Source organism: Chiroxiphia lanceolata, chromosome 3, assembly GCF_009829145.1.
Source record: "Chiroxiphia lanceolata isolate bChiLan1 chromosome 3, bChiLan1.pri, whole genome shotgun sequence".
Lineage (NCBI taxonomy): Eukaryota > Metazoa > Chordata > Aves > Passeriformes > Pipridae > Chiroxiphia > Chiroxiphia lanceolata.
In genome coordinates this window covers 92,358,624-92,502,802 of record NC_045639.1, presented here as the reverse complement: position 1 = coordinate 92,502,802, position 144,179 = coordinate 92,358,624, and the positions used below count along the sequence as shown (strand labels likewise).

Sequence of the window (144,179 nt, the reverse complement as noted above, 5' to 3'; positions counted from 1 at the left end):
CTTGCAATAAAACACTTTGGCCCTTCAAACACAAAAGAAGATAAACTCAAAATACACTAATTACGCGACCAGCAACTTTCAATACCTTTTGTTGGGAGGATTTTTTTTTTCTTATTTTTAGAGTGAAAACTGTTCACCATCTCTTTCAATTCCTCCAGGATAAGTGGAGTACTCATGCCATGTAGCATTAAATCCCTGAGTTACAAGTCTAGTCTCTCTTTCTGTAAATGTAGTTTATGGACAGAGATGCATAACTTCAGTCAGTAAGAGGAGAACCTTGAAACTCTCTAAAAGGTTTCTAGCTCACTACTCACTGAAAAAAGATCATGGGACAAACAGGCTGTCAATTTAGGGACCTAAACTGAAATGTTTAATGTAAGCAGAGTAAATACTATCTTCAGCCTGTATTGACAAGTACCTAACCAAAATATTTTTAAAAATAAATAAAAAAATATATTATGCCGTAGTATGTATTGAATATATAATGATAAATTGATCTATACTACTTCTAGTATAATGTGTCACAATTTCATGACATTTAATGTGACAGATATCACATTATACAGCATTAACACATGACATGAAATATTGCAGTAATAATTCATATAAAGATGAGAAATTCAATTCAAAAACTGTATATTCTTCTGATGCAGAATTTTTTTTCCCCCTGAAATGAGTATCTTCAGTACTACTTCTTTTTGAGGAGCTTTTTTGGTGAGTTTCCCATGGCCGATAGCCAAACACACACCCAGCTGCTCTCTCTCACTCCCCCTCCTCAGAAGCACAGGGATGAAATAGGATAAGAAATCCCATGGGCCAAGATGAGGATAGAGAGACTGCTCAACTGTTATTGTCTCTGGTGGAACAGACTCCACTTTGTGAACACTGATGTATTGCCAGTTTAAATAGATTCAGGTAGTAAGAAAGAAGAAGGCAAGCATTAAAACACCTTTTCCCTCAGCTGTGTCCTGCACTGGGTGGGTGGGAGCCAGCTGGAACTAGCTATGTCTGGCATGGGGCAGCCCTGACCTCTCCTCACAGAGCCCCCCTGCAGCCCTCCTGCTGTTGGCACTGGGGCACCTACACCTGGTACACCTTTATAGCAATAAAACCAGATTTTGTATATTTAATAGTGTTAGAAGAGTGAAAAATGTGAACAAGATTTCAAACTTTTCCCTATCTTAGAATCATGAAATAGTTTGGATTGGAAGGGACCTTTAAAGATTATCTGATACAATCCCCCTGCCACAGGCAGGGACACCTTCCACTAGGCCAGGTTTTTCAGAGCAATAATATTAAAAAGGACACATTGTCCAGTCATATCAATCATAGACAGCCCAAGCAGGACTCAAAATAAAATATTCCTCTTCGCCATAACATCAATTACGTTCTAGGAGATGTTTTAAAGGGACAATGCAGTGGAGTCCTGGAGTAGACTAGTTTCTTGTTGCTGTTTAAGAGCAGCACAATTAAACACTTGATAATGCTGGTAAAAAAATATAACCACAGATTCAGATTGGCTGGTACAGTTATTTTACACCCCTTCAGCACCACAAATCTCTGATTTTAAGCTGTGTTATGGCTTTTGATGTTTCACAGGAACAATACACATTCAGATACACTACTAGACACAGTAGACCATTGAGAATGCTTTGTCTGGCAAAGGCGCCCTATTGTCTTTCAGAGTAGAAATAGCTATCAATGTATCTGTTTCAATAAGCATTAATTCAGTGTTTAAAATTTTTATATACTTTTGAGTGAGTGGTTCTGCTCCTCCAGTTTGGATGTGACAATATAAACAGTGTGAGTTGTCAGAGAGAGGATGTCAAATGAACTCACATCTGAGTTATTATGCTCTAGCGTCATGAACACAATCTTTACACTGCCTTTTAATTTTCACCTGTACCCAGGGGATTTCCCTAATAGCTGTTACTCAGTAAATGTGTTCCTGAATTATGATGGTTTACGTGAAAATATGTGAGCATTTAAAAAAAAAAAAAAGAAAAGTGGAAGTGTTTAATTCTTCTAAATGTAACACCATGTTTGGAGGCTTTTCTGACAGGCATCTGTATTGTTTTGTCAGGAAACAATAAAATCTTTCTAGTTATTTAGCAGAGCTATCAATGACTTTACAGGTGTGTGCTTTTCACATTTTCTGAATAATGGAAGTTAGTTTATTGCTTTTGCAACATAATGTTCTTTATACCACAACACTGATCTGTATTGATTTGTAATTTAAGAAAAGAATTATTCCTTGTCAAGGGCCTCAAATACATGCTTTGTAAAGCGCAACATGAGGAGGTATCTGTTTTTAACATTTGAAAAAAAGAAAACTTACATTACATTATTATTATTAAATTAAATGGTTGCTGTTGTGTAGGAAAGCAATCTTTGCTGATACCGAGAGGGATTAGATGTTTTCAAACATGTTTAATGTCATCATAGCCTTGCAGGGTGATCTTGGCCATACCTTTTAATTTTTCTGTATCCTCAACATGTTCATTTGTAAACCATTGTGCTTTGTATACCTTAATGATCCCCATATAAATTCTGGGTGTTTTTAAGGGTACACTGGCAAGTCCATTGGCATAAATATTTCTCAGGGGTCATATTCACTAATACTTTCTTCCATATCTAATATCTAGCTGAGGATACAGTGATTGCTGGTTCACGTACATTTTCTGCAATGATAACTGGTTATGTGTATTTTCAATCATATTTGAGTCTTTTCTGAGCAGCAAAACTGATGGTTAAAGTCAGGCTGTGCATAATATGTCTCAATCCCAATTTGAGCAGGTGACCATGGTTTATAGGAGAGGTGCGAGACGAATTCAGGAAATGCAAAGCAATTACTATACCCCATCAAAACACTGGAAAAACACCATAGACATAGCTGTTAGATTGCAGTAGAAAGGGACAAGAAGATAAGGCAGGGTTCAGAAACAAATACAATGCGGGAATCAGTACTTGTATAATGTCTTAGTAAATGGTTAGATTAATGGAACAATTGCCCTCTTGGCAAGTTTGTGGATAACAGCAAGTTAGAGGGAATGGTCAATAAGAGGAGTCTGGAGAAATGGGCTGACAGGAACGCATGACCTGCAGTTAGGAATGTCCCCTCACAGCACAGCAGGCTGGCAACCAGCTCTGTGAGGAAGAGCCAGGGGTCCTGGTGGGTTGCAATGAGAGCAAGAGCCATCAGCGAGTCCTGGCAGCAGAAATGTCCAACAGCATTGGGGGCTGCACCAGCAAGTCCAGAGGATGATCCTTTCCCTCTTCTTAGCACTAATACCCTATTAGGATTTCCGTCATGATTTCTCAGTTATCCTTAGCACTCTGGATTTGCAGTACAAATGAAAAAAAGTCCCATTCTTTAGTAGATTTTTCCCATTTATTGAAATGTTAAAATTTTGCTTTCTTTATAAATCCTTGTCCCAAATTATGATACATTAACTGAGTTTTGATTTAGGTTTTTTTAGCCCCTGTATCATTGCTAAAACAACCTTGTCACTCTATGTTTAGTTCTGTTATGCAGTCTGACAAGTAGCGAGCTCTTTTTTCCAAGTGTTTTGATTATTCGTAGTCATTTACTTGCCTAGTGCTTCCCAGTTTTACCTCTTACAACCTCTCCTATAAAACACCCACCACCTGCTCAGATGGGAAGTGATCTCTCACCAACGACCAAATTTGGGCTCAGTCTGACTGTAGCTCAAGCAACAGGTTCAGGATCAAGTCTGACATGTGTAAGCATATACATGAACTTCCCTAGACTATATATTCCTTAAAAAAGTAACAGATTATACTGCTGGTTAAAATGAAAAACAAAAATCTGGGAATTTGGATGAGGTTTGAATATCTTCAGCTCTCCCTCCTTTCAGTTACTAACAGTGTCTGAGATGGCTTAGGTGTAGCTATCTTGCACTGCAGTTCACTGCTTTAAAGGACAAAGCAAATAATACCCCATCCCTGGGGGAAAAGGGAAAGAAGTTGGCAACAGTCCGGGATTTCCCAATGGCTGTTTAAAAATCTAGCCATTCCAAAGTAATTAATTTTAATATCATTCATGTTAGGTTTCCATAATTTTGACTGGAAATTACTCCTATCAGAAATTCTCATGATTAAAGAATGCAATATAAATAAACTGGTATCTAACTGTATAGCATTGCTATACCCAAAGACACATTCTAGTCGTAAAAACTGTCCTAAATACTTTTGTAAGATTTGATTGTTTTCTTGTTCTGAAAACTGTGTGTATTGTAGAAATTAACCTTAACAGCATAGTGGAACAAGTAATCGTGCAGCAAGAGCTGCTACAACTGTGGGAGTATTTTTAAAAATATCACACACACTGGATTAAAACCATACCTTTATACTACTCTGTAGAAATGTCAAGTAGTATTACTTGTTGAGGTTATTTTGCTGATATTGCTCAACTGTTCATCAACTTTAGAAGTTTGAAAGAAGCCTTGAAAGAAACAGCTGCAGTTACTTCTGCGATGGATGGAACACTTCAGAGACCACAGGGCCGGGAGGGAGTGCTGAGATCAGCTAGGTTGAGCTCTTGAGGCCCTTCGGCACATGACAAATACCAGCCCATGAGGCAGCTCCAGAACTCAGCATACCTGAGGGCAAGGCAGCCCAAAAATACAACAGACCTCTCTTGATTCATCACTGAAAACACATTGGGTTTGGGTGTAGAAGAGACCCTGCTGCCAAGTTTAATTTGAGGTTATTTTCCTGGAGCAGGAAAGAAAATTGATTTCCTGGAAACCATATTAGAACTGTACCTTCAAGTTATAAGCTACCTAGAGAAATACTTTGAAACTAAACCCAGAACAACCACATGTTATTTTGAATAAGAAAGGCTACTGCAAAAAGCCAGTCTTCAAAAGAAAATGAATGGTGTGGGTGCAAGCTTAATAATTTGGTATCTAACATTGTGTTCTCCAAGATACTTGTAAATGATTGTTTGTACCATATTGTCTTCCACACAGCTCTGTCCCACTACCTTTGCTTGTCTCAAATGCCTGCCAGATCACCTCTTAGATACTCAGCACAATCTTTGGAAGAGGAAAAGGAAATAATTCTTACTTCCAGACCACAAAACATATAGCTCAACAGAACTGAAGTGTCATGGGAGTCTCTAAGCACTAATGAAATATTAGCAATTGAGTATACTGTATACTTTTTAAGGCCTCTGTTTCAAAAATAATTGATTACATTTTTAACTTCGAAGTCCCTCTTCCTTTTCCACAGAACTTACCAAAGCTGAAGTGGTTGTCTTCTTAACTGTCAACCGTCCTCCACTTTGTCTGCAGATGCTCCACTTATAAAAGCTGCACAAAGTAGAGGTGCATAGTGGCTTATTTCAGTTCATCTTGTACTTTTTTCCCTTCACTGCTGTCCAGTTTTGCCTACCTGTGCATGTCTCATATTTTAGATGACCCCTCAACACCTGAGATGGAGCAGATGCTCTTTCCAGGACTGTGTGCAGATCTTTTTGTGGGGATAAAGCCTGCAATGAAAACCCTTCAGGAAAAGAGCTCCTCTCAGACTATGAGACAGACAGGGTGCTTCAAAGATTTTGAGGATGATACGAGGCACCAGTCAGTGGTAATATAAGTTTTTGGCAGCACTGACATGTGTGTATTAAAGAGGGAAAGTATACACATATATTTATATCTATATATCTATATCTGTATATCTACCTCTATACTCCTCTATCCTCTCTCTATGTATATATCAAAAACGTAACTATAATAGCTCCATTTTTCTTCTATGCTCAGTGTTGTGAGCAGTGTGGAAAAAATTGCACTGAACTACTGAATGCTAGTATTTCTTTTGCAGTAGGGTATATTGCAAAAAAGAAATCCACAGAATAATATATTTCCATTGTGGTTTCACCCCAGCCAGCAACCAAGTACCACACAGCTGCTTGCTTACTCCCCCAAAGGCAGGATTGGAGAGAGAATTGGAAGGGTAAAAGCTAGAAAACTCCTGGGGTGAGATAAAGACAGTTTAATAGGGAAAGAAAAGCCATGCACATAAGCAAAGCAAAACAAGGAATTCATTCACTGTTTCCCACGTGCAGGTAGGTGTTCAGCCATTTCCAGGACAGCAGGGCCCCATCACATGTGATGGTTACCTGAGAGTCAAACACCATCACTCAAATGTGCCCTCCTTCCTCCTTCTTCCCCGTACCTTATGTACTGAGCATGTTGTCACATGGTATGGAATATGCCTTTGGTTGGTTGGGGTTGCCTGTTCCAGCTGTATCTCCTCCCAACCTCCCATGCACCCCCAAATCCCCCAAATTTCTTGCCAATGTGGAAGTATGAAAAGCAGAAAAGGCCTTGGCCCTGTGTAAGTGCTGCTCAGCAATAAAAAAAATCTCTATATTACCAACCAGCCCTGTGTTCAGCAACATGTTTTGGAGGAATTATGATTACATGGACTGCATTTTTCTGTAGAACCTTACAGGTTGAAGAATTCTTAGTGCATAAAGAGTTAAATGAGCTATACAAATGTATAAATGCCAAAGATATCAGGAAACTGGGATTAAATGACTAAAAATACAAGCACTCATATTGCCATTTCTACTCTAGATATTGCATGAAGTCCAATGACCAATACTGGCTTTGGCTACCAGTGTCTGTTTATAAACTGTTTCCCGCTTCTCTTCTGTGAGACTTTATTTCAATTTGTCTTCTATGTGCGTCTTTTTACTCACCTCCCTGTCATATATATTAACATACATGTTAATGTCATAGAAGTCAATGTCTATGTCACAGATATTAACATGAAGGGAAAGGGAAAATTACAAAAGCAGCAGGAACAATTTCAGGAATGCAGATAAAAATAGACATTGTTCAATAAAGCATGACAAAGTGTTTCTGAGTATACATAGTTAGGTTTTCCCATTTGCAAGTATTAAATTGTTATAACAAAGAATTGTCAGGAGGCAGAAGAAAGGAGTCAGAGAAGTTGGGGTATACTCACCATTGTTAAAAGCAATAGGACAGAGGCTATAGAAAGAAATAAAAGATGGGGGCTTTGGCACTTATTGCCCTTCCCCTTTTAAGGGTCTGTGGTCGATGGTATTGGAGGCTGCAGTCAGGGGGATGGAGAAGCCATAGCAGTGACACAAAACAGTTCTCAGTCAGGCTGATGCCAAGCCTGCTCAACACTCTCGACAGACCTAATTATCCAGCCAGGAAAGCAAACTTTATAAGGGAATAGATTAAGTTTATAAGGGATGGTTTTACACCTTGTGGAAAAGGACAACACATCATATTTCACACACTGCCTGCTGTGTCATCTAGCTAGAAAATGACAGCTGCTTAGGTCATAAAATCCCCATTTGAAAAGAGACTAGACTGGTATCAATCACAGGAGGCAATTTCCTTCATTCTTCAAGTAGACAATGCACATACAAATACTACAGAGACAGTTCAAATTCAACGGAAGGGTTATCCAATTTAGATTATATGTTACCCATGCAATCATCTTTTAACACGCTTCCAAAGGCACAAATCTGTCTAAAGGATAAAAGAACAGTTGAATATCGCCTTGTTTTTTGCAAGATGGAGTCTTCTACCCTATTTTTAACACAAACACAAAGCAACAGCTAGTTTGTCTTTGCCCTGTACTTAATTTCTGTACAATTACTTGACAGCAATATATCAAGATGCATGCATAATCTCTTGTCTCATCTGCAACATCCCAGTCATCTAGAAAACTGTAGAGCTAGACTCAAAAATACATTGTAGATTTTCTTTTGGGGCAACATAAACCATTTTTAAATTACAATGTCCCAGTCAATGAGTTTCTAAGCTATGCCAATTTCTTCTGTAGTTCTAACGTTTCTCATTTCACTTAGAAATTGTCTTAGAAAACGAAAAAGGGTTATGTTTATAGTGTCTTTTTAACAATAAACTTAATATATAAAAAGCCAAAAATAAATCTTAGAATATAAAAGTTCATTGATGTCAAAATTTCACTTGTTTTGGGGGAATATGAGAAAATTTTAATCTGAAAATACAAAACAATACATATACAAGCTTACTCAATCTCAAATTATTCAAAACTTTGTCTACCTCTTGTCTTCCAAACAATCAATTAACCACCAGACTTCACTACAAATAATTGATATGTAATAAATATGGAAGTCAGAATACAGACCAGAATCTTTTATCAAAACTTATGTGTAGTGTTGCATTAAAAGTAATGCCTTTCTTCTAATAATGCATTTCAGTCAATATTTGAATATAGAATAAGCACAGGAGTCTTGAATACTGATGACCAGAATATTGATGAAAATTCTTTTCCAGGGTTTTCTCGCTGGAAACTTTAAAGAAACAAGGGGCCAAATCCAAATAAAGATTTTCAGTGATTAAAGTGGAACCTAAAAATGTTACAGGAATTCATATCTAAAATTGTACTGCAGAACAATAACTCATGAGCTGCTTAATTTAGAACATAAGTTTTTTACAACAAAGTGACTGAAATTCTCAAGTGTTCGCAGATGTATACATTCTCAGATCAAGTCTGGCTTAAGAAATGCATCTCATTAGACTCTATCGACTTAATGGCACTGCACCTGAATTTCAAGGGACCAAATTCATCTAGCACACTCACAGAATGAGTACTCTTCCATCCCAGTACAACCAGTCTTGCTCTCTGCAGAGCATAATGCTGCACCTCTGTCCAGAGAGGGGTGAGGTGCCCAGCCGGGGAGTGACAGCCTCTTGCACCTGTGGGGTATCTACTGAAGAAGGAGAAGGTTGGATCTGACTAAAGTAGGAAAAGCTGAGGACCTGTGCTTCCCTTTCCATCCAGATAATTACACACAGTAATCTGAAAATGGAGCAGCTCTGATTAGTTATTTCAAAGAGTTGTTGCTGATATTTGTAGTTTTGACTGACTTAGGGTTTCTAGAGCTTGAATTCATGTGGGTTTTATGCAGACAACACCTTAGTCCTTGACTGAACTCCAGAACTGGGCGACAGCTCAGGTGCACCACTGATGAGCATTTCCTAGGACTAGCTACAGTAATGTCACCATTATCATGGAAGGGACTTGGACTCATAGTCTGTGTTTGAACAAGGGTGAAGCTTTTGCAGCTAAAATGCCAGTGCAGTACTTAAATAACCCAAATCAATACCCAGAACTTAACTAGAAGTAGAAAAAATGAGTGCGAACCAATGGGGTTCCAAACAGAGTATCTCAAACCATAGCAGTGGTATGTCATCTATTTTCCCTCCTTTGTCTCAGGGAAATGAGATTTTATGGCCATACAGACAAGTTGGGGTGAATTTTATGTTTATTATCTTTTACATGGACTTATGACCATATCATTTAAAGAGCTATCAACTAGGATTGAATTAAAATTTGCATAAGTAGGCTCTATACTACATTGTGATATATATTGCAGCCCGTATATGCTGGACAGTCCTGCTGAAGCTAATGATGAAGCTCCACATCCATCTCACTGATGGCAAAAATTGCAACAGTTTTTTTTAATTATTATTATTCCTGTAGCTGATATAACATTTAGTTTTGTACGATTTAACAAAACAAAGTGGTTTTTAAACTCAGCTGGCAAGGACAGACACACTTAGTAAGAATAGGACAACCTCATATATAACAGATCTTGAGAAGCTTCTGGTTCTTTGCCAAGTCCCCATCATTAAATCACAATTGTAATGGGTCAGGTTAAACAAACAAGCAAACAAAGAGCAAAACCGAGCAAAACCAAACAAAACCAGATTTTGTACAAGAATTTATTGTGCTAATAGGTCATTAAAAGCCCACATCGAACATTTAATTCTTTCAATACAAAATAGGAAGCTTAAGCTGTGTCAACAAGAAATGTCATTGATTTTCTTGATTTTGTAACGTGGAAAAAAACATTTCTCTAGATTTTTCACCTCTCTCATTCCTCTCAGCATTGGTCAGAGAACATACTGCTTTGCACAAAATGACCTTAAAGGTGATCTTACAAAAACATTAAATCAAAAGCTAAAATCCATTTGATATAATTTGGAAGATTTTTTGAAGACAAAGAGTAGCATTCTCTTGTTTTTCTCTCCAAAACAAGGTAGAAACTGACCTTGACAATTACAGCCCACAGAATTCACTTGTGAAATTCAGAGCAACTGGAAGCTATGCAGCACAAAGACATAAAATGTAGAAAGACATGCTTTTCTTCACACACAGAGCTGTTTGCATCATATCTTTCCTCAAATCACTCGTGACCTGCAATACAGCAAATGAATAGAACCACTGACATTCTGTCTCTTCACCTTGAAGCAACGCCTGTGGGGGGAAGGGGATACAGAGGGAGGTTTGCAAAGTTCTTTAGCTGAAAACTGAACTGATAGCTGATTAATTAGCCTTTTTTAATGGGATTTGGGGAATAAAAACAAAGGCTTTCATAAAAGGTGAAAGTATTCTATTCTATTGTTCTGTCTTTGAAAGTTGACTTTTAAAAGCAGCTATGAGTATTAAAATTTGTATCTCTATGCAGAGCAATGATTGTGTTCGCACTTACCTATGATCATGAGCTGAAAAGTATTGTTATTTGTACTCAAGACATACGAGCTTTCTGACAAATGCACTAAGCAGGAGCTTTTACTGACTCACTAATTCTCACTGCATTACTATAGGAAATTACCAGGATAAAGATTTGATGGAGGTTATGATTCAAAAAGAATGTAGCCATATTTTCCCAGGTACTGAATTTCACAAACTTTTCAGAGGATTTTTTTATTATTATTTTTCCTGCTTTTAGCTGGTGATGATAGTCCTTGAAGTGAAGTAGGTGAGCAGGTGGAATAGAATATGCTTTCAAAAAGATCCAACAAAAATGGTCCTGTCACATCTGTCTCATTATCATCTTTACTTCTGAAGCATCTGATGTTTGATTTACATTCTAGGTGGAGCATCTTGGTGCTAAATGAAAGGGAATTTTAGTAAACATCATAGCAGAATCGTCTGTATCAATTATCATAGTCATATTAATCATCTCATAAGCAACTGCCAGCAGTTTTGTGTTAGCTCTGAGGCTGTCACGGTCTTGCCTTCAAATGAAAGCAATTAGCTGTTTGCATGCATTCGGTTTGTAAGCTGTCATATAATGATTCATACTGTTGATGTTAATGAAACCTGCCTTGTAAAAATAATTCTGATGGCAGACTCTCAGCTGTCATCCCACCCTTCCCATAAATCTCATGCAGTTTGTGTCATTATGAGCATGATGACCTCAGCTATCATGAATTATGCAACCTCCCTGCCCTAGATTATAAGCAGAGATGTTACATCCCTAGGTTCCACTACCGTATTCCTTGATCAGCTGCAGAGTTCAGGCACTAAATCAGGGAAAGGTAGCTCCTCCAGTAAATGGGCTCAGACATGCAGTCTGACCTGTAGATGTCTCTGGATCCCAGTCATCTCAGTTGGGACACCTAGACATACAGGCTTCTAAGGCTGCAGCCCTGCTCCACTTGCTGGTACAGACCATCACACTGGTCATGACTTTCTAGGTAGGTTGGAAGAAGCAAGTAAGAAGGGCAGCAGGTGGCAATAAAGGGAGGGTGAAGAAAGGGCTTAAAAAATCATCTGAATCTCTTGTACAAGAAAAGGAGATTGTTGTTTGACAGGATAGCAAGATTTTTTTGGTTGTTGTGGTGGAGTGGCTGTGTATAGAGTTGGGAAGATGAGATCATTGGGAATAGGTAGCAAAAGCGTTGGAGTCACCACAGTGTTTTCTACACTATGTGCTACATAATATAACTGCGGAAAGTCCTTACAGAAAACACTTTCAGTAAATCGCTAAAAAAGCCTAAAGATGACTACAATCCTGAGAAAAGTCAAGCACATGCCACCCAACAGGTGGCTCTGATAGCTAACCTCCTAGAACAGTAAGACAACCGGATCATTAATTTTTGCGACAGTCATATCTAAAAAGTCAAAATGTCCACGAGGGGCATAAACACAGACCTACACAGAAGTATAGTCATTGTCTTCAAATATAAAGAAAGCAAGAGGTTAAAATTTATCACAAGCTGGCAAACAATCTGCAAATCTAGGGCAAAATTGAACTTTTATTTGGACAAACATCTCTTTCACATCTATTCCTGCTTACATGATCCGCATATGGAGCAGTAGTGGCAAATATTATGTTTTCCAGATAATGAAACTTAGTTCTGAAATTGCTATCTGATATCATAAAAACATTCAGTTACTTTTGTTTATGTGGGAACTTAAAATACTATTTATCTAGGTTTCTTTCACTTATGTACACATCAGTTACACAGATTCATAGTTTTGTGTGAAGCATAACACTGTATTGAATATACTTTTCCCCATCATTTTGCTAGCATCCTCTTGTTTTACCGGTTTTTCTTGTCTGTAGGTTTATTTTGTTCAAGGGCCATTGCTCATGACTACAGTAGCCCAAAAGGTTAACTTCATAGGAATTTTAGAACTGTGAATTACGTATAATCAAGGTCTGCAAAACTTTTTCTTTTTTCTCCTGTCTTTCTGTCTTTTTGTCTTCCTGTCTTTCTGTCTTTTTTATTGTTTTCATCAAAAACAACTAAAATACTGGTTTCTTGCTATCAAAGATATTCAGAGTTTAATTTTTAAATACAAAAATGAGCTAAAACCAAAATTAATTTATTATGACTATATTACTCATGCTAAGTATGCTTGTGGGATAAATTAGTAGTTCAGATTGGGTTTGGATAACTGGCAGGTAAATCAGAAGCAAATGGGGAAAAATCTTTAAGTATTCAAAATTCCCCATTCCAAGTACAACTCTCCAATAGTATTTATAGAATTCACAAATCTGCTTGCTGGTTAGCTACAGGAGTCCTGCACCTTCAGTAGGTGCTTGGAGACTTCAAAGGATATCTAAGAGAGAGTTGTCTGAGCAGCCTGAATGTGGGTTAAATTTTATCTTACATTTCTTAATTGTAATATTCTCCTTGCATATGTTGCTGTTAAAAGAGTTACCTGGAGTAAAAAATTGTCTGTTTTACTATGAAGCTTATTAAATGCCAAGAGAGAGAACAAATAACTGTCAAAAAGATGCGAAAGCTGTCAGATCCCATCTTTCTTACGGGTACAGACTAATAAACACCTGCAGAAGCTAAAGTGTTTAGTGGAGATTACAATAGACATCAAGTAAGAGATTAGAAACTTCTTAATATTTAGCTTAATGCTACTCATGGGCAATTTATGTTTATTTATTCTTGTTACAGCATTGTCCTTTGGCTTAAATTGTTCTCATTAGTGTTAACTCACTCTCCATTGCTCTTTCTGCCCTCTAGCCTTCAACCTTATAAATAAATGGGCTTTCTTGTCCTGTACGTAATGAAATAAACAATTAGAAAAGGAGAAGAGTATTTAAAAATACTGACCTAATGTTTTAGGTTTATTAAGTGGCCATTCAACTCGATCACTTGCTCAAATAGCAAACAAGGGGCACTAGAAGGACAAGAAAATAATAATAAAAAAATCGTTATTGAGTCCTCTAAAATCTATGAGGGTGCAGTAATGCATACTACAAAGTTAAAGACTCGTGAAGAATCCAAGTAAATTATGGAGAACCAGAAAACTCCAGGGCCAAATTACTTGTAACCAAATTGCCTTCAAAACCTCACATATTTTTGAGAAAAAACACTAGTGTTACCACTCAGTTACAAAATTTCCGTTATGTGAGCGTATAAAGATTGAGAGAAAAGAAGTGTGAGACAGTTCTAAACACTAGGTTAGAAGCTAACATAATATGGTAAACTAAATAAATCTCATTAGAAAATATGCATCTTAAAAGCTTTTAATCACTATGCATAACATCTAATATAAGCTACTAGCAGCAACCTGTATTGTACCAGCTCATCAGGTAGGCACACAGCAAGGGAAATTGGCTCTGTGCGTTGAGTGCATCCTGAGAGCAGATTTGTGGATGAGTATTACTGTTCACAAAACAGGATCTAAGGGGAGTAATTTTAAAAGCTTGTGCAGCTACAATAAGCTGTTCAAGCATTCATGTCAGGGTTCAAAGAGAAGTTGATCCAGTGTGACACTTTTGACCTTTGGGAACGCCTGCTCTGGACTATATTCTATAACGTGAGAGAAGACTGGGATGGAAAAACGCAGAGTATCAGCACAAATAACTCACATTATTAGGCCAGGCTTTTTATACTCAGGTTCACTGCTCCAGTACAGAGGTGAAAACTCACCTTTTGAGCTCACCATGACACCTGCCTGGTCTCAGGTTTTATACAGGAAATTACCATTTCTAAGATAGTATGTCCAGACTCTATTTTATATATATATATATAGAGAGATATAGATACATATAGATATGTATTGAGATATATATTTTGATATATTGATATAAAATAATTTGGCTATATTATTAGTTCTACCTTTACTTGGTACAGATGAGAGGCAGGTAATGCCTAGAAAAACAGTAAGACTTTGCTTGTGTTTGACTGAAGCGTATTATCAATACTGTAGATTAGATAGGTTAGTGACTTGGCAGGAGAATATGTGTACTGAACTCAGATAATTACTTGTACTCTATGAGTTGTGAACACAAGAAAGTTGCACATCTTTACGTTAAGCTGTTGGATAGAGAGTATTGAAACCATCTTAGACATTGATACTGGCTTATGCCACTGCAAATAAGTACCTTGACAAAACATTTTCCTAGCTACTGTTGGTGAAAAAAATTAAATCACAGTCTCTGAGGATTTAAGCAAAATTATGCACTAATAAAGATTTTCCTGGTTTGTTTTTAATATATACTTGTAGGTTTTTTTAAATGCTATTTTGCATTCCTAACGTGATGGGTAACATTCCTTTTAACATAGATTATAGAGGGAATGGAAGAATCTATACTGGGGGGAGCTTAAGATTTAATAGTAATATGAAGATAAATACTACATTTATTCATACAGTGAAAACTCCTTAAAGCAGTTTGTGGAACCTAACTCACCTGGACTCCCTCCCCACCCCCTACCCCTCTTTTAATAAAAACAGAAGTGAATGAGCAACCAAAAAATTATAAAATTTGTCCTGATTTCAGCTGGGATAGAGTTAATTTTCTTTCTAGTGTTCTGGATTTAGGATGAGAATAATGTTGACAACACAGTGATATTTTATTTGCTCCTGAGAAAGGGTTACACAGAGTCAGGGACCTCCAGTGAGGAGGCTGGGGTGCACAAGAAGCTGAGAGGGAGTACAGCCTGGACAGCTGACCCAACGTGACTAAGGGGATGTTCCATACCATATGGCATCATGCTCAGAGTATAAACTAGGGAGAAATCTGTCCAGGTTTACTGCTTGGGAATTGGCTGGACATTGGTCAACAGGTGGTGAGCAATTACATTATGCATCCCTTATTTTGTATATTCTAGTTCTTTTATAATTATATTGTTACTGCTTTTGCTGTTTTTATTATTTTCCCCTTCCTTTTCTGTCCTTTTAAACTGTCATTACCCCACTCCTGAATTTTACTTTTTTCTTTTCCTAATTCTTTTCCCCATCCCACCAGGCAGGATGGGACGTAAGCCAGAGGCTGTGTGGTGTTAAACTGCCTGCCAAGTTAAATCATGACAATTTTTTTGATTGAAACTCCTGGTTAAAACACAATACCTGTTGTGGAGGCTTAATAGCAATATGATTACTGATCAGTAACAACCCACTTCAGGCAAAATGCTTCAGATCCATAAAGTCTTTGGGAATATCTGCTATATATTGAGGGGAAGGAACTATATCTGCTATATATTGAAAGCCGAAGGAACCTGCATGGACTTCACCCATGATTATTGCAGGAGACCTTGAGGGAACAATCTCTGTAGTGGTTTTGCAAAGGTAAGTTTTTTGTCAAACAGATCTCACAGCTCTTCATGGCAGTTGGAAAGAACCTGAAGAAAAGGATGAAATGGGATGGGATGATGTGTGTATTGTTAGGGCTCCAGAGCATCTCATTCACATGAGAACGGGCATGCAGCCTGAAGACACCCCTTATAGATAGAATTTGAGCCTGTCTTTCTTTGTTCATGTTATATTTTCCCATCATGTCATTGAGTAGCTTAGACTCTGCCAGGCCATTGTGGCCAGATCCACCATGTCTGCCACACCTTGTCCCCTTCTGCTTATCTCTGGAAGCTACAGAACTTTTATCTTTGTACCAGTTCCCTGCTCAGTCTGGTGCTTCATTACTCCCACAGCTAAATGACAAGCTGCTGCCTTTCTGCTCTCAGTGCTCTGTGTCCCAGATACAGTGTTCCTTGTAATGCTCTCCCTCAATTCTCCAAGGCTTTCCTGGCACCTGGACTGGCTCCAGCCTCCCCAAGAACTCCTGGCACTGTGGCTGGGAGATCCATGAATGAACCACACCTTCCTCTTTCAATCTCCTTTCCCTGCCTTCTGCTTATTGCCTGGGACTATCTGTATACAATTCTGTCCTTCAGAATAAAATATAATAGAATATGTGTATAAACATATATAGACATATGCAAACTCCTATGCGCATATATATATATATATGCACACAGACACACTCACACTCACATATATACCTATATATATGTATATTGATGATTAAAGGCCATTGGGGCAGCTGTTCCCTTTCAAAAGACTATAAGGCTATGACTGGTTCCCTGCTATGCTGGCCAGTTTCTCATATGAGTTAAATTGGCACATAAGGCCACCTATTCATACACCAAATACAAGAGAGGAAGGCAGATGAGAGACAGTGCTCAGTGCTCTAGTTTTGCTTTAATGAGGATAGGAACTGCCACCAAGCAAAGTTATCATCCTTGTTTCAAAGATGTGCTCATCTCTGGTGGTCTAGTGGTTAGGATGCGGCGCTTTCACCGCCTCGGCCCGGGTTCGATTCCCGGTCAGAGAAAAAGTCCCCCGGGTAGATGGAGCTCGTCAGCCCTTTAAGGCCATCCATCTAAGAGAAGGTCACTCTATACAAACCTACGTCCTGAGGACCTCACTGCCACCGTCCAAGCTTGCTCGGCCCCGGCAGATGAACCTCAGGTTTAAAGGGTGGGCTCAGCTCAGCGCACACTGTGTCTCACCTAAAAAATCCACTGCGCAGGCTTGAAGGGTAAAGACCCTTCCCAAATCTTCGTTCGCGAAGACTGGCCATACAGCTTAACCTACTACAAACAAAACAGAGTATCTTGTCCTTTGACAAAAACATGTGGAAGTTTCTTTACTGAACTCCCAGTATTCACATTTTACTTTCCAAACTCCCCTCACACATGTGATTGAAACAGAAAGGAGGTTATGTGGACACACACGCATCTGGTTTCCAACATCAGTTTTTGTTGGGTGACATTTAAAAAGGTTTTGAAATTGAGTTGTACTGGCTCAATTCGCTTCTCCTTGGGGTCTGCTCTGTTCCAGCAGCACTGGTATGTCTATAAATAAGAGTTTGTATCCCTTGACAACTGCCTGAATTAGAATAGTACTCGTGGTCAATCACAGCAGAAAGAGCAGCAGGGAAATACTTTGGCCCAGCAGGCACATACATGCCATGCATTGGTTTATGGTGATGTCCCTTTGCTTGCTATAATCACTGTCAGCTTTTCTGCTGTGCTTTAGAAAGATGGTCCATCTGCTGCATTATCTCTTGACAGCTCTAATCTCTTGAAGGGAGAGAAAGTAGGTAAGAAAAACAGAGATAGGCCAAAAGGGTTGTCAGGCATTGGAACAGGTAAGTGGTTGAGTCACCATTTGTGGAGGTATTTAAAAGACATAGAGATGTGGCACTTAGGGATGTGATTTAGTGGTGGACTTGGCAGTGCTGGGTTAATGGTTGGACTCAATGATCTTAGAGGTCTTTTCTAACCTAAATGATTTTATGGGATTCAGGTAAGTCTTAAAGCCTTAAAAGGTTTACTTCCTTTTGCTTCTTCTATTTCACTAACCTTGACTTCTTGTGACTTCAGGAAAAAGCTCTTACTTTTGGCCACTCCACTGTCAACAGTACCTGACAACTTCTCTGTTTATTCCTACAAACAAGAAGGAGATCCTTCTGCAATACTGCAGCCAATGCAGTTGAAACTCCTTTTCTTTTGTAGGTATATAGAATTGATAAAATGTATATACGATATAGAACTAGAAAGAATTCAGAGTTTCCGTACTTTGCATCTGTCTCTTCTGCTCTAGTATTCACCATATTTGTCCAATAAATAATACACTGTGGATTTGGTATCAAGAGCAGTGTTAAAATAGTCACAGAAAAAGTAAATCAATAAGGAAATGCAGGTTTTATGAATAAATTTTATTATGAGTAACTGTAGGAAATTATCAACTAATAGGTTAACTGATAGATTTGAAAATTAATATAATTTTCGTTGTTCCCTTTTATTGTTTTCTCCAATGAGTGCATAGAGGAACTCAGAGCTCCTCACTTTTCCCCAAGAAGTATTTCTGTTTGAAGGGAATGGTATAGGTGAAGGGGGAGAATCCAAAACAATGCTGCATTTTAAAAATGAGAGAAACTTTTAACATTTCAGCAGTCTAACTCCTTTATATGTAGCTAGAAATGTTGTCATTTGCTTTTACTAGCTTTTTTTACTAGCACTATGATAAAATTATTTGATTATTGTTGTTCTGCTTTACTTAACTAAAGTACTCTACTTTCTTAACTATGTGTTAATTTTAATGTAGCAAAACAATTCAATCAGGGATGTGTTGTGGTTTAATGTTGTCAATAAGGGAGAAGGGTAGTATGTAAATTTGTTCGCTTCATTGCTTTGACCACATCATGTAAAGACTCACTGGAAGATGATGTCTGTATTCACATTTCTGTTGTCCCATAAAATTAAGAAATTGAATTGAAGATGGACTACATTGTCTAAATTCCCAAATCAATGTAGAAGATTTCAAAGAGCATCTGGTTTTGTAAAGTATTATGGAATAAAAATACAATGGGACAAGCTGAGCTTATGTAATTACACAACAGAAAATTGCTTGCAGAATTGTCTTATCTTGGTGATCCATCATAAATGTTGCCACAAACACAGATCTTTCAAAGGCAGTGACTCCTCTAGAGTTTCCTTGTCCACTCCTTGTCCATCTTAGTGATGATGCCTTTCAGAATAGCATCACTGTACCCTGAAACATTCTTTGGATCTTGCTACAAGATAAACAACTGGTTAAATATTCATTTATCCAGGCATGCATTCTAGTTTATAATAGTTGTTACCTTAGCACAATAAATATATGGCTAACATACAACCATGGTTTATATATATGAAGATATATTATCATAATGGCCATTAAGAAATATATTTATTTGTAAATTGCCTTTCAGGAAACTGTTTTTATTTCTTTTGTCCTCATTTACAGAAGCCTTGTTACAATGAAGTGCTGTGTTCCATATAGTAAATATATTTCAAGCCTGCACGGGAAGAAGTATAATTAATGGGAAAATAAAATTTTCCTTGAAGTTTTCTTTTATATTTCATTTCTTTTTTTAATTCTGATACAAATATGGAGCCCAACAGACTAAACGAATTTATGCTGACTGAACACTAGAGAGTTGCTTGTTCAAACAGTGCTAAGCATGATAAAACACAATTTAGTATCATCCATACACACACAGTACAGACTCCTTTATTTATTAAATCTGATAGACTTATCATTTAATAAATAAAAATCAACCCATTTGTTGTTTGTTTTTCCAAAAATGTTGACAGAAAATAGAATACCTTCAAGTATATCAGCAATATCTGCTTTCAAGGCATTTGAGAAACTGAAATTTAAAGAACCTTGTTCCTAACACTTAATATAGTCGATAGTGAGAAACCAGTCAGGTTCTGTTTTGACGAAGGCATCACTTACACTTACATGTTTTAACAGGTCTTATTAAAGAAGGTAATGCTACAAAACCTGAAAAGATTTATTGTAATGGAGAAGGAAAAACAAGGCCTTAAAACCTTTAGTCAAATTGTTGAACATTCGGTGCAGGTGGCTCAGCGAGCAGCTGCAATTTGAGCTGCAGGGTGAGCTCTGGGTGGTGGAGCTCAAGGCAAGAGCCTGTGACCTGCTGACCCTTTGCACAACAAAAGGCACCTGTGGTCCAGCCAGGGGACACGACACTCAGAGACACAGCAGGAGCCAAGGGTTCCAGACTTTGCCACACTTAGACTTGGAGGGTAAAAAAGCCCAGGGTTTCCATTTTGGGGTCACTCCTTGGAGCTGTTTTTTCTTTATTTAGTTATTGCACCAAGATTAAATTATTTTAGGGGTTGGGACCTCTGAGAGTCTGCTGTGGGAAACCTGGGGTTAAGCCACTAAGGAAACCTGGTCTAACTCTGTGAGTGTGGAGGTGTAGCTGCAAAGGGACCTCGGTCCCAGCTCAGGTGGTGCAAGTGTGTGACTGCCAGAGTGGGTCTGGAAGGGTTGGACGGAGAAGTTTTCTTAGCAAAATACCCTGCCATTTTAATAGAGTGAATTAATACATTGAATCATAACTCCTTCTGAAATAAACAGATGCCTTTTATTTACTAACCTCAGATGGGCACGGATGTTTCTGGTGTTGCCAAGTGGTGAGAATCTAGACAGCATAGTTTATCTTCTATTCAATAAAGATTTTGTCTGAAAATAGCATGAAGAAATTAAAAGGAGAAATAGAGTATGCAAAGAAAGAGTGAGGATAATACAGTCTGCAGAATATATGAACACAGAGCCTTCCCTCATGCTTGGCTTGCTCTTTGTTTTTCTGTATCAATGACAGAGTACGTTCCTGTTGCAAGAATGCGCTTCTGGAGTCATTCTAGAAAATTTTAGCCCAGAAGGCTAAAAGATAAGTATTGAGAGAACTTTGGTTTAGTGAACAAAAAGAATGAGTTACGGCCATAACAAAAATAATGATCTTAATAAAACCCCTGAAATTTATGTCTGTGTCCCAGCTTTTGTGAATTTTAAACGACACAAAGCTATGTATGAATAATACCCTTGTGTGCATAGAATCATAGAATATCCTGAGTTGAAGGGACCCACAAGGATCATCAAAGTCCAGTTTCTGGCCCTGCACAGGACAACGCAAAGAATTTTACCATGTGCCCAAGAATATTGTCCAAATACTTCTTGAACTCTGTCAGGCTTAGTGCTGTGACCAGTTCTCTGGGAAGCCTGTTCCAGTGCCCAACCACCCTCTGGGAGAAGAACCTTTCCCTAATATCTAACCTAAACGTCCTCTAACACAGCCTCAGGGCATTCCCTTGGGTCCTGTCACTGGTCACCACCTTGGGAGGAAGTTGTTGCTTAAGTTGTCCAGTATTTCTGTGTTTCCATTGAGTACTGGTTTTGGTACTGTTAGTGCTCCTTCTTAGTCTTGTTTTGGGGGGAAAATTTTAAGCACATTCATGCACAGCTCTGTAGGACAGGAAAATAGTGCTTTTTCATTCAGATAGCATATTTTCTATTTAATAAAAAGGTGTCAAATTTCCATACCTGGCAGTATCTACTTTCTGATCAAAATGTTTTGTCATGATTTCACTGCGCTCTTAAATCTTAGTCCTTTGCAGCTTTTCTTTCTTTAAAAAACTGTAAACATTCAAACTGACAATTCAAGCTAGCTTGTCAATTTTATTTCAATATTATTTGAATAGGAATTATGGTAAGTAGATATAAAAAAAGCAGCAAAAGAAATGCAAAATTTTCTACATTATGTTTCAGACTTAAAAAGGACCCTTGCACAGTCAAAAGGATGACAGCTGTAAAAAACTAACAGCTCAAAATATCATTTTAAATTCTCATAGAGGTAAAGTCTTCATAGAGTTTAGGGGTTAGCTATATGCAAACTGTAAGTAATAATGCCCATATTAGTCACTTATTACCTCCTATTTGTAAAAGTCCAAGCAATGTTACAAGCATGTGACTACTGTCCCTTCTGTCTCTATAGATTTGCTCACATTGGTGTGACTATATGACACAGCAAGGATCAGGCTGTAAGACTTGGTGTACCGGGCTGCTTGAAAGTTTCCAGCTGAGTGTTTAAAAAAGGTACTGAGCTATTTACCAGGATGGCAACAGTAAACATCCTATGTGAAATTCTGCTGTTGTCAGTGTTGATGATAAAACTCCCCACTGGCTTAAATAAGGCTAGATTTCACTTCTCCTGCACTTCATTTTCAATTAGTGTGTTCAGAGAGCTTTTGACATGACTAGTAATTAAGACCTTAAGGGGGCTATGGAGACATTCAAAGCAGCTTTTTCTGTTTGCCTCTTTAAAATGTTATAGGGCTATGTTTCTTCATCATTATAAACTCTTCTGAATCTTTCCTGGGAAGGTGGGAAGTAAGGCAGAAGTGTGGGGGAGAGGCTAGACACTAGGCTTGGGTTTGTTTCTTTACTTTTTACTTTAACCTTCTACTCTAAAACTACTTAGGGGGTGGTGAGTCACTGTTCTGTTTATAGCTTTTTGAAAAGATGTTTTTTAAAAGATGAACTTACTACAGATTGTGGGTCTGATGAAGGAAAATTTTATTTCCTCTGGTATCCTTGAAATGTACAACATAAGTAATCATATAGTCCTTCTGAACCATTTTGAAACTGTCTTTTCTTATTATCTAAAAATAGTGGCATCTTCTATAGGCCATTTTTTCTTGAATTACTGCTTAGATGCTTTTTCTCTGAAGAGCAGGACAATCTGCGGTCGAATGCCAATCAACATGGCCTGTCCTCAGGAAGGAGCAGCAGAAGAGGAGACTACAGTATCTCATTTATTCACTAGGTCTTTCATGCATCTGCAAATTCCTCCTCCCTTTCATTTTCTTGTAATTTTTCTTGTCTCTCTGGAAATCTTAGAAGGAAGCTGTACATGAGCTTTCCCCCAGCACACAGATAAGATGATTTATGAGAGGGAAGGTTGCCTTCTCTATGAGTGAAACTTTTTGCTAGGTAAGCTCAGGAGAATGAGAGAGAAAGAAAAAGCTCATTTGTAGGTGACCTGAAACCTATCTAGGAAAGAGAGTTTAGATTTCCTGCCTGAATAGATAAATAACATAATAACTTCAGTGGGCTTTAGGTTAGTCCCTAGTCTGTATTTAGCTCATTTAATAGAATTGGAAAGGTCTCATAAAACCAATAATAACTAAATTCTAGAAAGACCTCTGTAGTAACTGTAAATATTTCAAAGGGTGTGCAAGCAACAAATTTGTCATTATTCATTTCGTTTTATGAAATCTCTCTACCATAATGGCCTGTAAGTAAATACAATGCTGATCTCCCAAACCCAGAACATTCTTCAAACATTTCCCGTCTTGCATTTTGATTAAATACTTGCCACTTGTAAAAATGTCATAGTATAAAAAGAAAAGCTTTTTTTTCCATCTAAATATCTAATCTATACAATAAGTTTTCGATGAATAGGAGTTTCGTATTTTGTTTTGGTTTGCTTTTTTCCCGAAGAAAGAATAACTAAGTCATATTGTTGCTATTTTCTAACTGGTTTTGGTGATAAACATTAATTTATTCCTCCTCTCCTGCTTTTTGCTGTCAGAGATTAAACAGATATACAGGAGATGGCAGAAGCAGCACACAAAATTTGGATAGTGTGCTTGACATACTTTAAAACACTTGGTGGAGCAGATGAGAGTTTAAAAAGAGTACCCTAATTAGCATTAGTCAGGGACAGATGCAAAAGAAGTTTGAAAACTGGGAACAGAGAACATCATTAGGAAACTCGGGCTAAAGAAATGGAACTCTAACTCTCAGTAGGGCAAAATTCCCACAGAAGCCAAAATCTGCATTGCAGCATGCACAAAGTTTTAATATTAACATGTAAAAAACCCCATATGACATCACTCTCTCCAAACTCAGTTGTAACAACATTTTTTAGAACAATTAGGTTTCAACAGAACAGCCATGGAAACACAATTATCTTGCTTCTTTTGAAGAAAGAACTGGTATTGCTGCTGCACCCTTGAGACCAACTTAGTTTGATATTTTGATTCCATGCTGCATATTCCTGAAAATGACCCTTGCTTTCCCTTGAAAACTGCAGATAATACCTCTGGGAATGCAATGGTCAACTGGAAATTTACCATAAGCATTATGGACACTGTTTCAAATAGCAGTAGGGGTGTTATTTTAAAAACACTAACAGAATACCTCATAGCAGAGTAGACAGTTTAGGACAGTGAAATCCATGGGGTTTTTTTGACAGATAACGAACCAAAATCTGTATATAAACAAAAAAAAATCTAAGAATACACAGGAGATGGCAAGCAGCTTGTACAAGGAGGGAAGTGGGAATCTCATGCAAAGTCCATGGTAATGTTTCAAGTAAATTAGGGATGGCAGTTAAGGATAATAAGGTCACATTCAAACTTAATGTATTATGCAAAAGCGGTCCAGTGAAATAAATTCCTAGCAGATCCATGGCCATAGCCAAAAAATGGGCTATTAAGTGAACTTTAAAGTAATTTAAATATCTGCAGTTTTACTGCAAATTAAAACACAAATGTTTGTGTAAAAACCTACATATTACCAACGTTCTTAGCTGGCTAACTTAGATACCTTCCAAGGCTTTTGGGCAACGAAGTTAAACAGCGCATGCAAAAAATCAGATTTCTTGAACACCAGTGCCAGCACAATTTTATTCAGAAGCAACATTTGCTTCCTTTCTTTTGTTATAATAGAAAATAAGAAACTTCTCTAATTTTTCTACTATTTCTCTGGTATCTATGTTCCTGTTTCATAAGGAAACCAACTTGTTTGTTGACGGGTTTGGTGTGTGCTTCACTTCTTTGTCATCAGTCAGTGAATCAGTAATTGGCAAATATATTTGGTCTGAAAAGTCTGACTTTCTTTCAGGAAGTATTCAGCTAATAACTCCTTCAAAACTAACCAGGTGACCACATTATTATTTCACAGGACAGTGGGTAATCATTGAAATCAACCTTTGAAGCTCCTGTTGAATTCTATTGACTCAAATTGGTTTCCAAGTCCATACTATTGTGCATAATTTATTCTCTTCCTTCACGTTTGCTTTTCCCCTGCAGACCTTCCAGAGAAGTACCCTGACTTTTGATCTAAAACCTTTGCTTCCCTCCTAATTTCTCTATTATTTTCTCTTTTGTGTTGTTAGTTGCTATGGAAGTAAAAAGGAAAAAAAAAACCAAACTGAAAAAAACTTGACTGATGTAACTGGGAAGTTTACTGGATAGCAGATGGAAAGAAATTATGTGGGTTTGACATAAGATATCTGTCTTGTGTTAACAGACTTAACTTGGTATGTTTGGTTTCTTTAATTTAAAGCTGTTTAAGAGGTAATTATGGTATTCTTACAAAATACTTATGAGACTGGATGACTTGATGCCAAGTATATTTTGATAGGATACTTTGTGATGCTTATTTATAAAGTACATAGAACTCCTACTGTTGTTTCAAATATACAACAGGTTTAAAGGCAATGAAAGAAATTTAACCAGAAAAATAAAGGGCTTCAAATGTATTTGGGAGATACACATAGGAGTGTAAAAACCATATAAAATATAATGAGATTATGCTTAAGGGGCAGTTTCATGCTTATTCATGCAGTGTGTTTCCTTCCCTATCCATCCCCTTAGGTATGGTACAACAATTGGCTAGCACAAAGGTTATGTTTCAGAATGCTTTTTGTCATTAAAAACATTAATGCCACCTTGATTTCTGTTGAAGCTAATGACTTTCTGTGACTCATTGTGGTTGTGTCAAAGTAGAAATAACATGGATTAATCCTCTCATCTAATCTGACAGTCAACAGCTCTTTGTTTGCTCTACCAGCCACCACAGTCCTCAGCCTTGCTCATAAATCTTTTGTTCTTGAACATGTATCTGTTTTCCAGGCATCATTTTTCAGCAGATGTCTGCAAGGGCTCAGTTGTCCCTGAAACTTCAGTTCTTATCTGTTTTTCCTTCAAATACCCATTCTTCTTCAGCTCTATCCCTACTTTTCAGAACACATGGAAATTGAAGACGTATCAGATGATAATATTTTTGTGTGACTAGCTTATATCTATTCAATGTTAACATGCAGCTCTAAAATTTTGGCTACTGTCTATTGATGCCTCAGTTTTCATCACAGCCCTTACTTCATTGCGTTACTTATCACAGTGCCCTTTCCTGTTATTGCTCTGTTTTGTGGGTCCTCCAGCACGTCAGCTTAGCTTCAAATAATGCTACTTATGAAATATCATTCTTTATTTGATTAAACACTGTGTAATCAAAACCACAGACTTTGGATAAAATTAATTGTATGATGATTGAACTTCATTTTTTGGTAGAAATTACTTAATAGGAAATAAGTAATTTTCATAAAGTGAGTCACATAAATCAGGAAACTAATTCACAGTAAATAGCCAGTGAGAAAGCAGTATCTACAAGACAGTTTGCAAAGAAATAAAGAATTTGTTACATACCACATGGGGAATTTCAAGACTCAGGTCTGAATGCCCCACTTGGGCACGGGAGGGTCTAAAACTCTTGGTAGGGGAGTGTGGTCATACAGAATAAAACATCTCTCTGTCAGAAATGTCTCAGATAAAAACATTAGAAAAAAAATGATCTGCTGATTAACCCTTATGTTTCTTCTAATAATGCATTTCTGACATCTCCAACTTTCTTTGAAATGTTGTATGATGTTCCATATTGTCTCCCGCAGTGTACTCTGTGAACCTTTGGTACTAATCTCTTTGTTACCATGGAAGCTGAAGGCCATAGAAACCCATTCTTCTCGTGTCATTTCAGACATCTTGACCAAAGGGAGGGTTGGTTTTACACTTAAAATTACCAGTAGACTAACACCAACTAGGTTTTTCTAGCTTTTATTAGTTAGTGGAATATAAGCTATCAGAAAAAATAAAGATTGCTTGTTCAGATCTATCAACTTGCCATTTGGATGGCAAATTCTGCAATGAAACCTGGAGAATGAAAATAATCAACGTATTAGTATATTCATTACACATCAAAAAAATCTTTGACTCTGCCAGCTGCTAACATCCTAAACTCTTCTGTCTGAGATGTAGCACCCCAGACTAGACTAGGAGGGAGAGTATGAGCATATTATGTTGACTATAGACTGCTAATAGCCAGTACTCTTTCTAACTGCTGGGGCACACGGGAGCTCTCTCAAGTATTTTCTTTTGGGTAAAATCTAGGCTGTCAGGGGCTGAAGTTAGTCTGGTTTCCCAAACCTCTTCCATAAGGTACTACACAAATAAATTATATTTCCCATATTATTTGAGCTCTCTCAGAAGATCTTTGGGAGTTCAGGTGAGATTTATCTGGATTTAGCACAACTTCTGATAGTGTGCTGGAATCATAACCACCAAACTCCCATGACACTTCAGCATTGGAATGACATTTGGAGAGAGAATAAATACCTCAAACCATATGGTAACCAGATTGAAGGAGATACTAGCAACAAAAACATAACAAGGTAAAAACCTTTTGCTCTCATATTTCCCAAACAATGGCACCTAATTACATTTTGTTGGTCAGCAGTCCTAATTCCTTGAGCTCTCCTTGCTGATGTATTACATCCATACAACCCCAAAACCCCCATCTGGCAGCATAAACCAGTATTTCTACAAGGCAGTGGAGCACAGCCCTCACTGGTGCTAGGTACTAGCTGTGAAATAAAGATAACCAAAAATTCAGCATGAGCTTTCCCATGCACTTTGAAGTTGGGACAGGAAAACCAAAAATAACTAACTCATGATTTTTTCTTTTCTGAGGACAGAAGGGCATATCTGTTGTTAAATGCTTGGATATGATGCACAAGCACACTACACAAGTACCAAAATAGCATACAAGTTTAAAATCCTGACCTGCATGCACCAAGTTTGCTTGTATTCATTATGAATTGAACACTCTGTTTCCTGTGAGATTTAAATCACTTCAGGAAGTATTTGATAGACACAAATAGCAGTTAGGTATCAAATTTATTAAAAAATCATTGGGAATCATGTTTTTTCTTTCTATCTGAATATTTTGAATATTCCTTTTCTTTTCTCGTGTCTGTAACAGTATGTTAAAACTTTATGCTGAAGAACAGCATAAGAAATGGTAGCAAAAATAGAATTGAAGTATCTCTTCAAACCTGAACTAAGCTTGAACTTCAGTTACATGACATATGCAATACTTATTTAACAAATTTATTGTATTAATGTACTAATAAAATCCTTCCATGCTATAATTATTAATAATTACAGAATAAATTACTGAAAAAAAGAATCTCTGATAACTAATTTTTAATTACTTTATGTGACAATTGTCTAATAGAAGATATTCTGAGCTAGTTTGTATGTGTGCTTAGATATTCAAGGGAAATCAACAGCTAACTCATTACATTTAGATTTTAGTATGTAGCTTAAAGGCCTTCATGAAAAATCCTTTGCCTATGGGGAAAATAACTGACTTGTATTTTTTGATTAACTAACATAAACCCAAAAAAATTTTAGCTGCAGAAAGGATAATGCTAGTCACTTGAACTTCCCACTCACTGTACTCTCTCATATTCTTTTGCCTGCTGCTTTCCCCTGTTCTTTTTAAAAACTGTGCTTTAAAATAGTCTACTTCTAGCCAGATGTAATATTTGAAACCAGCACCAATAAGACACTGCAGGTTTAAGTTTCCATATGCAAAGGTGCTTTTCTTAGTATTGAGGTTATGACAGCTTGTCCAAGTATATTAATGACCACAGGCAAAAAACCCAACACTTTCCATAAAGAATCTAATTAATACACAACACATAACAAATTACACGAAGCCAAAGTGTAAGGTTAAATAGCCTTAACATTAAATTCTTCTTTTTTTCCTTGATCATAGGCTATGTGAGTTACCTTATCTCCTTCTGTGATCAAGAGAGAGAAAAGAGCATCTGAGAGGTGTTCATAGTATGTGAAATTCATCATCTTCTGGAGGTGTCTTTGAGGTGACGTAGCTCAGAGGGGAAGTTTAACTTTTAGATGGCTGCAATGAGTCCAAATTAATCACACACTACTAAGCAGGCTGTGTACAGGAAATCCCAAGGGTTTCAGTGACAAGACTTAGTCTACCTAAATATAGACTAAACTTCACATGGCTGTTATAATTAGCATAAGAGGTGCTCAAAGTCAGGACTGATGTCTCAAAGAGACTTGAACACAGAGGTGCCTCACCTGAATGCCAAATAGGCTTTGGTAGAGTAAGCCTTTACATGTTCAAAGGGCAGCCAACAGGGAAGCACTCCTGAAGTGTGTGAAACCTCAGGGATTCAAACACATAATTCAAGAGGAATGTAGGAGACTTCAACTACTGTGGCAATGAACTGGCATTTCTCAAAAGAAGTGAAGAAAGACTGACACATAAATCCTGCCAATGCAGACCAGACACCTAACCTGGGCCTTGGACCTTGGGGCAACAGCTGGCCACTGGGACCAGCACTTTCCATCTGAATCAGAGCTGGGCTTGCTACTGCACATGAATGAAAATTGATACTACTGATTGGAGCTGCACTGGTTTCTCTTGGTGTAGCATGTCAGCTTCAAGCTTGCTTTTGTCTTTAGGCCTATATAGGTCTATAAATATTTTAATAGCTCTAATTCTGATAAGACCGAATTGAGTTTTTTACTGCCTTATGTTCTCCCTTGTATTTGCAGATAAAAAAGAATTTAACATGAAGCGTAGGAAAACACTTTTAAAGTAAAAATAAAAATATTTTCCACCTTGACCTTAGTCTAGATATCTGAACATGTAATATTCAGGAAGTAACGCACCATTTGAAAGTTATACTACTAGTTCTTGGCAGGTCAGTAACCGTGAGGTCTGTAATTAACACTTGCTCTCCTTCAGTAGCATGGGACTCTGCTGACTTCTTTCATCAGAAGGTTTGTATGCTTGTTGCTTAGCAGGTGGTATTTTGTGTCACCACAGAATAAAAAGTACTCAGAGCATGACTTCTCCCACACCTATTGGTAGAAATGAATGTTAAACATATTGCAAAGTAACTTCAGTTTTGGGGGTTTTTTTAGCATTTGTTTGTTTGTTTTGGTTTGTTGGTTGGTTGGTTGGTTTTTTTTGTTTTTATAGTTAAAATCAAGGAGTTTGAGATAGTCCAGGCAGTTATTTCTAAGGCTGGTAGGTCTTTTTTTCAGAGAGACAACCTACTGAAATTCATGGGCATATGAGAAAGAGGTCCTCCAGCTTTGGGATAAACAATCTGCATGTATGACTTTCGGCATGTTTCTTAAAAAATTCAACAATTTGCATCCACTTCAAGTACATGTAATTGAAAATGAACTTTCCTTCCCCCTTTATATGAATTTTGGAACTAGGAAATGAGTAGGTCAAAGAACTTCATAAGTTTAGGTTACTCTCTTTAACATTATTGCAAGGTTGTGACTGACTTAGCCATTTAAATTGTTATCGTCCATTTCTACCATCATACCCAAGAGAGCAACAGATATCTTAGTAAAGAAAAATCATCTTACAAACATAAATGGTATCTTTTCTCATTGTGCTCATCTCTCCTGGAAGTGGCTGGTGATACCTGCTGGTCATACATGTAGCTCTGATGCTGTTTCTCGATTTTCCACAACCTCAGCTGTAATTCTGCTTTATTCACTTGTAGCCATTCCGATGAGAACAGAACTTTCTTCTTAACTGAGCATGGGTCTTCAGAGACAACCCTGGCATGCACACTGTGCAACAGCTCTGGGTCCTTCACATCAACCCATTCCCAGTGGTGAGTAGTGTTGATCATTTAAAAGTTGACAGCAGTTAAACAGTTTTGCTCTTTGAACAAGGAAGGAGAAATCATGTCATGGATTGAAGTGATTGACCTAGTAACCTTATCCTGATGTCAAAAATGGAATATGGGAGATACTATTACTTTTCCTCTTCAAAAATAAATAGTATGAAAAGCAGAGCCCATAGACCCAGTGTCTAGTTCTCAGTGGTCTGGTTATCAGTGGCCTGATGGTCATGGGTGTAGTTTTGATCCAAACCATAAAGATAAAGAAGGGGAGTACCAGTCAGGCTGCATAGAAATACTTCATTCTTTACACTATGATCTATGTCAAAGTTGCTACACCGCTCTTATATAATCAGGATTTTCTTCTGCTGATCATCAATTTGTGGGTGAAGGCTCAAAGAGAGGCTTGTCTTTCCCCTGCTTATTGCTGTGAATTTTAAAAAAGAACACAACATGGATGCAGAAATGACTGTTTATGTGATTTTGTTCATACTTACTTTTGTTCATGTATATATTGTGAAAAATATCCATCATCTTGGTTGCACCTTGAATGTAAGAAATACTTAGAGATATTATGGCTGAAAGTGGGGTAGCTACCTGATATTTGGCCAGTGTAAGAGCAATGCTGAGATAAATGAGGTGAACAGTCACATGCTTTATAGAGACACAGGTAAGAAACGATACAGATGAGAAAAACAGCACTGAGCTGCTGTCCTGGACACCTGTTACTTTTGCAGTTTTCACATGCCTTTGAGTCTCCTGCATGTACTTTCTTCTCTTTTGCCTTCAGGATGGCCCATAAAATTGGCTGCTTCAATGCCTTTGTGAAAGGATATGTGCAGTGCAGATGTATCTCTGATTTTTCTACTTGAAAACTCTAATTTTTCTCTTTTTCTTCTTCCTATTTGTTCTCTTGTAAGTCATATAGTTTTGTCCCGTTGTTTCCAACAAACAGATTCATTAGTTGCCCCCAAAATCTTGTGACAAAGAGTGAACTATCACTTCCTGCTCACTTCCTCTAAATCTCTGCTGTTTGTGATTTTCTGAATCTTTATCACAATCTTTTTGTTGCCTTCTGCCAATGAGTTTTAATCTTTTTAGTAATTCTTCAAGCTCTCTCATATCTTCAGATATTATTGTTACCCTTTTTATTTATTTGGTTAATATAGATGGTCAGGATTGTACTGAATCATTAAAATGACTGTGAACCTTCACAAACTGCAGAAAATAATGAAATTTCTGTTTTGCTATCAGTTTCTATTAGTCCTGAAAATCAGATTACCAGTTTTTGATATTTATTGAGGACTTGGCCTTCCTACACTTGACCTTTAGAATATAATCACTTTCCAATTATTAATACTTCGTATTTTGAAAGAGTGTTCTATTGTGATTTCTTTTTTTCCAGTTCTATTGGGATCTTTAGTCATCATTTGCTCAGATTCTTCTTCCAGCTGATATTATTTGGTGTTTCAGGAGAGATGGTGTTTATTGTGGTACTTTGAGAAGTACTCCCAGCATGTCTTGAAGGACTCAACTTAGTAAAAAACAAAATTCAGATTTCACTCCCTAGACACCACAATTCTGAGAAATAACATTTGAGAATTATTTGAAGTGATTTAATTATTTGAATTCTTTACTATCTTTTCAAATCCTCAAGTGGACCATTCAAATTATTTTGAAAGTGAACTGCATCTATTTTCTTGCAGCACCAGTCCATTACATGTTAAAGACTGAAACCTAATATGCACTAATTTTACTTTTTTTTCCCCAGTAACTCTTATCTCTTCCTTCCTTATTTTAATGTATAAAATTGTAACTTTTTTTTTTTTTGGATATGTATGTAAATGTAAGACTTCTTGCTAAGAGCTGAAAAGATTTCACAGTGCCTGAAGCAAGTCTTTTGGGTGGCTTGCTTTGCCTCTCACATGCTCACAGAGAGCTATACAGTATCCAATGGAAAGAAATTATCCTTTGCACTATATTTATTAGGTTATAGTTTAGTAACAATTATTTGTAAACCTACCCGCATATTTTCTTCATTTTTATAAACTGTTGAGGTGTATATGGTATATGGCACATTTGATAATTATGAATTTGTGATGAATTTTAATGGTTGTTGTACAGATCCTTAACTTTTGGCACTGCCATGAGCAGAATGCTGTACTCACAACCCCCTGCAGGTACAGCCTGCCAGTACAGCTTGATTTACCTACTGTATTGGTTCAGACAAGAGCAGTCTTGAAAGAACTAAATTGTGAATATAGATGTTTCAGGTAATCCCAAACATGCTGATGCTCAAACCTGATCTGCCTATATTAAAACTTCAGTTTTAATTTCCAAGACTTACATCCTGTATGGCTAGAAGGATAGGGAGGTGGGGTTTTGGATATAGTCTAGGTCATGCCAAAGTTGTAAGAAATTAAATTTGTGTCTGTATCATAACAAAGATCAAGATTTACTTAGTCTAGGTGATAAGTTGTCAACTCATGCCCTAAGCCAGACAGCTGGAAAGTTTTGAAGCTTCTACCCTAGGTCTTTGCTCACATAACAGACCCCCTTGAGAGATGCAAAGGCTTTCCTAATACCCACCATTTCAAAAACTTAGATCAGATAACTGCTCATTTGAGTAATGAATTAATAGGGGTCACTTTACCTTTCCCAGGACAAGCAGGTCCTGCTGCAAAAAAGGATAATGAGTGAAGCACTGTTGTCCTGACCATGCTTTTTAAGAAAGAAGGGAAACACAGAGAAAATGGAGACTTGTGAGCAGCAGGATCTCTAAGAGGCATGGCTAAGTGGAGCCCTTTCTGCTAGACTACCTCTTCAAATCAGAAGTGTTACCATTTAATGTTCCTAAGTGTTCCTTGACAACAGCTATCTGCTGGAAGTTGGCCTTAGCTTGCTTGGAAGCTTTTGTGACCCTGAGATTGAAGTAATTTGGGATTCATGCCGTGATTTTTGCTAGACTGGGCCCCTATTGCTTTTTCTTTTTTTGACTAAATGCCATCTACTTTGGTAACAGCTTCCATTGGATGAAGTTCACAGCAAAAAGTTGTTTTCTCAGTGCCTAAGTGATACTGAGACCAGTACGCTGGTTTCCTTTAATAAAATTTCATATTCATAAACAATGAAACTATGTAGATAAAATTGTCCCACTCGCTTCTGGTCCTGTTCAGAATCTTTGTCTTCAATAGCTGCAATCTGAAATTCCTAATCTACAGGAATCACTTTTCTAAAAGCTTTTAAGATATGCCCTAACGGAATGATTCTCATATATATATCTATATAAACACTTTATGTATATATAAACACTATGTACAATAATACTAATTTCCACTTAGCCTTACCCCAAGATCCCCAAAAGGACTTATTTATCTGGTTGCTGTAGCAGGATCAAAAGCCACCACGTGTGTCTTCAGTCTACTGCAGTAGCACAGTTCAGAAGCCAGTATGAGGAGAAATCTGGAATTAGCCAAGACAGGAAATTTCAAAGGCAGTCTGTCTGGGACATTTATTGGCCAGTCACCTCCTCATAGAAGGTACCTTCTGCACTCTGGATTTATAGTGCTAAAAATATCTTCTTCTTCATAAAAATCTAAAACTTATTGTTGATGGTTTTTTTCCCAAAAAAAGACTTACCCTCTTCCCAAGTAATATTTAAATGGACATCATCCGAAGGGAGATTTCTCTCCTTTGCCCAAAAGTATTTACACTCACATTTTCCACTTCCCTGTTACAGTTGTTGCCACTTCTCCCTGTAGGGAACCAGGATCTGAGGAGAAGCACTAACAGTGCAGAAGGAATTTGGAAGCGAGGGAATCAAGACTATAGGCAGGACCTTTGAATTTCAGCATTTTTACTGGAGCACAGGCTTAGCAGGCACCTGAGGAAAGGTGAGGGCAGCAGTGGCTTCAGGGTACAAGGAAAGGTGACTCCATCAGCCCTTTCTGAGGAAATGTCCTCCTGTCTTCCAGTATAGTCCCTGGTCCAGACCAGCTCCTCTGGTGCCACTCATTCCAGTGCGCTCGGAGTGACAGTACTGGGCTGGTTTTGTCTCAAAGGAAACAACCCTGACCTTGCCAAGAGGTCCCAGAGGCCTAGAAAGATGGTTTCAGTTTGTTTCTAATGGGAACTGCTAGGAGAAGAGGAAGGGGGAGCACTGTTCTTGTACCCTGGAAGAGCACAAAAGAAGGAAGATGATGAATAAAGGAGGGAAGAAACAGCATTCCCTGCCTTTGCCTCTCCCCCAAACATAACCATAATCTTCTACAGAAATCTCTCTCTGAAACTATCCAGACTCCTCTCTCCTACCCAGACTTTTGGAGATGTCTGGAACCTTCTGACTTCCATCATTTGCTCAGCATCCCACGCACATCAGCATGTGCTTGGGATGCTGAGCAAATGACCACCTTTGACCACCCACATGCAAATATGCTCCTTCTCATGCCCTTCCTTAGTTCAGTCCTGTTGCCTCCTCTCCACAAATTAATAAAAACTTTAAAACTAGGAAGTGACTTCGTAAGATATATATGCAACACGACTTTAATCACTTTAAAATTTACAAATAAATTTTAAACAGTATGTAAGGTTTTGTTTTGCTTTATAAATCATTGTATAGACATTATTTTGTACTCCATTCAGAAAAAACTTCATAAAAATGTAAAGTGACTGAAGAAGAAGACAAAAAATATGATATAAATTGGGAGAGAAATGCAAAGAAATACTCTTACAGGTGAAAAACTTAATGTTATATTATTTTTTGTTGAACCAGAAATGAACTTCAAAGTCAGTTTAAACTAATTCTAATTAAATTTCCTATGTGATATAGTTGTCAATAAAATAAGCACATGCATCAGTGGGCTGTAGCTATTTTTTTCTTTCATCTCATTTTCCTTGTCTTTGGCATTTTGTAAAACAGGTATTTTTTTTTTCCTACAGGACTCAGAACCTATTGATTTTTCAAGTTACCTATGGAATTCTGGCTTGTGAGGTGCAAAATGAAAAGGGAAAATCACAAAACTTGATAAAAGTCCCCATGGAGCCCACTTTAATTAACTGCGTGTCCCTGAAGGATCCTCAGGACTGGAGAAAGGCATTTGTTAAACAAGGCAACACTTTCTATGGGAATGGAAAATAACCACTCTCTTAAACTTCCTACAAAAAACCAAAAAAGCACTAGTTAAGCTGGTTGTATCAATTATGTTATATAAGGTACATCTTTTCAGATGGAAAATTTTATGATTTTCAACTCTTATAATGACTAGTACTGCTGTTAGTCAAATTATTTTTAATCTATTTTGGCAGATTTATTAGCTTACCTTGTAAAAGAGAAGTGTATTACACTAGTTTATTCATGTCTGTGACCATGCTCAACTTAATTGCATTTAAACATCCTGCTAGATCTTTTTGCATATAGGGCTCTTTAGTTATCATTTGAATTATTTTCTGGTTTATATGTCTATTGATCGATAAAAATCTGAATTTTTAACACCAGACTGCTTTCCAAAGTGCAATTTCGCAGTCTATTCTGTAATACAGTTGTGAAAACATTCAGGAGCCAACTGGCCAACAAGTCCTCTTTCAGATGCCAGTGTCCTACCTGATAGGCCTGAGTCCATTGCAAAATTCAGGTCACTGAGCACTCAAAAGCAAACTCCTAATGCAAAACAATCTCAAATCATGGATGGATTTTACAATTGACTTTTTGCAACAGTAGCAGAAAAGCATATTGGAAGCTCTGTAAAGTGTGCTAAGATGCCAATGAATTCTTAAGCAACCAAACCAGAGTAAATATAAATACAAAATATTGCATATCCAATTTAAACAATCTCTTTTCTATTGAAAGAATTAAATTAAAAAATATTTGTAAAATGAATTTAATTATCTTGGCCTTTGGAAATAAGGAGCTAAGCATAAAGGATTGTAGCGTGTTCTCACTTTGATGTGTTCTTGTAACTTAGAAGAAATTTCTAGCTTTGATGAAGTTGGACATAACTCCCACTCCCTTCAAAGTGGCTGGGACTTCATTTTGTGAGAGAGAAGAACTCAATCCTCTAGTTCTGCCAGACAATTGAAGTACTACATTTTTTCTATTATGAAAGAGGGTAATAAGTAAGAAATACTCTACTCTCACCTTCAGAAACAGATTAAATGACATTTAGCATCCTTAAGACCAGTAGCCTAGTTGCAGAAATGACACAAAAATACCAGGCAGCTTGAATTCACCATAACTTCCAGGGCATGGTTCTCTGGAACGACTTTTTCACCTAAACCAGAAAACTGGATGATTGTTCAGCTCTTGTTCACGTATCTTTTGCTGCAAAAAATTAACTCTGTGAAAATGAAGTCTGATTTGTAACTAACCTCTTACATACAGTTAAGAGGAAGAGAAATCAAGGAGTTCTCATCAGAAAATCTCCACTAATGTTGCTCACTGCTGGCTTGATAGTAAAAATAGTATATTTTATCACAATTATTGTATTTGGTTTCTGTGGTAAGGTTTTGGTAACCATAAAAGTGAAAATAAATGCTTATTGAGTAGATATTGAGATGATGAATCTTTTATTTTGAGTCATAATCTTTAGCTGGAGATGATGTAGCATGGGAACAAGCTTTTTTATATCAAATTAAATCTTTAGATATTCATTAAAGGACCATAGAAATCAAAGAAAAAATAATGATCTACAGCATTTGAAAGACTGAATTATGTCACCAGAGAATGTCAGACCTGAAAATCAGTTATTAACTTGAGTAAATGACAAAAAGGTGTATCTTAATCTTTATTAATAGAAAGCTAGAGGATGATAATATAATTAATACAGATCACCTAGCACTAAAGACCTCTGTATTGAAAGCATATCCTCTCAAACCACTGAATGTTAGTGCAATGGTACTGGTTTAGTCCACTTGGACTTACATTAAAAAACTTAATTTCACTGCATGACATTTTGATGAACAGGCTAAAAAAATGTGAAGCTGATGGGATATATGCTAATTAGATACTTTAATTAGATACTTTGCTTAAATTGTAGTTTTAAAGGAAAACTTTTCATTATGTTTCTGCAGGGTATTCCAAGAACCATTTCTTTACTAAAGATTAGTGAACATTTTTGCTTGTCGGTTTGCTGTCTCTGTATAATCAGACTCATGGCCAGCATCTTTTATTTAGTATAGCATTATCAGATGTAGTGTCTCAGTATTTTTTGACTATTAAACTGTGATAGCTCGTTTATGACCTAATTTTATTAAGTAATAAAGAGAATATGTCACTTGGGAGCCAGGGTGAGTGTGTGTGTAGGGGAAAGACAAGACTTAATTTCCCCACCTCCAAGTGCAAACTGCAAGGAGATCAAAGACCAGGCTCAGACCTGGCTACAGGGGTTTCCCTGGTAATCCCTGTATTGGTGCTAAAAATCCTTATAAGCTCCTCTCTCTATGTTGTCTCCTAATTCTGGCACCATTTTGTGGAAGAAAACCAAAATAACCACTTTTAATTTGGAAGGAATAGGCTGTGGATGTTGGGAACTGAACTGCTACAGACCATAGTTTGGAACCAGCTATCTTTTTGAATGACTTGTGTTCGTGATCCGTTAAACTTAGTGTCTGAAAGAAGCAGATCGTTTTCAGACTTTTTGGCTATATATGTGCTGCTAAATATAATATGCAAGGAGCTGTCCTTCAGTCCTGCATGCAAATGGCACATCATGGCTTGTGTTCTTAGAGCTAGACACACTCCCTCCAGCCCAGTCAGTTTGTGCATGTGGCAGGGAATACACTAGCAATTGTGCAGTATGGGCAATCACACACTAATACTTGATATCATGTTCAGATCTATCAAATACCCTTGGCTCTGGATGCCGACTAAGCAAAGCACACTAACGTAACCAAATACAGCTAAAATCCCCTTTAGTGGATCAATTAAAAGCATCGACACTCTTTGGAAACATGTGGGACTGTCAGACACTTAAGTACCAATTCATGTTATAACTTTAAATAATGAATGCTGGCTAGTCAGAAGATGGTCTTATTTGTGGCAACAGATGGCCTTGCTCTTAGCAAGGCACATTCAGTCACCTATACCTGTGCTAACAATCAAATGAGAAATCAGAAATGTTCAGGGAGACGACATTCTGCGTAAAATACAGACATTTTTTCTGAAAAAGATGAAACTCAAAGAAACCACACCCATAAAGATGTTAATCTCTAAGGCAGCAGATCCAGTCTTGCAAGTTTTTGAGGCTAATGGAGTCTGTGATAACAGGCTACATCATGAATGGAATACAGGTCAAAGCTCATAGCTTTGTTGAGGAAATCCAGAGTTAACACGTAGGTAAGGATTACAATTGCAGAGAAAGATAATCACCCAATCTTGACTGAAGCTTGATCTTTGACTCAAGATCAAGAGTGACAGATAAAGATACTGCAGTCAGAAGCAGGTTGAGGGTCATGAAAAATTAAAAATCTGAGTTCTCTACGGAAAGCTAGAGCACCATATTCTGTCCAAAACATCATCCAAGTGTGAACACTGAAACCTTGTGCATCAGGTGGGAAGATATTAGGAGCATGATGGGAGCATGTGTCTCATGGTCAAAGAGGATGACAGCACTGTTGGCTCCCAGGAATTCCTCATGGGACAGGTAAGAGCTGTCATGAAATCAAGTGGTGTATATTTACTTTAAACTGGGCATATGTGCATGCCTGTGATATCAGAAATAGCAGGGCCAGTACTAAAGAGATACAAGGACCATTTAATTCTGAGTGGATTACCTAAGCTGTATATTAACCACACCTTCCCCATTCCTTCCTCTCCCATGCACATATGGCATACAGTACTGTCCATAAAATGCTTAATAAAGAGGTCAAACTCTGCCTGTTGCTATGTAGAAGTACCACTCTCTTGAGCAAAAAGTGGATAAACAGGACTTCTTAAGCTTTGAGAAGAGAATGTACTAAATGTACTCTCACAGAGTAATTCATGTCCTTGCTAATATCTGTATTTTCATTTTATCTAGTTTTTTTGAATCCTCCATAAATCCCATAACCGAGTGATGGCTGTGTACATTTAAAACTCATCACTTAATGGGAAAAGTTCTTTTCACAGAAAGTCTAAAGAACTAAATGCATGCCTTTGTGCAAATGGATTAGCTATAATTATAGTACCATTGGAAAAAAAAAAGAGACCAATACTGGATTAAATGGGTGTCAAGGTGTCAAGTCATAGCTCTCAAGAAAAGGTAATGAATCAAAATAAGAAATAATTTGAGGAACTACCAAGGGAATGGAAAATTTCTCAATGGAGATGGGAATGAGAAGAGTTTTATATAAAGGAATATATCTACATAATTTTGGATATTGATGTATTTTTCTTTATAGATGTTGGACCTTGGGTAAAAGAGGATCTGTGAAAGATCAGTGACTTGCATTACAGTGACAAAGTTATGTTAATGATCCCCTCTGGTCTTCAACTCTGTATCACAGTGAAGCTATAGGGATCCACAGTACACATTTTTTCTCTCAGCATTCCTAAAGAGCACAAGCGTCGTGAATCTCTTTGGAAGTTAATACAACTCTGTTGACTGACTTAGAAAGAGAACTTAAGACCATGGTTCACCTCAGATTTGGGCTCATATTGTCACTAGGGTATTTCTTTACTTCTTCACATGCCCTTGTGTTGACAAGAGTATGAAAGAGAATAGAGTGTTAATCATAACTTTCTTGAGGCATTAACGAGTTGGACTTTTCACTGAGCAGTTACTAATTCTTAGTGTCCAAGTTTCACATTCCTGTAAAAGTTTGGAAGGGTACCATGTCACATTTTGACTGTGAAATGAAAGCTGATGTGCCTCTACTATATACAGTGAGATACGTGGAAATTCTAAAAGCAAAGCATACAGAGAAGTTATGACTGTCACTTCTGAGGTTTACCATTATATGATGGTAAAATATTTTATCCACTTGGATAAAATATGTATATATATCTGCACTCATGCTTATTTATTTGCAGATATAGTGAGAACTGGTTGAGCACCCTGTAGCATATCAATGAAAACTCTTTGCTTCTGCAAGCTAGAACTAGTAAGACACACCTTGAGTGGCATGAGAGACTAGTAGGCGAGCAACGTGCCTTTCACAAATTAATATGCATGGCATAAGTCTGCAGTATGTTGAGGACAGTGTACATATGTCTTGAGGGTCAAGGTGCTGCTCAGGAAGCAAGTCTTAAAATTTGGAAATACAGTTTTGGGTAAGGCAACGTAATACAGGCTACTCTTCATCTAATTATCCTGAACGTGCTGGTTAATCATGTGTGGGAAGAGCTTCCAAGTAATTTGAAGAGTATCATTAAGGAAAAACAGACAAAATGAGACATCCTGTGCCAACATTGCTAGAGCTGGCTCTTTCTTAAACACCTCCTACACACTTGATGCTGGGAGAACCATTACAGTTTGCACATTCCACCCCTACTGGTGAGATTCATCTCAGATTAACACTCGTTGACAACAAGCCATATAATTTATGAAGGGTGTGAATTATCTCTCACTTAGCATTTCTGCACAAACCTTTAGCAAACAATAAAAGTTAATCCATATTTTTGGACAAATCATATTAGCGTTTCAGCTCTTCCTGGGGTCTTATCATAATACTATTTTTGTGCTTATAAAAATGGAATGGAGGGCTAATGTAAGAAAGAAAGAGCATTCCTTCTTTAAATCTCATCCCTATCCTACTATTCTGACCTCAAGAAAACTCCAGAAAACTCAAGGAAGTTTTCTTTCTAAAATAAAGAACTTAATAGAAAAAGACAACTGTTTCATAAAACCTGATATCTAAAAATTATTTCACTACATTTAAGAGATCACCTAAGCCACAAATGACCTAAAACACAAATTAAGATTCCATAACTTTTTTTAATTCTATGATATTTTCAGAATAATACATGTGATAGTTCCTTTATTTTGTTTTTGTCAAAGGTTTATGTAACAGGATTTTGTTATCATATGCTACAGTTTCTAGGATTTCTTATAAGCCACCTTTTAAATGGGCTGACGTTCAGATCTAAAATATGATCTACTTTCTTATCAACTTTTTAATGTGTTTTATTTGCTTGTATTTCCCCCCCACATACCTCCAAACCCTTAGGCTATTCTTTTAAATTATCAAATTAAATTATTTAAATAAGTTTTCCAAATGTGGGATGATAATTCCTGAGAGTTTTGAAATGTAATTGAATGAAAATGGAAAAGTTTAAGGAAAGATTAAGCAAGAACTTATCAGGAATAGTCTAGACAGCTATAGTCTTAGTCTCAGAACAAAGGTGTGCCACAGACAACATATTGAAAGCCCATGCAATCCTACCATTTAATGATTTTTATTTTTTTATTTTGGGATAATGGTATCGGAAACTTACCCAGAACTACAGTCTCAAGTATAATATGTAAGGCTATTCATTCTCAAAGTATCAAAGAAATATTTTAAATGTTTTGTGGAAGTGGTCCTTTTTTTTTTGCTTGGTTGGCATTTTTTAAAGAGAACATTTGAGACTTGAAAAATAAACAGTTTCATCACAGGAAACTTTATTTTAAAATTTGATACTACTTTAACAGAAAAATATAATTCATTCTAAAATACATTTTATTCTGGATCTCTTTCCCCCCCGTGGCGTGGGGCGGCCCAGTTCTAGTTCCATTTCCATCTGAGGAAGCGTTTCCGACGGCTTAAGTGGATGGGGGGGGACTCCAGCGCCAGGGGTTTCTTCAGGTCCTCAGCCTAGAGGGAAGAGTTGCTCTCCCCTCCCCACATGGTCCCATGGCAGCCACAGAGACAGCACACAGGGCGCAGAGAGGAGGCAAGAGAGGGTTTATTGTTGGGGGGGTTACCTTTCTAGGCTTAGGAGGATTCACAGAGTAACCAATTACAGGTTGCAGGAAGGAGTTAACAACCAATAGGAAGGGGTTAAAAGGGGTCAATGAGAACACCTTAGGACATCTTCCCAGGACATTCCTGCATGGGAGACAATAGTCCTTTACAGGAGGTGTTGGGAAGAAGAAAGCATGAGTTAGCAAAGAGACTACAAAAAACTATTTTGAAACATGTTTAAACCACAGTTTTCTCATATACTGCAGATTTCCTGCCACATTTTATGACTAAATGCACTGTCACAAGGAACCTGACATATCTCAAGGGCTTGTTACATATAATCTTTCAGGGAAATCCTGGTGCTTTATAAGCATTAATTCATTATCTCTAGAACACTCCCTTTTAGCAAGTAGTACTTCAGCTGTAAACATGAAGAAATTGGTGTACAGCACAACTAGAACAGTAAAATTATGGAGGAAGTTGTGGCTGAGCTGTTAATAGAATCCTTGACTCCCTGAAGGAGAAGAAATTTTCCCCATCCTAATAGGGACTGTCATTACCTTTTCTTTCTCTTGAATACTGGTTACATTCAGATTGGATGGTCACCTGAGTGTTTTCACCCAAGCAGTTCAAAAAGTGAAAACCAACTGGTTAACACTAAAGCAGGTCACCAAACACCAGGAAAGTGAGAGCTACATAAAGGAAAGAGTTGGAATTCCTGTCAGTTCACAAAGGGAGTTTACCTGGGGACTCTGTGCCAAGTTCTGCCTTGCTAAACCTTTTCAGACCCTGCGTGTCCACCATTAATGACTGTACAAGGCTAAACCATCAGTGATCTACACACCTGTAGCAGGGATTGTCTTCCATGGTACTGCAAAACATTGTAATCAACAATTTTGCCTGATGCACCTTCTGTTGATGAATGGATCTCTAATAAAATGGCAGCTAACTTTACAACAGGAAAACTGTAGGCAAATTACAGGACGTGGACACTAGTTAGAACTCATATATTTTGTTTTCATTTTACCCCATGCTGTATTTTGACCATCTTTCTTATTTTGTCTTTACAGGTCTGGTTTTCTAAATGGCTACGGGAAGTAAATGTAAAGTAACTCTCTACTTTATTTGAATCAAACGCTCAATGATACCCATAAAATTATAACATAAATATTTAAAATTATTAGAAAAATGTTGACATATGGTAGAACACAAGATTCCATAAAAACATTAGACACTTTATTCTGCATCACATTCGAGTCAGGATGGGTTTATAGATATAAAATAAATCAGTAAATTAGTCTCATATAAGGAGGAATAGAGGTGGATACATAGATTATCTAACACTTTGTAGAGCTTATCAGAAGATATATTTTCCCCTGTACAGACTGAACATTTTTCATCTCTGTACACCTTCAGCATGCAATTATTACTTTAAAACTATCCTGTTTCTTTTATTCCTCTTATTAGATATCTATCTATATTTGGCCTCTAGATTGGCCTTTTCTTTTTTAAAATGAGCATGAGAATTGTTGATTTTGTTTCAGAAATTCATACATATTAAATGTAGTTAGACAATCCAAATTACATTCTGGTGGAATAGTTTTGATATGGTTATCTTGCTTTCTGAAAAATAGGATGTAACAATAATTGTAGCAGTGATGAAAATCTTGAACCCGATGATGAAATGAATAGACATTAGCTGGTTGTAAAGATTCTCTCCCAGATGCAGGAGGGGAACCTCAGATCAGCCTTTCCACTGAATTCTCTTTGGCTTTTGCTCATTTATGTAACCTGAGCAAGAAAACATTTATTAAAGGCTTCCCTGTCTTCACAGTCCTCAATAAGAAAAATTTGGGAAAGGAGGGAGGTGTTCCGTTAAGTACACCACCAGTTTTTGGCATCTCTGTTGTAACTCAAATGAAACTTGAGCAGGGCAAGCCTACTATTATACATAGGTACCCCAAGGATATTGAGACAGCAGCCAAACCTGCTTAACCTGTTTGCTTTCCCATACTCCTAGGCTTTACCTAGCTGCATTATGCCAACCTCCTCTTTAATTGTTTGATTTAATTGTTTCTCATAGAATAATTGTTTTTTCTAACCACATCAACAGTTGTTATACAGTTTTGTTACTTTCATTTATAGTCGCCACATTTTGTTTGTTTGCTTTTGACATTGAGTTTTTAACCATCCAGTCCTTAATGCAGGGCCCTACTGTTTCTTCATTCCCTGTGTCATAGAAGGAGATCAGCAAAGACAAAAAGTTTAATGAGATGAAATTAGCAGAGGTTCTTTCAATTATGTCTTTTCATTGTGTCAAAAGAAGATGGGGTTAACAATCTACAAGTTCTGCTTGTCCTTGGGATCCTAAAACAAGAAAAGTGACAGAAATAATGGGACAGGTCAAATTGCTCCTTTGAAAGGATGGGCACTGCAACAGCAATACAGCAGCTGGGAAGCATTGCAGGCAAATACTCATCCCTCCTTCTGTTCTGACAAGTATGAAGTGAATAAACATTTGTGTAACAATTGTGATTTGTTTTTCATGAACATCTGCAGCCACAGCAGCTATAAAATTTAAAATCTCAAACAATGAAAAGCAATGCTGCGCTCAAAAAAGACTGTTTTGTAGATGCCACTCTAAAAAACTCCTTCATGGAAATGCTGTGTCCTCTCATGTCACATTCCATTACACAGATTCAGTTCCATCAACCTTTGTTCCTATAATGCATCCCAACGAGTACAGCACAGCGATGCTCTTTTGAAGGATATCTCTTAACTTGTTAGAACTTGATTGTGGAAAGGCACACAGTATTGCATGTATTAGCCTGTTAACTGCTAAATAAAGGTCTTAGTTGCTGTGTTTTCAGCTTTTCTCACACTTCCCAGGAGTAATAGCCTGTGTTTGAGCTGCTCAGCAGAGAGCTGTTATTCTAATCACATTTTATCCTATCAGGACTTTCTCCCTTTCCTCCTCACTTTGCAAACAGTTCAATTACTGACATGACTATTTGCCAGCTTTTAGTGGTACTCAGTGGAAATTCTGTTATTTTCATTCTGCCTGGCTCACACGGCATGATTGTGAAAGCCTGCATCCCAAATACCTGCTGCACAGCAATGTACTTGCAGAGCAGGGTAGTGTCCAAGCCTGTGGTACCTTCCTGTGTTCTGGAATCCAGAGCTCAGTGTTTGACTCTCCATGCAAAGCTTCTGCCAATGTCAGCACAAAAAATTGATACTTTGCTCATACCCATCTCTATTGGCCACTTAAGCTAAGAAAGCTAAACTGCAAATTTTCAGAGTAAGGTAGGCATACATGCTTCCTACCACTCCAATGCTAGCCTTATTAGATCAGTGGGTCTGGCCTGGAAAGTCTTGATTTCTGGGTGTTTTCCAGGCATCCTGATTGCAGTATCAATAAGCTCATTAAAAGCCTATGTATGCTCAGCTTTGGGTGATTTCAGTGTGGTTCACATGGGCCTGATACCACTTTGCCACTGGGCTGTCAGCGTTGGGCTGTCCCTCTGGCTGCCTCCAGCCTACATACAGGGAAAAGCAGTGGGAGGTCACATTCCAGACACAACTCTGACCATGCCAGCCTTTGCAAACAAACATAGGGAAAACAGAAGTTTGGGACAGATTATGATATCTAACTGCAATGGGGAAATCATTCCTGAAGATAGGGAGAGAGAGAGGAAGCCTCTGGGACAGCAGAGTCAAGGCTGAAACCCAGAAAATAGTCCCTAGTCCAGAGTTCTATAGACTGCTCTTTAGCAAAGTTGAACAAACACACAGGTAACTCTCACCTTCCTCAAGGAGGAGCAACTGATTCTTGGTTGCAGAAAGGCACTTTGCTACAATCAGGACACAGAGCCTTTCATACCCTTGCAGTTGATTAACTGTACTGGTCCTTCCTCACAGAGTTTCCCTGTGTCCCTGTGTTCCCTGTTTCACAGAGTTGCTGTGTGATTGAACTGCTAATCCAGTTCATCCAGGCCCAAACACACTCTGGGCTGCATCAAAAGCGGAGCATCAGTCTAAGGGAAGTGCTTCTCCCCCCTCTACTTCTTTCCAGTGAGACCCCACCTGGAATGCTGCAACCAGCTCTGGGGACTCCAGCACAGAAAAGACATGGACCTTTTGGAGCAGGTCTAGAACAGGACCTCAAACATAATCGGAGTGCTGGAGCAACCCTCCTACGAAGACAGGCTGAGAAACTTGGCAATGTTCAGCCTGGAGAAGAGAAGGGTGCAGGGAGACCTTAGAGCAGCCTTTCCCCTGAAAGGGGCTTATAAGAAAGATGGGAAGAAACATTTTAGCAGGGCCTGTTGCAATAGGACAAAGGCTAATGTTTTTAAGCTAAAAAAGGGTAGATTTAGACTAGACATAAGGAAGAAATTTTTTTACTATGAGGGTGATGAGGCACTGGAAGAGGTTCCCCAGAGAGGCGGTAGATGCTCCATCCCCGAAGCCATGCAAAGTCAGGTTTCACAAGTCTCTGAGCAACCTGTTATAGTTGAAGATGTCCCTGCTCATTGAAGATGTCCCTGCTCATTGAAGGAGGGTTGGACTAGAGGATCTTTAAAGATCCCTTCCAACACAAACCATTCTATGACTGTGGTTCTGTCTGGCCTCAGGTCTCTCCTCTGAATGAAGGACTCTGAAAGCACACTCAGATTCTCCTAGTTCCATTTAGCGGGACCTGAGGAGAACTTGGACAGAAAGAAAAGCACACTGAAGCTGTGGCATGAAAGTAGAGGAGGACCAAGATTGCTCTTGGAGGAGGGCCTGGAGTTCCTGGGGAAGACACACTAGCTAACGTGGATGAACCTCGTAGGACACATGAGAACAAAGTGGCATGCAGTCTTTCTAGGGAGATAACTTGTACTGGAATGAACTGGGTGCAGGGTATGTTCACATACTCATTCTTTTCTGTTAAGATGAAATTAAGAAAGTTCCCTAAGTAAAATGGTGTTTTGTTATTCTTTTTTTCCCATTTGACTCATTATGATCATACCACCATTTTGCACACAGGTGAGAATAAAGTGGCAAGATTAGTTTGAATCCAGGAGTGTTAATCACTTTTGAGACATTAAAACAAAAACCAAAAACCCAACAAATAAAACAAAACAGCAACTAAATACAAATTGCCATTTCACCTCTATGGCTTCAACAACTATTCTGTATCATGTCATTCATTCACAAACATTTCTCTTTGAGAAGACCTTTTCCAATATTTTCCAATATCCGTGGCCTCACACTTCAAACTTACTTCTCATTATGGAAATACACGTTTTTATTTTGTGTATTTGTTGAATAACCTACTCACTGCTAACTCATAAAAATATTTTTCTGGAGCTCTGCAATGTGACAGTTATGGGGCAAATTTACAGAATTTTGATGTTTCATACTGCCAGACTGCCTAGCTCAGTACTTCTCCTGTACTTTTCAGCCACTCCAAATACTACAGGTAATTAAGTTCTATGGACATAATTTTAATTGACTGTTGTGTCCTATGTTGTTGTGTTTTCTTAAACAGTTGTGATGGGATGCTGTGGTCTTAAATGAGACAAGGAAGAAGAAATACACTTTCATTAAACCGAGTATGATACTTGTGAGTTATGGTAAAAGTAGCCACAAATTAGCATGTTGTGTACTCCTCCCTGAACATAACTCACCTACCTGAACAACGTATTGTGAAATTTCCTGCTTCATGCTATTTAGAGTTTTCAGATTTAAGGAGGGAGGAGGGGGAGAAGATTGCCATGATAATAGTTGATATAACTTTTACTGCAAATATTTTGTGCGTATGCCGATTGTAACATTTATGGAGCAATCCAATTCAGGATTGTGTCACCAGGTTTGAATATGCATATAGGAAGGATGTTGCTCATACTCTGAGAAAACTCCAATCAGTTTATTAACAGTCATCTGAATAATCTGCTTGAGAAATCAGGATCCAGAGATCAATCCTCATGAAAAATGTGGTAGCTTCTTTGATTTTGGTGCCACTGATTTTGTTCTAGGCTTCTCTAACTGGTAAAATATCAAGTTTAAATTAGGATCATTGGAGCTTGTCTCGTTCTGTCCCTCGGCCAAATGTCTTTTATTTAACTTGCATTACCACACTGCAACTGTTCTCACCTCCTAATCCAGTGCTTTCACATATTTTGGTGAGTTTGATCTGTTTGTCTGCAGAGACACACTGCAGATCTCAACCTTTGCTAGTACATTTTTACAATGTACTCAGAGAAAAACAGAGGACATAACTCCTAGCTTCAGGTTCTTGCTTAGAATCATAGGATAGCTTGGGTTGGAAGAGACCTTAAAGACTACCTGGTTCCAACCCTCCTGCCATAGGCAGGGACATTTTTCACTAGATAAGGCTGCTCAACCCCCCATCCAAATTGACCTTCAACACTCCCGGGGATTGGAGCATCCACAACTTCTCTTGGCAACTTTGAGCAACTGTCCTTCTCTTAGGACATGTTGCACTCCGCAGCTCGATGATTCAGGAGAGGAAAAGACAGAGATATCTGGATTTACTTACCCATAATCTGTAGCTATAAAAATAAATTCAAAATATGTCTGTTAAACAGATGCTACAGATTTAACAAATAAGAAAAGTGCAGATGAATATTTTTTTTAAATTCTGTTTGTAATAAATTTAATCAAAGATTCAAAGTTATTTTTAAAGCACTTGCAATGACATTATCATAGGCATGTCATCCAAAAAACTTCAAGTAATCTGTTTTCCTCTCTCTACATGATGAAACACAGAAAATGAATAATGGAATGAATGAGATACTTGTGCCAATGAAAACTAGAAAGATTTTTTAAAAAATGTATTTTTATATGAAGTTAGAAAATAAAATATTTCTACTTATTCTCAGAAAAAAGGTATTCTCTGTGTCAAGCAAAAGTTGCAGAGTTGGCACATAATGTGTATGATTTTCTAAAATTTGTCATCTTCCTATGACAATAGGATTTCTGTTTTCAAAATGTATCATTTTTAACTATAGAATTTGAGCTATGTCTCCAATTGCTGATTATTGGTAAAGGTAGGAACAGGACCTGCATCAAGTGGTTTCCAGAACAATGTACTCTCTGCTGAGCTATGCAGAGGAGATGAACACTTTAAAATTTATTACATATATTATATATGTTAGAAATATGTTACCATATCCTAAAATGGATAGCTGCTGCTCTTACTGCAACAAATAGGCCTCACAATATGAGCTTTATGTTTATGATGTTGCATATCAGAGAAGTGTACTTTTTATAACATATATTCAATAAGTAGAGAACATTTTTTCACTGCTAGAGATAGTGATGAAGCATCTGTTGATGCAAATATCAGTTTTAACTAAATGTAAGTGACCTTTTGTTACTCTTGAATACAGCTATACTGCCAAGTTGGTGTGATTTCTTGTTTGCTCTGGGGCCAAGTCAAATGATCATTTTACACAGTATGCAGATTAGTTCACTCCCCAGGTCCTGCTTATAGCAATCCAATTAGTTACCTTGATAAGAAACTTTTAGTCAAAAGAGAGAAAAGTTTGCTGACAGTTGAGTCAGTTCTTTTATTGCAAAACATCACATCCCAGTTTACCTATGACATAGCTTCTATGTATAACAAAAATACCTAAGTGTGGCAGATTGTGAAACTACCGTTCCATTATTCACCTGTTTGTCTCCTTTTGCAGCATCTTCTGTGGAGGAGAGAGTATGCAACTGCTCACACCCTCTTTTCCCAGACCACTGCAAGGAATTTGCTAGTTTATTTGTGAGAAAATCAGCAAGCCTGCTGTGCATACTCAGGCATCCTGGGAATTTCATTAGTCCAAATCGAAAAGTGCAAAAGTTGTCAATCAATGGTATTTACCAGTTTCTCTTCTTTCCCTAAGACTGATGCTTTTGGAGGAGAAAAAGGATTTTGTGACGAAACAAAGCCTAAAGCATGCCTAAAGCACGATTTAATTGAAAGATGTCTTTTTCTCCAAATTTTCTGTCAACTTGTGCACTCTTTCTCAAAGTTACCATAATACCTGATATTCGATACAAAATAAATTTATGCATAACCCACAAAATAAAGGGCATATACAATCTTTGTATTTCCAAAAAAGTGTTTCACACAGTTTCCCCTTCTTTACATAAATTTCGCTAGATATATTTGTGAGCATATATGTTTAAGTATGATATCCACTTGCCTACTGGAAATTTCCATTTAAAAGGCTACCACTTCAGCCTGTTCTTACAGCACTTCTTATTGAGAGATTTGACTTACTCTTTAAATCCAAACTTTAAGTTTTCTTGATAGAGGTAATAAGTCTTTCATTGAACTATGCAGTTAGCCCTATCCCAATTCTTGCTACAGTCATTTCTTCCATTCTTCTTACTCTGCCATATTGCTATCTGACCATTTATTATCCCATCTTCCTTGCTGAATTGTAAGGCTTGACAGTGTAACTATGAAGAGCATGTATTTTTTTTCTTCCAGCCATAACACAAAATGATTGTTTGTCCTAACATTCCTGCCTTTCCATTTTTTTCAGCTGCACTTCCTAGAAATAAATCTCGGCTCCTGTCTCTTGAAAGAAAGATTAAAATATTCAGGAAGCACAGTAGTGTTGGCACCTACTGACAAGAGGTTCTACAGGAATGGATAAAACTGTTTCTTAAAGGGGAAAAATTAATTTTAACCATCTATTCATATTCTTCATGTTTATTTCTCACATTTATCCCAATTTAAGGTATGTTTCAGATTTTAGAATTTCTTTAGGGTCTTAGAGACTTTCATTACATGTTAGGTGTTCTTAACTTTTAAAAGCTTTGCATTCAATCAGCTTACAGCTTTAAGGGATAAGTTGTACTGCACAAAGCACTATCTTCCTTTAGTTAAAAGACAAAAATCTGGGGCATCTACTGCTCAAATGTGAAATGGTTTTGAAAGAGTAGCATAGAAGTTGCCTTTCAGTTAAAGCTGCATACCTTTTCGTGTAGAAAATGCACTTAGAATTATTTTTATCAGGGCAAAACACCTTTCTCACTTCATCTAATTCCCTGGAAATATTTCAGTTGAAACTGAAGAAAAAAATAGGAAGATGTTGCTTTTCGTCAGAGTACCCTTAACCTATAGTATTAGGGTGTCAACTATGGACTGTTGACATAACATGATACAGTTTTACTCAGTTGAAAAGGGGATAAAGGACAGGAATTAACAAAATGAAAAAGTTTGAAGAAGTTTAGCCTCTTTGCTCCATGGCTTTTCTGAACCTCTTAACTCTGAAATCTTTTGTCTCTGTGGGCTTGAACAAGACCAAACTGGACATCTTTTTCCATAACTTCTGTAAAATATTAATTAATAAATGACTCCTACCACTTTTGCATGAAATAGACAGACTGACATACTGTTGCATCAGGGATTGCTATACTTTCAGTTTTCATAGGGCTAAAAGCAACAAGAAACTTTTAGACAGTACAGTGTTAGTTATAATATTTTTTTATATTATTGTATATTTATAATAATTCAGTTGATGGTTTTCTCAGATATTTCACTCTCAGTTGTTTCTCAGCTACTGTATGTGGTTTATATTGAATAGTCTTTTTTTTACTTTACAAACCATCGCCTAACTGAAGAAGCTGCACTTGTTTAGCATTGCAGAGTGAAGGCTAAAGAATTTCTTACAGCAGGTGGCAACTACTTGAAAGGTAGCTACAAAGATGACAGAGAAAAAATCTTCTTGGCACTAGCAATCAGTACAATGAGAAGGCCAAACGAGACATGGAACTTCGAAAGGTTCAGGTCAGAAATAAGGACACACAAAAAAACCCCAAACACTCTGCAAAAATGCAACAGTGAAATAGGTTGTCCCTTCCCTGGCAGTTTTCAAAACTCAGGCAAAACTATAGCTGAATGACTGATGTGTTAGTGACAGTCCTGCTCTGAGTAAGAGGTTGGACTAGATGTTGTCTAAGGGTCACTTTCAAGCAACATTTCCATGATCTAAGGGCTCTGTGCAATTTTTGCCCCACCAAACTGCCTAAAAAAAAAGGAACTCTGCATTACCAACAGCACTGGCCGATGCTGAGAAAAATCACAGCATCTCTCTCTGCCATTCTACCACCACTGAGGTTGTTACAAACTGAACGTGCAACTCTGCGCAAATGAAACATAAAGCAGGTTGCTTTACACTGTTTTACAGTTTTACACTGATTTTTGTAGATATAAGGCTGTACATGTCCCTAAAAACTACAGAGTCCTTTGAAGTTTTATCTGTATGTCTGTCTCACAAAATTCCGCCACACCTACCACAGTAACAAACCTGGTGAATTTATTCACTCTGATTAACAACATGGGTCTTCAGTAGATTAATCCTTGTGACAAATTCTTTAGCACTTTTACAGGACATTTTGGCTGCCTATTTGAGGGGATGGAGCTTCAGAAACAATCATTAATGAAAAAACTTAGGTTTGTGTACTTAACCTGTGTAAGTCAGCAGATGGGACCTTTGAACTTTCAAAGGTGTTGCAAAATTTATTATGGCTTTTTTCCTTTTTTCTTTTTTTCTTTTAGTAAGTGCTTGTGCTAAACAGTAAAGAGTGGCTTAAGCTAAGTAAAAACACAGAAAAATGGCACAAAAGAGCCAAATTCTTCAAAGTAAAAACCAAATAGCTATAGATATTCTCAGCTTAGCTGAAAACCTGTACCTTAGAAATTACTAAATTCAAGTGGATTTTCCACAGCTCATTTTAGAGCTGACATTTATGTGGACCTCTTTCTTCTTAGATAGTGCTGTTGTCCTTTTTTTAGTTATGTTTTCTCAATGTCGAAATTGAGAGACTGACAAGTCCAGATGGTTCTTGAATATCTCCATTGATGGAGACTCCACAACCTTTCTGGGCAATCTGTTCCAGCGCACAGTCACCCCCAGAGTAACAAAACTCTTCCGCATCTTCAGGTGGAAATTCCTGTGCATCAGTTTCTGCCCATTGCCTCTTGTCTTAGTGGTTGGCTCCACCAAGAAGAGCCTGGCTTCATCAGCTTATCTTCATCCTCAGATACTTATATACATGGATGAGGTTCCCTCTCAGTCTTCTCTTCTCAAGGCTCAACAGGCCCAGCTCACTCAGCCTGCCTGCGTAAGAGAGAGGCTCCAGTACCTTAATCATCTTTGTTGCCCTCTTTTGGACCCACTCCAGGAGCTCCATGTCTCTCTTGTACTGAGGAGCCCAGAACTGGACACAGCACTCCAGACTGGCCTCACCAGGGCTGAGTAGAGGGGAAGGATTACCTTGCTCGACCTGCTGGCAATGCCCTTCCCAATGCACCCCAGGATACCACTGGTCTTCTTGTCCCCAAGGACACACTGCTGGCTCATGGACAGCTTGTCATCTACCAGAACCCCCAGGCCCTTCTCCGCAGAGTTGCTTTGCAGCAGATCAGCCCCCAGCCTGTACTGCTGCATGGGGTTATTCTTCCCCAGGTGTAGGACTCTGCATTTGTCTTTGTTGAACTTCTCTGCCCATCTCCCCAGCCTGCCCAGGTCTTTCTGAACGGCAGCACAGCTCTCTGGGGTATTGGCCACTCCTCCCAGCCTTGTGTCATCAGTGAACTTGCTGAGGAGGCATCTGCCCCTTCATCAAAGCAATTGATGAAAAAATTAAACAATACTGGGCACAGTATTGCTTGGCATACCTGTATTATAGATGTATCAAACAAAAGGTAGTTATGAGCAGTTTACATCAGGCAAAGCGTGGATTACATGGATTGCCTAGAAAAGTTGCAAGAAATGAACTCTGAAGATACAATATCTAAAATTAGCAAAATCAAATATGGAAGTTACTAAAAATGTATTAGTAACTGATAAAATGAAAAATTATTAGAATAGTATTTCAGAAAGCTAAATCAGTCAAAAAGAGAGTTTTGAATCTAGCCACATACATCTTAATGGCTGTTTTCAAATTCATGTGTTCATAACTGAACAAAAAAGAACAAGAGAAATTTTATGCTGATATGCAGCAAATAACGCTCTATACTAGTTTATACATCACTGGTAGATTTATGAACTACGTCCTTCATCCAATTTCCATTAAAATAAAAAAGGAATTCAAATTAGGTCCCTCTATTGTACTTAATAATTTTTTCAATTAACATTGCCAATATGCAAACCAAGCAGAAATAAGTGTTACTTTTACATTACATTTTAATTTCTTGTTGAAGAAGCAACTTCATCCTGGAGATATTTCCACACAGTTATTTCAATAGATTGTTCATCACAAAAAAAAGCCTGAAACAACTTCAACATATAATGAAGTCCTGTCAGGGTCCTTTTGTAACTTTCCAGCTCTCAGTTTAGTCTTTGAACCAAATATAAAACTTTGTTAGTAGCACAAGCATTTCAGAGCTCTTTGTTACAAAATATCTTTGTTTTTAACTGTAGACCTGACACAACTATGGTTAGACTGTTGTTTTGCTCAGCAAGCATCTAAAGCGCTTTGAAAGGCAAATATATTTTCATGGCAGGCCACTGTGACAGTTGTGTAAAGGTGGCTCTGCACTCTCCTCTTTTGTTTTCTTAAAATATTCTTGCACAGGTACAGATATACTGAAATTTATTTTGGGTAAAGCAGAGCCCAAATATCGTATACTATAAGAACAGCCAAATACATTTTAGAATGGGGTTTATAAATGCCAGAAAACTCCTCCCATACTAAAATTTAGAGCAAAACTTCATACGTAGAATAGGCAAATTCATATCATAAAGCAGCTTAGGCTCTATGAGCATAGATGGGGGATAAAATTCTCTTAAAATACCGAGAGCATAAAAATATATTTTTCCATGGAAACAATTCAATTGCTGTACATGCATTTAATGGATATTTATTATAAATGGAAGTTCAGGAAAGGTTAAACACAGTTCATTTAGATAATGAATAATGTCATGGTGAAGGTCCAAAAGTAAAACTTTATGAGCGATCCCTATGCTAAAACCACTCCTTCAGAATGTTGCATTACAGAAAGTCTTCAAGGCATTTTGAAGGTATTACTGCCATTGATGATGCCAGTATGCAGTCTCCTATGACTGGCATACAAGGAGCACTGACTCAATGAGCACTGACTCAGAAAATTCAAACTCAAAATATTTTTCAGAACACAATAGACCAGAAATACATTATTAGCATGTCAAGTGTTAGATACATTATATTTATGTGTATGTGTAATTCTATGTATTTATTACATATAAAATAATTAAAAATTGCGGTTACAGTCAACAGATACTGTTCCTGAACATTTAGTTCAAAGTACTCTGAAAGCTCTTGGTTTAGATCACCTAGACTGACACCTCAAACTGATAGAAACCTTTACCTTTGACCTTAGACAACTCCTGTATTGGTTTTTTTACAAAAAAAAAAAAAATCGGTTAATTTGAGTTTTGTGGGATTAATGTTTGTGAAGCACTCTGACACCTTAGAGGAAATGAATAATTCTGCCTTCCAGCAGTGTTGGAATAATGTGAGGCAAATAAGGCCATAGGGTATACAGCGAACAGTGAGAGGCAAATACAATATACAAATGCTCACTGTTGGAGTACTGTTTCTCTTCGTGCTTAATGAAGCATGTGTCCTATGTAACTACAGTATAATAGTATATTCAGCAAAAGATAGCTGACTTAAGGTTTCCTGACCAGTCTTAATTCTGGCATTTCCTATCTTTTGAGTACTTGATTCTGCAAACTTAATAATGTTCTTTTGTGTGTAAGACTATCTGTGTTTTAAAGACATCAGTCATCACAGTATCTAGGCAACAGCACAAGAAATACAAACAGCAAATCCTTCATTACAGAGAAACTTGCTTTCATCTCTCCCTCAAGAGAAAATAATCCACAGCAACTCTGCCATTCATAAGGCACATGCAGAAAGTGGTCTGGTTTTGAATGCTCATTTAGATTTGAGGACAAGCTTATCTCTAGCAGCAGCATGCTCCACAGGGATGCTCTGCCTTTACCCCACTGGAGTTGAAGCTTTTGTGACTTCCAGCGTCACCATCAAATGTAACAGCTGTGGGAGGAAAGGAGTGTAAGGGAGCAAGATGGAGAAGCTGAGCAGACAGGCTATACAGGCAATGAGGCATTTTAGGGTGTTGCGTTGGATCCAGTGTTGCATAAGTAGCCACGTTACAGCAACTTATGATACAGCCTATTTTCTTCCATCCATGGTAGCATCTGGGTCACTGAACAGCAATAAAAAGCTGTAGCTTCTGCAGGGCTTTCATTTCTGTGGTAATTAACACCATGACTTGCTTCAGGAAAAATTTGACTGATACAAACCAGGTAAGATTTCTGAAGAAAAGAAATACACATATTCCTACATTTTGTGAAGGAGCCCTTTAGACCACAGAACACCACAAAGTGTTAATCAGAATACACTGTGAGAAAGACACCAGCCCAGGCAGAGCTGCTGGGTCTGTCTCTGAGGAAGGAAGTCGCAGAAGGGCTTTGCAGCCATGTGCCCACAGCTGGGCTGTGTGACTACAAAGTGCGCTCTTCAGGCCTGATACTGCCTGAAAGGAGGGAAACTTAAAGTCCTTTTGCTTCCAGTAGACCTGTGCCTGAGCTACATCCATATACCAGACACACTGTAGTCAGATAGGAAAACAACACTCTTGCCAGAAACGATCCTACAGGCTGATTATAATCGTAAGAGAGGAAGATCACTGAGAGAGCTCATCTTTCTTTTTCAGTAAGGATGAATTTAGATAAAGAACAATACAGACCCTCAGCTTACTGCATTAATTTTTATTTGACTTTTTCCAGAAAAGGCACTGGTCCATGGAGATCCCCTTGCTACTTACTCTTCCAACTCCACCAGGACCTAAATAGTATGAAGTCCTCCATCTTTCTTTTTGAAATAGTGTTTTCACCCTGAATGAAACTATTACCTACCTCCAACACTACCTTTCTCTTATCAGTCTCCAGTATAACTCTTTTGGGATGTATATAACTTGGGTTTTGAGGAAAGTATTTTAGATATGTAAACTGGTATGTTTTTATTATTTGGTTTTTTTCTCTCCAATTTCTATGAAAAACAAAGGTAAATTTGTATTTCTATGGGATGTAAATGACCATATGTTAATAACCAAGGCTAATTGGAAGGATTATTTGCAAAGCAATAACTTTTCTTTTTTTATCCAGCCATTTATTTCATCATGAATGATAAAAAATAACACAGAACTTCAAAAAAATTTACTGTCCTTTTTACCATTTGATGTTTTACTGGGGGGGATTTGTGTTTGAGGGTTTTTTTAAAATTTTGGATATCAGAATTGCAGCATAGGAATCAGTATTATTTCACCTTCATCCTCCCTTACACCCATCTCTTTGAGGATGACAGCTGCAACACGATATCTCAGGTGAAATCTATCTGCCTGAAACTCTTTTCTCAAAGAGAAACTGATGTTTCTAGGGAAAAGCAAACACAGAGAGATGATTTTTTTCCCCTTGTTAAAGGTTGAAGGAGCAATGGAAAATTCTTTTTTAATACAGGAAATATTACAATGTAAGACCAGTTTATTTTGCTGTGCTACAGTTTAGTTTTTAGCTCCAAGCGATAAATGCTTAAACAGAAATGCAAGAAATATAAGGTATAGTTTGTTGTTTGCCTAGATTTCTTCAGAAAAAACAAACAAACAAACAAACAAACAACAAGCCCAATCTCAAAATAAAACAAAGCAGTCCTGCCATTGCTAAAATACCTAATTCTCCTATGGGCAATTTATTAAATTTTTCTACTGGTAATGCAAAAGATTCAAATTAGAGTCCAGTAAAACCATCTGGAGTCAAGAGAAATGCTCCTGGAGATTTTAGTGGGAAGCAATGATTCCAAATATTCATTGACCATGTAGATTGAAGCTGAAGCTGACAGGAGGATGACGATAAAAGTAAGGAGAGGGGTACACAATAACATAACCTCCCATGCCTATATAATTGGAAGTTCCCCAGGACATATTGTGCTACTGGATGAGCAGAGCAATGCTCTCCCATTTCTCCCTCTGCCCTGTATGTCAAAATGTGCTGGGTCTGCAACATCCTGACAGCTGAGCTACTCCTGGAACAATTCCACAGATGCCTTGACATGCATTTCCAAGAAGACATTAACTTTATATGTCTCAACTGAGATTCTTAGATGGTACTACAAAATGCAGACAGAAGAAAAAAGATGCCATGTATCACAGTGAAAAAGATGGCACAAAAATGTCTGTCCATCCCAACAGGATTTCTCAATAATGATAAGGTTGGCTACTGCACAGATATCTTCTGAGAAAAATGGCATGAGAAGCCTATACAGGGTAGCTGGGAAATAATTGCTTACCATTTCTTGTAATACAGTGCAATACACTGCAATACAGTTAAGAATTACTCACCTAAGTGAAAGACAGCCATCCTTGGCTCTCCTGGGAGCTCCTGGGACACTCCATTTCACCTGTCATTTCACTTAATCTAAGATACGCTGTATACCCTGTGTGGAGTGTAACTTTCCTTTTGGTAATGATATAAAAAAGAATTTGTGGTGATTGCCTTAGATAACTTTTAGAAGTCTAAAAGAGGTCTATGCTTGGTTACCTTATGAATCGTCCATGAAATCTGAAGTTATCAGGATACTAATAAGAGTCAATGTGCTTTATCCTGTGTCTACCACATTATGACTAACTCGTATGTCTTGCAAATAATAACAGAGTATTAACCTTTGTTGAACATTGAGGGTGCTGCAACTCTGGATGAATAAAAATGTTCTGATCTAAGATGAAATTTCATTCTCACGCAAACTAAAATGTCAATATCATTTGAAATATTAAATACAAAATATTGATTCCTATTTTGCTGGCACAAAAGCTTAAATTAATTAAAAAACCCAAACAAACCAAACTAAAACAAACTTACACAAGGAAATCCTGTTTTCTTGGATTTCCTATTTCTGTCATTAACAGTACTACAAATCATCTATTAAGATTACACTACTGAGCTAGGTTCTGCATAAATTTGAGAAATCTCATTTCATCATCCACAAAAGCATAACTCTAAGGGAGAATAATTAAATTGACTTTTTTTCCTCATAGCCTCATCACAAGAACATTTTTTTTCCCAAATTCAATGAGACAGATATGAAGGACTGCATATAATAAATATTGCAAGGTCAGTATTCCAGTCTTTTTAAGTAACATTTTGGAAAGTCCTGAGCACTTTCAAATTTTATATTTCTTATTTAGTTTGAAGTATATTTTGTTTTTCATCACATCAAGGCAAATCTTGGGAGGTGGCATGTGTCTCACTTTTTTTCTTCTACCTCACTGGAAACAGAAACTGGAGGGGAGAAAACTCTACTGAGAGGTTAGTATTTCAAGTTTTCTTGTTGTTTGTTTGTCTATTTGTTTTATTTTGCTTTTGTTACAGAACTGCTGGATTACACTTGAGCTTGGTTATAGCATTTACTAGCCTGTTGGTGAAGCTCTTGGGGCTTTCGTGGTATATAAACCAAAAAGAAAATGAGTAAAGAGAAAACAAGAACTTCCAGCTAATGCAGAAGAGTTCTGAAGAAACCCACACAACTTCCAGACACTCAGCCTAGATTTGGAGCAAACATGAGACTTCATGTGGCAAGCAGTTCTCACTTCTTTTCTGTTTGTTTTTTGAAACAGAAAGGATCAGGAGGAGAATAATAAAAAACAGCCATATACTTGGGGTTGATGCAAACAGACTGACAGTAACCAAAAGTTACAGAAATTATAAATTCCATTTCTGGTACTTGTATATTAAAATGCTATATAATATTTTCATAATAATTTGGTAATTTTACTGTGTATCTTTAAAAAATCCTAAATAGTAGAAATTAACTCCTGAATCAGATTTTATTGACTTGACTACAAGAAAATCTTTTGGCCTTTAATCAGTTGATGAAGGAACATGTTTTGTTTGATTTAAATAGTATAAACAAGGGTTTTATTGTGACATTGTTTTGTATGCAAAAGTGCCTCATTCTCACTTTACTGTTTAAAAAAAGAATTGTCAGTAATGGTTAAAACACTACAATATGCATAATATGATGACAAAAACAGTAAGATCACATAACAGATTTGCTTAATTTGTTTTGTGGTTTTGATTTTAAATATAGAAAATATTATCAGCAGATGGGGTTAATCAGCTTTTTAAAAATGTTGATTAATAGTCAAAATCACCAAAGGCTGAGCTCTATGTTCAACAAAAGTATTTAATATAGTTTTATTCCTCACAGTTTCTGTGTGAATAGCCATTGTGATCTATTGCATTTTCATTACTGGATGAATTCATGAGACTTCCTTTGTATGTCAATGTGATACAGTCAATTTTCAAATTCTTATTCCTAAAACTAAGCTCAATGCTGCATGATGTAGAATATGTCAGTTTAGTCAAAGAACAAAAGGCAATAAGAAGAGCACACTAATCTTTAACAAAACAAGGTACACTAAAAAGATTGAAAACAATTTCAACTCTGTTAGTCATACAATTGCACTTCAATATCAAGTAGATATTTTGCTGGGTCAGACAGCGATAGTACTACAGTATCACACAGATACCACTGAGATTAGGTATCCAAATACTTATTTCTGCCAACTGAAACACCAAAATGCACAACTTGTTAGCTTTTATTTTGGCAATTTGATGGTTTACGTCTTCTTCCAAGCTTGCCAACTGTGATAATGGATAAGGTGGGGTTCTCTTGTTGGGTTTGATTTTTTTTTCCCTTTAAACTTGCCTTCTTTAATTGTAATACTGCAGGAGAGAGTTTTTTAATGCTTGGCACTCTGTCAGAAGAGTAAACATCATTTTCCCAAGAAATGCCAAAACCCTAAAGGCTCTAGCTGCACACACAGCCAAGGCATTTCTTTTCAAGAGCCCTTAAGTATGAGGATGATCATCAAGTATGAGAAAATTCAATTGGAAATGTACTGATGTTACAGAAATACTTTTCCCATGTTGTAACATGAATGTGAAGATTTTTTGCCTAAGTATTGAGTTGCACATGAGTACACTGTGAGACAGCCGCCCTCAAGGCGTAATACAGCTCAAGGTGCAGAGGAGTTAACTCCCCAGAAGAGACATGATTTACTGCTGACCACACCTACAGCATTTATAAAATGTCAGTACAGCACATCTCGGTGTGGGAGAGAAAAATACAGCCATGCAGTATTTCCTTTAAGAGCTCTTCTTTTGCAGAGTCAGTGGCTGCTGTATGTTTTCACTGAGTGTGAATGCTCTTTTTCCTTAAAAACAGAATTTTCATGGTAATGGCATTTGCAAAACAGCTTCTGTATTACAATGCTTCCAGAGGAATTTTGTGGAAGGATTCCAGGTCCTTTTTTATTTAGGTATATGGTGTTTGTGGATAAGATAGAGTTTGAACTGCTTGCATCTAAATGCCTTTTATTGTCTACAGGCAAAACTTGGGTGGGTATCTGGGCCTCATTTCTCCTTTGTCTCTTTCTTTGACACTAGTGCTAATAAAGCTTTCAGGAGGGACTGTGGTGTTGGTATAAGATCTCACTAATGTGAAAAGGAGATATCACATAAAGAAGATATATTATGTCTTCTAAGTTTACAGATGAAAGGTTATAGTAGAGCTACCTGTGGCATGATCTATGTTGTGGGAAGAATAACGGACAGCCAAGAGATCAGGTGGGATAACAGCGTCACTTCAGATATTACCTTTTAAACCATTTCTACAGGGTAGCAGCTTCTACTGCTAACAGCCTGACAGATGAAATGGTGAAAAGAATCAATACTTTCTGGTGTATTTCTCATAAAATGAAAAACTGGTCTTCAGTGGACACCTCCAAAGTGATGTCTGTGAGTGCCTGCAAGTGCTGGACCTTTTAAAACAAAAAATTCAGTGTGAAAAATGATAGCTAAGGAGCATTTTTTACTTACTGAGTAAGTATATTTCTCTGCCAGAAATAAGCATTGTGTTTCACAGGTATTCAGTGAGGATCTGTATGAACATGTTCCCAACAAGTAGTCACACCCTGCTGCATGGGGAGTACAACATGAATCACAGACAGTTTGAAAGTTTGGCCTGGATTTCTTTTTTTTTGCAGAGTGCAGATGTCCCACAGCAGTTGAAAAAATTATGTGCAAACTTTACTTGGGAACAACACAAGGAAGAGATTTCCTTTTTTCTTCAATGCTCAGCTTATCGAGAAACATTGCCTTTGGGATATTATTCCCTCAATAAGTAAATCCCAAGACAAACTTCACAACATCATGAAGTGCCTATTAAGCACTCTGTCAACAGAAGAGTATCAGTAGATGACTGACCATCTATAGCAGAGGCTGGAAAAATGAGCTAAAAGATAAAATATTAAACATAAAAAAATGGCAACGACAAAATTAATTATGAATCACACGGAATTCTATTTTAGCCAGTCTAGAGTTATCCTGTAAGCACTACACTTAGAGTTTTGCTGGGATACTTCTGATGCATATTAAGCTTGTGCTTTTGTTCAAATTTAGATATTTTTGAGAAATAGATTTAAAGCACAATTATTGTTAAATTTGATTCACTACCTGACACATATTTATTTTAATATACTGAGTTTATCTACTTGTTGAACAGCTGTTCATAAATGATTCTGCAGGTGAAAATCTAGGTTCAACCCCTGTCTGTCCTCATCCTCTTGGTTTCAGGAGGAAGAAATCAATGCTGATAAACCCAGCCAGGAGCTCTGCAAAAATAAATATACCAATAAATGCTTTTTTAGATGACAACATTATAACAGAGAACTGACATGATTTGCCCAAGGGAGGTAAAAAACAGAAAGGGAAATAGTTCCTGTTCTCCTGGTTCATGTGAGTTCGTCTGATTCGCAGCCATGTGTATAGCTTGGAATGGTACCACACATGATGACTCCTTTAACTCACACCTTGAGGACAAATTATGAAATTCAACAAGGACAGACAAAGGCAAATAACTTCTGTCAGTGATCTTGGCTGGGGTCTGGCTGCCTGAGGGGCAGCTCTTCTGAGGAGACCCTGGGGGTCCTGGTGGGCAGTGAGATGAGCCTGTGCCAGCAGTGAGACCCGGCAGACGGAATGACTAACAGCATCTGGGGCTGTGTTAACAGAGCATGGCCAGTGGATCAGGGACAGATTTATTCCCCTCTGTTTAGCACTCATTAGATCACATCGACAACATGCATCCTTTATTGTGTCCCCCCCATAAAAAGCCAATCATTAATTGACTGGAGTGACTTTGGGAAAATGCACCGAGACTGTCTGTGCTGGAGCACTTGCCTTTAAGGAGAGGCTGAGGAAGATGGGCTTTTTCATCCAGAAGACAGAAGTCCAGGGAAGACCTACAGATAAGTTACTTGGGAGATAGAGTCAGGATTTTCACAGTGGGGTATAATAGGAGCATGAGAGCAAATGAAAGCTGAAATGGGAGGTTTGGAGTGGATATAAGGAGAAACTTTGTCACCATAAGCACAGCCCAGTAGTAGAGCAGGTTGCCCAGAAAGAGGTTGTGCTGTCTCCCACCTCTGAGGTTTTCAGACTCACCCAGGTAAAGCCCTGAGTAACCTGTTCTGACCACAGCCGATCCTGGTTCGAGCAGGAGGCCTGACTAGAGACCCCCCGAGGTTCCTTCAGACCTGAATTATCCTGTGATCCTATGACACTGACTTGACTATTTATACCTCAAGTTAACACTTTGTGCTAGCAATAACTCTAGAAGTCAACTCACCCATATCAAGCAGCATCCATGGTTTGTACAGTATTCTTGAATCTTTATTCACAAATTCAGACTAATAGAAGTGGAAATATAAAGTTTAAAATATTAGTTAGTATCTGTAAATTGTTCAAGAAAAAGAATGTTTTTACAAAAGTTAGCATTAGAAAAATGCATAATTAACATTGATCTAATGTTCCTAATAAACAGTAACTTAAATAATTCCATTAGTAATATTTTAGGGGTACCCTTCTCGTGTTACTTGGTACATCTATTGGGTCTCTGCTATAGCAAAACAACACCCTGTTGAAACCACAGTAAAAACACAAGTTTACTGACTGTGTTGGCAGAGTTCAGCAACATCCAGTTACAAAATACACCAGCGATTGCACCACATAATTGTAGGTGTAGTAGTGGTAATATCCATTTCTATAAATGCTCAACTATGTTGGTATTGTTTTTTACGACACACCATTTCTAACAATTTTGTTGTCATTTTTTTTAATTGAAGCAACATGTATAACACGTATGGCAAAATCCTTATGGATAGTCCCAATTGATGCTTCAAGGGTAACATGGAACTTGTTTGACAGAAATGAATTTCATTCTCATGCAGTTCAAAGCTGCTTTTAACTCTTGAGGTTCAATTTCAAAGAAAATCCCTGCAGGATTTTGTAGTTGGCAGAAAAGGGCTTGATTTTGTGCATTTCTGTTAGTATTAATTTTATATTGCTCAGGCTTATAGTTCCAAAAAGCAACTGTTGCAGTCCTCTTCAGAGATATAGCCCATGACGCCATGAATAAGCAAAGGTGAACTCTCCTTGTTCAAATCTAACAGATGAGGATTCTGACACAGCCGATCCACAACTGTTCTTTTGTGACTCATTGAAACCCTTTGCTAAAAGCAATGACAAAAAGAGTGGCTCACTACTATTTCTAGAACTAGAATGTATTCTCACACATCTACTCAGTGTACCTGAATGACTTTCAACCAAATCAGACCACAGTGTAACCCTATGCAATTCTGGTAATGACTGACCAGAAGCTGTTGATTCTGAATACATTTATATGTAAGCTGAGACACAATAAATGAGAAACTCAACATCTTCATGTGATTACCTCTCATTGTCTTTATCTTTTCTTTTTGTGGGTGTTCCAGAAAGCTATTAACACTGGTATAAAGAGGGATTAATTCACAATAGCAGTGACTGCAATACAAGGCTGCTTCTAAGCTAGGGCTTCCGCCTTTTCAGTAGTAGCCCTACGTATTTCTTGTATCAGGCCATTGTGCACTTTACTGCTTAAATCTTATCTCTTCTGATCTGACTCCAATGCTTATATTGATCTAATTTTTGTTGCTGAACAGTCAGGTGAATCAAGAAAATCAGTAGAGAATATATAATTTTGGCCAAGCATAGCTTTAAAATTAACCTGGTTCCAAAATGCTATTACTACTCATTGGGGATTGTATAATTTGGGAATTTAAAAATGAAAAGACTGAGTCTTAAAATTGTTATTATTTCAAGTGATTCACCTCAGAATCAATCTGACATTTGCATACAAATTAGTTCTTTTTTTTATATCCCCTTCCCAAAAATTTCAATGTCAATTCAAAGCATGAAGATAAATTTGTAAATTAGTATGTTTGCTTCTTTTCCCCTTGCAAGAAGACAGCAGCTTGAAATATGTCTAAATTTAACTCCTTTCCTTATATGTAAGCTAGTAGAATGACAAATTCATCTAAATGTGAATAATTAAGGGGATTCTCTGAATCTCAAAGAAAGGACATGGCACATTCTCTGTAGTATTGAAAGGCAAACATACTGCCCCTGTCACTTCATGTTGGGGCAGATCCCATACAAGTGTTGATTAATTAATAAGGGATAGATTTTTTTAGGTATCTATAATCCAAGCCACCCAAATACAATAGTATTAAGTGGCCAAATCTATTCCTAACCTGTGTGGCCATGTCTTTATACATCCTTTTTTAAACACGCGATGCAGCTTGCCACGTATCAGAACATATATGGAGGTGAACAGTGGAATTTTAAACTGTGGGGGAAAAAACCCTATATAGTAGGGAACAGAATACACATTTCTACATACCAAAACCTTGTAAGAACAGTAGGAGAGTTTCATTTGCATTGATCTTCCATGGCAGATAAAGATCAGAAGGAGTGTTGATATCTTACCCTTGGAAGGGTTGGCAACATATCCCTGGATATAAAACTGTGCAGAGGGATGCTCAGGAGTCACTGAAAACCACTGTAAGCCATTATTTTGATCAGCATACACAAAGTCTTACAGTCTTACATTTTTTGACAACCTGAACCAGATTTTGGCCTTGGATCCATTGGGATATAAATTGTGTCTGCTCATACAATCGTTTTGGCGACTTGAGTGTCAAGGTGGCTTTTTATTACTGATAATAACCATATGCATATTACGTTGGAGGACTTCATCAAAGCCATGAGGTGCATCAAAGGAAACTCGCTTTCCTAGTGTCATATATGTCACACAGTCTTCACCAGAGACACTGATAAAATGGGAAATTGCCTTGGGAAATGAGTCTGGAGAGATAAGGTGAATGATGAAACAAGGACAAAGAAAAAAAAGAATTTTCCCTTTGCTATTAGATACCTGTTGTGACTTTGTTCAAAGCAGCAGTCTTCTAGTAGTTCCTTAGACTTAAAGAAGTGATATTTTTATCCAAGAGAAACAGAAGCACCTCACAGCAAACCATACGTACATGGGAACTTACAGGCCCTTGCAGCATCACCAGCATTTCATTCTGTGTAAACAGTCAGCTATGCTGCAGATGACATGTAAAACTTGTAAACATAAAGCAATCAAAGCCTGCACAAATATATGCACTGGTCGTGTGAACAGTCCTGTTAACATCAACTGAGTTTCCTGGGGACTGGAGGTGTCAGGGAATGATGCCTGGAGGAGTGAAGTATAGTAATTGTGTTTGCAATGGAAATGAAAACAGTAATGTTATGCCCACTGAACTTCACACTCTCCTGAAAAAAGACATTCCTTAGCAAGAAACAGTTCAGAGAAATGGCAAGGGACTTATTTTTACTGAGAAGTTATAGAGAAAACTATAAAGGACATAAGAACCTGAAAATAATCAGAAGTTAGAAAAAAAAGAACGTATTTATTGGGGGTGTTAGATCTCCCAAGAGACCAGGTCTCATTTATCGGGGGTGTTAGATTTCCCAAGAGACCAGGTCTCCTAAGCTCTTGCTTCCTATTTCTGCTGACATGCTGACAGCACCAAGGGCACAGAGAAGGTGCACCTTAGCCAAGCAGCTGTGTCCTTACACAGTTACTGTGTCTTTCGAGCCTCCTCCAGATAATGCTGGAGTTTCAATCTTGCTGAGCCACTTGCGAGATGTAGGCCAGGTGTATCAGCCTCATTGTCCACAACTTTTGCAGTTCATCTGCAGTTCCTCACCCTTTCCTAGTAACATGGGGAAAAAATGGTGGAAAAGGAAATTTAGACATTTTGCCATAAGAATCCAGTCAAAAGTACATATGGAAAAACATTATGGAGGAGAAGAAAAACTACATTCCTTGGCATGTTTAAAATCATTCATGCTGGTTTTACCGATAAAACTACCTGTATGGAGCAGTCCTACTCTGCTGCAAGGTGACAAGATGACCTAGTAATTTCTTTCCATTTGCATATTCTTTGACATTAATTTGTGCTACTTCTGACCAATTCTAGACATCATCAAAATCTATTGCTTATTCTGAGACTGCAAGTAAGAACAGAACTGCAACCAATCATCTGATAACCCATTTGTTAATATGGAGGTTTGTGTGTGATTTTCCAATTGCTCATCTTCTGGACGGAAAGTGTTCCTTTCTTAAAGCTGCAATGGCTGCTAAGAATGGATAGCCCATATCACTACATGAAAACTAGACATCTGTTACCAAAAAAAAACTTCTGTTGCTGAATGTCTGGGAAACTCAGCTGCACATGTGTTTCCATACCCTGTATGAACCGGATTCATATCCGAGAATCAGGTAAAAAGGTGGCAAAGGGATTGACAGTAATAACTTTGGCTGCCCTTATGTTCCACTCCCTTTAGGCAACTTCTTATCCTTAAGGACACCATAAAAGTGACAAGTGTAATCTGACCTAATAAAGCTCGGTTTGCTACAAACAGCTGTTTGAAAGGGCAGTGTAGGGGTGTATGAATCAGACAGTCTCAGAAACAGACAACCCCAGACAAATGGCCAACAGCAGTAAGAGCTAGTGAACCATTTCTCAGTTCTCATTTTTAATAGAAGTCTGTTCTTCCAGCAGCAGCCGATGGCTGGTGGCAAACAAATCTCTGTGTGTCATGCAGATTCTTCCTGATTGTTTTTCTTTGTCTGAAATAGAGATAATTTCACAGTCATCCTGTGTATTCTAAGAAAACAGAACTATTTACATTAAATTTTCTTAAAGGAATATAATAATTTTGTATAAATAGCACAAATGAAAGGTGAGTTCTCATTAAAGTATTAGAGTCTGCCCAAAGTTTTTTGGCAGCCTACATTATAACACATGGCAAGTTGAAATGTTTTTTCCTTGTGCTTGGTTTGTTCAGCATTTGCATTCCTACCTCAAATACACCGATTGCCTACGGCTTTCCTCTGATGATGAGGACTCTTCAGCCATTTTAAGGACTTCTGTGGTCTCTGAAGATTTCCTACTTGAGGCCAGAAGTGAGAAAGCAGATATGAATTCCACACTCAAACCTCGGGGTTGAGAGGTGGCTAACCTATAGTGCAATTTCCTACTGTGTGAGCAAGAGAGGTTGGGCAGAATATGCAAACCCAGCCTGTGGCTGCTGCCTGAAAAGGCCTCCTTTTGTACACTAAAAGCATATATAGGTTTAGTGCCACAGCAGTCTTTCCCAGAAAAGGACACATCATCTGTCAAAGAGATTGTATATTAGAAAGTAGATGAATTTGGCTTTATTTTCACATTGGTACAGAAGATAAGGCTGCCAAATCAACCTGAAGAAAAGATTATTGCTGCTTTCCAACCATCTGTTTTGTGTCATTCCTGCCACACAAGGCACTCTAACCACAAAAGTCTGGATAAACTGTCTCCGATGACCTCCCAGAGGTGAAATTGATACACTCTGCTCATGATGGGCACACTCATTTTTTTCTCTATGAATGATGTCATCAGGAAATGATTTCAGGAAAAAACAAGACCATAATTATTTTTAACAGAAATACAGTATTTTTGTCAAAAATTAAAAAGACCTGTCTTCCTCAGTTTCTTAACAGTTGGTTTTGAAAATAATTACCTGAGTTCAGAATATATGATGTTATGAAACAGAATAGACAAATACCAGATTAAGATATAAAAAAAAAAAATTATGCAAAATCAATTTGCGATTTATTGTAATTCTTCCAAAATATTTGTAGCAAACTGTGAACAGCACTGCACTAAGGTCCTAAAGAACCTCCAGCCTTAACATAGCAAAACATAGGATTAAAGACCAAATTAAGTAAGGGTGATTATTTCTGTGGATTATAAAGAGGAGATTTAGCTTGGAGATATGTGTTCGGGGACTGCAGAGTGAGGATCTGATAGACAAAAGCAGAAAAGATGTCTAGCAGGACAGAAGGAAGGAAGCAAAGCAGATAAAAGCAGAAAGAAAATTAAAGGATTGGGCAGAACAGAAAGAACAAGAGAAGGAAGATAAAAGCAGAGGTGAGGTGATGAGATATGCAAAATTCTACTCAGACACTTATAAAATTAAAACCACACCCTGATGTGTACAAAACTTACCCACACCTTCTTTTCACGCACAGATCACTTATGCTACCTGATAGTCCCATAGATATGCACTCCATTTCACTAATATAAAGGCATATAAAATCCACATCCAATTAACTTTCAGTCTAAATCAGATACAACCCTCGTCTGAGCAGCAATTTATATACACAGTGAACTTATTGCCATGAGACATCACATTGATTATTAGCAGGACTATACACCATCCTGAAGCCTGGTGTGTAAATAGCTACAGGTTGAGACCTCTAAAGTGTGTGTTCTTCCTTCTTTATTTCCAATCTAGTGCTATGCCTGTTACTAAGAACCTAGGTGTCATTAAAAAATATCAGAGCACACTGCTGGTACCCAGAGTGACACACCACATGGAAGTGTCATCCTGTGAGATCTCTGGGTGGTTAAAGAACTGCAGTGATAAAGTCAGGGAGTGGCGTTTGAGAGGCACTGCTTTCATGTACACTCAAGGCTGCAGATATTAATGTTTGGGTAAGGGTTTTCTTTTTGGTTCATTTGGTTGAGTGGTCAAACCGATCTTGCTCCAAGGGCCAACTGGTGGCAGGATACCAACTGGAAAGACATTACAAGAGTGAATTTATAGACTGAGGGGAGACCTCATAGCAGTCAACAGCTTCCTCATGAGGGGAAGCAGAGGGGCAGACACTGAACTCTTCTCTCTGGTGACCATTGACAGGACCAGAGTGTGGGAAAAGTCAATGACTAGAAGAAGCAGCCTTGAGCAAGAACTTGTCTTTCTGGCTGCATGGATGTGCACTAAAATCTGAAAAGGTATTTGAAAGCTTATATAAATGAGCATGGTGAATGTTAACACAGACACATGTTCATGTGGGTACACACAGTCATCTAAAAAGAGAGACATACATGCAGATATAATAGTTGAAAGAGGGAGTGATAGCCACAACCAAGTATCCACATATTTTAATCCTAGGAGAATTTAATCAGATGCTTACAGATCTGAGACCTCCATTTCTATCATTAGTGAATGTATAGTTTGCATCAGGGTGAGCTTGCACTGCAAAAATCTATCTTGATCTACCATGTAATCTAATACAAAATGAGCTTGCATGAAAAGGTAATACCCCTCCCAAAAGATTCCTGCCTCATTTAGAATACCTATTTTCTGGCTCCCAAAGTAAGGAAAATAAAGTGTCAACAGAGATGGTCAGCTTCTCACAGTCCATCATATTTCATGGGTCTAACCAATGCAATGTTTAATTAATCTAACAAATCCTGTCACACTTGATCTGGGTTTGCATTTCTCTCCAAGCCATACAAATACAACAGTATCCTCAGTGTTGCTGTCCTGTTGACTCACTATCAAATAAAATTGTCCTGCTGGATGAGTTTGCAGAGGTCAGGTGAGGGTAGATGATTAGTTCTTTTCAGCCTTACTGACTCTTGGCTCCTTTCCACATTTTTTGCTACAGGGAGGGCTTAAGATATCGTCAATCTGGTGTACACCTTTCATGCATTGAAAACGAGCATGTTAAAGGTGTCAGTGCTCCATACTGCTGCTACATCTTCCCAGCTTTAGGGCTTTTCTAGCAATTACTGGGGGATGTCTATTGCACTGATTACAGGTACCATCAAGCTGCTACTTCCCTTCATTATGTGCATTACTGCAACACCAGTGGCAAGGGAGATAACATCACATCCTTGTTCTTTCTCCTATCACTACATCCCAGATTTTTACAAGCTGTTTGGCATGCTTTTAAGTGATGGTGGCTAAATTCTGTAAAAGGTACAGCAGTAGACATTAGGAGGAACAACTGCAGGAGCAAAAGAGCTCTTATTTTAACCTGTATCAGATACTGGCTTCCATGGACAACCTCACTGCTTGTTTGGAAGCCTTGAATATGTCCAGAATATCTATTTGGACATCAAGAAAAAAATACATGGCAGATAACTCCATCTCCAAGTAAATAAAAGATGTGGAACCATGAGATGTCTGTTCCAGAAATGCAAAATTGGTTTAATGACAACTACAGTAAAAAGTTTGGTACTAGAAGGTAAGAAGGGAGTGATTTTGTCATAATATTCCTAAAAATTGCATATTAAGGTTCAAAAGTGACTTTGGACAATTTCAGATTCAGACAACTGCTCCTCTTCGAGGAAATAATTTTTTGAGGGCTTTGTGGTATCTTTTTAGTGATAGTAGTTACACCACTAAAAATGGAAAATACATCTGAAAACCATTGGCAATGAAGCCTGCATTGTCATCCTCCATATCCAACAGGTTTCATGTAAATACTTGAGAACAGAAATTTATAGGTTTCTTTTAAGTAGTGTTTTGTATGTCTATTACCCCTTGCTTCTCTGTGCTGTCAGAAGATTTGACTACCATTGCATCACCTTGCTCAAGTAGTATCATGTTGCTGGGTTAGTATCTGCAATAGCATGTAAATTAAAAGCTGCATAAAAGGCTAATAAATAAAATTATGCTGTCCGTAGCAAAACAGTGTTCATTTTATCATACTGTTAAAATGTTCACGTTTATGTGCCACATCATGAGATCTGTGATTTCAGTGGAGGTCACCAACTGTTGGAATCCAGTATTTTTTACTTTTTTTGTACTCTTGTTTATGAATCAAAAGTTCAATAAGACTTATTGGTGTGACAGTATCTATGTCTATTTATCTTTTTTTAACTACCATACAGTTCTGCAATTCTCAAGTTTATTTCTGGTTGAACTAGATGGCTTTTTGTTTTAAAGGACAGTTATAGGTTTATTAAGCAGGCCTATATAATACAAATGGCAGGGGGAAAATGTATATACAGAGGATTTAAAATAAAAGAACTTAACAAGCAACATTCATTCACTTGGTACATGTAATTTCTATCTAACTTGGGTTCTATTTTAATAATAAATGAGAATCTCAGGTCTCCTCTTTCAAATACATTGCTATCAATGTAGATATTTGCCAATTTACTGTTTGGAAAAGTATTAAAGTAGATGACATTATATCTAAGGTAAAATATTATAATTTCAATTTAGTAATTTTCAGCTTAAATATATTATCAATGTATTAAACTTTCCTTCAAAACTTTTGTACTTTTTAAGACAAAGAAGAATTTCTGAAGGCAGTGAAGTCTTCAAAACATTAGTAAAGGCATCTAAAATCTTTATTATTTTCTATTCTTGACTATAGCGCTGCTCTGAAGTACTCTAATGTTTCTATTTGTTTTAAGTTGAACTTCTTTCCCTCATTCCAGTAAGTCATACAATGTGTCATAAAAAGTGTAGTGTGTCCTGGAAGCCTTTGCTCAGAACTATGAAATTGTTAGTATTTAATTGGTGCTATCTGTGTTAAACCTCCTGTTGTTTGTATTTGAATTGTTACCGTGCTGTCTGTGTGATATTAGTGGCTGCAGGATAGAATTTCAGATTAGGGTTATATTTACACTTGGTTTTTCTGTGACTGCAAATGGTGCCAACATACCTGAGTGAGGCTGCAAAATCCACCAGGAAAGCCAAATAAACAATTAAGAAAACCAACACACTGCTTCACGCTGCTGCTCTGCACTGATAGCACCTGAGTGCCAATATCCATCTTGTCCATTTAAAACCAGTCTTTTGAGTCTGCAGCCAGCTTTCAGAATGCACTTCATGTCCACCTCTAGAGTAAGTATAAATAGTTCAGGAAATAACATGCCCATGAGCTTGGTGAAGTAATCAGTGATGTTCTCAGTGCAACAGGGATGGGCACTCCTGAGACTGCAGCCTCTCAAACAGCACTTAAGGTTCATCAAAAAAAAAGAAGCAGAGGGAGCATTAGGCCACTTCGTAGGTGTTAGACTGAAGCAGCAAATCCCTACTTACTGAGAATCAAACCAAACCAAACCAAACCAAAGCAGTAATTTATATTATATGACCTAACTTCAATGGGATTGACCTGATATTGATGGTGAGATTCACAGTCCTCAATAGACATCAGCTAGTATTCCAAATCAGTTATTACTTTATTTTGAATAGGGGATTAAACAATTCTGAATAAGCATATTCCAATTACATTGCCAGTCTTTTGCAATTGTAGTTTATAGGAGCCTTATAACTCTCAGCCATCTTTCTCTGTGACTTTAATGAACATAGGCCTTCCTCCTTGACTTTTAATATTAAAAATTATGGATTTGCAGTGAACTATATTCTTTGTCTAAAAAATATTTAATAGAGATTTTTCTTCTGACTTATTTTATACTACTAAAAGCACAAAACTTAGAAAGCATGAATGGTGATTTCAGAGACCAAGGAAAATGGTAGCTGGTTGTTTTCTGATTTCAGAGAAAAGCTATGCCTACTGTTGTCTGTGACAACTTTACATAATTCTATCAAAGAGCAGTATAAACTGGGAAATGCTCTGTCTGTCAGAAGCATTCTTTTCCTGTTCTATATTTCATACAAATTTTATTTTCAAATTAAACTTATTTCTTAATGGATTAGCAACACCAAAACACAATTTCAGCCTAACACAAGCAGTGAAAGCCATGTGTGTTAATGCCAATTTCAAACTGAAACAAAATGACTTTTAGCCTCACACTGTCTTTGGATAGGTCACCTATTTGCCTTTGTAGATAAACAAAATCTCACTCATCTCTTATATCTAAAACGGTATGTCTTCTCACATCGTATCAAAGTGTCAGAAAACAGCACTTTTTATCACTTTTATCATCACTTAAAAAATGGTTCTAAACCCCCCAAAACATCTAACAGCCTTTGGACAATTTGTCCTTCAAGTATTTTAAGCTTTGATTAATATCCTTGAGGTTAGATAGGCTTCCACTTTAGAGATGTTTCTTCCAGCTTAAATTAAGCTTGTTTCTTAGTTTGCAATACTGGGCAAAACAGAATTCAGTCCTACTCAGTATTTACACAAGAAAGCACAAGCTGGGGAACAAGTGAGGCTTTGATTTCACCACTCTTAATACCAGATGTGCATGACCACATCCCTGAACAAGACAGACTTGTCCTGGGTCACACAGGGGTACACTATCACACTGCAGAGGATGAATGGGCAGGCAGCCACAAGACATGATGCACTGATTTGGTCAGATTAATGTTTTTAATTTTGGCTTGAAGCCAGCTACAGGAAGACAGCTGATAACTTATGGTGAATATCTACAACACATTCCATATCTCATTGGATCTATTTATTGAATAGTAGTGTCTTTTCATTACTATATCATTATAGTCAATTAAAGCAAAGTTTCACAAATCTCTGCTCTTAAGAACAGCCTTTCTTAATGCTGACCTCCTTTGAAGTTAATATGAATGTTCATCTTGCTTGGGCAGGCAATATTGTCTTTATATCCTTGTGAGCTTGTAAGAACCGAGAAAACAAAAAGATCTCAAAATCTGGTATTTCAAAATAACAACTAATCAGCACTTCAACACTGCAAAATCATCACAAACAAATCTTTGAATAATTGTAAAACATTTGTATAATATTTGAATTTCCTTTTAATAGCAGCTCTATTTTAGCTTTTACCAGTACTGGTGTAAATCAAAGTATTTGCTCTAAGTGATAAAATATAAGGTTCTTATTTATGTGCACTGAGAATCTGAACCATTCTCTAAAACTCCTGAATTCCCAGAGTTCATTTGACAATAGGAAAAAGGCTACACAGATAATGGGCAGAGTCTGAATATAGCACCACCTGTTATGTGCTGACACTTACACACAGGCTCAGAGTTGTTTACTCTTTGATGGAGATGTCAGTTGCTGGTAATGCATTATGTTATTTGAAACAGCCGAGCAGAAAGCTGGAATACTGGCCCTGACTGACAAAACCTGTTGCCAATGCGAAATGCTTCTACAAGCCTGTGCTTGGCAGTTAGAGGTGAAATAAGCTTTCTGTCAACACATTAAGAATGCAATGGAATATACAAATACCTATAGATCTATACAGTCTTATTTTAACTACATAAATCTGTGCCACAGTATACCTCAGAGACCTGATACAAGTGCAGAAATTTAAAGTAGTTGACACAGAGAGGGAATAATTCACATGGAAATGAAATCATCATTTTACTAAAGCCCTGTCAAAAGTCTTGGAACGCGATAATCAGCCCAGATCTCCAGGCCTGAGAACAATCCAAAGCGCAGAGGTGGCTCCAGTGGTTCTAAATATTTTTCCAAGTTCTATCTTGCTTAAAAATTACTGTACTTTGGCAAAAATTATTAAGAACAGGCCAATGTTAAGTTCCATCAACCTGGTATTTCTGAAATAAACTCCAAGTTCCAGCATGTTCTATATTTAACAGCCTGGACACAGTTAGTGTTTCTGACCCTGGCAAAGCATCAAGGTAGCTCTGATGGCTGTAAAAGATTCAATAGTCACTAAACACCCAAAATTCTTCTTGTATTTTAAACAAGATACAAGAAATAACTCTTTTATTATGTGTCTATATGCTAGTATGACATTCCTTTTTTATTAACCCTTTCTGTACTGGACACTGAACTAGTGCTAGCACCAAACCTGGCCAAATCCTTGGTAATGGCTATTGCATCCCCCTATTGTGCAACAACTCAGATACGATCATTAGAATGCTAATAATACCACTGTTTCTTATCAGTTCCGAGAGTGGGTTTACCTTCACACCGATTTTCAGAGATAAAAGCAATTCAATAAGACTCTACAGTGGAGAGAGCTAAATTAGGCTGATTGCATAATGTCATATAGGCTTGGCAACTCATTATTTAGAAACATATAAAAGGAAGGATACCATAGGATATTTACGGAAAAAAGGACTACTCCCATCTTTTTTATGCATTGTCCCCACTGTCCTCCTGTCCACCTACATGCAGGACAGGGAGCTGGGGACAGGAACCAACCTTGCAAGACCTACATTAGGTCAAACAAATACAGCAGTTAACTTTGGGTGACACTGGAGCTACTCTATTATTAATCCAATTTAGGAGCACAGGTCTTAAATTGAGATGTAGAAAGAGGTAAAGAAGACCTTTGTTTAATTTTTCACAAACATCATGCAATAGTGACAGCTTTTTCCACAAGGAAAACCAAGCTGTGCTGTAAAAAAAAGGATGTAGGAATGGGTTCAGAGAAGAGCAATCCTTGAAATATAGCAATAAAGTCCTTTCTTGAGATGGTATGCTTCAATATGGCCCCTGTCCTGGTAAGCTGCCAACAGCACCATGTAGTCAAGGCTATTTTGGAAGAGGAACAAGTAAAAGGAGGACTACTTTATGTAGGAACACAATGCTATGTTACAAGGATAGAAAGAATGAGAAATTGTAACAAAAGTTTAAGTCAATGGTAGACATGCTAAATGTCAAAAAAATTAATGGAAAATACATGTAAGTGAAATAAAAATACAGAAGAAAGATACCAAACGCATGTTTATCAATCTAAAAGACCTTTAATCATGTACAATAAATATATGGAATGGTAAGACACAAAAATGACAGACAGGGATTTAATATGGTTACTAGTACAGAATTATAAGAAAAAAAATGTAAGGAAAATAAAGGAAAGTAAAACTGGTAACACCTGGAAGTGATAAAACAAATTTTTTAAAGCACTGTAGTAAGACGACACAGGGCTTCTTACTCTTGAAAGAACATGAAGCTTATAACTGAAAGAAAATACTTTAACTCAAGGTTGCATTCAATTTCCGAATTCAGGAGATATTTCTTCTCCTTTTCAGTTACAAGAATATGTTTCTATCACTTTTGCTTGTAGTAAAATTTTTTCTGTGAATAGATCTGCCATAGAGAGGATTGCTTCCAGGCAAATCGTAAAAGCTAAAAAGGTATCAGTGTATGGTGTTCACATCTCAGAATAATTGAAACTGTTCATGTGCTAACATAATTAAGGATGTCTTTCTCAACTTAAGTTTAGACAAGCTGGACAGTAGTTATCAACAGATCATCTCTTTCAGATCAGTTAAAGGCCCCAAAAGCAGTAAAACATGGACATTGTTATTAAGCTCCATACTAATTTATTCAGAAAGCATTCTCCATTTACCTGCAAATTTCCTTAGCAGTAATTTCCTGATATACTGCTTCAATTAAAAAAAAAACAAACACCCAAACCCAAAAAACCTCACCCAAAAACCTACATCTGCTTGGCTTTTTTCCCCCTTTCATTATTAGATTTCCCGTTCCTTAGTGTGACTACAGTTTACTACTTTGCACTTTAGAGATGCCAGCAAGTATCCATCTACAAATCCTAGACTTTGGGGGGACCTTAAGAAAGCAGCTGAGATTATTGCACAGGATGGAGCCTTACATAGGACATGTGCAAGGAGCCCTACATGGGACACATATCCACTAAATATGAGTTGCAAGAAAATTACTCCTAAAGAATCATTCATAAAGAAATAAGAGACCTTGGTTTTGATTCACAGAAAGTAATGGATTTTCAAATACCATGACAGAGTTGTTTTGTAGACTACCTGGGAACCTTTGTTATCTATCAGAATATAGCTCTGTTCTCACTACTGATATGTTCAACACCAAAAATAGAAGAATTAAGTATGGGCACCAAAAGAAGATAAACTTGACAGGGCTCTAAGTACCTGTAATGGTAGAGAGCGGCATGAGTCCTGGGACTTATGGAAAACTAGGATGCTGGACTACAGACATGCTGTTGTGAGGAGGAACAACAGAGTGGCATCAGCCATGATTAGGGGAAGCAGGCACAGATGTTTCTATGGGCAGCCTACTCTGCTAACAGAGTGAGACAAGTGAGCTGGCTCCCAAACAAGGTAACTACTGCCATTATGTTATTGTGTGTGAGCTAATTCATCCCTCTGAAAATTGGGGCTTGTTACTAGAGGTGTGTCACTATGCTGATATAAAGACACCACTTATCTGACAGCACAGGAACTGTGCTTGCATTTCCTAATATGTATAGCATCATGTGAACATTTCAGTTCAAGTGGTACTATCTTAGTATCTCCATAATCCACTTCATACAAACACGTGCCCAAAAGTATAAGAGCATGATCCCTTCTAAAGTCTAGAACAAAAGTGAAGCAAGGTCATTCCAGGAAGAGTAAAATTATTTTGGACAGAAAATAATAGCCATTATGTGCTCAGCAATTTGCATTTCAAATGCAAAGCATGTCTCTCCAGTCTTAAATTTTTACCATTAAAACATACCAGTTTTTTGTTTGTTTGCTTTGTTTGCTTGCTTATTTTTTAAATCCCCAACTCTTCCTGGGAAAAATTCTACAAAACCGAGCAGTACAAAATGTAAACAACTTTCCCTTTGGAGGAAAAGGAACAGATTGAACTGTACCTGCTGTTTCATTTACCATTGACAAGGCTTAGTCAAAACATTGTGGGGTGATGGAGGAAATGATGAAGGATAAAAAATTAGATCTGTATTGATTGTAATATGGTTTTTATTTAGGAGTATTTAATGCAGACTGCAGTGCATATGCATTCAAACTTAAATATGTATACTAGCATGAAAAGTCATTTAATATCACAGAAATTCCAACACAACTAGGGTACAATATCTGAAACCTAACGCTGTCCAATGCAAACAAATACAGAAAAATACTGACCTTAATTCACAACAATCTTTCCTGCATTAACATCTTTATTTCTCATCTTAATAACTAATCTTAATTTGAAGAAGAGTTATATTCCAAGTATAAGCACCAGCATATTTTGAATAAATGTGTTCATTTAGTTCTATTCATAAATTAATTACCATTTTCTTATTAAATAAACCATCACTACCACCTAATTTTCTTTTTAATCTTTTCTTTTCAATAAATATGCTATGGACCTAATTTTTGTGTTACATTTGCCGTCCGGATATTTTGAGCTCCATATGGATTAGTTGTATTTTCAACTGTATTTCCATTTACTATGATGCTCATTGGAGTAATCTGCTAGGTTCCATTGTGACAGCTCTCCTCAAAGTTGTCAGTCACTCATCTGCATTTCTCAGCATTCTGGTTAATACATGTCCAGAACGCACTCACTAACAAAATAGATTCCAGTTGCTGTTATGAATTATAATACTGAACCAGCACTTTTATTTTACACTACACAGAATTAAAAATTGTAAGAATCTCCTTTCTCCCTATCTTCATATTTCCAGTCTCAAAAGCCAAGATCACCCTTACTACCAGACATTTTCAGAAATCTCTCAAGTCTTCTTCTATGGATAGTACGGTTCCTATGTGCCTGCTGACAGCATGATGATCTCCACTGTGCTATTTTCTACCTGGCAATAGAGTAAGAAGAATTCAGTCAAACTCAAGCACTTCTTACCATAAATATTACTGATGTTTGTTGTACCTGGCTTTCTGCAATGCCCAATTTGAAATTAAATCAAATCAAAACTTACAGGCATTTTATGGAGCTATGTGCATTTCTGCGCTTTATTAGCCTATGGAGGAACATCTTGCAACAATAATGAACAAACCCACCGAGGAAAGGAGAACAAAATTGGGGTTTTTTCAGGAATAGCAGGCTCTATCAGAAAACTGCAGGATGACAAAGAAGAGAGTAAAATTCTGACAGTGAAAACTACATTGCAAAGAAGGTATGTTAAAACAGTATGTATGTGCACATTCAGGTAAGGGGATAAGTGAGATTACACAGGTGGCTATTAAGTTATTTGCCTATAAACTAGCCCTCAAGGAATACTTCTACTCTTATCACATCTGCAATTACTCGTATTGATATTTCTCATTCATCCTTTTTCTCCCACTCTGTTTTACTTTTGACATAGGCAATAGTTTCCCAAACTCAGAACATGATTCTTTACAACTCGCCTTCACGAATAAACTATTTCTGCTATGAATAACATAGCAATTAAATGCCTAATGTTATTGCCAATTTGGAGGTTATTGGTCAAAAATCTAAGTGGTGTTGTTTACTTTTTTCTTCCAACTCCACTGTTCTTTTATTGCTTCCTACTACCAGGATATGCATAATAACAACTGGACATAACCTTGCATTTGTTGCTCTTCCTGTGGGTGTGGACATGTTGCATACTGGTTCATGATGCAGGTCACCAGCCCTCCATGTTTCTGAGGTCACCGGAAGTCTTCCTTACTCACGGCAGTCTATGCACCATCTCCTCTGATGCGCTCTGCTCGTGTCTCTGCTGCTTATTAATGTCTCGAATTAAAGCTGACTGAAGGAAGTTAAATTGGGAGCATTTTCTTTCATTTCACTGCAAATCACAGTAAAAGAAAACCGAGAAGACTAGAGCCAACTGAGAACCTAAGTACCTATAAACCTGTTTTGAGCATCATGTGGGATGTGAGAGGAGGAATTCAAAGCTTCTGGATGTTGATCAGGTTTATGAGTTAGGGGTGAAGGTGCACAGGAGGGTCAAAATCCTTGTATACACAAGCACAGAGCAACAGGCATCCTAGAGTTTTAAAATGGAAAAATAAGACCCTCTGGAGCCAGTTTAAATAACAGTTGACGAGAGCTTATTTGACAACCAATTGTCAACAAAGGAGCCTGAAATCTTGTGTTAGTCATCAAAGCCCCTTGTTAGAGTTGAAATCATATTGGCTCCTTCATTCAGGAGTTCCTTAGGCTTTGATAAATTGAAAGGATAGCATTTATTTGATTTGGAGCAGATTTTTATGCTGTCTAACATTTTTAAGATACTGTGCCTCATTCTAGCTTGCCATACGTTTATGGTTCGGCATGACTGAACTTTGTATATTCTCTAGCTTGTAAACACCTTTTTTTATTCAGTATAAATGATTCCATTTAAAAACAAGTTCAGTTCTTGGCAAGGACAAGTGCCAATTTCCATGTTCATAACCCAGCCATTTTACTCAATTACTCCTTAATCTATGTATTTTTTGCCCTTAGTTGAACTACCCTTATTCATTTACTAATTAAGTACAAGTCAGATTAAGATCGCCACTTAAATGTTAATGTATTTGTTTGATCAAAATGAATTGCAAACACATGACATCTCATAATTGATGAACACAAGATGATAGCTCAAATCCACCTCTAGGCCTACATCATGAAGGTTAACATTTCAGGTAGCTGAAGGGAATGGAGAGAATTCACAAACATTTGAATTTATGAGTATGTTTTAGCCAAGATACTGTTCAAGAACTTGATTATTTCAGATTAATCATCACATACCATAGAGGACTAAAAGGGTTGAGTTGTTTCAAACAAGATTTAAGACAGACCTTAAGGACATTAACAGCTCGCTGAAGACTATAGTGTTGGGAGTGAACAGTTTCCATTATTCGTGCTGGTTTAACTCCAAAGCAAATTTAAGTATCAGAGTTATCCATTCCATTATTGATAATATTAGTAGACACAATCAGATAATAACATTATTTCATAATTTCAAGCTATTACTTCTCACTATTTTTCAGTTAATTCTCATATGAATTAGAAAACTTCCTCAGTTTCCTAGAGGTAACTTCTACAGTGCTCTTAAGTGTCAATAATATAAAACTTGTAAAACAAAAATTTTTATTATCACCAGGTAATTCCAGTTAAAAATTGAGGATTATAATCTAATACACAACAGAGAAACACAAAGGAAAATTGCATTTGAGTAAAACTCTGGTAAGGACTTCACCATTCTAAGGAAGTAAGCTCTGTCTGAATCACAGCTGTTCCAGGAAGGAAAATAAGGACAGATTCATAGTATCACAGAAAAACTAGGTTGGAAAGGGTTGCTGGAAGTCACCTAGTCCAACCTCCTACCTCAAGGCAGTTTAATTGAAAAATTAATTGAGGATATCCAAGGCCTTGTTCAGTCATGTTTTGAAAATCTCCAGAGAGGTGGATCCCTCATGCTGTCCGGGAAGCACATCCCAGTGCTTAACCTCCCTCACGAGGGGAATTTTTCCGGTGCCCAATTAGAATTTCTCTTGCTGCAACTTGTGATTGTTGTGTCTTGTTGTCTCACTGGCACAAAGAGCACTGCCTAAGTGGCATTACAATGCATCGCCTTCCTCCCACAAACTCACAGCAAGAACTTTTAAAAGCATGTTGAAACCAGTGATTCTGTATTTTATCTGCTTGGGATTTCAATTATGTTTGGGTTTTCAGCACACTTTGGGGATGATAATGATGGGGATCCATCATCCCCAACTCACATATGCCTCTGAAAGAGCCAGCAGCTGAAGACGGGAGACCACAAACTCACCCAAATATTTAGTTCTAACCAATTACTGTCAGAGACATGATGTTAAATCAGATGGATCTAGTATAGCTACTCCTGTATTCGTACGTTCTTCCTTTTCTATTGTTGAAACATTTCCAGTTCAACTCAGAGCAACTGTTCACAATTTGCACTTGGATTTGAAGTTTGCTGTGTCTGTTTCAGATTTGGAGAAGCTTCAGTGACCACAAGCTTGTGTGCTTTTCACAACAATATTAGCTGATATGATGAAAGACATTACCTGTAGTTAAAAATCTCAATCATTGATATTCTTAGTTTATCATGGTTACTACTATACCAGAACAAGTGGTGGACCGATCTAGCTGAAAAAACTCAATTATGTGCAGATACGGGTGATCATAAAGGATTCTATGAGGCCCTGAAAACAGCATACGGGCCTACAAACCAAGTCCAAAGCCCTCTACTCAGTGTTGATGGTCAAACGCTTCTAACAGATAAAACCTCCATTCTGAATCGATGGTCTGAACACTTTCAGACTCATATCAGTACCAACCGTGTAGTCCAAGACTCAGCAATTCAGTCCATCACACAACAACCGGTGAAGTACGAATTGGATACTGCCCCCACTCTGGGAGAAACCCTTAAGGCCATACAGCAGGTGAAAATCAGCAAGGCAGCTGGGGTTGATGGAATTCCACCCGAAGTCTGGAAACATGGGGGCCTTGCACTCCAGCTAAATTTCATGAGTTTGTGGTGCGCTGTTGGGAACTAGGTGAACTACCATCAGACCTTCGAGATGCAGTCATCATCACTTTGTATAAGAAGAAAGGTACTAAATCAGACTGTTCAAATTACTGTGGTATTACTCTGCTCTCCATTGCTGGCAAAATCCTGGCAAGAATACTCTTGAACAGACTAATACCCGCTATAGCAGAAGGAATTCTACCTGAAAGTCAGTGTGGTTTCAGAGCCAACAGGAGCACCACAGACATGGTGTTTGTTCTCAGACATCTGCAAGAGAAGTGTAGGGAACAGAACAAAGGTCTCTATGTAACCTTTGTCGACCTCACCAAGGCTTTCGATACTGTGAGCAGAAAAGGCCTGTGGCAGATTTTGGAAAGTTTAGGTTGTCCCCTCAAGTTCCTTAAAATGATCATCTCACTCCATGAGGATCAGCACGGCCAAGTCAGATATGGTGATGCACTTTCTGAGCCCTTTCTAATTACCAATGGTGTGAAACAAGGCTGCGTTCTCGCACCAACCCTATTCACAGTCTTTTTCAGCATGATGCTCCAAAGGGCCACAGCAGACCTCGATGATCAGGATGGTATCTACATCCGATACTGTACTGATGGAAGCCTTTTCAACCTAAGGCGACTGAAGGCCCACACTAAGGGCTTAAATTGTCTTGTCCGGGAGCTGCTTTATGCTGATGACGCCGCCCTTGTTGCACACACAGAGGCAGCTCTGCAGCGTTTAACATCCTGTTTTGCAGATGCTGCTGAGCTCTTTGGGCTGGAAGTCAGCTTGAAGAAGACAGAAATTCTGCATCAACCAGCACCTCAGGAAGTCTTCCATCATCCCCATATCACCATTGGCAAATCAGAGCTCAAATCAGTCCAGCAGTTTAATTACCTAGGTAGCCTCATCTCCTCGGATGGTAAGATTGACGGAGAGATAGACAACAGGTTAGCAAAGGCATACAGTGCCTTCAGAAAGCTTCATAAAAGAGTTTGGCAAAATAAACACCTGAAGAAAAGTACAAAGATCAGTGTTTACAGAGCCATAGTGCTGTCTACTCTCTTATACGGATCTGAATCATGGGTTGTCTACCGCCACCACCTGCGACTCCTAGAACGCTTCCATCAACGCTGTCTCCGCATAATCCTAAACATCCACTGGTCAGATTATGTGACCAATACATCTGTTCTAGAACACGCAGCAGTCACAAGTATTGAGGCCATGTTGCTGAGAACACAGTTGTGTTGGGCAGGACACATCTCAAGGATGAAGGACCACCGCCTCCCTAAGATCTTGCTTTATGGTGAACTTGCCACCGGCTGCCGCAAGAGAGGAGCCCCGAAGAGAAGATACAAGGACTCCCTGAAACAACATCTCAGCCTTGGCCATATTGATCATCATCACTGGTCTACTCCGGCCTCCAATCAGGAGGCCTAGAGACACACTATCTACAACGCTGCTGATGCTTTTGAGAAAGCACACAGGATCACCCTTGAAAAGGCAACGCAGAAAGAATCGTGCCTTGCAGAATACACCATCCAAGGAGTCTTTCTGCTGTGCCTTTTGCAACCGGACATGCCTGTCTCGTATTGGTCTTTTTAGCCACCAACACGCTTGCAACAAACGTGGGTAGAGCCCTTCCCAAATATTTGTTCGCGAAGCCCAGCCATGATGACTATACTAAGACATTAATTCTTAATTCTGAAGACAGCTTGATAAATGTAGAGTAAATTATGTTTGTTTCAGTAATTTTACTTGTAAATTAACAACTTCACACTGATTATAAAGTAACAAATTAATGAGAAAGCATTTGCTGAGCTCATGTGTGAATTCCAGCATTTGCTTTGTATCATTCAGCCAATAAACATTCCCTAATGATAGGGCATTTGTGTTTTCTAGACAGGTATGTGAACATGTAAGAAAACCTTGTATTTGAGGGTGAAATATTTCTGGCACTTCTTTACCACTTATACCACTGATAATAAGTTTCCTTGGCAGTAACTTCATTGGCAGTTTGTGAATCCACCCAGGAAAGAATAAACCTATAATTTCTAGTAGCTGGATTCAGACTTAAGATGCTGATACTTTGGAACATTAACATAACTTTCTTTGTTGTTCAGACCTCACTGTGATTTTATTATTTGATATAGGTTGCTATTGCCTGGTTTATTTTTCCCTTCTACTTCTACTAGAATTACTATTGAGGGTCAGAGACCTCCCAAAGGCGCTGTGAAACCTTGAATCCTCCTCAAATTTTAGCATTAGAGAAAGGTTACAAGAAAGATGAGCTTGAGTTTATACAGTTCATGAGGACCATGAGCACACAAGCAAACACTAGGATAACATTAAAGGCTCCAAGTTACCAGCACTAGGAAGAAAACTAGCTTCTGGGATTGGAAGGAGACAAAGACCTTTCATCCTTTTGACAAGCTCACCTCGAAGAAGAAAGGTGAATACTAAGCCAAAAACAGGTCCTTGTAAGTGCCAACATAGGCCTGTCAAAGTGGTTACAGCTTTGAAAATAAATCACATGCAAATTGAGCAACAATTTGTTCCCCATAGCCCTATTTTATTTTCCTCTTTCTATAAATTTATTTACAGGACGAACCTTTTTTCTCAGTCAGAAGCAATCTAGGAGCTGTGAATTCTCCTTTTGATTAGAAGATCCTTATGGCTGTGTAGCAAGAGTCTATATGAAACTAGAATACTGGTTTTGGTGATGGCCTAATGGAGGAGTACAATCTGCAGTTCCTGCAGAGTTGGAAGGGATCCACAAGGATCATTGAGTCCAACCCCTGGCCCTGCACAGGACCACCCCCAAGAGTCACACCATGTGCCTGAGAGTATACTCCAAACACTTCTTGAACTCTCTCAGCCTTGGTGCTGTGACCACTTTGCCAGGGAGCCTGTTCAGTGCCCAACCACCCTTTGGGTGAAGAACCTTTTTCTAATATCCAACCTAAACCTCCCCTGACACAACCTCAGGCCATTCCCTCAGGTCCTGTTGCTGGTCACCACAGAGATCAGTGCCTGCAATCAGGTCTGATCAGACTGCAATGAAGTCTCCCCTCAGTCTCCTCTTCTCCAGGCTGAACAGACCAAGTGACCTCAGCTGCTCCTCATACAACTTCCCCTCAAGGCCCTTCACCATCTTTGTTGCTCTCCTTTGGACACTCTCTAACAGCTTAATATCCTTCTTATATTGTGGAGCACACAATATTCAAGGTGAGGCCGCTCCAGAGCAGAGCAGAGCAGAGCTGTACAATCCCCTTCCTCGACCAGCTGGCGATGCATTGCCTGATGCCCCCTGGGACATGGTCTGGTCCTCCTGGTTGCCAGGGCACTGCTGACTCATATTCAACCTGCCATCAACCAGGTCCCTTTTCACATCACTGCTTTCCAGCAGCTTATTCCCCAGTCTGTACAAACACTGAGGATTGCCCTGTCCCAGGTACAGAATCCAGCACTTGCCCTTGTTAAACTTCATATACAGTGCAGCTCCTTCTATATTCATATCTGTAACAGCACATTTCCTCTAATTTTAAGATTAGTGTGTAAAGTCTCTGTGCTTATGCTTTAGATAAGATGGTCACTGATCTGTAAATAGTATGAATCTTCAGAACTGTACTCTTTCTTCTGTTTCAAATCTAATAAAAGTTCAATTCATAGATGTCACGAATTGTATAAATATCCACTGCTTCCAAATCAATGTTCCTTTAGTAAATCTAAATGAAATCTTAGTAAGCATGCAGTAAGAATATAAATAGTAATTCATATAAATATTTATCCTTAATAATAATTCATATCATAAACTTCCAGACTGGTGTCATTGTATATGTGATAATAATCTTTTATCTTCTGCTTGCATTCAGCTAGACCATACACAGTGAGATGATCTGTCAATACAAAAAGAAGTCTCAGAACTGGAAACTGATGTAAGTCACAGAGACAATCATCCATCAGCACCATCATCAGAGTACCCAGGTCACTTAAGACAATCATTCTCAAGATGGTGGTATCAAACATATTAAGTTGATTCTTTTATCCCATGAACAAGCTATGTCTACAGCAAGAACTTTTTCTGTAGTTTTGACGCTTCATGAATCAGATGGATTACAGTAAAATGATTCCAAACCAATAGGATGCTTCAACTGGTCCTACCAATGTTACATTTCCAATGGCAACAGGAAAGGCTGTTTAGGCAAATGACAGCCTGGCCAGTTTCTGCAGTCTACTCCCCTCAAACTGCTGCAGTTCCATGACTCTAGGAATAACAATGTTGAAGCACATATCCCTGCCTTATCCTTCAACAATCCAGTTTTGTACCTATTATCTAAGTATTTGTCTTACCACTTATTGAGCTTGCTCATACTAACTGCCTTGACCGACTCCTGTGGCTGCAAGACCCAGAAGTTTACTACTTCCCAGATAAAAATGTTCTTTACTTTGACAGTTAACTGTGGATAGCTGGTTTCCAAAACACATTATCCAAGTTAGGTCTGGTATAGCTACTGGTGGGCTTCAGCTGATAAACTCAGGCAGCTCTCAACTGTGTAGAAGAATCTCCAACAGCATTTGTCATCCCATTTTTCTATTGTCAGTGCAAAGGTTTCCTCAGTATTTACAAAGATCTGTTTAAGTTTTCTTTTGTATCTTCTCATCACTGTGTTTATCTGTTAATTTTAAAGTTGGCACGATAAATAGCCAACAGTACAATAGTGTACTGGCTATTTAAGGAGCACTTTGTTCTTTTTAGTAAAAACAGCAATAATAAAGCCCTATTATTACTGATACCAGTGTTCCTCGTTTATACTGTATTGGTCATTTGTATTAGATGTGTGTGTGCATGTTGCTTAAGATCTCAGTAACAGATTGGCTTCCCACTGGGCTGGGCACTGTAAAGGAACAGAAAAAAACCCTTTTCTTGTAGGCATACTAATGTAGCAAAAATACCTAGGTCCTTTTTTTTTCATGAAGATCTCCTTATTTAGAAAGCTATTGCTGTTCTTATTACAGATTTTTGGTTACGCTAAGCCCGTACTCAACCACTGACTTCCCTAGAAGAAAGGCACAGTAATACTTGTATATTTTATGGAATAAAAGTCCAATCAATTGAGTCCAGGTCAAAAGTGGTTTTGTGATCATTCATCTACTTTCTTACCCTTTCAAAAATAATTTTAGAGAATAGATCTGCTCTTTTAAAAATTTACATAGGTTCACCTCTTCGGACAAGTTTCCACAGAAATACATTCTTCTTCCTGACCACATATTTTCATGGGATAAAAAGTCCTGTGTACTAACTAACTATTAATTTCTATGTACATTTTAAAAGTTTGTTTGTTTTTAAAACAGTTTTTCCTCTGCATTTTGCATCAAACCAGGGAAATTCTTTTTTGGGTACAAGAAGAGTCTAACCATTTAATCAGATGCTCCTATGTCTGTAAAGGATAGTCCTCGAGTATATCAAAACCAGTTATTTCCTCTTGTGCATTCTATTACCTGAATTAACTGCACAGAAGAAGTCTCTCCCTGATGGTCATCAGACTTACACATTTATATACATATATTGTAATGATACTGCATATTTTTACCTTTTTTTTTTTTCCCTCTTCTCAAGGAGCATCATCCAAAAGCCACAGTAGAACCATACTTACCTTTGCAAACAGGATATATCTCACACTTACTGTTAGGTAGAAAGGTTAGGAAACCAGTTTGTGCTTAAAGCCGAACTGGATTAGTTATTGCTAATAAAAGGATAACTGTCACAGTTACACTGCATTGTCTTAAATGGCTCAAGAAAAAGCCGGTTGCAGTTATGCACGACGGAGTATGACATGGACAAAGCCTATAAAAAGTTTTCTGTTTACTGCCATTCATTTAAAATGACAAAAACCCCTCAGTGTGCTTCTTACGCACATGTGATGTGCTGATCTGTTTGTGGTTTCAAGATCCTAGTAAAGAGATGATCGTGTTTTGGAAAAGCCCTCCAGAGAGTGCTGTCAAACGTTTCAAAACGTGGGACTGCCACGATGGCATGCCGAGCACGGGGCGGCGAGGAGATCAACACCGGCTGCAGGACGGCCTCAGCAGCACCGCAGCCAGGATGGGGGGGCTCTACCTTCAGGTCTGTTTCTCTCACCTGAGACATCAAGCGCAAAAGAAGAGCCTTTAAAGCAATTAAGCTATGGAAAAGAGGCTCGTCCACACAGCCTAACTGGAAGGTCTCAAATGGGTATTACTCCCTTGCCATGTCTTGTTCCACCGGAGTTAACCTGGAAACCGTGACTCGAGGCTTACGGGTTTATTTTTTCTTGAAGCCAACGTTTGCTTTGGTTTTAATCTCCCACGCACAAGCACACCCCGCTCCCGGGGCCCCCGCGGGGCTGCCGATGCCGTGGCTGCCGGCCGGCCCAGCGGGCAGGGCAGGGCTGGGCAGGGCAGGGCCGGGCTGGGGCGGGGGGTCCGCCAAGGCCCTGGGAAGGCGCTGCCCTTCGCTCCCGTGCGGGAGGGCCGGGCTTCCCCAGTTCAGACAAGTCCTTGCCCCGCTCCCGCGGCGGCGGGTTTGGTGCGACACCGTTCTGACATGTTGTAACTGGTTTCCACACCCACCGCGCCCGAGAGCGACGGGAAGTACCTGCGATGAGCCCTGCGCCGCCGTGACTCGCCGCCGCCGCGATCGCAGCAGCCGGGTCGAGCCGCTCCGGAGGCGAGACCCCACCGCGGGGCACCGGCGCAGTAAGTGGGTGTGTCTCCCTTCAGTCTCCCCCGGGACGGGACGGGGGGGGGGCAGCGGCGGCGTCAGGGCAGCCCCCGCCCCGCCAATATCCCGCTGGGCGCCGAGGGACGCTTGGAACGGGGACGCGGGGGTCGCGAAGCGGAGGCGGCGGCGCGGCCGGAGCGCGGGGGGAGCGGGCGGCGGCGGGCGGGGTGGGCGGCCCACGGGCGCGGCTCCCGCGGCTCCCACGCCGCGCTCCCTCCCGGCGCCGCGTTGCGCAAGCGGCCCCCTGAGCGGCCGGGCTGGGGGCGGCACACGTGCGGTGTCTCCCAGCGGAGGAGGGCCGGCTATTTTGCCCGGAAAGTTAACTTTCTGGTTGAACAAAAAATAAAAAAAAAAAAAAAAAAAAAAGAAGAGGAAAGAAGAAAGCATTAGGAACGCTTGCGGTGTTGTTTTTCACTTGGATTTGATGTCCTTTGCATCCACGGAAAATAGTGTAATGTCATTCATAATGAAATAATTGACTGTCACTGCTTAATGTAGGTAATTATTATTTATTCTTGATACAATTCTTTAATAGAAAGGGTGGTGGAAGGCAGCTGTCGTAAAACGCCTGTTTGTTCTGTTAAAGGCTGGTCACGCCAGGCCCTTAAGCCGTGGGGAGAGAAGCTCCTTGGCTGAGCCATGGGCCAGAGGTAGTTAGGTGGATGCCCCAGAAACCATACCTGATAGAGGGGCTTGCAGCGGGCTGTTCCCGAGGTTTAAATTTCCTTTAACGGGTGCCAAGGTTGAAACTTGATGCAGAAATTGTCAAAGCAATCACATTTCCATTGAAAAAGAGGTACGGTCGTCCTGAGGAAAGCACTATGGCCAGGGCCTTGCCAAGGACCAGCTGTACAAGCCCGAGGTTACAGCTGCTCCCCAAAGTTCCTGAATAGGATTTTTTCAAATCTTGTGAATGTTAGTAAGGCAGGGAAGTTTCTTGTCTTTAGCACTAGCCTGGAGGACTGTGATCCTGGAACCCATGTAGAATGTTGTGTCATTTTCTTTAGTGGACATTTGTCATCTGCTGCTTTTATGAAGTCCAGGATACTCTCCATATCTTTCTACAAAAAGGCATGTTTTCTTCTTTGTCGAAGGAAAAGGGCTTTTCTTGCTGGGTTCCTCATAATGGCATTAGAAAGGTCTGAGCATATTGTTAATTGAAAGACAAGATGATTACCTCAGTGCAGGATTCAGAATTTGTGTTCTTCAGCAAAAGTTTCAGTTTTAGCAGCTGCATTTGAAGTTCAAATTCAGTTTAAGCCCTTTAATGGCACTTATTAAAAAAGTGATCGATCCCTGTGTCCAAGCAGAGAAGATGGCAGATATGCTGGGCTGGGATTAACAGCCAAGTCTATTTTTCAGAGGATGAACAACTTTACTGGTGCTGGTAAAATTTGTAATCATGTACGTGAAATCTGATAAAGATCTGCAAGCCTCCAGAGGTGGGCCACATTCTGCACAACCTTGCTAATATAATTGTTGACCTGAGGAGGACCTTTGAAGACGCAAGATTATTATACAGAAATCATAATACAGAGTTGAAGAGAACACCAAAAAATTTATTTAAGAATTTTATGTAAACCTCTCTCTCTCTCTCCAAAATTATATTGTTTCATAGGTACAATTTCTACAACATAGCTCTTACCTTATAAGGAGGAAAATACCTGTGTCAAGACGCTGAGAGCTTTTGTTAAATAGACTTGAAGCCATTGTTTTTATTTGGGAGTTTTCTTTTGTTTCACACGAATATATCTCATGCTGATTTCCTTAATTTCAAAAACCAGGATTAAAATTTTTTCATTTGTCTCAAGTGTTCTGCGATTTGTTTCATGCTGACAAATTTTACATCTACTTTCTTTAATAAATCTGCAGTGCTTTAAGCTTCTTTTGTAAACAACACTTGTTAATCAAACATCAACTTCAAAGATGTTCACTTTAAAATGATTATTCTTGTTAAAAAGATGCTGCACTAGAAGTCTCACCTTTCCAAGATTACATATGTTTATACTCTGCTTTCAGCATAAGTCTGAGCATAAGTTGCTATATTTGACATATGCCACAATTAATTAATTAATTAATTCATTATATTCGATGAAAAGTCAAGCAGTTACAACTGGTATACTATTACGAAAACAAATCAAAGAACCAAACCAAATAAAAGAAATGTAGGTGAGCCAGAACACACATGCAATCTTTTTTTGCCTTTTATTTGTTCATAGCTTTCAATATTTGTATTGCACAATGTTATATAGTAAGTATAGTCCTGTTCCCTTATATTGTTTTCAAAGGAAAGAGTGAGAAATAAAAAAATGGATTTAGACAAGCTTTTGAAATAAACACATAAGTCTTTCTCAAGTGTATATATTCAATCAGTAACAAAATTTCTATTTGAAAGTATATCCATTCTAAAGTAGTAAGAGTTTTAGAAATATCTTTAATTTGCTTTTATAAAAAGCATGTCATAATAAAACTGACTGTTTTACTAAACTGGTTAGAAAGTTACTTGTCCTGGAAGGCCCTAAAAGAGAGTTGTATTGGGTTCTTAGTACAGTCAGCCACCTGTAAGTGTTCAGACTCTTCAGAATAACTCAGCTAACTGCATTTCGTATCTTGGTTGTTCTTCATTCTTCATTTAAAATGTCTTGAAAACCTGCTCCAATGATTGGCTTCCCTGGGACACTGAAGTGACTGTTTTAATTTTACAATATTCTAAGAGTTTAACTTCTGAATTGGATATCTGTCACAGGAATACGTGTAGTTCTCAGTTGGAGGGAGAGCAGTCAGATCCCTTTGACTTGCTGCTTTCCAGTTCACCACAAAGAGCTACTCTGGAAGCAGCCAGGAACACTCCTTTCCCTCAGGCTCGAAAGCAATCCTATCTGGGAAGATCTACCTTGCTGCTTGGCTGAGAGACAGGATTCAAATGGAATTATTTCATATGACATGCTGATGCCAGCCTCAGATCTGGATTTTTCTTTCTTGGTCTTTTTTTAACCTCAGTCTTCCCAAGTTCCTTATAAATCTTCATTTAATTGAACATTTAATTGATTTTTGAAGTATCAGTAATTATGGACATCTCTATTTTCATTCCTTTAGGTTAATATAGCTAATTTACGTTTCCTTTCAAAAAGATTTAAACTGTTCCCAGCAAAGAGTGGAAAACAAATGCACTTTTTGCAAAAATATCTGAAAGGTCTTGATGGGAAGAGGGAATTGTGTTAAATTTATATGGCAGTAAATGAAACCAGAATGCTGTATGACTGTTTTTTGCTATTACACTGCTATACTATTTAATTGGGTTTGTAGGGAAACCCAGCATTAATTTTCAAGCTATCCACTGTGAAAGCTTTTTCTAACTATTCTACCTTTGTTGTATCTTCTTCCTATTTCTGCAGGCTTTCGCTTAAGCTTCATGCCCTGGAAGCTGAAACAGTGCTACCATGTATCATGTTTCTATTTTACATGGCCATGCTGATGACACTGTCCTGAAATACTGCCCCCTCCCCTATTTTTTTGGAGACTTACTTGCCCAATGCAGAAATCCAGCGCAGTTTAGGTTTTAGGTGAATGGTGGAGTTGCTGTTTATTCTCCCTCTGTCTTAAATCCCACATTGTTACAGCTGAAAACAAATCTGTCAGCCCTTGCTAAATGAAATTAAAAAAAATAAGAATGAATTTATAAAGCATCAGCAGTAAACAACTTATTATTAATGTTTTGGAAAAAAAAAAGTTAGATTAAAGCAGCCGCTCCTTTTGGCAGAAGGAATGAACAGGGTGGAAACTAGACATCAGATTGCTGATTCAGAGTTTGATCCCAGATGTGGGAGGATAAATCTTTCTCGAGTTCCTCATAACTCACTGAAATGAGGTAGGCTGGTCCTGCTTGAGAGCAACAAGTGGATTAGATCAGCATGGGAGAAGAGATACATAAGGAGGAGTACCTGAATGACTGTGGTTTCGAAGAAGCCAGAGAAAAGGGATGTATTGCAGAGAAAGTAATGTATCAAAAAGTAGGAAATTTAATTGGTTTCTGAAGTGTTTCTTTCAACAGTACTGTGTCACTTGTTACAAAGAGGGTTTTGAAACACAGCTTATGATAGCGTATTGGTACCTGCATCAGGTACGTGTTGGTGTTACCGGTACAGATGTTCAGTGTATTATGAGCTCTGATGTAGGACTTCACCAAGTCACTTAATTATGTGTTTAGTTTTGTCATATGTAAAAGCTCTTTATCTACCTCTTTAATATTCATTTGGCAATATTAGTCCCTGAGCCTTTTCAAAACATTTTTAAATTCTTGGAAGATGCTAGAAAAACCTAGAGCAACATTACCAGAAAAGTATTTTAGTTAATATCTGTGTGCGTCATAGATCTCTAGAAATATTCTGTTTGTTTTCTTACTTTTTTCTCTTCGCAGATACATTTCATCAGCTCATGAATGGGAGCTTAAGAGACTTTATACAAAATATATATGAAAATGGAAACTTCATCTTTGCTATCCTCCTTACATGATGAATGCAGATCAGACAACTATATTGAACCGCATTACAAGGAATGGTACCGAATAGCTATCGATGCTCTGATTGAAGGAGGTTTAGAAGCCTACAAAGAATTTCTTTCCAAAGAGAGATGCTCAGAGTTCCTAGCGGATGAGGAAATTGATTATATTTTGAACAATGTTCACAAACTTCCCCAAAACACAATTTATTCCTCTAACCATGCCATTGATGACACCTCTTCCTCGGGAACCTACTGGCCCATTGAATCAGATGTGGAAGCTCCAAATCTTGACTTAGGTTGGCCCTACCTGATGCCTGGAATTTCTGGTGGCACAAATATTGATCTGCTTTTTCATCCACCACGAGCACAGCCTTACACTATAAAGGAAACTATTCGGAAGATGATACGAGATGCAAGAAAGGTAAATGTAAAAAATATTATTGAAAAAAGTGGCAATAATAATCTAGTTGTTGTTTAATTACAAGCTTTTATTATTATTTTTTTTTCTAGCAAGAAAATATTATCTGTCTGCTCTCAATTCAAACAGAAAGATTTTCCCAAAGTGATATCAGTCCTTTGGTGTCACATACACCAATGTTACGAACCTTAGTTCAAAGGGAGGAGGGGTTAATTGGAGGGATTAATGAATATTACCATTATAATGAATAATTACTATTTTACTGTAATGCTGACCAGTGCATGAGAAATTTGTAGATAATCAGCACACTTTTTCTTTGACCTCAGCTGAATATATGTATTATATATACCTCAAGTGATACAATTCTATATAACTGTAGGATATATACTAAAGTTTCTGTCTTGCATCAGTGGGAACATGCATTGGTTTGGTATGGCAGACAGTTATGAGAAAGCAACACTTTGATGTACATCAGACTCATGTACCTCGAGAGTCTCGGGTTTTGTGATTTTCACATGTCCTTGCAGAAGTTAAAGAGAGCTCAGAAGAAAAAAAAAAAACAAACTAGGCTTAGGAAACAAGGAAATAGTTTTCCTTGGGTATCTTACCTTCATTTCTGACTAACCAGTAGAAATTTGGACACTTCTCCAAATGTACTTGTCTCCGCTTAGGGGCACTTGTATCTTCAGTTTCCTATGGCATACCCAGCTTACAATTCAGTGACAGGGTGCTGTATGTACAAACCACCTTTTGCTTTCAGTGTGTCAGTTTTCAACTTTTTAAGTTTTAAACTTTTCAGTTTGAAACAGTGTCAGTTAGAAAAAAAGAAACACCAAAAAAGGTATTACCATGCAGATCTGTTTAACACTGTGTCACTTCTAACAGATAGGACAAGGTTTCAGAAGTATTCCTAGTAAGTACATCACGCTCTGATTTCTTCCCCATGAAATAAAATTGTATTCTGCATGACTATGAGCTTCAAAGCAGTAGGATGGGCTCTAGCTTGCATGCATCTGTAAACACTTCAGTGGCTGAAATATGCGTGCAAATGTGTGCAGCAGAAACAGGCTGAAAAGGGCGGGGAAGGGAAGGACAGTGTCTTTTTACACTGTCTCTCCTATATTGAGATAAAGCATATAATTTGTTGCGGTAATAGAGTTATCACTAGGCCTTTTACCCTGCAGTTTATACTTTAGAATGACTGTATGCTGAAGGAAGAGTTAATTACTTCTGTCCTTCTTTGTCCATTTCAGAGTGAGAGTTGGTGTTTTGTGTTTTAGTATGTAGTGAGACTTGACCGTGCCTTGCCCAAAATACTCTTTTTCAACTGCAGCTCCTGACCTATCAATGGATCCACTGTAAGGGAAACCACAAAACCACAGTTGATTCTATTGCAAAGACTGGTTCAGTTTTGCTACACGGTCTTGAAATGCCATGAAGAAAGACCGTTTCCCATTAGTTACCATGCTTTTTGTGACGATCTGCATGCAATCCAGTCCCTCCCAAATGTCTCTCTGGAAAGAAAAGTGGTGCTGATTAATACCACTTTAAGGAGTATGCCTCCTTTGAATGCAGCTATAGAAAAAAAATTAGGTATGATTCTTGCTTCACTTTGCAAAAGGGTTGGAAATGTAGTATATTGGCTCCATGGTGTATTTGTAGTGCTTCAGCTTTATAAAGAGGATATTTTGTGTGTGTCACTGTAAATCTCACAGATGAAAGGTTTGTTTAGTTGATCAGCACAACCTCAATGTCAACAACTGTAACACTTGATACACTGATATAGGTTGGTTGCTTCAGGGAGCAACAATTAAATCTAAAGACATAATGTTGTTAAGCCTCATCTGTCTGCAGATCCATAGAAAAGTTTAAAGGATTTCTAAGTAAGGTAAAATAAGGTATTAAAAACATGCTTACAGTAGGTAAACACTTTGCAAACAGGCTAGCATACTTCTCTCAAGCCACTTATAAAAAAGCAGTTATATTAAACAGGATTCTTTGTTATGTAGTCGTGGAGATGTGTAGTCTTATGAAAATATTCGAAGGCAATAGGAAAATATTACACATGAAACACAGAAACCTGGAAAGAATAAATCGGCAAATCATGTTCAGCCAACATGGCTCTAAGCAAAATCTATGGGAATTTCAGCAAGCTTATTTGTGAAAGTAAACAGGTTAGCATACTTCTTGGAGGTGGGCATATTCATACCACCTAAACTTTAAGCACCAAACCTGAGTGCCTGAGTTCAGGCACTGATTTCTCTGGGCTACTTGAACGTTCAGTGCAGTAGGAAACCAGTTCCTACAAGGGCAAAGCAGAGAATGTTTCTGCAGTGATTGACCCCATGAAGGAATGCATTCGATACATATTTATATGTACAAACTATCCCAAAAATTCATGAAGGAGACTGAGCCAGTATATAAGGAGATATATATATATATAAAGATATATAAGGATAAGATGACACTATTAGTGGACTTACCCTTGACCTCTTTAGTGCTTGATGCATCACGGTGTCACTCCTTAAAATGATTATTACATATGTTAATTTTGACCTTAAGAAGACAAGTTGTAAACAACATTAAGCAACTTGCTTGCTGACAGTGATTTTTTCCTGACTAAAGAGGAAAATCATCTGTAAAGCTATGCTACACTAGATTAAAACTAGCTACTATGAAAAAGTGGTGTAAGAAAAATCTTCTCACATGTTTCTTAAATACATAATCAGCATAACAATTATGCACATCACCTTCATTGTAAAGTGCAAGAGATATAATCATGGAATTTTTCTTACAGAAAAGGATCAATACTGTTAAGTTCTAGAAAAGTGAGCTAACCATTTTAAGGAAATGAATCCATTCTTATGATACATGTTTCTGAACTTCTGTTAGAGCAGGGAAACTGCATTGTACATAGCATGGCATTCCATTGCCATCTATACTGCAGCTCTTCTGTGGGATAGGTGTGATGTTAGCGGAGTGCCTTAGGTCAAACCAAGATGTCAACAAAATGGGTTTACAATTGGTGTAACTATACCTCATCTCCAGATGATACAGCTTGCCAATCACCTGCCTCAGTCAACATAACCTGTGTTCATGCAAGGAGGCTGTTTGGCGTGACTGTGTCAACTGGGGAGACACGAGTCTTTTTCTCATGTTGATACAACCGTGTGAGGAAAAAGGACTTCAAGGTCTGTCTGACCTTAATGATGGACAAACTTTTGTAAACAAGCCAGCTGCCTTGTTTCTCTTATGTTTTGTAGTCTTCTACCTTTAATCATTGGCAGATTTCCGGCTTCTCTGAAGCTTGAGGTGCTCCTACAGCCTGACTCATCATGGCTGGGCTGTCTGAACAGCAGCTGATAATGTTTAGCAGTTTTTACTGAGAAGATTATTCATCTGGGAAATGATATCAAGATGATTACTCACCTGTGTCAGGTTGATGTGAAACTTCCTTCTCTTACTATGAAGTAACACTGAGACTTCAAAAATGAAATGTCCTCTCCCTGTATGGCTTTTCATAAGAGTTGCCTCAAAACTGTCAGTTATGAGGCTTGTACATGTGTGCAAGAAATATTTTGCACTATTCTTTTCAGGTGTGATTGACAGGGTGAGGCAACAGGGGAAGACAGGACAGAGCACCAAAGGGTATTTCTGGCAGTGTGTTTTTCTCTTACTTCATTAACTGGATTCCTCTGTCGACCACAGAGATGTTCCTACACAGTTTTAGAGAGAATGCTCAGCTGAGTCTTTCAGGCTAATATCAAAATAAGGATCTGCTCTTCCGAGAGAGAAGCAAAACCTGTTTCTTAAAGAACTATGTTGTTTAGACAACCCAAGGATTGCTGGTTTGCAGCACAAGCTAGAAAATGTTGAAAGACTTTCCTGACATACTTTGGGGATTTATGATTGATTGTATGAAGTTACACACTATTCAGTAAATATGCAATACTTTTCACTGATTTTATTTTATTCAGATAAACGAGCAAGCTTAAGCCTGGGTTCATAAAGTCAGTGATAGTTTTAAGACTTTTTAAAAAACGTAATTGCTTGGAAGCTTAAATAAAAATTTAGGTGGTTGTTTTATCATTTTGGAAAATTAAGAAAAGGCAGTTGTTTTTGCTGAATTACTCATGCTTGGGTTTTTTAATGTGAGAAAAGGTTGCAAAACTTGGACCCTTGGGGAAGAATTAAGTTACACACTATAAACGAGTGTAACTTGTTATTAGTCGTGCTGGACACACTGTAGGTAGGCACTTAGTAAGTCAAAAAGGACTTCCTTTGAATTCTTGTGAGAGAGAGTTATGAACAAAATATAATGTCTGTGTTGTTTTCTAAAGTAGTGGACTGAGTGAAATAAACAAAAACAATTGACTCACTTTACAAATATATAAGAAGGAAAATATTTTCTTTAGTTTAGGGGTTTTTTAAATTTATTTTGTTTTGTGTCGTTTCAGGCAAGAGTGAGAGGTGTGTTACAGCAAAAAATATTCCCTATTAATTAACTATTAATGACTATTGATACTTTATTAATAATCACTATTATTCGCTGCTAATCTCATTTGGTCATGTGTATAATACAGTAATAGTCTAGTACTGGCTGCAATCTAGTATGAAAGAAAATCAAATTCTTTACATGCTTATATGAAGAGCGGTGTTTCTGTACAGAAAGAAACTTGTAGAATATGGGTGTGTTGAACAATCTTTTATTACTCTCTCAGCAATACTCTTTGCCAACTATTTTAAATGTAATTTGAACACAGACTGGAACAATGATAATGAATTCTGCTTACGGCAATGCTTGTCTTAGCTCATTAATTGCATCAGTACGAGCAGAAGAGAGAGAGGGGCTGCACTTTTTTGTTCATAAAAGCCAGAGCAGTCTGCTGAATTCAGGGAGAGGGAAGAGATAAATGCAGTAGTTGTCCCACTCAGATATTTTCTATATTATCTGTAGAGTGATAATCAGTGGATATAATTTTTTTGAGCTGAGAATAACACAGAAATACTCAGTTTCCAGCCAAAGACATATAGGCAACATTTTCCATGACAAAATATTCCATCTCACCAGGATTTCAGCAGGTGCCTTTTGGTTCAGGTGCTCTGCTGAAGGGTCAATTCATCATTCACTTCCACTCAACTTCCATTGAATGGCTTCCTGATAGTTGAAAACCAGCATGGCAGTATGTGTATGGTTCCCAGGTGAAACATAATTTTTAGTTTTCGATAGATTTATTTGAGAAAGTGAGGTCATGTCCCAGCTTTTCTAATCGCACAGAGTATATGCCATGTGTTGGAAGAGGACACACGCCTTTCTTTGATGCTATTGTTGTGTGACCCAGTATCAATTTTTTGTCATCACAAAGTAATGCTGCTCACAGCAAGTAATTATTTTAGGTATTTATCTTCTTGGATTTGCCTTTGGAGTCTTCACAATATTTTACTTGCTTGTCCCTTTCTCTCCCTGCTGTCCTGCTCCCTCCATGTAAGGGTAGTCCCAGAGCAGTCACAACAGTACATTCACAATGCAGGCAGAGAGGACTGCCGTCGATAGGACACATCTGCAAACACTTTTGTAATCTGGAAAGCCTGGGACTTCTGGAAGTGCAGTTCTTATAAACAGTTGCTCTAAATGTGAAACCCACAATTTTTTGTGGTAGCCCTCCTGCTAGGTGGGAAGGATCCAATTCTGAAAAGCAGTCAGAGACTAGGGCTAGCCTGTGGAGTGGGAATTTTTGATAACATAATTTTTAATCAGTTGTGGTGATTTTTTATTCAGGTTTCTGTCTTTGCAAGACTTTTGACATCTTCAATACTCTTACATTAAAAGATGTAATTAAATAATTTATAGGTATACCCTTTTTATGTCACGAGTGTGCTAATGTGTTACCAAAATATCACACCTCCATCATGAATTTAAAAATGGAATAGGGAAAATTAAAGGCCAAATATTACACACAGCTGTATTTCTTTATTAATGTCTGTCTCATTCACATATATATGAGAAGTAAGCATACACATATACTTGGTAGCAATTCTTTTCATTAAAACATTTTCTCTCATTGACATAAATTTTTGTCAGTCAAAACAAAAGTGCTGTTTAAGAAGTCATTTACACTTTTTGCACATTGAGTAGATTAAAGTGTTCTTTATCAAATTCAACAATAACTTTGTACTACAATATGCTGAAGCAGTTACAGATCAAAATATGCTATAAATACAAAACCGTTGATGTAAAATAATTTTGCCCTGGCAGAATGCTCCTTTCAGTGCCCAGACTACTGTATTTGGGCTTTGTCCCTCTCCTTTTCTTGCTTGTAAAAAAACCCATGATAATGTTTAAGTGTTATTTTTGTTTGTCTGAATTCCTATCCTGAAGAGATCTTTGTTTTTCTAATTTTTTTTTTCAGCCAGGAAACAATCTTGCCTGAAGAACTGTGGGCTTAATCACTTCATATTCATATTGCCATAAGCCTTTTTCCATGTCTTGCAGTTTTAGCACAGCTTTTGACCTCATGTTAGCTTTCCAATATAGCCAGTGATGCTCTGTGGGATGGGGGTGATTTTAACCTTTAAAGTTGTTTGTTAGATATCAGAATTTGGAAACTAAAATATTATACTGTCTTTGGTAGAATTTTAAATGAGCATAGCTTGATGTGCAGATACCTGTAATACTGCAACAGTATTTGTGTATCACAGTGTGGTAGAAACTACATGGAAAGTGGAGAAGTGCTGACATGGAACAAAACAAAAAAGTTCAAAATTTCCCATTCTTCTGTTTGGAAAGAGTGGGCTTGAATGTCAATGATTTACATGTATGAAGTTTCCTCATGTATCAGATCTGAGTACGAGTATCTACTTCACTTCAGAACAATTTGCTTAATGCTGCATTATTTTCATTGAGGAACACTGCAAGTATTTCAGTACAGATGATAGAGGGGTCAAAGTACACTTTGTTATTTACATCTCTAAGAGAAGTGCAGGTCTTACCATAGACAGCAGTGCAGTCATGCCTTTCCTTTTAGTCTGTCGATAAAGTATGTCTATAACCATTTTCTAATAAAGATACAATAAAATTACAGTAGAAGTTAAAGTCCACTTTTTAAAAAATGCTGGCAGCATGCCTGAGACCTCAGAGGGCTTTTGCTCATTAAAGTCCAACTGTAATTTACCTTTGGAAGGGAGGAAGCAGTGGCCATCACAACAGTAACAGGGTGTAACTGTTGCTGAGCTTACTACTTTACAGTAGGATCTCCAGACATCCATAAAATGATTCACCTCAATAGAGCTGTTCAAAACAAATAACTGCAAGATCTGGCTGTGGCTTGCTTGATCAACATTTCATAATTTTTCAGCATACAGTCCACTGGTCAGTTAGCCAGAAGTTATAGTAGTGTTATTTGCATTAAAAATACAGAAGTAGAAGCAACCAAACTAGCCATCTCTGCTTTCCTTGCCTTTATTTGGCATCTCTTCCTATATCTTGGGTGTTTGTTTTCTGAAGCTGTAAATGTCATTATGTTTCACTGCATGTCTGTATATCATATAGGTTACTGGTGTCTTAATCTTCCTGATTGGTACCAGCCAGTACAGACATACCACTACTACAATATAAACAGTAGATTCAGAATTTATATACTCTCCTTTATCCTTAGCCAGCAAAAAACATGACCAAAGTGTGTGCAGTTTCATAGATGAGAATATTGAGCCACATTGAGTATTAAATGAATATAAATCACAATTTAAAAAAAAGGTACAGTTATAAACAAAAAGCGTAAGAGTATTATACATTAGCAAACAGTACGCAGAGCAAGTAGAGGCTAGCTTTTATTTTCTTGCCTCCCTGCTTTGGTTGATAATAAAAATCACAGTCATGCATTTAGAGTTATGAAAACTAGTTTCTGAGGAACATCAGTACTTCTCCAAAAAATTGCAAATCGTAGATTTGTAGTGCTTACTTTTCAAAAATATTTCTAAAAGCATAAAGTCGTTTCTTATCTTCAGATAAGGAGGGTGTATCTTTAAAACAGACACAGGGTGTTCTCATACCTTATCTAGGAGCAGATTATCTTAACCAGTTCTGTCTCTCGGTCTGGAGTGTTTATACTGACTGCCCAGAAGATGTAAAATGTGAGGGAACCAGAACAGATTCCTCAAAACCAGTATCTGTGGTGACCCCTGCTTTCCCCAGCAAGGTGTGTGGGCATAAAGCTGCCTTCAGAGAAGTTTTATGCAGGGATTTTTGCTAGCTGCAGCACCAGATCTCCTCAGGCCTTTTCACTTCTGCCAGTGATCCCGCTGTCAGAGATGAAGCTGGGTGATAGGATAATATGAGAAGTTATGCACCGTATCTCTTAGAGATGAAAAGAAAAGCTTTGATACCTGCTTCATCCACTAGCAATCAGGCTCGAAGAGTAGCACAGGATTGTGTGTTCAGGTAGCCAAATAGGTGTGCCTTCAGTTCAAACAGCAGATATAACAGCCTTATTTTCCTGCTGTTTCCTGGGGCTGCAGGCACTCTTTGCCAAGCAGGGTGCACTTCAGCTCAATAAACTCCCTTTATGGCTTAAGTACTAGGTAAAGCACTGGACATTGCCTTCAAATTCAGGTGAATCTGAATGGCATCAGCTCACAGAAAGTACTGCAGTTAGTATTTTACTGCTAGGCTTTTGATGCTCAGTAAGCCAGAAATAATAATGAAGATGAGATGAAATAACCAGCACCGAAGAAAAGTATGATTCTCGGTGGGAGCTTTCTCAAGAAATGCCCAGTAAGGAACTAAGCCCTTAAAGCTGTTCAGAACTCGCTGCTAGTGAGCTGTGCCTTCTGATCAGAGACATCAGAGGCAGCAAAGAGAAGTGACATTGTCAAGTCAGCAAATCTGATTTGCCTCAAATGCCAGCGAGATGCTGCTTGTCAAAACAACAAGCTCTCCATCTAGCATGACAAAGCACATTAATATCTGAAGCTGTCTTCTGTTCTGATAATTTTTTGGCACTAATGGTGGATTAGCACAGGCAAGCAATAATTGCCTGAAAAGTCGCTGTCAAGGGTGTGGGTTTCTTTTAAATAATAGACAGGTATATGTGGCAGCACAGTATATGTTTGATGGAGATCAGCAACCTGTCTTTGCTGAGGATGGGCCTAAAAATATAACCATCTACGGATCTACCTCTTACAATAGTATGTACTCTTAGAAGTCTACAGAAAGTTGCTTTAGAATGTTAGCAAAAACTGTATTATTTTACACAAAGGATATACTTTTGAAATGAGAAAACTAAGCATAGAGACGAAACTGGAAATTATGACTGATTCTTCTATTTGTTTATTATTTGCTATCACCTTTTTCATGTTTTAGCATTACAAGAGAACCAGTAATATTATTATATTTTCATAATAGATTTTATGATGCACAATATGATTGCAGTAATATCATCATCTATTCTGTTAATAAATTCTAGACTCACCGAATGTCAGTAAGCCACTTGTGCCAGAAATCTAATTAGTCAGGTGATTTGATTTCTTATGTGTAATTTTAATGATGAAAGTGGAGTCCAGATCTGAAGTGCTGTGATACAAGATTGCAATCTACCATTACATGATTTCTGTCATGAGTAAAGGCTTAGTACTTTGTGTTGAAGTAAGAGGCACTAAGCAGTGTCTTTGCAATGAGTTCTTGAGATGTCAGAAAGCTCTTCTGTGTAAATGTCAGAGCCTTGCAAAGCCAGGGCTCCAAGTGCTTTTCGGAGGAATAAAAAGGAGGGAAAAGGTGTGCTGTTCTTGGGTGTTGGGAAAGAGGCATGTCAGAAGAGCAGGGATCTCTGCTAGTCCTTTCAGTTGATTCCTTATGGAAACCAGTGGGACAACTAAACCCTGTCTAGACTTTCTGAGGGGTCGTAGCACTCTGGAGCCTGCAGCCAGGGTGAAAATTCTTCCAGTTTGAGATTACCGGACTCTTGCAGCATCATGTGGAAAGGGACAGCTTTAAGACATACACAGGTGGATCAGTGTTCAAATCAGCTGAACTCTACTCTCTGGTGGTGTGCATCAATCAGAAGGAACTCCGTGAGAATCCGTATCAAAGGAATGGAAGTAAGGCATGAAAGCTGTCCATACAGAGGTGACCATACTTACAGTATTATAGGAAAGCTGTACATTTTTGGTTGTAGTTCCTTTTTCCTTCCTTCCCTCTTTACTCCCCCACTCCAGCTCTCTTCCTTGGGCAGTCCTAGCTCCTCTGTCCCTTCTCCTTTCATTGTGCGCCTCAGACAGGGGAGAGAGTTTGCTGCCTGCTCCAGACACTTCTGGCATCTTCCTGGAATGCAGTTCCAGATGTGACATCTGGGAATGTGATGTCCCTCATAGGTTGATGTGGAAAAGTGGCTGCCTTGGAGGATGCTAGTACACCTGAAGCCAGTGCTTGCAGTACTGTTTGTGTCTTTTCCCTATTCTCTGTCGTTCCCAGCAAGAACTTGTAAAAACCACCATGATGTTAGAAACACAGCAGTGCTTTTGAATTGCTAGTCAAATTGCTGAATTTTATTGCTAGGTTTCTGATTTTTATTATAAATTGGACATCTAACAGATTAAATATTAGAGGATGTATATTTTCTGAATAGGACTGTCTTACTGATGTTGTTTGGCAACAATTATGAAGTTTAGAGGTCTAGCACTTGTATATCAGAAATGACAGTCCACTATTTAATTACAATGACTTGTATACACAATTGATTTTCATCTCATTTTGTCAAATAATACATCTTGAAACTTGAAAAGAATTTTTTGGGGGATATTTAGTAAAGGGCAGAAAGACAAAAATACAATACCTGCTCAAAGAAGACACTTTTTTTCTCCTTCAGTCAAAATTAGATCCCTAATCCTGAGAGGATTTAAACACTCTAATTTGTATACATGAGAGGTTCCATTAACTTTACATGCATATGTGTTTGCAGGATTGATACCTAGGGATATGACCATATATCATTAAGAATATGATTTTAAATGTTTAATTAATCTCTTTCTCTTAAGTTGTGCCACAGTACACTTGTAGTACAAAACGAGCTTCATCTTCAGTTCATTGTATCCACTGTGAGCGACTAAAAAAAGTATAATGTGTGTCCAAGCAGACTCCTGTATTTTTTTTATTCTAAATAAAAACTGTTGTATGACCGAATATCGGAAACCCAAGCAAAGCATTGAAACTAGTGGAAGGTTTTACCTTCCCCAGATGCTATTCCATCCCTCAGTCCTCCTTTACTGATCCCTGCAGCCAGGCCCAGGTCCTGCAGAAGCCTAACCCAAAGGAATGGATGCACATGTGAATGTTATAGAAGATAGGCTGGTCCCTTCAAAAGAAATACAAGAATGAGACTAATTTATCATGTTGATACATAAAGAGCAAGAACAGATTTTGTCAATATAGAATATCTGTCAAAGAACATTTTTTTGACTAATTTCTTGTAAATGGCCTCAATCAAAATGATTGAGTCCTCTGCTAGCAAACCTTTACAATTTATACTGGGGATAAGGACTTTGTTGTGTCCTGCTACATTACACATGCTTAGTGAGTTTATATACACTGCAAGGAGAATTCCATGAAGTTTCTCAATTTGTATTGTTAAGACTTTTGAAATTATTGCAAAATATATATTGAAAGCACACATGCACTTTTTCATGCATGCTGGCATGCAAGTAAGAAAAATCAAAGAAAAAACTCTAAGTAGTGAACATCTGGAATTTAGTTACTGTGATAGAACTGTCCAAAATAGTTTATGGATTTTGTTTTTTAAATGCTCCATATTCTTAAATTAAAAGAAAAAAACCCAATTACCTTGAGAAATAGTTTCATGGACAGTTATGACATTATGCTGATACAAAGTGGTGTGTACACAGATAGACATACTTATTTTTAGTTTTCTTAGTGATGTTTCAAAGAATTCTAGGGATCAGAATTTCGTAATCTGCAAAATTCTACGGAGACATTGCTCATCCTATTGAGGAGGTTATTCGTTACATTTAGTAATACAAAGGAGTCCTTTGAGATTCAAAGAAGAAAGCATTTCAGTTTAATGTGTTACTGTCTAGTTCATAACCCGTATGTCTATTTTTAAGGTAATAGACTGCACATAAAAAAATGCAGATAATTAGAAAAGGGAAAATACCTAATTTCTGAAGTATGTTAGTAGTACTTTAATGCAGGCATTGAAGTTACAAAGCTGAGTACTGTATCTGAAAGCAGCATTAGAAGATGATATTTGACAGACTATTTTCTGTAGTATTTACTTTGAAGATACCACAAAAAGCTAGGTGTTTAAAGATTTTGGGGGATTTCCAGCAAAGTACATTGACATTCTAGTAGCACACCTATATGGGAATTACCTGTTGTGGAAATATGATCCTGAATGAGAAACAAAAAACTGTGGCATTTTAATTCTAAATACAGACATTTTTCTGACTTTTTTTAAAGAATTAACAGTAACATTATTGGCTGTATTTCAGTTCATCCTGATGTTCACACAGACTCTGTAGTTTTAAAAACTCAGATGGAACTTACTCAAAGCTGGTTGCTGTCATACAGTTTGTATAGAGATTCATAATATGTATAGTACGTGTAAAAGGAAACAGACATAGGTTTAAGCATAATTTTTCCTTGCTCAATAGATCCAAATTTGGGCAGACTCTGAGTCTTGGCTCAATGTGTGTCAAAAATTTTATAAAAAAAAATCCCTGATATGGCACAAAAGTACACAAAGCTTCTTGTCGATAGCTCTTGTGTCCTAACAGTGGAGATGTTACTGATAGTTATGCTAAATATTCTCCTGTTTGAGATTATGAAAGAAATCACCTTAACCAGAGTTTAAGCTAATTCTCTAGTGAGGAGAAATTTGGAAGTATAGAAAACATTGTATATAGAAAGCATGTAGTAATATACAACCTAACAATAATCCAGTATTTTTTTTCTGAATTAGTGACTTCCACTGACTGAGCTACAGTAAAAATTCACTGAATTTTATTTTTTGTGTTTCAACAGCTGTAAATAAAGTCTGTAGCAATTGCAATGTAAGTAACATACATTGAGCTGTTCTGGTTTTGTTTTTAAATTGCTTACCTGTGGCTCTGAATTGGATTTGAGCTTTAAACACTAAAAATATAGAGTATCCCATTTGGTCAATTTTATGATTATAAAATATATAAACCAATTAAGGGAAATCGCTTTACCTATTAAAAAAAAGAAAAAAGTGACATTAAATATTTTTAAATAATTTGTATTAACACGTTACAAAATATTTATATAAATAAATAAGCGCATACACACTGAAATTTCATTTAAAAGCTTGCTCTCAGCAGCTGCCACAGTAAATATTGCACCACAAGGCTGAAATGCAGAACACCTATGAATATGATGTATGCCAAAAATCTTTCATGGTAATTTTGAACATACTTGACTAAATTAATGCATTATGAAAATTGAGAATGGTATTTCACTTAGGACGTTTTAATTAATGTCAGAGTCGTGGTTGGCTCTTGAAGGTCAGCAGGTTGTCCAGAAAGGATTTTGATGTTAGTCAGCTATACACTCTTTTTCTTTCCATTCTCAAATTTGCTCAAAACCACAAAACCAAGACAATCTCATATTAAATGTTTCATTTGTTTTCAAGTTGTAAAATATTCCTCAGTGTTTCAGAGAACCATTCATCTGCAGTTTTTGCTTCCTTGGTTGTTTTTGGGTGCTTTGTGCCTGGGAATTTGAAGTGAATGACCCTTTGCACTGTATCCAGTGAGAGTTCTTATGCTCCGGGTTCATTCCCCTCTAAATCCCAGTGCTTTAGTTTTGAACTCATTCATAAGAGACATGATTTCTCCCCATCACTGTCAGTAACTGGAATATTTTAATGAATGCTTTTTTTTTTTAGAAATCAGTCTTTACTTCTTGATTATATGCTGTTTCTTGTGCTATGTTTATGTGTCCTCTTCATGAGCCCTGTCATTGCTTTCCTTTTCAGATATGATTTTCTAATTGATTTTACTGAAAGTTGTTTTGAAAGAGAGCTGGGTAAACATGTGCCTGTAATCAATGTTTGGATCCTTTAGAAACTTGCTTCATAGGGCTTTCCCTATTGCAGCTGTTTCCAGACTGCAAAATCAGCAGAGGTTGATAAAACTGGAAGATTCACAGGTTTTGTTGTCAGAAGGGACCATTATGATAATGACATCTGACTCCCTGCGCAGCACAAGCCTGACAGTGTTGCATCTTCAAAGAGCTGATACTAAGAATCAATCTGACCTTAAAACACTTGAGTGCTAGTCTTACAGTCAACTGTTCTGGGTAACTAATTAATAATTGCTCAGAAGATCGGATTTTTTTTCAACAATCACTTTTCTCTAAATGATGGAATTTGCTTGAGGAAACCCATGTTGCAAGCTCAGACGAAGCCTGCTTGAGCTTTCTGCTTGTGTATCTCATCACTCAACATGACAGTCAGACAAAAGAGAAGGCGCAGAGAATTTTAAATGCAGGACTGGATGGTGAGGTGAGGCTTTGGCTGCTTCGTAGCCACAGGGATTGCTTTCACAGGGGCTTTGGGCTGCTCAGCCTCTCTAGGATCCGTTCACATAGCAGGATTCAGGGCAGTGAGGAGATTCACGAGGAGCAAGGCATCTTCACCTCCTCAGAGCAGCACCTTTGCGTGACTAGACTGTTTCCAGTAACAAAGTTAATTAGTAATGGGCTGACTCAGGTGCCCTGCACAGGACAGCAATGTGACACTCACATACACACCCTGTATATTTTCTGTTTCCCAGATAAAAATAGATGCAATATGTTATTCCTGCATTAATTAAATGGTTTGCGCTTTACAGATGAGAAGCTTTCTGTGTGCAGTAAAGTGTTATTGTAAGTAATTTAAAAGGAATTTTAAAAGCTGCTTATTTTTTCTGGTAATTTTTCCAGAGTCTTTTATGACAGAGAGGTAGCAGAAGCAGACTTCAGTAAGTTTCTGTTCTTTTAGTTACACTGTGGATGATTTGGGAGGCCATAAAATGACATTAGTCTATTAAAAATATATTTCTATGCTAATATCTTCTAGAAAAGGGAGTGATTCACATGCTTTTCTAGTTTCATTTTTCTAGTTTCATGCATTTGTATACATTCAAAGATCTTTTACATCTTTTATGTTATTATTTGTATACTTTTATTTTTGCTGAATATAAGAGTTTTGCTATTAAATTGGTATATTTAAGACTTGGAAGACAAATTCCATGTAGAACACAGACTCCTCATCTCTAAACATGAATATTAGCTCAAAGTGATTTGTGAAGACATATACATAGTTTGGGGTACTCATGTACTAGGGGTTACTGAACACAGTTCAAGAGCTTAAGTTGAAATCTGCCTTCTCAGGTGCTTCCAGTGGTTTAAAACTTAATATTTTGCATCAGCCTTTTGTATATTCATTTCATCCATGAGATTGTTTGTTTGCTTTAGAAGATTCAAGCAAAAATATTTCAGTAATATCCAAATACAAAAGAGAGTTATTTCCTTCCCCATTATCTGCCCATGTTCTGATGTTACGTTTTTCTCACAGTGTTCCTCTATGCAGCTGTGAGAAACAAGAAAATACCTTTTTTTGTTGTTCCCTTGAAGCAGTATTTCTGATACGGGTTGCATTTCAGCAAATGCTCAGTCACCCACATAAATGTCATGAAAGTCTTACCTGTTCCATACTTGACTCTTGTTTCATAGCAAAATTGTTCCCGCGTCAATTAAAATGATATATGCTGCATTTTTTATGGTTGAAAAGAAACTGGAGTCCTTTTTAATTACCAGCTACTGATCATAGTTGACCAAAAATTATAAAGTCTCTGAAAAATTCCTTCCTGACAGCTATACCTCATATCTCTAGTGAGTGCTCACTGCACCAACATCTGAAAGCAGATTCAGAATTACAAGGAAAGACTGAAGAACAGGAAAAGATATACACCTTTTTAAGTGAGCAAGAAAAAAAGGAAAAAGCTGTCCTGTTATTACATCTGAAACAAGTGTTCTTTTTTCCCACTCATTTGTCAGTACAGTGCTGGTTTGAATCTTTTTATCTAAAGGAAAGAGGCAAATGTAAGAATATGTTTTTTTCAGTCAGCGTGCGTGCACATGTGTGCAATCCTGTACGTGCACATGTACACACTGTGCTACAGAAAGTGTGGATTCTAGGCATGAACACGTGCACAGGATGCATAGCAGTCTGGTACAGAGAGCCTTATTGTCATGAATTTGGAGTGGGCAGGTTAGTCAAGCGAAGATCTTTCCTGAGATCAGAGAGGTGCTTCATAAGAACAAATATTTATTTGAAGGGCACTAGTTTGCATCAAAAAGCAACACTTTCCAAAGTGTTCTTGGAATAAAGTGTTAACCTCTCCTCCACAGAGATGCATTGCAGGTTCTCATCTCCATCCTTATTTCAAGCAACTAAAGTTATCTAGTATATTAAGCTGTTAGCATGTTTGGTACATTTTTGAAGAGCCAGTTTTCCAACAGAGCATGGCTTGATGCAAATCCATGGCTGGTCTAGTCAGTTGTGTTTCTGCCTTTTAAACCTTTGATACCTCTTAGAAAGTTCTGCTTTTGATGGCAAAACACGTGAATTTTCCTCTCTACCCATCACGTTTGCTAGCATACATACCCTTAAATTACATAGCTGTTCAACGCAGAAATGTTTTATGGCTGCAGGGGACTTACTGGCACAAATATGCAGCAAATCTCACAAAGGAAGCCACTGAAGAGCTGCAGTAGGTGCCCCTGACACTGATTTTCTTCTTCTCCATTCTTAAATCCAGGTATCTGCTTTGATGTTTTGGAGGAAACTCCCTTGCCCTAGCAGGAACTTTGTATTTCTTGCTAATGTTCAGCATGCTTCCTGGTTAGATCTCTGATTATCAATACCCAAATGGAGATTCAGTGTGTGTGTGGGCTGGCATGCAATGCACATCAGGAGGAATATTTTGTAGAAAGGGGAATGCTCTCACATACATGAAGCTGTTGTATAATTGAAGACTTGTGATAACGTTTCTCTTCTATCCATTAATAAAACCCTGTTAACTTGCTGCGTTGGTCACTAGCTCAATTCAGTATAAAGGATTCAGCTACTTGCACACTGATAACTCATTTGTTTGAATAACTGTTCATTTTATTCATTCATGAATGATTACTTCATTAGGAGTCCTATCCTTGTGAGAATGAGAAAAATGAGAGGAGCAGACCATGAGCGCAGGATGATAGGTGGCGGCTCCTCCCCAGATGTGTCCTAGAAGTGGCCTAGGACTCTGATTTAAGAAAATACACTGAATAAACTTTTAACCATTAAAAATAAACTTTTACATTTAAATAGAAAGACTAGTAGATATCAAAGATGGAGTATTATAACTATATGATCAGACTTCATCGCAAAGATCAAATAATCTTTCCTGTGATTTTGCATAATTGCAGTATCAAATTGCAAGTGATGAATTAATACTTCTGTGGCCTTGTGGAGGAGCTGCGTGCCAATAAGTGAAAGCTGACGCTAACTGCATTTACAAAAAAATAAAGTATCAGCAAGATAATTCTTACACCCTATGGCTTGTTGTCTGATAAAGATGATTATTCAGGAATCAGCTCACATAGAGACAAAATATCAGTTGAGCAAAAACCTGGCAGAAATTTTTTTAAACTTGTTTCTGTGAATTCCCTTTCTTTTCCATTGACTTGCAACTCCCTCAGATGCCTCACTGTCTATGGAAGATTCACCCTTCAACAAGAACTGTCAGGTTTCTCTTAAAAACCTTTTGGAGGGTTTAAAAATTGAAATAATTTTTATAAACAATATTTTTAAAGCATAGCATTAGTACTAAAATTATAACTCTTTCAACTAGTAATAATTTTACTTGTAATTCCTTTCTTGTTTTATTTTTTAAAATGCTGTATTTGATTCAGGAACTAAATTTTGTTTAATACCTTGTTTAGTTCCAATTCACTATTTGCTCCGCTGGGCCTACAAGAATTGTAGCATTTCTTCATTTCTGTTTGCTTCACAAGAGGTTTGAGCAGGGTTTTTATAATCACTTCCCTACTGTTTCAGACATCTTGCTCCATATGTTAATGTGCATACAAATTTGAATTTGTTTTCTTCCTGAAAAGCTGCACATAATTACTTATTAAGTAGATTAATCTTTTCTTATCTTTAGGACATTCTGCCGATGCTTTCAGACTAGTCTGCAATTATTTTTTCATTTTTCATTTAATCTATAATAAATAATATAGTATGCCAGGGTAATGGATTTCACCTGAGGACCTCAACATGATTTGCAGACAGCAATTAATTAATTAGTTTCAAAACCTGTCTTTAAAATAGGTGAAATAGAAATGCAACCTGCCAGCACACAGTCATTAGCAATATGTTGCACAAGTAGCTGTGGCTGCTCTATGAGCAGGTGGTATAATCTACTTCTCAAGAGTATCAGAGTAGGTTCCTGCTCAATTGGCAGCATTTTAAAAAATAAATAAATAGTTTAAATCATCTGGTTGGGTTGTTTACCTGGCATTCAGATGTAATTAAGTGCCATATGGATATATGGAAGCATGTATAATGTCTGTAACATGTTTTTCAGAATACTGATCTGACGTCATTGCTGTTGCTTTTTTTAGCAGCATAAATGTTACTATGGGTGTTTGTCCAGGCATGATATTTTTACTTATAAATATTAAACTGGAAAAATTTTGACGATTATATAAGGTGAATAGAGAATCTGGCAGACCGAAGCCCTGTGGAAACTTCTCATTTTTCATCTTCTTCTATTTGTACTGGAGGATTGCTGGCTTTCCTTCATACTGACCCATCACTGACCTGTGACCAGGAAATTTAGACAGCCTGGGTTCTGTATTTTTCTGGTTTACCCTAACCATATTACTGCTTGACCTCCTTAAACAGGTTTAGCTACATCTGTGGCGTTTGAAATCAGTGGCAGTGAAGTAAATAGCATCTGTAGCAGGAAGCAAAAACCTTATTGTGAGTATCATAACAGTATGGTCATAAAATGTGCAATAAAAAGTGGAATATTTTGAAGTTTGTATAAAATTGATAGGAACCTGTTTTAAGCCCACATTCAGTATCCAATATCAGGTTTTTTTCCAATCTCAAATTTAAACGAGTTTCAGGTTTCTCTCTTGAAAGAGGGAGAGAGGGACAGGAAGGGAGAAAGAAAGAATTAAGGGATTGAAGGGGGAGAGGGAAAGGAGAGAGGGAAGTAAGGGGAAGATAATGAGAGAAGGAAGAGAATAAGGTGACAGAAATAGGCCTTAATAATCTGTAAATTATAGTGGTTTTTCTTGCACTTTTGTGACAGCAGTATGAAAATCTTTAATATTATTGAGCTCTACAAGCTGCTAGAAATACTTGCAATCAAAATGTTTTCACTGGCCAACTGGTTTAAACATCTGGCCATTAATCAGTCCTTAAGTGTGCATACTTTATGTCTGTTGCTGACTCTTAATCACATGTTTGAAGCTGAATATAAAACTTATTATTTTGAAAAGAATGAAATAAGCACTGTTTTGCAAGGTGTTTTCCCACTTACCTTTCCCTAAATATATGATTAGCCCTTATTTCTGTATTCATTGACTCTTGTGTCGATTTTCCTTTCATAAGTCAGGCTGAGCAACCAACTTGGTCATCAAGCAGTTTTTTGAATATTGGGCATAAGTGTTATTTCCCTGACACTCAAAAGTTTAATTAAAAATGACCAACAGCAAAATTATTTTTCTGTCTTAGGTGTAAACTATCCAGATCTGCTACATGCAAATATTACTCTGTTGCAGTAGACTGTAATGTTCCTTCTTAACCTAAAGACAAGGAAATTATGCCACTTCTTTCCAAAGACCAATTGGAGGCTCTGTTGAGGATTGCTTTCTTCACTTTGGTATTGCCTTCTCTATATGATGAACTAGAGGAGGTTTTTAACCAGAATTGGTTCTAGTCTCAGTTGGTATTCTGTGGACATCCATCAATGTCTTCTGCAAGGACTTCCAATTTTTTATTCCTCTTTTTCTTCTACATTATACACTTTCACTAGCACAGTTTCATAGGATTGTGAAATTATCTTTTGAAAGGGGGGAGTTTTGAGTGTCTATAGAGGACTAACCTTCAACAATTAATGATATAATTAGGACTTGTTTCTCAGTATTAAGGTGATTAAGTCAGGTGTATAATCAGGTCATGCTCATTGGTCTGTAGGCTTCCACTGATTTGAAACCTGGTGTTTGTTTTTTTTTTCAATTGGGCACTGCCTACCAAAATAGATTTGTTTTCTCTTCTTCATGTTAGAAAATATTAGTCTTGTTATGATTTTGTGTTTACTTGATGCAAGGTCACCCTGGAATAAGACTCATGGACTTCACAATGCATGGCTTACAAGTCATCCACAACTGTATGTTTTTATTTTTCCACATACTAAATATGTTTGATAGGCCTTCCTTTTGGACTGTGGTTACTATACTGCATATAGGCATTCCAAAATCCATCTTTCTGAATCATAAGCCACTCTGAAACACATCAAATTTGTGTGCTGACTTGGATCCACCAAAACTTTAATGTGCTTAGAAACTAAAAATATGTGCTTCCTGCTTTTGAGACATTTAGATTTTGAGATTTTAGCTTACTTATAAAATACCCATATTAGATATTCAGCTTTTCCCATTTCATTTAGTTTCAAAAATGTGTTTATTATTAAGGTCTCAAAGATGACAAAGAGTGCGCAGCTCTTGCATAAGCAAACTTAAAAGCAAAATTATCCTTCCCAGTCTAGAAAAGTCGGTCTGAATCATCTCTTCTTCCTATAGATCCACCTTTGACTAAGAGAATCTTTCGTTGTTTCCAAATGTCTAATTAGCAAATGCCAGCAAAGTTATGTACTTGAAGAAATGTTGCTTTTTATATAGTTTAAAGTCTACAGCCTGTAAGTGTTCATTAACATTGTGGTTTTCTATACATTTTCTAGTGTTTTTCAATATGTAAACTCCCAAGAAGTGGGGTTCAGTGTTGAAAATGTGTTTATACAGGATTTTTGAGGAAACCGAGTGGAGGAGCGAGAAGGCAGACTGACTCAAACCTTCAGTCCATTCCTGATCTGAGAAACCCCACAAAATGTACTCTTAAAGGTGGCAAAACCCCAAAATATCCTCAAGAACTGTTGCCTAGATTAGCTGAAAGCTCAGACTTTTATTTTGACTCTTTGATAAGCAGCCAATTATTTTAAGATTTCTTGAAGGAAATCACAGAAAGAGTCTGCATGGCATATCAAAAAGTAAAACTTATTAAGAATTTAGTTTTAATTACTGTTAGAACTTTTAAATAAAATAGTTAAATCTTGTCATATTTTTGGGCATTGTTTGTTTTTGGGCAGTCACTAAATACTGCACACATGAATAAATGAGTGCTTCTACTTAAAAACAAATTTAAACTAAAAAGTATAACATTACAATATTAATTCAAGTAGCCTAAACATTTCCTAAATATTAAGGGATCCCATGAGAACACACATATTAAAGTTGTTAATACTCTTTTAAATAAAAAAAAATATTTCTACGGCAACAAGACTTTGAAATTCATCATAGAGAAGGCTGGAGGCTAGAGAAGTACCTTTTATTTTCATCATGAATTTCCGATGTGGTGTAGCTGGTTATTAGGCTGTCAGAAATCCTAGCATTTCCTTTCTTTTTGCTTTCCTCGGGAACAGCTTGGCAGCTTCTCAAAATAACAGCTGAATATGAACATTCTGAAGAGCTAAATACAAATATTAAAATCTTTCTACCCAACCAGCTGCAGCCCACATGGCACTAGGAATACAGCAATGATATCAATGGCAAGAATAAAAAAAGGGCAGAGTAATATCCCTAATGCATTCCCTCCATCATCTGTGCTGCCTTATGTTCTTCTCTATAGGACCTCTACCCACTTCTGTTCTCAGAACACAGCTTGCTTCTTAAATACCAAAAGCAGTTTAGTTATCGATGGGAGCATTGCAAGCAGGAGGGAAGGTGTTAAGATTGAGCATTGTGAATTCTTGTTGTTTTAATCATGCATGATAGTTCTTTGCAGATTTAGGTAAATATTTTCTTGTCTATGGTGTGTCAGTTGCTGGGCAGCAGCTGTTTCTTCGCAGATCCTTTCTTTCAAGGATTAGGTTTATTAATGCTTCTTGGAAAGTCCCCATGAAGACTTCCTGGAATATCCCCTACCATCTTCTCTTGGCATGACTTGCTGAAACTCAGTTCTGCATGTGTGGAAGTAAAGCTTCAGAGGAATTATCGCCTCTGCTGCTGGCCAAAGGGAGATGGTGTCTCCTGTAATTTGGTTAGCTCAAACTGAGTTCTTGCTAGTCCTTCAGCCAGAAAAGCAACTACCAAACCCATAGATAAGATCACATTTACTGAATTAATGTAGCTAACTCCCATATGTTTTGCAAGATAAAATTTCCAGTTGCATGAATTTGAAGAGGTAACACAGAAGGCATCATTTTAAGATGGTATATGTATGACTTGGTAGCTTGGCCTGCAACAGCTTTCTGCAAGGTAATGCAGAAGGGTACTGTACATTCACTTTTCAGAGGAAACGGTCTTATCTGCATTTCAGAGAACTTTACTTTTGTTTTGGTTTTAGCTTCATTTTTCAAAGAGCTAATCCTGATCTTCTGATCTGCTTTTTAAGACATGGCAAGCTACACAAAAATTGCCAAATTGAGCAAAAGGCAGAATTCTCGTGTAGTTGTTTAGAAGACTGTTCATTGCAAAAAATTTATCTTTGCAGTGTATTTCAAGGTAAAATTGTGTCCTTCTTCAGAGCTCCTGTTTTTACTGTTGTATTATTTGCTGCCAGAAACAGAACATTTTCCCCCATTACTGATAGCTACAAAGTTCCTCTACCACACATCTTTTGTATGTGTTTCTTGAACAGAACAGATAAGCTTCACCATGTGAACCACACAGTTAGACACAGTTAAACTATATAGTGCCTTATGTGGTTACCTGCATTCGTAATTTTCTAAGAATAGATTGCATTGGTTTTCCTTGTTGTATTGCAGGAGATTTCTAGAATTTTAGTTTACCTTTTGTTTTCTGGACAGTGAACTTTTTCATATGAATTTTTGTTGGTTTTGAATGTGTCTGACATTCTGTTGCAGAGAGAAGCTGTTGAGGTTATTGAAGGCTGCTAATGTTGAAGTTTTTATACCATTTAAACTTAGTTTTCGCTTTAAAATTCTTAGGTTGTGCTGGTGGTATGTCACGTAAAATGAGGCTTGGTGATCAGAACAGAAGGTGTACTCAGTCTGAGGGACTCTGTTTTTCTATCCTCTGAATTAATGATGGAAATCTTTTGGAGCAGAATGAGAAAAAGAGGATGGTGAGGGTTAGCAGAGCTGATTCTCAGGTAATGTAGCTGCCTGTAAGTGCCAGACTTCACCCTGTAGTTAATTAAATTGCTTTTAAAGAATGCAATAATGAAAGAACATTTCAAAGTACACTGCATGGTTATTCTCTATTGCTCTGTGACTGTAGAGCCAAATTAAATAAATAAGATCGCAGGGAGTCAATTATGATGATAGCACGAGTAGTGACAATACAACAAGTAGTGACATTAATTTCATGAAGTTGCATAGGTATATATGGTCTCAGAATTTGTTCCATTACATTTCTGTGGAAATTGTAGGAGAATGGATCATACTCAGATGTTTGATGACTATTTCTATTATTGTATTAAGCTGTATTTACAGAGGAGGGCTCTCCTCAACATATTGCTCTTTGGAACATATTGCTCTTTATTGCAAGACTTCTCATCTGTTACATTTGCTTTGTGAGACCTCAGCGATTCATCCAGCACAAAGGTGACCCGAGATGTTCAGGTGCAACTCACAATGGTTTCAAAGTATGTATTGCACTGGAAGGATGTGTTGTATGAAACATTTCAGGGCTATCTTCAATTTTGAAAATTAATATGAAATTAATGAACATTCCTCTGAGAAGTACTCTGCATGCCAGAAAGTAAGGATAACAGGAGATTTATTAGGATGCTGCTAATATGCATTGCAGCAAGCATAAACTGGATCTAAGTCTTCAGCCATAAAAACCAGCATAACGTAATTAAAAAACACGCAGTAACTTGTGGGACGTATTGTATAGCTTACTAGTGGGAAGGTTGTCTGCACTGATCACAAAATTTGTCTCTCCTTCTTTTATGGTGCCTGAAACCCACGCAGTCAATTTGCTGCCTGCCTCCTGTTTCTAATAGCAAGATAGGCAGTACCCTGTCTTCTTTCTGCACGGTTGCAAGCACCAGCAATTACCTGCTCTCTGAGAAAGGCTAGATTCGGATAGCACTGAGACTGTGCCACAAGGAGATTCTCCCCAAAACAGAGATTTGCAAAAAGGGATTTGCCTGGAGTACCAGAGGCAAGGTCAATGAAAATATAATTAAATTTCTGTCTGAGATGCAGTTCTTTGGTCTTGGGGTGAGAAAGGGTGGTGGCATTCAAAAGCACTGCACAGCAATATGGATTTTTGTCATATCATGCCCAAAGTAAGCCTTGTGTAGGCTAAAAGAAAACAATATTCTTGCAGTGTAGGGTAGGTTTTTAGCATTATTCCTTACTAGGTTGTTGGTATTGGTTTCTCTAGTAAAGCCTGGCCTAAGGAAGCAATTTCATTAGAGGATTCCTGTATTTTTACTGTTTATAGCAAAGGAGTTGTTAAATGGCACACGCTGCAATGTATATTTTAAAGAATTATAATCAGTGCTCATGAAAGGAGTGGTAATACTGAGATAATGAAACTGTCAGTAGTTCACAAACTAGACTTACTGAGCCCTAGCAGTAAAGGCCTTTCATTACATCTATGCCTGAATTTCAATACACACCCATTAAAAGGTTGATTTTGATGTCCTAAAACTGCTATAAAGATTAAAATCCATTGATTTTTTTTTCTTGCCAAAAATGGGAGAAGTAAAGTAGAAAAATTCCTTTATTTCTCAGTGTTCTTTATTTATAGTCTTTTTGTTTTCTTTAAGCCTCATAGCATAGTTTATAATTACTACCAAACACAGCAAAATTTGTTTGCATTGTGACAATGACGGGAGTGAAGATCTCTGAGTCGCTGACTTGCAGACTTGGTCAGTTGGAAGGGACCTCAGGAGTTATCCAGTCCAACCTCCTACTTAAGACGTGGCTAGTGGTAGTATCTGACCGGTTTGCTCAGGGCTTTATCCAATTGAGTCTTGAAAACCACCAAGGATGGAAACTGTACAACTGATCTGGGCTACCTGCTCTACTGCTGGGCTACCTTTGTGGGAATACGGGGTTTTCCCTATATCCAGTCAGAACTGTTCTTGTTTTGGTTTGACCATTGTCTTTTGTCCTGCCACCACTGTGAAGAACCTGACTTTGTCTTCTCCCTAAGGTAAAAGCACCAGTGTGGTGGTTTGAGACCCTCAGAAATCCAATTTCCAAGTTCAAGCCCCCCTCCCACAATTTGCCCCAGTGTGAGAGGGTTTTCAGACAAAACACAACTACTCAGCACTGGAGGAAGGGAAAAAAATACTTACAAGGTTTATTTACATAAGAAAAGATACAAGGACTCCCTGAAACAACATCTCAGCCTTGGCCATATTGATCACCATAACTGGTCTACTCTGGCCTCAAATTGGGAGGCCTGGAGACACACCATCTATAACGCAGCTGTCTCCTTTGAGAACTCACGCAGGATCACTCTTGAGGAAAAAGGCAACGCAGAAAGAACCGTGTCTTGCAGATTACACCATCTAAGGAGTCTTTCTGCTGCGCCTTTTGCAATTGGATATGTCTGTCACGTATTGGCCTCATAAGCCACCAGCGTGCCTGTAGCAAAAGTGGATAGTGCCTTCCCAAATCTTCGTTCGCGAAGCCCAGCCATGATATATATATAGGTAACAACTTAACTATCTTTTTATGATAAAACAATATGTTTACGTTAGATCAAATTTCTCTTTTTCTTCAACAAGAGTCCAAGAAGAAAAAAGTCCTTTTGCCACTTTTCAGGTCACAGTTCCTTCATTTCAGTTTCTGTGGTATTAGTTAGTGTCTTTCATTTTTTAAGGCAGCAGATTTAAGTATTGCATTCAGGATTTTTCTGTTCTTACTTTGTGAAATTTCCAGTCGCTCGAGCCCGAGCCTTCGGGGGATTTCCTTGGAGACTTTCACTCCTCCTGAGTTAGAACATTTAGGGCAGCTCTCAGTTCAGTCTTTGCCCTAAGCGTCCTACCAGAGCTCCTCCGCTCTGTCTCAGCTTACCAGTGTGGCAGCAGCAGCGGGATGGGGGGGGCAAAGCCACCTCCTCCACATTCCATCCTGGTCCAGCTCTCAGGATGTCTCCGAGCTCTCAGCTCTTCTCTCTCTCTCTTTAGCTGCTGCTGCATTTCTGGACTCCCTAAGAGTTTGGAAGTCCACCCCTCCTCTCTTGGAGGTTTCAGGGTTTTGGGAAAGTAATTCAGTCTTAGCCCCAAAACAGCTTTTGCTGAGTTTTCTCTGTTTTGTTGCCAACTCTCCCTCCTGCAGGAACATCTCTGCGTCTCTCAGCTGGCTACGTGCCATCTCTGCTGCCACTGGCTATCTTTTTGGCTTTCAGCCACCGTTCTCTGTTCAGTGCTGCTCCGCCGCTGCTTTCAGTGTCTTCTGCTGCTGCTGACAGTGAAGAAACTCCCCCAGCCCTTGACCACAGGACCTGGTCCAGTTTTAACACTACACCGGGTCTCCCGTAGTCTTGGCTGGGGGCCTTGGCCCCCAGTGGGGCTCGCTGGCCCCTCTCTCCTCATGGCTCAGACCATGGCTACCTCTCTTCCAACAACGTCATCCTCCTTCTTTTCAGATCTGTTGCAATATGTTGATTTCTGCAGTAGCGAAATGTGACTTCTGATTGGCCCTGGCACAGCACAGACTGGGAAAACACTTTTTATCCTAGGACAACAAGGAACTGCTGCAAGATTCCCTGAAGCTGCCTTTGCTCCAGACTGAACAAACCCAGCTTCTACATTTACTCTTCACAGGGCGAGTGCTCCAGCCCTGAACATCTTGGTGGCCCTCCCCTGGACATGCTCAGGAGATGTTTAGTTATAGGTGTAACTTTTGGGATTGGCAACTTCTTTCTAGATAAGCTTTTGAATAGAGTTAGTTTCTAAAGATGAGAAACATTTAAGCAAATGTAATGCAAACAAATGGGCCCAAAGTAGCAAAAGCTGATCCTGTAACATGATAGATGCAACAAAACTCAGCATCAGCCTCCATTTTACAGTGTCATAATATCCAGTGTGTTGCCATGTTTTCAGGTACTTATTCTCCTGATTTGAAATAATAAGCAGGATTTTGCAGGATATTTGAGCTATAGCTGTTTGTTTTAACCTTCAAAACAAGTGTGTTTGTGTCTTTCGTGAACCTTTTCAGTAGCGTTTTGTGTGGAGTGAGTCATTTCCTGAACCTGATGATGATTAAAAACTTTTAAAGAATGAAAAGAGCTTTGTGTTAGAATGATCTGATATGTGAGAGATAATGAGTTTTAAAATATTGTTTTCCTCTCTAAGGTAAAAATTAAGTAAATCAGATTACTGAAAAATATGTTTTAGAATATTTGCATAAAAATTGTACTGTTCAACAAAATTATACTTTCCTACCTATACTTAAATGTTTTTAAAATGCTAAAGTAGTGTGTGAAGCTTTACTTTTCTATTGCAAATATAGTCTTAAGTGTCAGGATAGTAGTACGAATAAGAGCATAAGGATGTACTGCCACCTTCATTTAAGTTGAACAAATTGTCAGCTTTATTAGAAGTAATTTTATGATTATTGACTTCAACAGATGTTCTTCTTCTTTAAGGATGTCATTGAAACCAAATTTTAATCTTAAAAAACATTCATCACTGAAAAAAAAAAAGTTGGTAGATAAGATGAAAGTAGTGACAAAGATTATTTAAATTTCATTCTGGGGAAAGAAAACTAGCATAAATACCTGTTTTCTGCACTGTCTTCACTTTTAGTTCATCACTGAAATGTGCTCTTCTAGCTAATGCTGATTCAGGTGATGGTAGTTCCCTCTTGCTGTGCATAGTTTCAGTGTTATGTGATATTATGCATAGCAGGTATCCTCTCCATCAATTGTTTTCTCCTCTCTGAAAGTGTAAAATGCTTAATTATTCCCAAATGAGGGTCACCTTTGATCAAGGTGATAATCAGTTTGTCAAGGTTTGGAAAGTTCTCCCAGAATTCTGTTGCCTTCACCAAAAAACTGCTGTACCCAGACATTGTTACTGGAATGGTTGGATGACCAATTTATTTGCTACAAAAGCACGAATGGTTGCTTTTGAAAGACCTCTGCGTTTTGGAAAACAAAATGGCTTGGATACAAAATGGCAGTTTATAAGGAGGGCTACTGTATGATCCTGGAGCATTCTGTCCTGGGGAGATTTTCTTGACACAGGATAGTGTTGATATGCCCAAAAGAAACAGAATTTTTATTTTGTGAAATAGACAATTTGCTGATGTGTTTTATGCAATTTGAATTGTATCCATTTTTCTTCCTTGCTGGAATTCATTGTTAGGTGACTTCTTCCTAGAAGTACTGAGGTGGAAAGTAGCTCTAAAATTGCAAAAGAAATGTAAAAACAAAGTAGCAAAATCTTTTCTTCTAAAGTGATGCAGCAAGTAGCTAATCCTGCAGCTGTTGTTAGAGCTTTAATTAAGTAGGTATACATTGTAGAATACTTCTTTTGAAGTAACTTCCTAATCTTGGGTTCCTTAATTAATCAGAATTTGGGACCCTGAATATTATATTGGCTTTTTCTTTTCCCAAGTGCAATACTCCCTTCTACTGCAAACATGCGGGGAAATGTGCACCCACAGCCCCAGTTAAAAGGAGAAAAATAAAATATACAAAAAAAGGAAGTTTAATGAATTTAAAGGTCAGAATATTCTGTGACATGTATGGAATACACTCTTTCTGAATCAAATTCTGTGGTTTATGGTCAAGCAGCTCGTTTGGTTTATAGAAATCAGTGTACAGAAATGACCTTATCACTGTAAATGACTTTTTACATATTGTAAGTATCATATGTTTATCATATGCATTGTTCAAATTTGGCACTCTCCTCCAACAATTAAGCCTAATTATGTTTGTGTTGAATAGATTAATTCAGTAATTTACTAAGAGTAAGTGGGCAGGCAAATGAGGACATTCAACGAGAGTCATCTCTGGATTGCAGGGAATGCACAAAGGGATGACCAGCTGGTTGTCAGATCATGACTGTGGCTTTGCATGGATGTACTTAAATTCTGCTGAGGACTTTAAAGCCAGCACAAGCTTCAGGATTCAAAATGTTCCAACTCGAATAGTGAAATCTACATTTTCTTGCATGACTACTTGGTGCTTTGCAGAATAACTTCAAATTTAATAAGCTAAATGGTTTAAGAACAAATCTACTAGTGAAAATAAAAAGGGTTCCCCTATTCATTCCCAAGTTATGAAATATCTGCACACTAGTGCACATGCATCCCTCTCATACCACCAACTTATTGGCCTGCTTGCTTATGTATTTATTTCTCTCCTTGCCTTTTCATAAAGCTAGATATGGCCATTCTAGTCAGTATTGGGTTTCAGTTTTTATTACTAATTTTGCGGGGATTTTTTCTGCGTATCCAGTTTATCAGTCTTTGCACATCCGTGGATGCTGCAAACATATGAGTATCTTAGATATCTGCCACAGGAAAGTGAGGCTGTACTGTGGATGTTGAATATTTCATGTATTCATATAAGTGTACACTAATGAATCCACTCAGGATTTTTCTCTTACATTTAAGTTGATCCAGAATGTAATGAGCGCCCATTTCTTGAAGATCTGAAGAAAAGGAAAGGTTAGGAAGAAATCAGGGAGTTCAGAGGAAGGGCGACACAGGTAATGAGACAGAGACTATTTGAGAACAGACTTTATTTTTTGTTCTTTTTACCTACCACACTGATCTGTGTTGGCAGTTTTCTTCTCAGACACAAGTGAAACAAGACAGGTGAATAAATAGGGTTACTGTGTTCAGTTAACATTGTGTATCTCAGAAACAAGACCAAGCAGAAGGTGCAGTCTGAAAGTGATGGGGTCCTTAGAGTCAAGGTAAACTTTTGTGCTTTTCAGTGTTTAGATAAAGAAATATATTCTGTACTGTTAAAAAGCACATTTGGGTTTTATTTTCAAAATGTTCATAAAACAAATGAGGTAGAACATAGGCGTATTACCTAAGATTTTTTAAATAATTGAATTCTTTCATGCTGTTCATTTCCTCTCTGACTGATGGATTTGTAGTCTGTTTATTGCCAGGTGACATGTTACGATAAAGCCAAGTTCTTTCCTTTTTACTACTTCAGGAGCTGTCTTTTTACCTTTTCTAATGACATTGTTATTTTCCTTTTATTTTATGTTAAGTCAGATCTCATTAATATTTGTAGTGTTTTAAATACGTTTGGCATAAGTGAAACTTTCAGTTCTAGGCAGATAGGATTCAAAAAGTTAATTCATAGAACTGACCAGAGACATGACTTTTACCTGGGTGGGTGCAACAGCATTTACCAAATTTTGTGAATGAGGTAAATGTTTCAGTTCTAGAATAAAATGAGTGATTGCGGCATTAAAGTTGAGGTACAGGTAGTTTAAAGGTTAATGAAAATGGTAAAAACCTGCTTTGATACCTGTGAAAGGCATTACTTGGTTTGAATTTGCACCTAAGACATCTCACTTGAACTTTTCATGAAGACTCTAGTAGATAAAAATACTGTCTTTAAAAGCTACACAGACACTTGTTCTTCCTCTTTTATTTCCTTTAACTTTTCAACACTAGTTCTTTCCAAATTGCTACTATATGTCAACAGTACAGCATCTCCATATGTATCTCCAAAATACCGTTAGAGGGACATTGCTTGTCCCAATCAGACATTACCCCTATGGATTGAAGGGCGTCAGTAGCTGGCGTTCAGCACTCTGATCTTCTTGAACCAGGCTCTTCACCAGCTGAGGAAGTTTACTCCCAGTAAGGGTGCTGAATCAGTTCCAACCCTGAAGTCCTCAGCTCCTCCAGCTCTGCAGTGTCTGCTTACTGGATACTTTAGGCTCTCGAGCCATTAGCTTTAGAGAAAATTATGAAAGATTAAGAAGCCCCTTATACAAAAACTTTATCTGAATTTTTTTTAATCCACATTGCAGTTATATTTCGATGGTTTAGGTTTTTTCCACTGTACTTGTATTGCTGTTTTTCCATTCCTTTCTCTTTCACTGAGTTTCCTTTTCCTCACATAACCAGTCACTACATACACCCATGTCATGGTTTAACCCCAGCTGGCAGCTGAGGTCTTCACACCCACTTGCTCACTCACCCCCTCAGTGGGATGGAGGAGAGAATTGAAAAGAACTAAAACCTTGTGTGTGGAGATAAAAACAGTTTATTAATTGAAGCTAAGTAAAATATAATAATAATGTAAGGATACTGTTGATGATTATAACAATAATTGTAATTAAAAGGAGAGAGAGAGAGAAATAAAACCCAAGAAAACAAGTGATGCACATTACAACTACTCACCACTCGCTGACCAATGCCCAGCCAGTTCCTGAGCAGCGATTCTCCCCTCACAACCAACTCCCTCCAGTTTATATGCTGACCATGACACTCTGTGGTATGGAATATGCCTTTGTCCAGTTTGGGTCAGTTGTGCTGGCTGTGTGCCCTCCTGGCTTCTTGTGCACCCACTTCTTGGCAGAGCATGGGAAACTGAGAAGTCCTTCACTTGGGTAAGCACTACTTAGCAACAACCAAAGCATCAGTTTGTTATTAGCATTATTCTCATACTAAATCCAAAACGCAACACTCTACCAGCTGTACCAAAACAAAATTAACTCAGTTCCAACCAAAACCGAGACAACCCACAACACAATGTTTTGCCAGACTTTAGTACTTGTGACGAATGTCATACAAGCAATCACTTGACTTCTCAAAAAAATCCTGTGGTTTTGAAAAGCTTTCCATGTTAAGTGGTACCACATGGAAAATAGAACTTTTTAATGTGTAAAAAAGATTAGTGTGTTGGCTTCTCAGTGCAACCTTCAGTGAAGAGTTCTATATATGTGTTTATGCAATACAATAATTTGTATATTTTCTGTTTTATTCAGGTCATTGCCATTGTTATGGATATGTTTACAGACGTGGATATTTTTAGAGAAATCGTGGAGGCATCTGCTAGAGGGATCGCAGTGTATCTTCTGCTTGATGAGTCAAACTTCAGTCACTTTCTGAAGATGACAGAGAAACAAGGCTGTCAAGTTCAGAGGCTCAGGGTAAGGCTTCCTGTTGCATGAACATTCACTTTATTCCTCCGCAGCCCACTGAAAAGTGACTGTTTTGAAAAAGTGATTATCACATACTGATTTTTCAAATCACAATCAGATATAAATAGGTAAGCTCTCAGCAGAACTTTCTCTATGGATATTTTTTCTTTAGAAAGCATCTTTTTCATATTATTTATAAAATAATTTTCCATTATTGTGTATTTAGAAATACTACATGTTTTAAAAACTAAGCCTTTTTTTCTTTCTCTTAAGGTTACCTGCAAATAAAGTCATAAAACTTATATAAATTATTAAATTGTGTAGTTCATTTTATGATCTTTTTCTTTAAGGTTATGCATTAAAATACTTTAAGAGGCACAAGATTCTATTTTATTAGTGTTTTCCTGAAAATCCGTATTATCATATCTGTGAACTATGTCTTAGAGAGTATTACTTTTAGACATTAAATATGTAATTTTGTCCTCTGAGAGATAACAACGTGACTAACACATTTTTCACAAGATGTCCTGCACACCCTAATATTTAGCAGGGATTAGAATACAAACCATGAGCTGCACTGAACTGACGTAAGTGCTTCATAAATACTTCTAGATTTACTCTACTGCTAATAGTACTGAAAAAGTTCCAAAGATGTTGTCAGTCTCTTTGCAAAGCTCTGAGCACTGCCTTGGCTGAACTTCTCTATAGTTCCATTTGCATTTCCTTGCTTCTGTATCTAGTCAAGCCATGTTCATGCCAGGCAAAAATATTATAAAAACTCTTCTTAGCAGCACCTATTTTAAGAACCCAGTCCAAAAATCAGATAGAGTTGTGGTGTATTTGTAAGGATAAAGAGGACTTTTTAGTAGGGAGCAAACCTGTATTTTATACCAATTTTTACTCTGAAGTGTTGACTTTAGTCCTTAAAAGTATCTCCACTCAGAAAAACAGTGCTTTTTTCTTGTGTATGAGTGAGTGGGATTGCTCTGTGGTGACATAAAGTACAGAGCTGTGGGAACTTCTGGAAAGAAATACCAAAACCATGTTGTCGTTCTATAAACACTAGTCGTGATTGCCTTATGAAATCAGTATTTGGCAATATTTACATACTCTGGAACTTGAGATACCACCATTTGCTGATTACTTGGGTTAATTATGTTGTAGAGGTTGCAAAGTATGGTCTATGTCTATATATGGAATGGGTTTTGTCCTTCCAAAACAAAAGAAATTACAACCATGCATTTCAGGTGTTATCTCAAAAATGTCATAGTATGCATTTTCAAATTAATTCCATGAATTTGTATCTACAGCTTTTTCAAAAATTTAACTTGTTTTGAGTGGATTCCAGATTGTCTTTTTACTACAGTTTTGTAGACCTATAGGTATTTATACTGTGGTTGAAAGAATTAATATGCATACATTAGAGTGTATTTTATATGGATTAGTCTGGAATTGAGAGGTTTGGACTTGGCCTCTTCAGTGACATTGTATTTTATATGTTTCTGTTTTGTAATAGTGGGAGAAATAAAATACATCTTCACTCTGCAAGGTTTACTTAGAATGCTTTGAGTTTTATCAGAAAATAAAACATACATACCAAAGAGCTAAGCAGTAATCTAGTTGTGTGCTGCGTTTCCAGTTTAGCTTGTAATAAAGCTGTTCAAATTAATGGTCTTCTCATCCAAGTGCTACTCCCAGTGACTGTTGCTCTGAGAATAGCAGCTTACTACTCCTGCAGTAATTGCTACACCTTTCTAGAGGATAAAGAAAAACTGGAGATGACTATAAAGAACAGTCAGTACTTCAGTGATGTGTTCTCCCTTTCCCTTTTTCCCGTCACCTTAAGGTTCAGTAAAAAAAGGTTCCAAAAAAAAAAATAACATCTTCAACTTTTTGTACTCTTTGCTTTCGGTCTTCCCCTTCTGTTTAGTGAAGGCAAGAAGAGGACAGAGTTGTATGGATCTGTTTGTTTTCCTGAAGATGTAGCACCAGCAGCATCAGTCTTATTCTCTAGCATGATTTGGTTCAGTCTTAGAGTATGGCTGATACTTCTTAGGCTATGCACTCATGAGTTTTTGTAAAGCTTTTTGGACCCTACACCTTCTCTCTCTTTTTCTCTCCCTTTGAATCAGTAAAAAAGGAGATGTAATGATGAGCGAAACTGTATTTTTTAGTTCATATTTGCAATTAAGTAGTCTTTTGTATGGAATAAAAGAGGATTTTATTCATAAATCTGCATTAAATGTCTGCACAGCCAGTTTTTCTCATCTGTAGTCTGACTTCGTATCAGGGCATGTTTCCCTCTTTATTGAAAGATGTAATTGAAGAAATGGATAGACTATATTTTCTGTAATTATTTTGTGAATTCCAAAAGGAGAATGTGAAATCAGAGGTTAACTAGGAGCTTTTTTAGTCTTTCCTATAGCATGTTTTCTTGTGGGTTGTTTACTTAATGTTCACCTTAACATCACCAGTGAAACTTAGATAAATAATCATCTTCCTATACTTTCCCATTTCTCTTTCCCTGGTTTCATTTGTTTCCTTATTTATCCTTAGTAATTACTGCATTTCTTTTTTTTTTTTCTCTACCTAATATTCTTTTGGTTAACTTTGTCACTGCTCTGACTTGTTCGGTCAGCAATTCCTTTGCATTGAAGATGAAGAGTTGTTACAGATTCAGACTTTTTTTCAGGTGATTTTTCAGAAACTAATAACTAAATTTTTTGCAGGTTTTTTTTTCTGCTACTGACAGGTGCTGCAGCAAACTGTGAAACAGATTTGAACTATAAGACAACAATCCCCAGAGCCATCAGAATGCTCAGTGTATTTTGGATTAGAAATGAAAAACCAATGTTATAGGCAGTGGTGTTGCCTACAACAAGAAGTCAGCCTAGCTCCTGACAAAGATCTGACACAGATCTTTGTGTTGTATTTGATATGAAGTGAGATGTGGCAGAGGTTCTATGCCCTTCAGAAACCTATTTTTACTCCTCCGTCAATATTGAAAAATCATTTTGCTACAGAAGAGTATTGAAAGCAATTCAGCAGGAACTGTTTATCTCCTGATACTCCTCTCAGTATTTTTAATGAATTGCAGGAAAGAGAAAATACAACCACTGATGAATTGATTTTACATTCCTTTTGTGAAGTCTACTTCCAGATATGTATGTTGAAATGCATAGTGGGAGCTGCTCTTGAGACCTACTTGCAGCCTGTTTTTTCTCAGCAGTGTTATCAAAATTATCAAAAATTTTGCAGTACTTCCACATCTGAGTCAAATTTGGTTACTGAATAGTCATGCACAGCATGATATTGTATCTGCGAGAAAGCTTCTGTGGCAAGGGCCAGACTCCAGTCAAGTCTTGAGTGGTTATTGAGTCAGATTCAGACAGAAGCAAACTTGAAAACTGCTTAGCATTTGTACAGCACATATATATTTATATATATATATATATGGTTAATAGCTCCTTTTTAAACTGGCAGCTTTCACAAGTGGAGTCCCCTGGGGATCAATACTGGGTCCAATGCTGTTTAATATCCTCATAAGTGATCTGGAAGATGGGATTTAGTATACAGTGACAAAGTTTACTAGTGTTACCAAACTGAGTGGATACGTGGACACTTCAGAAGGGAGATCCACCCTGCAGGAGGACCCGGATTAGCTGTAAGGGTGGGCTAACAAGAACGTTATGAAGTTCAACAAGGACAAGGGTGAGGTCTTGCACCTGGGAGAACATAATCCAGGAGTGCTGCACAGGCTGGGATAGACCCAGCTGGGGAGTGGCTCTGTGGAAAGGGACCCGGGGCTCCATGGACAACAAGCTTAATGTGAGCGAGCAGTGTGCTGCTCCAGCAAAGAAAGCAAGCAGGATGCAGGGCTGCATCAATGAGGACATCACCAGCAGGGATAAAAAACTCAGTATCCCACTCTACCCAACAACTGTCAGGCCACACTTGGAATACTGTGTTCAGTTTTAGTCCCCACTACTTAAAATAGATGTGGACAGGGTGGAGAGGGTCTAGAGAAGGGCCACAGAGATTATCCCAAGTCTGGGAAGCTGCCAGATGAGGAAAGGCTGAGAGAATTTAGTTATTTCAGCCTTAAGAAGAGAAGGGGAGACCTTATCACCATTTTCCAGTATGGAAAGGCTAGCTACAAAGAGGATGGAGGCTCCTTTTTTACAAGGAGTCACATGGAAAAGACAAGGGGTATTGGGAACAAGTTACTCCTGGAGAGATTCTGGTTGAACACGAGAAAATTTTGTCACAATGAGAATAGTCAGCCATTGAAATAATCTCCTCAGGGTAGTGGTGGATTTCTCAGCTGGACACTTCTAAGATTCAGTTGGACAAGTGGTGGGCTGTCTTGTCCAAACTGTACTTTTGCCAAGAAAGGTTGGATCAGATGATCCTTGAGATATTCTGTGATTCTGTGACCTATTATATCTTAGAGGAGAGAGGCCCAGAATAATAAATAATATTAGCAGTGAGGAACAGTATGAGAAAATTGACTATTTTTCCTTTAAAACAGTTATCTAAATATTAGGTAGACATGCATTTTCTTCTTTGTACATATTCTTGACAGCAAGTACAGGGTCAGTAATTGAACACTGACAAAAACAGTGTCTACAAATAAAAAGTGCTGAAATGAAGTAAGTACTCAGTGTACCTATTTGTCATATTGGAGAGTTTTTACTGATGAAAATAAATGTATAATGGGGGTTATGTGGCTCTCTCTGAGATTATAGTGTACAGTTGTACATAAAAGGAGATTAGAGCTTGTTTCCCATTCATTGTTTAGGTGTCTTTTAACTGGATAGACCTGATGGCTATCCTGAAACTGCAGCCACTGGATGTTTTAAATATTCCCGAGTGTCCTACAACCTCCTTTTGGATGAGAGAGAAGAACTTCTTGTTTGGCTTCAAAAACCTCCATTAATAAATAAATTACTGCTTTACCCATAATTATGCAGTGGTGAGTGACACACTAGAGTAAGCAGGAGAGTCCTATAGCCTGAAGAATGAAACCAGATAGGAAGGTGAAGCCCAGCATTTCATACCAAATGGGGCTTGTAATTCAGTATGTGTATATTTACTGCTTCTGATCCTAAGTGGAATGCATTGTAACAATATATCCTCAAAGATGGTCTGTATTTTGTGTGATTATTCAAAGTATGCATTCCTGGCACATAATTAGAGGGTTTGAAGCTGGTGAAGAATGCCAGATAAACTGTGGAGGAAAAGGAAGTGTTATGTGTGGAAGGTGAGCATGATCTCTGCCACGTGTCATGTTCTCATCTGGTACCTACCAAGGGAGGAAAAGAGTGCAGGATAGAGGCATCAGGACAGAAAAGCTGCAGGAGGAAAAATACTGAAGAGGAGGAAAGCAAAAAAAAGAACAGAGTAAGCATTGACTGCAGTTTAAAAAACAACAACAACAACAACAACAAGAATTTAATGTAAATTTTACTCCTTTTTTATATATGTCTAGAAATTATATTTCAATTTATGAGTACCTAAGGCAAAACTTTATTTTTTTTAGATATAGTATGGTAATTTGCAAGCCATTAGCCTTGGTTATGCCTCCAGCATTCCAGATTCCCAAGAGATATCCTGTCCAATACCTATCAGACCTTGTCTCAGTAAGATTTGATGTGTTCAACTGACATGTCTTTAGGCCAATGTTACTTGTTATGGTTATTTGAAAACGTATAAGTTGACTCTCAAGTTACCTTTTCAAACTATAATGTCATAAATATGATTCAATATAATTAAATATAAATCTGACATACACATACAATTGTGTGGTATATAGAATTGGGTAAACCAAAGTAAATGCAAATTTCGTTACTAACTAATGAAATTACTTTATAGTAAATAAGGCTTTACTATTATGGTTATCTTTAGAATGGGTAAATTCCAGTATTTTCTTATCTTCTTTTTCAGGAATTACTTTTTCCACTGTATTTATCTTTAGAATAAAAGTTTTTTATTTAATTAGTTAAAGATTGAATAGCTGCTGGAGAAAAAACTTATTTTCTTCAATGGGCTTGTCTTGTTCAAAGTTAACAAAAACACTTTGGTAAAGTGGGAAAACTGACTTTCGTTGGTAAGAAAACTTCTAATTGGAACACAGAAAACTTGAAAGACACAATGCTAGATTGTCAAAAGTGATTAGCAGGTAGAGATGCAAACTTACATTCACCTCCCATTCAGTAGTGCAAATTGGGTTGTTACTTATTTGTTGTAACTGTTTCTGAAAATAGACCTAAGCGTTCACCACCTGTATTTTCACTTTTAAAATTTTACAACACTTCTACATCCTACTTCTTTTATTTATCTAATTAAGAGATAAACTTTGTTTTTAGCACATTTGCAAGACATTTAGTTCACAAACAAAAGTAATTCTTAAATGCTGTCTTTGTACGTTTTAACTGAGTTGCATTTGTGTTCAAACACAGCTTGACAAAAATGCTAAGTGAAAGCTCATGAAATGGTGAATAAAATTTAAAGAACTTGAATAGCTTGAGTTAAACCATAAGATACCAACACTGATATATATACTGATTTAGAAAATGTTATCTGGAAATGTGCTTTCATTTCATGGGTGTTGTCTCCTAGTTTTTTGAATTTTCTGTTTGGAAAGATAAAATTCATTGGATTGTAGTAGACATTATTCTTAAATCTCCTACAACCTTTATCTACTAGAACTTCATATGTTTTAGGTAAATGTACAAGTGCTCCCATAGACAATGAAGTCTTAACGTAACTGTATTGCAAACTCAGTCATACTTTGTAGACTGGAATCTTAAATGCTCTTGTAAGTCTAAACATCTCTACAGCTTCCTGAGAATGGGAAGTGGAGAAGGAGATGCTGGTCTCTTCCTCCTGGTATCCAGTGACAAGACATGTGGGAATGGTTCAAAGCTGCACCACAGGAAGTTTAGGAAGTTGGGCATCCGGAAGCATTTCTTTAATGAGAGAGTTTTCTAACACTGGAACAGGCTTCTTAGAGGGGTGGTCAATACCCCAAGCCTGTCAGTGTTTAAGAGATATTTGGGCAATGCGCTCAATAATTTGCTTTAACCTTTGGTCAACCCTGAATTCGTCAGGCAGTTGGACTAGATGATCATTGCAGGCCCTTTCCATCTGAAGTAGTTCTATCCTATCCTATTTATTTCATCCTCCTGATTTTGCTGAATTTACTGTGTACATGATGTTTTCCATTTGCTTCATTAACAGCCCTAATTCACCTATACCTGACCTTTACAGAGCATGTCTGCTGTGATTTGCAACCTATCCTTGTAGCAGTCCTGTGAAGCAAGACATTCCTCTGTATTCACAAGTCTTACATTGCACCATTTCCATATATACAGACTATGTACTAATCATATAGATTCTGTTTTCTTACTACCAATGCTAAACTATGGATTTCACTCCCACTGGAGTACTTGTAAATTACCACAAATTAGTGTTGCTAGAAAAAAATATGGCAAGGCAAGAAACTAAAGTAAATATTGTGATCAGTCACAGCTATATTCCAAACTGTTTTCATGTCTTGTGAAGCATTTTGTGTCTCACAGTCACATGAGGTAGATGCTGTAGGTTGGTTTACATTGAATAGAAATTTTAATTTTTCTATAAGCACCTCTATGTACTAATTTCTTTTTTTCTACATCTCCATGAGAATTTTTTGAAAATTATTAGTAGTACAGTTCATAAGGTGTAGTAACACTTCTTTAAATTTTTTTTATTTCTATGGGCTTAAAGAAACAAGTGACAGGAGAGAGACAAAAAGAGTACACTGACGTAGCTGAATCAGTTTCATCAGTAGCCTGGGATAAAAATTAACCTCATTTTTGAGATAAAGTGGAAAATTTCCCAAGTACCATTTACTGAATTCACATGAGTAAAACATAAAGCTTAATAGAATTAAAAATTAACTGCTGCATAGAGTTCATGCTACTTATGCATGTTGTGCTAGCATCTCTGAATTTAGATAGGGAAACTTTGGTGAAACTGGTGAAACTTTGGTGAAACTGGTGAAACTTTGAGGGATTCTGGCACCACATGACACCCTTCTCAGAGTGGGGTATATGTGTTCATAGATACAGCAGCCTTGTTCAATTAAACTAAAAGTAATCCTGGCTCTTTAGGTGTTGTCTATGATTAGCTGAGATACTTGGAAATCTTATAAATATGTACAGCAGATGATGGAAAGAATTTTTTTTACAGCGCAAAACCTCTTCCCCTTGTTGAAAACTTCTTGTGCCAGAACCTCATTTCTGGAAGTGGTGGATATGGAAAAGTGGAATTTACTTTTCTGTGGCATGTGGAATCTCATCAGTCTTGAAGACAAAGCAGTGACTTGCCGTTTTGAGTCCTTAGGCAGGAAGTTGGATCAGAGTTTACTTCCCTACAGAGTTTATTAATATGTAATAATGAAACTTTTCTCCTACTGTTCCTCTGAATTTCAACCCCCTAGGTGCTAATATGGACTATAGTTGACCAAGTAAAGTATTTTGATTGTCTTTTTCAGAACATGAGGGTGCGGACAGTGAAAGGACAAGATTATTATTCTAAAACAGGAGCAAAATTCCATGGAAAAATGGAACAAAAATTTATTCTTGTTGACTGTAAGAAAGTTGTATATGGTTCCTACAGGTAAGATCAATCACTGAAGTGTCCATAGCAAACCTGTCATCTCAGCACTACTGCTATAGCAAATTTGGTCTTTTTCCTATTTGTAAAAATTCTTGCAGGGAACCACATGCATTCATATCTTTTCTGTAATTTAACAGGTTATCAAAGATACTTCTTGCTAACTAGCCTAACAGGTCTTCTCTTCGTTTTTCACAAATAAGAAATAAGGCACATAGGTTTTGCCAAACCTGAAGACTTGCTAAAAGGGGAGGAAAATCCTGATTTGTCTTATATTGCCTGAATTGTTCTTGTTTAACATTTGCTTCAGAAAAGGCCTCCAGAATTATTTTATAAGCTAGCTTGGATAGTTCCTCCACATCATAATCTTCTGAAGATAACATTATTGACTGACTGTGTGGCACTTAATGGTGGTCAAATTCAGAATTGCCCAAGTCTTTCTTTATGTTTGACTTTCTTTATTCTGCATTCCATTTTATTTCCAGTGGATGTGTTCAAAGCATAGGCTAGAAGAATTTACAGCTTTGCAGAACTGGAAAAAAACTATGTTTTAACTCACACATTATTAAATATTTTCCTTCTTTTCATGCTACACTTTTCTCCTTTGGCCTACTGAATTAGTTTCTGCCAGCATAGTGTCTGGGTACCAGATCCACAGCCACTGCCTTTCATAGATTTCCACCACTGTAAGCTTTTGAAAATATGATTTCTTACTTCCTCTGAGATTCAGCCCCAAATTCAGACTGACATGTATAAATGATAGTGGGGTAGATGACAAGTTCATAAATTAATTACTGTAAGACAGTGCAGGGAGAGTCTTGACATCTACACACAGTGTTAAGGTCTGTGAGAATACAATAGTTTTTCTCATTTCATTTTGAAAAACAGCACTGCTTTAAGGCCTTGTACCACAGGCACTGGAATCATCAATTTCTGTAGAAATTAAGCTTGTTTTATAAGACAATAAGTTATTTATAACAGGAAATATGAGTCTTTCTGAACTGTCACTTTGAAGTCAATTTAAAGTTTAGGATTTTGTCTCAAAGATTATGTATTATTCTTAATTGTGAAAATCAATAGAAAAAAACTTATGCAGCATGATTTCATTTAATCGCAACACAGTATTACTTCCTGAAAAATACAAAAATAGCAAGAAAAAATTACAGCAGCAAGCTATTTTTGTCAATACAACAAACCTATTTTCTAATATCCAGATAAAAAGTGCAAATAAGTCTGTTGATTTAATTTTTTTTTCTAGCGCTTTTCATGAAATTAGGATTTCAAAACAGGTTTTTCCTTTGTTGTAATCGACAAATTGCATGTTTTACACACCATGATATTAGTTTTGTTGCAACATCCTTAATGTACATATTAATTGATTTTATTTCATTTTGTAGCTGTAAAATACTTACAGATACTTAGCTTTGAGCATGTGTTCAGTCTTTTACAACAGAGGAAAATTTGCTTCTTCAAAGCATTATTATTGCAATAAAAGAAATGTTCATATCCAATCCAATGTGCAGAATAGAAATTGTAAACTTTTTAATGATTCTGAGCTCCATCTTTTTGAAAATATGTTTAGAATGAAGTACATTAAAAACTGCCGAAGCAGTCCTGGATATTTTTTCAGATATATTTTTTTTTCACAACATAACCACACAGTAACATTCTCTGACTGAAGACTAAATATAGTGAGTATAGTTAATCCTGCCTTAGTCTTTGTAGAGGTGATTTTTTCCATTAGCTATTTGTACTTCCCTGTTCTACATTTGTGAATACTTTCTTAGAATACTTTCTATAAGGGCAGTTATAGGGGTAGTTATATAGACTCATTTCTGCTCCCACTGAAAGCAGTGGAAAGTTTCCAGCTGAGTTTTATTGGTATTAGATTAGACCTTCTGAGTCTAAATTACATGAATCATTCCCAACATTTATTTGTTTATGTATTTAGAAAGTATTTTTACAAACCCCAGGTTTGTGCAAAAGCTTCCATAGCAAGAAGCACTAGTGTAATACTTTAGCTCAAAAGAACTGCATCTAATGGTCGTTTGTTCTTCTTTCAGCTTTATGTGGTCATTTGAAAAAACCAACCTCAGTATGGTTCAAGTTATCACAGGACAGCTTGTGGAATCTTTCGATGAAGAGTTCAGGACACTGTATGCCCGTTCTTCTGTTCCTAGCTCATTTGCTCCAGAACTAGTGCGGGTAAACAGTCACAGGACACTCTGGGATAATGATACATACCAACACTCAGTGTCTTCTTTGGCTTCAGTTTCTAGCCAAAGAAACCTTTTTGGTAGGCAAGACAAGGTTCACAAGATAGATCCTATTTGTTGGAAAACCCGTGGAAGATATGCAGTAAATGAAATAGATAAATATGGCTTGAGAAATCAAGCCTATAATAAGCAACCATTTCATCCAGGTTTTAATATGCAAAATCCAATCCAGCAGTATCAACCTAGTGAAAAAAATGAACACTGGAAGAGACATAGTTATGCTGGGGAAAAACCAGAAAGGACACCTTACCTGTTGCTCAACAGAGCTATTAACAGAGCCAACAATCCATCAAATACTTGGAAAATGCCATCTGATAGCCTTAGTATTGTTTCCTCATTACGAGGAGGATATGCAAATAACTACAATATACCCCAGCAAAGTTTTGCTGATCAGTTTTCACGACCGAAAGTAAATCTTGCAGAAAGAAATTCAATTGTGCGGAGGTCTTTTAACGGGACAGATAATCACATCCGCCATCTGCAGCAAAGGATGCCAACTCTCGAACACACAACAAAGTCATTCCTACGTAACTGGCGAATAAAGTCGTATTTGAATGATCAAACAGATTATCCAGTAGAGTCTAATGGGTCAGCTGTGGGTGACAGATATGATAGCTATGACACAGCTGAAAATATGAAAGCTCATGCACTGTATTCTCATTCTCGCTTGCGATCCTCGTTGGTGTTTCAGCCAACTTTACCTGAACAGCAGGAAGTAAGCAGCTGTGCAAGTTCTTCAAATTCAACTATAATTGGGTCAGAGGGAAGTGCAACACCTAAAGGGACATCTAATCATGCTCCAAGTGTGGAAAATGGAACAGATAATATTTCAGAAGACCTTAGCACAAACTTCCCTCTTAAATCAGATGCTCCAAAAAACCACAGAATTCATATTGCAGACAGCACAAAACCTCCTGTAAATTCAAATGCAACTGGTGACACATCACTTTATTTGTACACAACACTGTATACAGACAAACATTCAGAAAATCTGAAGAACCTTCAGAATGAAAATGTGCTCAAAAGGAGAAGTTTTCCCATGTTTAATTCAAAGTCCATATTGGACCCTGGTGCCAACAAGCATGCATCCAATTATGTTTACAGCACGTTGACTAGGCATAGACTTAAGCAGCCAGTTGGTCCAAAACTTCCAGAAGACATGCTGAAGAGTGCTAAAAGTTTGCACAGTGTGACCAATCACTTGGCACAGGAGGAAAAGAACCTGAAAGGAGAGCTAAAGAACCCAACTGCTAGCAAGGCAATCTCTATGGCGGTTCTCACTGAAGCAAGCAAGGAGGAGTCTAGTAAGGATTGCACATCAAAGAAAGAAAGTAAGAGTTCCCCAAGTTTTCTAAAGAAAGGATCCCAGAAACTGCGGTCATTTCTTAATCTCACACCAGACAAGAAGGAAAACTTGTCAAAAAACAAAGGTCCTGCCTTTTACAGGATGTGTAGTAGTTCTGACACATTGGTTTCTGAAGATGAGAATCAAAAACCAAAGATTTCTGAAAATAAGACAGAATCTTCCCCAAGGAGAAAAAGAAACACATCAGCAAATTCTCAAGGGAGCTTGAACAGAAGTAAAGAAGATGTCACTGGTAGCCCAACAAAGTCTCCAAAGTCTCCAAAGTCACCAAAATCTCAAAAACCTCCATCTGATGAAAGCAATAAAATGTGTCCTCTCTTGTGCCCCCTGGAAAGTAAGTTCATCGAAACTGCAGGAGATGCATCTACCCCAAGATTTAACACAGAACAGATTCAGTATCAAGATATGAAGGAAATCTCCACAAATACCGCTTCTGAAAGTGGTCCTGTTTCTGCACTTCAAAGAGCAAGTTCGGTGACACCACAGCTGGCAAATTCAAAACCCCAAGAGGAGCTGAGATCTCGTTTGAGTGAAAGGCGTGTTTATAGTCGCTTTGAGCCATTTTGTAAGATGGAGAATGCTAGCCAACCTGCAGGAAATGCAGCCAACAGCAGTTCTCATCTATCAGATATCAAAAGCAAGACCTTAGGGAATAATTATGGCAGGAGTAATCACATGACCAGCTACAACTCAACTGCTTACCATCCATTGCAACCTAATGAAAATAAGCTGAGAGGATTTATGCAAAAGTTTGGGAATTTCCTACACAAAAGCAAGTAAAACTTTTGTTGATTATGTTGGAATACAGCAGGACTAGCAAAGCTGGGCATAATCTTAACTGGACAAAGACTAGTGGCCAACTTTTGTACAGCTTACTTGGGTTTCTTCCTGGGTTTAGGACATTGGAATGAATGTACATATTTTTAAAAATAATTATCCTAGAATTGTTATACTTTAATCTTTACAGAAATTCTGTGTCCAGAAGTTGCCTCGAGGAAGTTGTTTATAGTGTTTTTAATGTAAGATTAATTTTATATGTTTTCATATGAAGAAAATACATTCCAGCATATTGTAAGATTAAGCATGGGGCAAAAAAGATTCAGTATGTTTTTAAACTTCAGATAATACTGTTTCCAAAGATTTGCTCTATAAAATAGGATAGCACTAGGAATAGCGAATTGTATTTTTTCAGCATTTATGTACACTTTCAAATGATAAACACAATGTTAATGCATTGTATGTTACTTATCTTTAAACTAATTTTTGAAAACCTCTTTTAGGTTTCATCTTGTTAATAATTTACCCCATAGCATCTACTGAACTGTTTGAGCAGCAGATGGATCTATCTTACTTTATTGAATTTTTCTTGTAATATGATATTTTTCTGAAGTATTTGGCATACAGATCTGAAAGTGACCTTAATCTGAGCTTTCACAGACTTGTTTACATGGTTAAACTAGTGTGAATGTAGAATGAACGTTAAAAAAACTATAAAAAAGGTGCCTTGAACATAACTTGCAACTAGTTTAAATTTCAGTGGGTTAATTGCATTTGTATAACATGCCAGTATTCTGTAGAGTATTCTAAAAAAAAGCTTTTTTGTTATGTTTTTCTATTTGGTGTTAAAAAAAGTTGTCTATGGACTTCCATTTCTCAGGTAAGTTTTTGAGTTTCACATGCAACAACCTGTTTTAAATGTTGCCAGATATATTTGCAACTATGGCTTTAATACCTTATTTTTTAAATAAGATGAAAGTTCTTAAATTAGGTGTACAAGGGAGATTACAACTCAATCCTGCAATGCAGCCTTATGTCTGGATGAGTATTACGGGCCATGAGCAATTAGGCAGCTTAAACTGAGATTCGTAAAAGTAACCACAGCAAGCGATAAGGCACCTTTGCTAAGCCAAAGAAAGTATCAGTGAAGGGGATAGTAGCAAATGTTTAACTTCAGTGAAGGTATTTAGACTCTAACTGCAGTCTGAGGGACACATTTTGTTTATCCGAGCCTCTGTATCATAACAAATTTCCCAGTAATAGGTGACTACAGGGTAGTGCTTACAAAAAGCACAGGCATGGGGTTATGTTTGGGCAGCAGCATGGAATCCACTTCATGTCTGCAGTGTGCATCCAGGGCTTACGCCCTCGTGGATGTGAAGTTTGTGTCTTAGAAGGACTCCATAACCATTTACCTGACAAATATTCTGTGACAGTTTTGTTCCAAATTGAGATTTTTGAGAAATTTCACTGCTGAAGGCTCAGAATTCTTATACAGGGTCTTTGTGTTCCAGGAGCATGTTTTAGGAGACAGTTTCACTCTTAGATTTGAAAGGTCCCACAGTGTTCTATGGAAGAGGTCTTAGCTTCGTTCTTTAGAAAGAAATACCAAAAGGGTGTTTCATGCATCAGCTGGGTGAAGTTCATTTGTCTTATTTGCCTGTGGCCCTAGGAAAAGATTCTGTGTGTAAATCTGCTTCTCACTGAGAAACTGCTCTGGTTCTTATGAAGTCACTGTAGTTATTGATTTCAGTAAAGCAGTGTCAAGTTTTTATTCAAACTGTTTCTCGGACAACTTTGTTAGGCTGATGCATCATAGCAGTAACTGTTTCACTGTGGGGATAGTATTTATTTTTGAGGCTGACAGTCCCGTGTCTCGATCTTCTGCTGGAAGTTTAGGTCTCCCCTTTACCTGTGGTCACAGAAAAGATTTTATGAATTTCTTGATGAACACTGGCGACTTTGTTCACTCCTTGATGAAATGCTGTAGTTAGTAATTTTCCCAAATGAACACTTGTACTTATATATGTATGCAAGGTAACATTTTTAGCCCCAAGACAAGGAGTGTCTTAGTACTCCAGGCATGTTTCCAACATAGGCACAACATACTTACACACCTATGCAGCCAACAGCAATGCCCTACTGTACTTTTTTAAACTCTTAATATTTTCTAACTGGGCAGACAATTACCCAGGATAATACCTGAAGTGACAGTGCAGGTGGTGCTAAAAATGGTGGGGGTAGGTTTTAGGAGGATCTTTAGTTTTCCTTCACACTCTTACAATCTCTGACATGCGCTTGTAGGCAGAACTATATTTGAGGAGGAAATGAGGGAGGGAGAACAAGGGTCTTGGGGCAAGTTTTGAAGTGACAGTGCTTTCCATTTTGTAATAAAGTATAAGTAAGTATGGCCAGTCTTCGCGAACGAAGATTTTGGGAAGGGTCTTTGCCCTTCGAGCCTGCGCAGTGGATTTTTTTTTAGGTGAGACACAGCGTGCGCTGAGCTGAGCCCACCCTTTAATCCTAAGGTTCATCTGCCGGGGCCGAGCAAGCTTGGACGGTGGCAGTGAGGTCCTCAGGATGTAGGTTTGTTTTAGAGTGACCTTCTCTTAGATGGATGGCCTTACAGGGCTAACGAGCTCCATCTACCCGGGGGACTCCTCTGACCGGGACCCGAACCCGGGCCGCGGCGGTGAAAGCGCCGCATCCTAACCACTAGACCACCAGAGACTTTGGGAAATCTATACTGATGCAATTTGGAGATATTTTAGTGTATTTTTCAAAATAGATTGCTAATTAGAGAATGCTGAGATGGCAGATATTTTAATTTACCAAGCTATCTATGTTTATTTATATTGCTATTTTGTACCTGCACAGAAGATTTAAGAGCCTTCAGTGAAGAGCCTGCTCATAGACTTGATAATGTAAAGAAAAAAATCTCAGTGGAACTAGCTTTTTTTTTTCATTTTCAGATCTCT

General features: G+C 37.7%; 1 protein-coding gene across 1 annotated transcript; it reads left to right on the top strand.

Moving 5' to 3' along the window:
• The first annotated feature begins 90,723 nt into the window (after window positions 1-90,723).
• FAM83B (family with sequence similarity 83 member B) lies at window positions 90,724-141,414 on the top strand. The gene is made up of 5 exons (XM_032683026.1): window positions 90,724-90,787; window positions 95,222-95,725; window positions 127,966-128,130; window positions 136,661-136,785; window positions 138,846-141,414. The coding sequence occupies exons 2-5, from the start codon at window positions 95,276-95,278 to the stop codon at window positions 141,202-141,204; spliced, it is 3,099 nt and encodes a 1,032-aa protein (XP_032538917.1). The 5' UTR covers window positions 90,724-90,787; window positions 95,222-95,275; the 3' UTR covers window positions 141,205-141,414.
• Window positions 141,415-144,179: the final 2,765 nt, after the last annotated feature.

What these genes read in the sequence shown, in the direction of transcription:
- FAM83B (XM_032683026.1), top strand. Translation starts at nt 95,276, where the DNA reads ATGAAAATGGAAACTTCATCTTTGCTATCCTCCTTACATGATGAATGC. An exon ending in TGATACGAGATGCAAGAAAG is followed by an intron (nt 95,726 to 127,965) that starts GTAAATGTAAAA and finishes TGTTTTATTCAG; the next exon opens with GTCATTGCCATTGTTATGGA. An exon ending in GTTGTATATGGTTCCTACAG is followed by an intron (nt 136,786 to 138,845) that starts GTAAGATCAATC and finishes TTCTTCTTTCAG; the next exon opens with CTTTATGTGGTCATTTGAAA.